Genomic DNA, 113,805 nt, shown 5'->3' on the forward strand with positions numbered 1-113,805 from the left:
GTAATGAAAGCATGGTAGAGGTACTATAGTAATATAATAGATGTTTAAACCATCATATTCCCACGGTGCCCAATTCACACATGTGCTATAGTATCATATGCAGTTCAGAGAGCAACATTTATTCTCATCTGTTGAGCCTGCATTTAGTTTATAGAACAGATTTACTACATATGGAACTTGCTCAAGAGCTACAAGTGTCTTGTTTCATGTGTTCACCGTAAAGTAAGGCGCTTCATTTGCATAATTTAGCTGTTTTAAGAAACACTTACATTTACAGAGCATACAACCACTTTGCTCTCTTATACAAATGACAGTGTGACTCTTGGTTTGTTCATTTCCTATCAGAATTTTCTCTTTGTGGACTCAAATGTTGTAAATCAGTACAATATCCTTGCGGTTTCTGATGTTAGAAAAAATACGTTTAACTTGTGAACAGCCTACTAGACAAAACATTTGACACTAATTAGTTCATGCCAAACTTAGCTAAGCTGAATCATCAAGATTTCGATGTTTCAGACTGAGTCATTCATTTTAACTCAAGGTCTGCTGACAGAAAGACTCATTCTAACCTACACCAAGTGTAACATAAGTGTTTAAGTGAAGGTCAGTTGCCAGCTGTCCACGAGGCTCATAAATGAAACATGAGTTTGATTGTGACCCATGTTGCTGCTCACTGTTTGTCCTCAGATCTGATAACACACAGGATGATATCTGGATCGGTTTTCATTGTTTGCTTTGGAAAGATGGAACGTCATTTTCAGCTGAGTGTCAGTATGGATTTATTGTAGGTGTAGACACCATGGGCACTGCATGTAGCTGTAGGCTTTTCTTTAAAGGGACAGTTCACCCATTTGGAAAACTATTATTTCACTTCCCCTCCAGCTGTTCTGTAGGACAGTAGTGATAGAAGGGATAACAGGTTTAAGTTGCCTCTTCCTTCATGCCGTCTTATGCCTGCACTGCACCCCAGTCTCCGCCTTCAAAGCTCTTTCAGTACTTCTATCCTCTTCCCCGGTCACCCCTCGTAATGCTGTCAGCTGGTTCTGTGTGTAAATAATGCTGTTTCATTGCAACATCATACTGAGTTAGTCTTCTAAATATGGATTAGCCCTTTTGCTGTCCAGCCACCATTGCCTCGTCACTTGTGATTATGTTGCTGTAACCCTAGCTACTCAATGAAACTGAATTTACAATCAAGATGAAAATGAAATGCAGGTAGACTACATTTTTGAGTCACCATGAGTCACCACCTAACATTTGGTGTGCTTTCAAGCACTTTCAGCGCACCTCTCTCTGGAAACAGTTCTGTTTCACAACAGTTAACGAAAATGTACTACAAATGATCACAAAGAGGGATTTTGTCATGTGGCCTGCAGTGTAATTACAGCTGTTTTATGTGGATGAAATTTGTGTATCAATGACTGCAGTATATTTTGTGGCAGCCCAGGGGAAGCATTAGAGAGAATTCACATTAAAATGAAGACACAGAGGCAGAGAGAATATGACTCAGTTGGACAATTTGACATCCACTGGCCTGGGTAGAGAGCCATGAATCCAGTGAAATCCTTCCCGGTCGGGGCTTGGGTTTCTGCAGTGAGTTAAAGTGTTCAGAGGGAAAGTTTCGGCTGGCAACCCTGAGAACAAGAAGAGAGAGTCTTGAGCCTGGGGCTCCTGAACAAGGTGGCAACTGTGATCAAACCTGCTGGCAGCACACTTCCTTGTGGCCAAGAGGAAAGAGATGGGTAAATCAGAGGAGAGGACATCAATACTCAGATTTGCCTCTCTAGGCATGCGACCTTCCTCACTTTGTAGTTTCTGCTGTTGACTCTAAGCTCTTATTGCAGCTGGTCACAGAGAGCGTTAGTAGTAGCAGTTGGTATTTGTTGTCTTGCAATGATTAGGAAATTAGGAAGTTGCATTCAGGTCTGAGTGCAGTGTGGCTGCAGCATGTGGACACACTCCTCAGTGTGCATGGTGTTGCTTGTGCTTACCTAGTGCTGTTCTTCTCTACGGGGCACAGCATATTTGAAATAAGAAATGGAACAGGTGGGAAACTATAATGCACAAAACCCCTCTCTCCTGCTGTAAGTTCACAGGCTCCTCAAAGCAAGAAACTGACACAAAATTGGCTTGGTGAAGCAGCTGCCAAGCTGCAGTGCATTTCAGGCTTGGCAGTCTTCCTCAGGTTGCCTAAGGAAAGTTTCCTTTGTACCTGGAGTCTGTGGGCCTATGGGAACATCTGGGGTCTGGGGACAGAGAGAGTTAACGAAGGGCTAGATCTAAAGTTCAAGGGCTTTTAGAGGCCATCTGGTTGACATCTGAGTAGATCAGAGTGGTTTGCTCAACCCTGACTGTCTCACCTTATACCTGAAAATTAAAGGACCACACCAGTCATTCTGAATGTTTTCTACAATTTCCCTACATTTCACATTGCAACAAACTTTTTTAGTACTACTAAAGATTATTAAAGATTTCACAACATATAATCAAAATCCATCCATTTTCAAATTTGTTTGAATCACCCACCTTGTAGTGTTCTTCTGCTGCTGCTAAACAAAGTTGTCAACGTTCATAAACCACAGAACAGATAATTGGCTGTGGAAAGCCCCCTGCTTTATTTTCCCCAGCAGAGACCGTTTCTCTCACTCATCAGAGTTCTAAAGTACGTCTGTTTGCTTTGGCGAAGGCAAACATTCTGCACATTTTGTAGATATTACACTAAACATGCAGAATCACTGGTATAGTCCTTTTTCTAGGGGCATTGCTGCTTTGCAAGGACTGTACATGCTGATGTGGACATAACAAGCTCCCCAGGGTGAAACTCTCAGACTTCTGTCCCCCATGTCCCCCTGCTGCATGTCTTCTCTGATGGCCACACATGTGCCAGCTAGTGCTGCACCTCACCTGTTGCATGTTATGTGTTCATTCACCATATGGTGGACCAATGGTTGGGTTCTCCCAGCCTTCTTGGTAGTGTGCCCCGGGTCCTTGGTCATACAGGGAGCAACTATAGCGGACACCCTTTGTACAGATGATAAGTCTTCAACAAAGACTTTGCAAAACATCTGCTCAAGGGTTCTCTTACCCACATACCTCTTGACAATACTGTCAGTTTGTGGGCGGCAGATGGACATGTAGATTTGCCTGACCGTTTTCCGTGTATGCCAATGATAAATGTATTTGTTATATTTAGAATTTTTTTGTGTTTTAAGTACAGTTTGTGTTAACAACATATAGGCCAAGCAAAGGTAACCCTTTTGATACTTTTATTGCATAACAATACAGATTTTTTAATGTTGTTGTAGACTGTCAGATTGTACAATGTTAAATTCTTGGCTGCCAAAGAGAAATTTGACGAATTAAGAGAGAAACTAAGCACAGAATGTACAGACATAATACTCAGTGAATCAGTAGCACTTACTCTTTTCACTAAAACCAGTTGTATGTACATTTGTTGTTGTTCAACCTGATTTGTCTGCTTTATATTGATGGCTTCAACATCATCATTATCCAATTTCTGTGCTTTCGAAGCATCTTAAAATGCACTAATTTAGAATGAAAAGAACTTTTTTCTCTCCATGTGGGGCATGCCACTGCTGGATTTTGGGAGCAGCCTGATTACACCCATGGCTATCTTTTCAAAGTTTAGGTGTCAAAAGGTGTCAATCTCTGGCTTGGATGCAGCTTTCTGGCCATCTGTTGGGGCTCAGCAGTAGTCCTCCATAGGCCGCCAGTAGAACCACGTGAGGACGTGGTCTTCTCTCTCTCCAGGGCCCTCTTGTTTCTCTACTTTTGAAGTAAAGCAGTAGAGCTCTTATGGGACCAGCATGTGGCAGTGTAACTGGCAGAATTAGAGTAGCGTCAGACAAACTAGTGGTAGATGTCTCCCCAGACAAATCCGCCTTGGCCAGGCACCAAACACTTTGGTCTTGGGGGTTTGGTATTGTAGGGCTGGCTGCTCTGCAGGAGCTTGGTCATCAGCTGATGGTTCTCTAATAATGTGACCAGCTCTTCTACTGAAGTTGCACTGCTTGTTTGGGACAGATACTAAGAATAAAATCTATTTCCTTGTTGCTCAATGTCAACCATTGCTTCATTTGGTCCCGATGTTGCTAACCTCTTGTTGCTAAAACTACCGAGTTGCTTCTTTCCGTTTTTCCTGTAATTACAAGCCCATAATGCTCACCTGAGCTAAAGGAGCTGCTTCAGCCCAAACTGCACGCTGCTTCCTGTAGTTGGATTGAATCTCAGTCAGTTCATGTGCATGCCGCAGACAAAACAGCTCCAGAGTTTGTGTGTGACCGCGCCGAGACCACCTCCTCAACAGGGTCTGGGCCTGGTTGTCGGTTTGACACCTGCCCCAACGGAACGTATCAGAGCTCGATTCAATCAGACAAGACGGCGCAGGTGTGGAAATGTGTTTATACGCAGGCCACTGTTCTCTGTCCGCAGTGCATTCACATATTACACCTCTATGTCACTGCATCTTGAGATAAAGTGGCCTAGGAATCGTGTGTGCTGTGGGTGCAAAACCATGATACACCGTGTCACAACTCTCACAATCTCACTGTCCCCAAATAGAGATGTCAAAGATTTTGGATCACATTAACCAAAACGGTAATTCTGTCTTCTGACACAATATCTCGAAGGCAGGGAGCCAAGCAGTCAAAAGTCAGCACGTGTCAGTGTTAGAGGCGACAGTCTAGATGTAGAATAATTACATCTGTAGATCAAACCTTTTTTTTTTTTTTTTAACTTTTGTTGGCCGAATTAATGAGCACTGTATGCTAGAAAGTCTGCTCACTCTGGCAAGCTGAAGTTAATGCGGTCTTATTTTTATCTTTTTACCATCATTTCCGTTTTAAACAAGTCAGGGAACTCATGAAAAAAAAAACATCCTGCTTTAAAAAAAAAGGGCTCTCTGTCCTCCCACAAAACAAAACAAAAAAAACTTCAGGTGCTGGTAGTTGTTCATGTGATTTAGCCCCAGCTCCTCAAAAGTCTCTATGCACACTCCTGACGCCCACAGTGTGTCGGTGATATGCTGAGGTCATGACTGTGTTGATGAGTAGAGTACTTGACAGGCATAACTCCTATAGACAAAGAGGGCAATATGGCAACACGACCATGCAAAAAAACAAACAGAAATTTATTAACCTTATGTACACTCACCAAAAGTGTTGCCTGGTGTAATCCAAGCACTTAATATTTATTGATTGATTGGTATTATCATTATTGTTGTTGATGTTGTCGTTGTTGTTGTTGTAAGGAAAAACTAATCAGGGTCTTGTTTCTTTGTGGCTGACCATGAGGTCAGATTTGTAATACAACAGAGTGAACACCAGTTTTTTTTTTCTGTGCCCTGTATAAATGCAGCCTTATACTCTTTGGATGGGACTTCAAAGCGTTACATGTGGAAGGTTCACTTACAGTATGTCTCACACATCCAGTGTAGCCTATGGCTTAAGCAACTCTGTTCAATCATCACCATCTAATGAAATAACATATATTGTACATAAACCTACCTCAGCTTGGTTTGTGGACAGAATACCCTCTACCTTATCACGGCAATAGATTTTCTTCTCAAAACTGTATTGCAAAGGCAACACTTTAAACGCGGCTCCCCGTTTCTGTAACGAGTTAAATTAGACAGAAAATACAGCAGCTTTTACAACAACTGATTCTGGTGCTGCCAAGACCTATCGTTCAGCTGACCTGGGTGAAATAGTTAGTAATCAGACCAGCGGGTTTGATTATAGCTTAGGGAAAATAAACCGCTGCCGTGAGCACACTAATGTTCAGCCTGCCTCCTTCCTCCAGTGCTGGTAGCTGCTGTTTAACAAGTCATTATTTACCATGTATTTATTGCTGTCTAATTGCTGTAATTACAGAAATGAGGCTCTGCAATTTAAAGGGTTATCCTTAGTAAATGTTTCATAGGTGCTCAAGCTCTGAAATGTCTGATTGGTGGTGGGTATCCTGCTCACTGCAGGAATTGCATCGCAAAGTAGGAGGAACGGATGGGAAATGCACTTACATTCTACAGCCCTCATCACAGCCCCAGTCCCAGCACCTCTTTACCCTGGTCATGATAATTATAAGCTGCTTTATAGGTTTTGTTTGCCTTAAAAATATATATATTTCTATTTTTGTCTTGAGTTCATTGTCATCATTCAGGACATTTTCTTTTTTTTTTTTTGTGGGTGCATTGGTCGAAGTGATGTGTGTGTGTGCGTGTGTATGTTTACGCTTTTTTTTTTTTTTTTTTATTTTAAAACTATTTAATTTCATGATACACCAATAATAGTTACTGTGCTTATACTAGGACCAAGTCTTTGTCAGGAACCGGGGTTCTGTCAGTATCAGTGCTAAAACTCCCCACCCACTGTCACCCGTCTCCCCAAACTCTTCTCTTGGATTAGTAGCTTTCTGTGCCCAAATGTGGGAGACGTGGCTCTCCTGTTGGGCGCTGATTCTATTGAGTTTCATCTCCAAGTGTTGATTGTGACATCAGATGAATAAACTAATTAGCCATGTAGAGGATTATAGTTGTATTGTACCATGCTGTGTCACCATGCCCCTCTGTAAGTCCCTAGCATGTCAATAGGACGGGTCCATGTGTTACGTGAGCACCTCGGCTCCAGGACTGTCATTGTTTCACAGACAAGAATTGATCAAACTATGCCACCCCATGCAGGCTGCGTTCACAAAGCAAAAGAAAAATCTAATTTTTAACTCTTTGTGATTCAGATTGGATCTTTAGCATTCACCTGAGAGAAAAAAAATCTGAGATAATTATCTGGTTAATTCAGAAAAAGAGGGCAGAATTTTTTTTTTTTCCATGAAAACTTTTCTCAGAATTCTAAAACGACTATGTCATGAATTCAGAAAAACAGGGCAGATTTTTTTTCTTTTTTCTTAAGAGAATGAATTACGTTTCCATATTGTCATGGCAGTCCAGACAAGTAAAATATGTATGTGTATATATATATATATATATATATATATATATATTTATATAGTTTGGACAGCCGGGAGAAGATCAGATTGTTTTGGGTGTGTGTAAATTCAGCCTTAGTACAAGCACAGTAACACACAGGTTAAGAATGATGGGAATCTAGGCATTCTGTATCCTGTTGGACTTGTAAAATCATACTGTACAGATGTCCTTTTAGAAACTCATTTGGTTGAAAATGGAGAATCACAAATAGTAAAGTGAAACTTATAGGCGAATCTTATCTCTGTAAATAAATGTATGCAAAATGTAAATGTTAAAAAAGAACATTCCTCTCTCTTTTTGAGTTCTGACTGTGAAGGCTGTCTTTAGAGGTTTGATGCCACCATGATGGCTGTTACTATGATGATGTACTACAGAGTAAAAAAAAAAAAAAAACATAGTGTGGTGTATGTGGTGTATTTAAAAAAAAAAAAAAAGAAGTCAAAAACGCTTAAGACAAAAAACCTAATTATTGGTCTTTTCAGTAAGTTGCATTGTGTGATGAAAGTCTGAAGTGCTAAAATGCATTAAATAGGAAAAAGTAAATTTTATTGTAAAAATAAATGAGTGAAAAATATGATCAACATGACATTTTTGTATATATTGGATTTTTGTAAATTTTTATTTGAATCTAATGCAACACAAAGTACCAAAATTCATTTAATAAAGTACACTGTGGTCATTTTTCCAGCCTCAAGTTTTTCTTTTTTCTTTTGATTGTTATTTTTTCATGGGGCAGGGGTGGGGTTAATTTTCTGTCATTTTGTGTAGATTTTGAATGTCTAGGACTGTCGTGAGAGGGTTTTTCTAGTAAATTTGCTTAAATAATTACTATCATCAAACTTAGTTACCGTATTTCACCAATTAATCGCCCGGCCGCAAATAGCCGCCGGGTTCTTATAAACGCCTGGGGTCTGCACCCATTTTGCGTATTAAATGCCCACCCGAATAACCGCCGGGGCAATTATTTGCATCATAATGAGGTAACCCAAAATAAGGCTACTCACCTTATTTTTGCAGGAGTAAACAGTTAGCCACACAATAACAGTGCGGCACTTTTGTTTTCTGTCAAAATAAGAGCGCTAGCTAACGTTAGAAAAAAAGGGTGCACCGTAATCTTAAATTGCCCGACTATAAATATGTTGGACGGTAACTGTCATCATGATAATGGCCTGGTGCAGGTCTGTGCAAAAATAAATAAAGGCCTGCAGCGAATAGCTGCCTGGTTCTTTTAAACGCCCGGGATCCAAGTTGATTTGGCATATTAAACGCCCGGGCGATTAATTGGTGAAATACGGTAAGCAGGTGAAGAGTGCAGACTGATAAGTTTAACATTTGCAGCTCATCCTCTAGGCAGCATGAATGTTGCCACCAAAAGTCCTGGCCATGTAAAAAGTTTTTGCGATATTAGTGTGTCATATAAATGATCTGACCTGTTGGTGGCGCCAGAGGGAAAGTCATAACAGGGTCAGCAAAACTGAAAGTGTCATCGTCTAGCCAACATGAACGTTGTCACCAAATATCATGGCAATGCTGTAGTCGTTTTTGAGACATTAGTGGTGAGGGTTTGACAGATTTTGCGTGCTGGTGACACTAAGGGGAAGGACATGGAGACAGCCAGACTGCCCTCGAGGCAAAATGAATGTTGTCACCAAATTTCACTGGAGTCCACCATTAATCTGGAGATATGCACAATACATCCATGCAAGATTGAGCTATTTCACCAGCTGGTGGTGTGAGAGGAAAGGTCATGGAGCCACCAAAAGATTGATTTCATCCTCTAGGCAACATGGATGCTGTCACCAGAATTCATGGTGTTACACCAAATTGATTTGGAGACGTGGCCCTCTGGACCGACCTGCTGACCACCAACCGATAGGCCCACACAGAGAGCCAGGGTTCATTTTGGCACCTCATGTTGATTTAGTCTTATGACTAAAATGCATATTAGTTTCAGTCACATTTTCATCATCTGACTAATTGTTAGTTTTAATCAACAGAATCTATAGAAGTTTTAGTCTCATTTTAGTCAGATACATGTTTGTGATTTTTCAAATGAAATCAACACAGCAACTTTTCATCAAGCACACAGAGATGAATTTAGATGCACTTCCTTCTGAACTAACCAGCAGGGTGCTGTGCCTTCAAGTGTCTCGTCAGGTTGGTCGTATTCTTCCACATAATTTATGGTCACATGACGTCTCTTCTGTTGCTGTTGTCCACTGTGTTTTGAAACAGGGACAATGCACAAATAAACATTTTTCTTGTAGGACAAGAAAAAATGTCTTGGGCCAGGTTATAGCAACAGTTGCTAATTTCCACCTGTAGTCCCTGGGCAGGTATGACAATATAAAAATTAACAATTCTAAAAAGAGATTTAACAGGACTAGAAATGAGATGGTGGCCACAGGAGATAAAATATGCTAAACAAACAGATAAACAAGGAACAAGAGCGCCAACACCCCCCACCCACCAGCACACACACTCAAAAACAAGCACAAATAGAGTACAATCCAACTCTCTAGAAACCACATTCATACACAATTTCTTGGCCACCTCTGTTGCACTTTTCCCATAGGTATATAGAACAGTGTCATCAGCATACATAACAATATTTACGCCCCTACAGACAGAGGGCAAGTCATTAATATATAAACAGAAAAGCAGTGGCCCTAAAATTGACCCCTGTGGGACTCCCAGCGTAGATACTAGGGATGTAGACAATATCTCATTTACTCGCACACACTGTTGTCTGCCACTTAAGTAAGATTTTGTTCTCTGCAGTATTATCAGTAAACTGTGCTCTGTTTTTCTTGAATGTGTTGTTTGAATCACAGTGAGCTCTGTGTACCTGTGTGGCTGTGGCCCTGCCCTCATTCAACCAGTTGAACCAATGACAGGGCAGCACACTGAACTTCAACCAATGACAGGGCGTCACACTGCATGATTATATTTTAGGAGACGCACAAGAGGGGGGATTTTTGATCGTCTGACAGCCGACTAATAACATTTTCATCTCGTCTTGTCAACAAAATCCAAACATACACGTTGTTATAGTCATTATTAGCTATGATCGATTTTTAGCTTGTCTCGTCTTCGTCATGGGAAAACAGGTTCTTGATGAACATTTCCGTCTTTGTTTACGAAATTAACCCTGGTAGGACTAGGACCCGCTTTCCAGCTGGGCAAGAACTAAGCACTCAAGAAGTACACTCTGCCATTCTTTGGAAAAAACTAAATTCACAGGTTCCTTGTCATTTCAATCAGTAGTCTGTGCACCAAATAAACATGCTCTTTATCTGCCCCAGTTCTTTATTTTAGAGACTGTCTAAAAACAGGTAAAAAAAAAAAAAAGGTAAATTGATAGTTAAGTAAACATTAATAGTTATTTTCAGTTAACAAACAATGAAATGATAATTAATAATGTTTACTTATAAAATAGTAAACAATTATTAAAAGCTTATTTTGCACACATTACATTTTATATACTATATTAAGTATTTGTTAATGATTGCCAATCAGTTTGTAAAACTTTAAGAAATTATTTGTTAAAGATCTACAAACATTACATACAGGGATCAGATATCTCATAGCACTTTGTTAATGATGTATAGACAGTCTATGAACAATATTTGGATGGCTGTTATAAAGTTGGATATTTTTTTGGAATATTTTTAATTTAGCTGTTGAGGCTTTCAACTTCTAACCTCTTGAACCTGAGAATCACCACTTGTGACTATAATTATTATTATATATAATTATTACAGGCAGTTGTTGCAACTTTATAATCGCCATCCAAATAATATTTATAGATGTTTACATAGTATTTATTAACCACTTAACGAGGTATTATACCTATCAGTTGCAACTTTATAAAGGCCATCCAAATATTGTTTATAGACTGTTATTACCCATTAACAAATTGTTATAAAATATCTGCTCCATCCATGTATGTAATGTTTATAGATGTACAAATAATTTTCTCAAGGTTTACAAATCAATTGATAATCATTAACAAATACTTAATATAGTAAATCAAATGTTATAATGTGTACAGTGATAAACTCTTAAATGAATAGTTTACTGTGAATAAGAAAAAATTATTAGAATTTCATTGTTTGTCAACTGCAAAGGAACTATTAACTAACTGTCAGTTTACCATTCATTAATGATGGTTACCATGAAATGTTACCAGGTTTTATTTTTTAATTCTTATTTTATTTTTTATTTATCCTTTCTTTAGCTTAGGAAGGTCCCGTTGTGACACAAGATCTGTTCTTCCAGGGAGTCCTGGTCAAGACAGCAGCACAACTTGTTTCACATAAAAAAAACTTTTTTTACATGACAGAACACAAAACTATGCAGAAAAGCAACACGAGGCAAACAGTGCGAGAAAGGAGGCATGCAGGCTGTAGCAGCGATATAAACACACAGTCCAGCTCAGGTCCAGGAAATCATGTACAACAGCAACATGTTTCCTTCCCAGCAGTTTGCAAAAGACCTATATTTTGCAGCTCGTTACTGCAAAATATTCTTTATGCCCGACATGCATAGTAGGAGAAAGCAGTTTCACTGAGCTCTGACTGCACCCTGGGGACATTTAAAAGAATCTGATTAGCGGATCTGGTGCTTTAGTTGCTTGTATGAAAGGATGAAAGGCTTGTGATATAAGCAGATAGTTTAGCTAAAATGGCAATAAATAGTAAAATATGTAATATTCTCCTTTGCTATAGAGAGGACCATTCTAAAGACTGATGCAAAAAGCAATAGTGAGTATGTGAGCCTGCACTTGGTACAAAACGTAGTGCAGCATGATATGCAGAATCCAGTTTTTTGAAGCTGCATGCATGTAAATCACATCACCACAGTCTAATAGAGGTGGAAATGAGCTTTGCACAATTTTCTTTCAGGCAATAAAAGGAAAATATTTTTTGAACAGAAAAAGAAACCCAGTTTAGGCCTAAGCAGTCATCAATGTGCACATTAGAAGCCAACTTCTAGGTATTTGTAAGAGGAGTGGATGTGTGAGAAGTGGGGTGTAAGACATGTTGCAGGTGCGATAACAAAACAAAACGGTGTTATGAATGGGGAGAGCCCTCACGCTGCTGGGGTAGAGTGCTCTTTATATACAGGCAGCGTCTGAGGCGTGACCACTTGCTCTAATTCACCACCAACTCTGCCCTGTGACATGCACCCGTGAGCAGAGACACCAGAGCAAACACACACACACACACACACACACACACACACTGACTGGCCAGGGGACAGGGGAGTTGAGGACTTCATTCCAGCCTCTAGTTGGCAGAGGAACCTGCTCTATGCCAATGAAACAAAGACTAGAAACATGACGGGACAGTCACTTCTCCTCTACAGATGCTGCTTTTGTGTTGACTATCTCACTTCTTCAGCTTCCCAGATGCTTTACCAACATGTGCCCAGTGGTGGACCAGGGCAGTTGCAAGGAATTCTGGGCCCTCTGAAAGAATATCGGTGTGGGCCCCTGTACCCCATTCATTGCCACTTTTTTAACTGTGTGTGGGCCCTAGTGGGCCGTGGGCCCTTAGAATTGTCATCAACTTTCCCCCCTATACGATGGCACTGGATGGACAGTGACAACGAGCATTAACTTGAGTGCTCAAGTACATTTTCTGACTATCGGTACTTCAAGTGAGTCTTTTTGGAAACTAATGATTTTCACTCCACCCCACTTCAAAGACAAACACACACTTTTAACCTAGCTACATTTTTATGAAGGTTTTTACTTGTTAGTCAAGTGTTGAATATCCAGGAGAAAAAACAATCACAGTCACCGGTAGAGACCTGTTTCTCCTCATTTGAGGCTGACAGAGCAGTAGAAGTCACTCCCAACAAATTGTTTACATTGATACAAACGTTACCTCAAAATGAAGAAATACTGCATTTCCTCCTTTGAAGGCTTTGCTTGGCTGTGAATAAATGCAGTCTTCACTGAGTTTGTTGGGGCCATGAAACACGAGAAGTGTAACTGGGAATTTAAAGTAGGTTGATTGTTTTATTTTTTGTTTTATTTTCTAAGGAATCTGCAGCTACAGCAATTCCATTGTTTGTCTAATGCCTGTATATACACACATACAACCACACACACACACACCACTGTAATAGAACACTCATGCTGTGTGTGTGTGTGTGTGTGTGTGTGTGTGTGTGTGTGTGTTGGTGGAGGGGAGGGGTTAAATAAAAAATGAAAAGTTTTTCCAGGTGTTTGCACAGGCTTTGCTTGTGTTCTTTAAGCGGGTCAGTGTGTTCATCAGGTGGTTTCAGAGAGTTACCAGGTTCTGTAAATGCATCATGAAAACAATGCAGCAAAGCCTTGATATTAAAAAAGAAAATGCACTGAATATTTAAGTATTTTAAAAAGAAAATACTTGAGTACTTAAACTTGTTGTGCTCCTGGTGATCCTAACCGGCTCACCAACGCTGCGACCAGTGGAGCTCATTCTGTCTTTGTTTCAGTCAGAACCTTCAAGCAGGCAGAGTCCTCACATGGAGGAAATGTCATGCAGCTAACAAAGGGATCTAATTATTTGATTAAAAGCTGTTTTACTCCTGTGATGACATGTTTGAAGAGCTGCCTCTTGTGGTTGCTGGGACATGCCACCATGAAGTAACACAACACAACACCAGTTTCCCTGAGGGGCTCATCCAATTTCATCTCATGTGTGAGAGCTGTTTTATCCGGTACATTTTCTGTGAGAGTGGGACCTCTTGTGGTATTTTTCAGGTACTGCAGCTTCCTCAAACCCCAGCAGGGAATGTAATGCTCCCTTTAATACAGAGTTCATACACAACATGGTGAAACTGAACAAAGCAACGTTGTTGCTGTGAAAGACTTCACAAAAAAGAGAAAGTTGCCAGTTGGAGACAGGGGAAGCTTAAAACGGGCACTTTGTTTCAGCACATTTTCTCTGATTTAACTTGATTTTCTTTTGAGGTGATCTATGGACAGCTAAAAGTGCAGGAAACTCAGATCTCAAACTGATTTTTTTTCTCTCTCCCACTCTCTTTCTCCATTGTTATCTTTGAATTTCTGTGTGTTTAGGAGGGAGGGAAGTGGGGAGGGAGATGATTTTCCTTCATGGCTTCAGCCTTGGGAGGAGACAGGGACATGGAAGGAGAACAGGATGAAGTTGGATAAAAGCAAGGAGAGAACTTTTGCAAATGAAAACGATGACTCCAAGATTATGATATTTGTTTTAAAGAGCAAAATGAGGGGGTTTAAGTCTCATAGCCCTGGAAATTTCTTGAGGGAATGATTACAGGAGATGATTTTGAACAGGCCACTGATGGTGGCTACTGAAAGAGTTAGCTAAGCAGATATGGTGGTAAGAAAGAAAACTGAAATAGTGATAGCTCGAAACAGTCAGGATCAGAAATCAGAAATACTTCATCAATGGGGGAAAATTGAGTAATATAAGACTTGTTTAAAGGGGAAATGATACAGCTTTGATATGATATTATCATTCATACAGTAATGTCTTTAACTAGAGGTGTGACTCAAACCACAACAGTAGGAATGAATGTAAGGCTGAGATTTTTGATATCAAAAAAATGAAAAATCATGCTCCATCAAAATTTAGAGTCATGTTCTCATAGAGATAGGCTAATGTCATCTTGCTGGCTCAATAACCAACGTCTGATTTCCAATTTTGGGAGAATTAGATTTTTAAAATACTTTAATCTTGTGATACACAACTCTGCGAACCTTTTGTTTGTATGCCTAAATAGTTGCCCTAACTGTGTCAGTGCATTACTCATCCATTGTTTACAGCATGTGCAATGTACAATTTGATTTACAGACTATGTAGTTGTGGGAAAAAAACTGCCATGGCACAGCCAACACAGCCAAGTATGAAATTTAACATATTTAAGAAAAAATATCAGACCTCATATTAAAATAAATTTATTTAGAGATTACTTCACTTTCCTGAATCACAATAGTTTGCAAGAGGACTTCAGATTTTAAAAGTGCAGTTTATATAGCTAAATAATTTGTAATTAACAACATAAATAAAGAAAAAAGGCAAGCTTTTAACATAAATCATCCAGTTACATATCTTTTTTTTTTTTATGTTTTACCAAAACATTGTTCTCAAACACACTTGGTCTCACAAGGCTTCTTTAAGATTAAAAAAAAAAAACACAGAGTTGGCAGTGTTACTTTGAAGTCAAAGTGTGCAAAATAATTTGTGGAATCAGAATATATACATACATGCAAATATATATACACAGACACACACAAACACAACACTCGTATGTCCACACTGCACTTTTGGTAGTGAACACATACACACCTCACAAGGATGTGGCATGTCAACACGTCTGTGTGTCTTCCTTGGGATGAAACGTGTGTGTTACTTTCAACACAAGACAGAAACAACACAGCATGCTGTGGTCCAAGGAGACACACTGATGGGTTAAAGATGACACATCCTGTTCAGAGTGTAAGAGTTGCACTTGTACTGTACATGACAACACACTAGTTTACAACATTACTGAATGCTGTTTTTGTTGCAAAATGAAAAAAAAATGGCTTCAAAGGCTGCATTTCCATAAGAGAAGATCCACTTATGAATGCACTAATCAAGTGATATACAGTATGTCACTAAGGAGCTGGTATGACAAACAAGATGACAACATAGTGTTTTACAACCAAACAGATTAAATCAGTCAAATAAACTCTGATTCCAAGGTGGTTACCCCTACTGCTGTGTCTGCTGTAGATGCATCAATAAACTGTGGTGAAGCACACGGATAGAGAGTGTGCATACTCAGTTTTCCCACAGCTACAGTATCATCTCTCCTTTCATCTGATCTTCTTTCAGTGTTGTGTGTTTAAGTTCACCTTGCAACCTCTGTTGCATGTAACCTGGGCTTTTCCTCCACAGCCTCTATCCCGTTAGTCCACTGTCTCTACACTGCATCCTTTCCAGGAGCAAGGAGCCAACACTGTCCTGCAATAGAGAGCATTTAATGAGGTCATGACACTCCTTTGTGAACACTTCTATCTATTTCTTAGTCTAGTGACAAGTGTATCTTATTAGTGTATTTATTTTGTAAATGGCTGACATGCCATCGGGTTCAGACTGGCAATCTGGCAAATGCCAGATGAGCTGAACCACTAGTGGGCCACAACGCCAGCAATGTAGGGGGAAAATGTGGGTAAAATTTTGTGGGGGAGAAAAAAAGTATGAAAACAGCGCCTAAAAAAATATGGGAAAAAAATGTACCTGCCAGCCACAGCCCACTTGATGTTGGAACAGCCCATCTGATAGTTGTTTACACAGCCTAACTGTCAATAGTCTACATAATGTAAGGCATGTGCAGGAAGTGCGACCCCCAGCATGTGCAGGAAATAATCAAATCAAGAGAGACCCAGTGGAATCTAAAAGTTTTAAGTTCAAATTGAAAATAAAGAGTCTGAAATAGATAAAGATCCAAAAAAAAAAACAAAAAGGTGAAGCGGAAAAAGTCTCCGGGCTGAGGTTACAACATGTTTTAAGCCAACACATTTACTGTGAGTTGATTAAAATTCACGACAAATAGATTACAGAGCACTAAATCAGAAGAGTATTTTGAAGGGTTGAAAGTGCGCCCACAGTTGGGTTACCCATTGTCAAAAGTCAATGGGTTTCCTCTGAGCTGTTTCTTGGTGATTTATTTATTCTATTATTTTATGAAACCTTGTAAGTACACCTGTTGTTACCCTGTAAGTACGCCTTCTATGCTGGAGCTACACCATGGTGTACACTGACACTGAAGGACATCTTTGACCCTGAAGAACATCTTTGTTTGTGTTTCTCAAAGCATGTTGTAGCCCATATGATTTCTGAAAGCTCAGGGCCTCAAGCCAAAATTGTGCCTGCTGGTGATGCTAAAGGGAAGATAACGTGACGTCCCTAAAACTGACAGGGTGCACCCTCTGGGGAGCATCAATGTGCTCACCAAATATCATGGCAATGTGCCGAATAGAAAGACAGATGGACATGGCCATCAGGCCATAACTGCCAAAACCATTCAATAAGCCTATTACACTTAACTATGTAAATAATTAAACCTTGACCATCTAAATGAAGGGCAATATAATTAAATCAAGTTCATTGTTCATTAAATGAAAAGCAAGATTGGTGACTAGACTAGACTCTCAACTGGCTCACTTCATGCTCTCTCTTGCAGGACATTGTTGGCTACTCACACCTGGCTACACCACTGTAACCCAGACCACATTTAAAACAACTTTAGACAGGTGGTTATCAGACCTATCTTGAAAACCAAATGCTTTACTCCTGCATGGAATTATAAGCATAGTTCCAAAATCAACACAAAGTAGGTTAAACGCATAATTACCTTTTGTAGATGATGATAACATATTTCTTACATAGCATGATTTGGCATAGTGTGATATTTCACTCCTTTCCAGTCACTGCAGGAGGGCAAAGTATATAAAGTGTATCTTCCAGTTTGTCATGAAATATCTTTTCAGCAGTTGCAAAATTTCAGAAACATATTTAAAAAAAATGAAACTTCACGTAGGTTGTGAAATTTCACAATATGAACCATTGGGAAACTACATTTTAAAAAAAAATTTTTTTTTGAATAATAATAAATAGAACTGGTTGAACTATCATCATTAAATCTGTAGTCTTGGACTTTGTTAAATTATAGCTGCTATGGGAAGGTTTCTGTCAAAACAATTTTGTCATATGTGGTTAAATCCCCACTGTGTACCAAAGAGCATTCATTAAGTAAAAGTACTGTGAAAAAATATGGTCTCCTCTGGTCTCGCTCATCTGGTCCAATTTATAAAAATCCATTTGTCGCAAACGGAAACAACCAATCAGGGTAAGGATGCATCCCTGCCTTGGTGTCAGCACCTCACCATTGTGATATTATGGACGGTGTTGTTGTACAGCCTTTGACAGTAAGAGTCTGGCCATATTGTGACCCCAGTGGTCTATAGTTATGAAATACTAGTTACAAAAATGTGACAATGCCCTTGAACATGGAACAAAATTAACCATCTTCAGCCAAGACTGTGGTGACGATAAGGGATGGGTTATGCACCTCTGTAAATTGTTCTGGTGGAGGGTTACTGGTCTTTGTGTCTGGTGTGGAAGCGCTCCAGCAGAGCTCGCAGGATGTTCCCTGGGATCTTCTGGTGCTGGTCGATCAAAGACTGGACCGCCTGCTGCACCTGCAGGACAGAGACTTAGTCAGCATAACGCTTTGAACAGTCTCTTAGTTTGTTACACCCTCTGGTGGGTAACTGTTCCTTTACATGAACAAGCGAGCATGTCATCCTCCACAAATGATGCCAATCCGTAACAAAATGAATCCACACGCAAAAGCAGAAAACTGGTATCAGGGTTAGGGCCTTTCAAAGTTTGAAATTTTGCCCAATAATTATAGTGTCCTCTGGACATTTACTTGGAAATAGTGCTAAAATGTGTTATCCGTCCAAGTTAACAGCAACTGACTTTTCTTTTATCTGTACTGTCAACTAATGGTTCCCGATTTATTACAACTGTGATTTAAATTTCTGTAGGAAAAGTAGGAAATCACTAATTTATGTATCAGTAGATGAGGCAAGATTAAAGGAAAGTGGGCACTTAAAAAAAGTAAATTACATCACTTCATTACATTTTGTGGAATACACTAGACATCACAAATTGATAATATCTAACAATGCAAAAGCATACTAGTATAGGGTTTTTCTTTAAAGGATCAAACTGGTATGATTTTTCTTTTGGCTCATTATCACCATCCAAGACCAACCAATTTTTCAAAACATAGAAGGTAGAGATCCACTGAATGGCATCCATACCACTTAGAAAAGTATTTTTATTGTAATGAAATATAATTATTGTAAGGAAAAAAATGAAAAAAGGCAATCGTATTTGTGTTATTTCCTGTATGTCTCAAGGGGGACATGAGAGGTCGGTACATAAAAGCTGCCAGTCCACTGCAGGAGCTCAGTGCCGCTCAGAGAAGATATATATAATGGTATAAAGAATAATATAATTTTATGTGGGCTAGCACTGTTCAAAGCAAAGTTACAGAGTGATTTACAAACAGGGAGGGATAAAGGAAAAGCAAGAGAACCATAAAACACAAAAACCACTACACCAAACTAACAGATAACAGTAACAGTCACAAAACATTCATTCCTGGTGAAAACAAATTATTCCATCAGTCTCTTGTTTACAGTTGCAGTTCTCATATTCATTGTGATAGTAAACACTACAAAGCCTCTGAAGCTGGCATACACCATGACTTGATTCTCAAAATGACATTATTTAAGCCAGCAGCAGCAAGATGATGCATTGTGTGGATTGCTTTTTCCAGGTAGCATGGATGCCGTTTAATAGAGATCAGCCCAAATAGTTGTAAACACCTAAGAGGAACGATACTTTGCTCATCCTAATGAAGGCATGAAGGCAATACAGCTGCTAGTCATTTGATTTTTCCTACACATGCTGGGTAAAATAATACAAATCATCCATTTTTTTAGTCCACTGACAATTAATTCCTTCCACAAAGCGGGTAGCTGGTTGAAAATAAAAAACTCATGCTCAACTATTTTAAGCGTGGTCATGTAATAAAACTATAACAATAATATCAGTTCACAGCAGAACAGGGATTTGGTGTGCTTACTTTCTCTGCCAGCTCCACGGCGGTTATGTTGGGGTCGTACGGGATGGGGTCACCCAGGTAGGTACGGAACTTTACCGGGAATCCACCATAAACAGGAGCCACGGGCAGCCGAAACCTCTCGTACAACCACCGGAAACACTCTGGAAAGGAGAGGTCAGAGAGGGACAGAGAGAATGAGAGAGAGAGGAAGAGAGGATAAATGAAGAAATGTCAAGGAGACAGAGATACAGCTAAAGACACACAATAGGCAGAGACCTAACAGGTTGACATGAAGTCATATTCAGATTTATGAGAGTCAGGTCAGCACATGCTCCCCTCCATCAGCACGTGGCCTTTGGTCTGCACACAGTCTGCTGTGTTCTGATTAGCCTGACGGGGAGTCATTTGTTAAGCACTATTCATTGCTTAGCTGTGGCTTTTAGATTGATCTCAGTGACATACAAACACCTTCAGTGAGGACTGAATGGCCTGCCTCGTCTAAATTAGATGGATTATAAACACTACAGCTTTGGAAGACAAATAGCCCATTTGGTTGAAAGACAAACAAAAATGTTTCTTAGTGTCTTACTTCACCATGCCTGCGAGAATGGACAGACTCAAAAGCTTTGTGGAGGAACCTGGCTGCAGATATTTTACACCCAATTTAGGAACAAAAAGGAATAAATTGGATGTACTAAGACTAAAGACCACTAACCGTCCAACAATCTGACGCACTCTGATTGTTGGATTTAAAAAATGTAAATCTTTACTCAGCACAGGGACAACAACAAACACATCTTGACGTCTTCATCAAGGTGTCATCAGGAATAAAAGGAATTTAAATCAGCTCTGTGAGAGTACAGGCTGTGTTTTCTGCTCCTGGGTGTGTCTTTTAATTTTCCTCCAGTTCTCCGTTCAGCGTCTGAGTCATCATCATCAAAATGTTTGAAGTATTAGAATGCCTGCTGTCCTTCCTCAAGAAGAGGACTGCTTCATATGTAATTACAGAGCAGGATGAATACCAGGCTACAAAAAGGTTTCAATGAATAACCCACAAAAAGAGAGAGCACTAATATACTGAGTCAACTCTTTGAATAATATATACCGAGGACAACACGCTTTTTGCCACTCTTTATGAAGTTCCAGCTGTGCATACATATGTTGGGTTAGCTTTGTATATTTCAATGATAAAATGTTTCTAACTGCTTATTTTATACTTACTGAGTGTTCCTAGAGATCTGAAGCCTTCCCGCACATTTTGAGTAAACATTGGTATTACTGGCTGAAAAAAAGAGAAATCAAGAGAAAGAAGAGATTAGAGGGCTAAGAGGATTTACACATTGCAGAATCATAACTCAGAGAACAAAGTATGAGAAAAACACTCATTTAAGAATGTGGGCTTTACAGACAAAGGTAAAGGTAAATCCTGGATTGTGACATTCACTGCAAAGAGACTGATGGCTCAGACTCCTCTACAGACACAAATGTTTAGTTGTGGATGAGGCTTTTTAAGTTCCCAGACCAGCCAAAATTGCCAGTTCATTTTGTGTAATATTATGAAGTTGCAATGTAATATGTTATACAGATTATATTGTAGTTAAAGAATAATTACAATAAATATAGGTCCTCAGATGCTCCACACCAACTTTGTGTGAATGGGATGAAAAAATGAGCAAAGAAAATGTCGTGAAAATGGTCGCCATTATGCAGAACTGATTCATCATGACCCAAAGAATCCAGAGGAAAAAAGAAATATCTCTATGGCTCAGAAGTTATAGGTCAAAATTTAAAGGTGCTTGTTATAACACCACCATTGGGCCAGTCGGTGTCAATTTTTCTATCTAATAGTGGGTGAAATTTTTAACATAATGTTATTTATTTATGTAGCACCTTTAACAATATAGTAGCAAACTGCTTAGCAAGTGCTTAAATGAAAGTAAAAACTAAAAATATAGGAACGTCAGAATTGAAATAAGATAAAATAGAAACACAAAGAAAAAAAGGTTGATGTAATCAGCAGATCAGACTCAAACTCAATAAAGCTTATAAAAAAAAACATTTAAAATTTAAAAGGGAAATAACAACACTGAAATACAGATCTGTATTTTGGGTTGTGATGGATAAAACTGGTTTCTTCTCCATCCATCACTTAGGTTGTTAAAGAGATAGTAAACCCAGTTAAAAACTGTGATTTTCTTATTTGAGTTGAATCCAACTCGGGCATAATCAACCAATAGGTCTGTCTGCATGGAAGGGACCTCAGATTCTTGCACTTTGATTAATGTTTTCTACACCCACTGACAATTAAAAAAAAAAAAAAAATTACGGACAAAAAGAAATGCACATTTTTGTTTACTATCCCTTTAAAGAAAATAAGTGAACATAACCTACAACAAAATGGTCAGGAGAGACTTGAAGCTTCAACTAAACCACTGGCAACGTACCACTTGAGAGTCAATGGCAACCTGGGCAAAGCCTTTGCGTTTGCCCCAGAGCAGGGGGTAGGTCTCATCACTGAACAGCGCCTCCCGGACCCCTCCTGGAGAAATGCCCAGCAGGTGACCGTTCCTCAGAGCCCGAACACACTCCTCTTGAGGACCATGGATCACACTGAACACCTCCAGCAATAACTTAAAACCTGCGGGGATGGTCAGAAAGGACAGGAGGGCGATCAGAGGGGAAGGAGGTGAGCGCAGGTGAAGGAGAGGACAGGAGATGGTGAGACAGAATTGAATGGGACAGAATATGATAGGAATTAACAGGATGGTGACAAGGATACAACACAATTGGGAAAAAGCAGAGGGGAAAATGAGAAAGAATAAATTAAGAAGTTTACAATACAAGAAACGTTGAGTCCTGTCAAAGTTCAAACATCAGAGCCACAGTGCTTTATAGTTGGATGCTCCTGGTCCCTCATATTCACTTCAACACTGGTGGCACCAGAGTCTGGCACCAGTGGCTGTCGCTGGGACCCTCTGTCTCTCCCCTGTGCTGCACTGCCCTGAGCCAGGTGACTATAACAGCATGTATATATGTGTGTGTGTGTGTGCGTGTGTCAGTACCTGGGACCTTGAAGAGGAAGTGGTCAGCTACAGAGTGGCAGGTTCGTCCCTTCTGGATGATAACATTGGCCAGGAAGTAGTAGTAGTCAATGGGGATAGCGCCATGGTAGTACACAATCAGCGCTGCTCCTTTGTTGGGAATCTTCTCCATTCCATGGATTTCGTACCCTGACAGATGGTTGAAATGGTAAGATGCACACAACACACTATATGTCTGACTAAATGTGCTCATTTCAGTGTCTTCTCTTGGTGCAATTTTTGAACTTATTAATGTATGTGTGTGATTAGCCATATTCATTCCTTGCCTGCTGCAATGACTTAGTGTTATTCTTTCATCTTTGGTTACGCTGTGCGTCAACACAGAGTTTAGTGTGACACTGTCTTACCGTGCCATATGGCTCCATGTCCGTCCCAGAGAGTGGCTAGGGTCTTCCTGGCTCCGTCCCACAGGTTGTTGCTGTAAGCTTCCCTCAGCTGGTTCTTCCTCTGGTGGAGAAAACATCAAGAGAGTAAGGGTCTGGAAGTATTCAGGTCTTTACCACAGTGATAGAGCAGTTCAGGGAAAGCATCATTTTGATGCAGATCCACATGGAGTAGTTGGGTCAGGTGGGAAACATATTTGCCCAGTGTGTTTTGTACCCATTTAGATTCACATACGCAACAACTTTTATTTAGATTACTGGTTGACCAAATCTATACATTTAGTTTTTAGGTTTTGTGAGCAATGATGACTTTTAAACTTGATGCTATGGACTAACAGCTGTGTTTGGTGTCTTATGTAGTCATACTGCTCAAAATAGACTGATGTCAAGGCTGCAATATTAGCTGATTTTTTTTAGAAAAGTAAAAAGGCAACTATTCTTTGTGTATATATATGTATATATTTTTTCTTTATTCATTGGCTAGTCCTTTTTAGAACAGTTAAAAATGCAACATAGTTTGGTGCTTCAATCAGTAAGAGATACAGTTGCTATTACACTTTCACAGAAATAGTTGTCTGAAATGAGTTGTGTGTGTGAAGGCTCACTTGTGGACTTCAAATTCTCTGTGAACACTTTCTGTAAGTTTGCTATCCTGACTGACTTGAGGGAATTCCCAATAATTCATTGCACTACAGTATGATGTGAACATTGTGAAGAACAGGAGTGATATTAATCTGATATAGGGTTAAATGGATTCATAACTATCTTAATTCAAAGGAGAAATTTTGGCAATTAATCCCAAATGCTGCTTTTGAGAAAACAAAAGGCTCACCGTCCAGTGTGTAATTTTGATGCTAGTAAAATCCCTGTCATGTTATGACATTATAATGAATGGGCAGATATTGATGTCCTATTGATGTCAAAATAATTAAGTTAAATAATTTTGGACATCTGATCAGCGACAGACAATATCACCAAAAATATAAATGCTGGCAAAAGGCATGTAAAGGCATGTAAAATCAGTCTCAGGCTGCCTTTCATAAAGATTTAAACACAAGGATTTGGACATCAATCCTTCATCACTGGTCTGGCATTTAATTTTAATAATTATAAATACAGTTTTCATTTGTAAAAAAAAACATCTTTGCAAAATTTCAGAAACAATTTTCTCACTGCCCCCTTTCTTTGCTATTCTTTTTTCTTTGACTAACTCAACTTTATTTACATAGCACCTTCACATAAACATGCAGCCCAAAGTGCTTCACATTGCAAGATTAAAAGAACACAGACAAAAAAATAAAATAAAATAAAATATTAATATTCCAGTAGTTTTTCATTTTTTATTTTTTGCTCATTTGCTAATGGTCTTTCCTCCCATGTTTCTGAAAGAAATCAAGTGAACCTGCTCAGATTTTAAAGGGTTAACCAAACTAAATTTAGGCAGTTCAAAGGCATTCCAATAAAACATGAAGTCCCATCGTTGTTTGGCTCCACTAGTCGGGCCAAACAGACTATTTGCCGTGCCATGTCTTCTGATGACTTGACAGCAAACAAAATTTGAAAGAAAAAGACGTCTCAAGATACCAGATACCAGATCACAGTTACTGTTCATGCAAATCACACAGTGTTAAAAACTCATACCTACTACTGTTTGCATACCTTGTAGACGTGAAGGAAAAGTATGGAGAGGTAGAGGAGGATGACGATGAGGAAAGGCACGATGAAGACGATGGCCAGTGGTGTGAACACCCACAGCAGGTACTCCAAAACACTGAAGTAGTCCTCCACCTGGCCCAGGCCTGCCCACTCCTCCCACGCATGGAAAACACACACCTACAGACCAAGTCATCCATTTAACCATCAATCACTTAAATAATAGTGTCCATTAACAACTATCAGCCCGCCCACCTGTCAATCATGTTCTTCATTAATGTTGTTCTCACTGCTCTGAGTGCAGCTCAGTCATGCACATATGAGACATAAACCCTGGGATCAACCTGTCGATCACTTCTAGAGCTAGGTGATATGGACAATATTAAATATCATATCATATCTGACCAATTACCTCGATATTGAAGGCATGACTGTTGGTGCTTTCACAAAATATTTACACAAAAGAGATTTTTGCTAAACAATCATCAGTGATGTGGATATGATAACCAAACGAGTGGAGACAAATACTAGACCAGCTGCAGCAGTCTGTGAAGTCCAGGAAAACTAGGAACTTAGGCTATATCACGATACTGCAATATCCAAAAATCTGAGGTGATACCTAGTCTCATATCAAAATATTTATTTAACATCAGTATAATATCAGCCTTAATCACCTTCTTCATATAATTACACAAAACTAGAACACTATGGAACAGCACCACTCTTCTGTGTTAACTTGAACTCTGGGCAAGTGTCCCTCTATAGCAGTAATGGGGGTACATGTACCCCTAGGGGTATGTGGGAGTACTGCAGGAGGTATGTGAGATTTATCTAAAATGCTAATTTATAAAATATTAGTCATGCATAACTCCTAAAATAATTAGCCTATGCTATAGTAAGTTCAATAAAAATGTAAATGTCATTTTGACAAAGCACACTTCATATTCACTATTCCCCATGGGTTTCCCAAAGGTGTCAAATGTGTGTGTTTGTGGTTTAAATCTGCTGCTGTTTGTTCACTATGACCAGGAAGCCAGACAAAAAAAAAAAAAAAAATTCAGAAAATGGATTAGTGGTTGAAACAAGGAGAGAGAAGAGAAAAAGAAGCAAAAAAGCAAAAACAACAAAATATCCACAGTATCCGATTGTTGTTTTCACACTCTGACAGAGCTGCATTGGACCGCTTTATACATGCTTTTTTTGTACCATTTTTTTTTTCTTCTTTTTTTTTGCACTGGTCAGGGGGTTACTTGGCTGAAAAAAATATTTCAAAGGGAGTACATAAATGAAAAAACTTTGACACCACTGCTCTATAGGACACACATGATACATCTGCCTCTGGGATGGAGTGGAGTGCGAGCCTGGGGTTTCTGATTGGGCGGGCGTCATACCAGGAAGGAGACGGAGTCCTCTGCTCCTGACAGACAGGACTGGTTGCCACCGTCTGACATGCTGCGCTCAGCTTGTCAGAAAACCAGTCAGTCAAGCAGCCAGCAGGGCCACAGGCGTCAGTCAGTCAGCCAGCCAGCCTAACGCAGAGGGATCCGAGCTGGAGAGCATCTGCTGTTAGACACACCTGCAAGAGGACACAAACCAGCAACTCACTGCTGCACTTCAACATAAACACACACACACACAAGGAAAGATGTGATCTGTTTGCAGTTAATGTTGTTGAGAGCTGAGGAGAACTCAACTCCTTTATCAACTCATTAAATGAAAGGTTCAACAACAAAAGCTGCTCTTATGGAAACTGCATTAAAAGTGTAATATGTCCATTAAAATATACAGTGCATTACGTTAAGTCAACAACACTTGGTATTCATTAGGAGTTCACATAACAGTCAAATCCATGTTACTGCACCGGATAGACGGTGGTTATCGACTCTATAAGCCTTTAATAACTAACATGAATGTGTGACAACTGATATTGATAAGTGATAGAGCTGATATATAGAAGGACAGACAGAGGTAGAGCCAACAATGCGTTACAAACATAGCAATCTTTTCTACACAAATTTAAATATATAAGACGGCATCCAGGATGTGGCTAATGAATATCACCTCACGTCACTAACACCTCTCCTCTGGACAACACAGACACTGTGTCCTGCTGGACTGACACGTCGTCTAAAACGATTATGCGGGAGAATTCATTATAACTAGTAAAGGCAAAGCAAAAATAAAAGAGGAAAAAAAAAACATTTGGAAGAAAAGAGCAGTTTTGGACCTGCTGTCACCTGATAGCAACGTAACAACCTGCACAAGCTAGCTAACCTCATTCAGAAGAGACAGACCGCGGAGAGCGTTACCTTCGTCTGCTATTTTGCACATGGACACCAGTCAGTACCATCCGACGCCGGGTTTGGTATGGCACATCCATATCAGGCGAGTTAGGAGGCAAAACAACGCATTTTGTGACCCACTTCTCCAGCAGCTCGCCAAGAGTGCAGCAGCTTCTCTGTTTCTTCCGGAAACTTTTGCAGGTGACGCAACCCGGAACTACATCCCGTACGTCCCCCCCATGCGTGTGTAGTGTGGAAGTGTGAGCCGGGCAGTTTTGGCGTGAATAGGAATGAAACAGAGAATTTGCACCAGAAGTTTATAGTTCCCCTGTATTTGCGTAGCTTTTCCTGTCTGGCCGAGTCGCTCTCCGCCTCGTAACAACCGAGCTGACAGCACCATGATGCTGGAGAAGGTGAGGCTGGTGGCAGATATCTTCTTCGCCCTCAGACACTCACCTGGTGAAGAAGCCGTCCACTGTCTGTGCTCCAGAGCCTTCGTGCAGTAAGTGAGCTGAACCTGCTTCACACACACACCACTGTTTGATTAGCACAACTATCAGGAATAAAGACCTGGCCTGATAATAATTAATTCAGAGTGCTTTGGAGCAGATAGTGTCAGATGCGGTGTCAAGATAATCTCATGTTAGTTCAGGGTTAGGCTTAGTTTTCCCTCACTTTCTCTCTCCCTCTAACAAACAGATCATGTGTGCACAGCAGGTTTCTGAAGTAGCCCCTGTGTCTGCTAGGTGGTACTTTTTGTTTTTTGTGTTCTTTGAATGCTCCTCTAGTTTGTGGCTGTTAAGTCTGATGAGGCTGTGATTCTCCTAGAGGTCACTATAGGTCATTTTATACACTGAAGTCCAGTTTGAAAAAATGCTCTCACTACAATGTACCAGCTGCTATGGGGGTGAACATCATCACACGTGAATCAAATGTGGCTCATTGAATCCACAAGAGTCTCAGCTTTCCAGTCAAAGCCAACTGATGCAGCTCCAAGACTGTTTAGGCCCCAGTCTGCACAAACACACCATTTTACAGCAGGCCACAAGAACACATGAGGACAGCAGGGTTTGTGGCCCAAACTGCATGGGATTAACATAAGGTGGGCATGTCTGCAAAGGGGAGAGCCGTGGCTGCCCAGAGAACCCATTTTCATTAAAATGTACTGATGTGAGGGATCCCTTTGAAAATATCCATGCCAGTTTTCCCCTCGCCAAAATGTAGCCTGACTTTGGAGCGATATCTAGTTGGCTTGCTGAAAACTGACATGACATGCTTGATGACAGATTCCTTAACTCGTCAAGTTTCAATATCAATTTTAAAAATCATAAATGAAAAAAAGAATCGCAATCCTTAATTGTATCATTTTTTTGCCCACACCTCTAATAGATATACAAACGTGAACTTGATGTGATTGGTCGCCTAGCAGTTTAAACAAAAACTATATGGCTGCAGCACTATGAGCCTGGTGTGGTAACAAACTACTAAATACATGAGCCACAGCTGAATTTAGATGAAGTGCCACTGAGCTGCTGCAAAATGCAACAGGGCAGGTTAGGATAGGATGAAGGCTGAAGGTCAGGATGCAGCTGTGGTTCCTCTAACTCTGCTTTATCAGCTTTCTCCTCTTATCTCTCTGTCTGTCTGTCTGTCTGCCTGTCTGTCCAGGGATCGGGAGTTGTATCGGTCTGATAACAGGCTGCTCTGCTCTGACCTGACCGACGCTCAAATCCAAGGTATGTCCGATCAACACAAAGCTGAGGGCAAGACATGCAACACTTAAGAGGATTAAGTCAGGAAGACAAACAAGAGATTGGTATTTTCTCCTGTGACTTAGGGTTCAAAAGTTTTCACTGATCACTGCAGTTGTTTCTCCCAAGTCCTGTGGGAGCATTAAAACCTACTTGCCAACTGTGGCTCTCATGGTTTCTGAGCTCCAAAGGGTTATCATAAAATGAGATGGTGCTGTAAGTCATAGGGGTTAAATACTAATCAGAAATAATCCTTTTTTTTTTTTTTTTTTTTTTTTAGTTTAGGTTTTTTAGTTCTCAGAAATGTCACTTTTTTCTCAAAACTCTGAGATTAAAGTCAGAACTTTTTTTTTTTTTTTTTTTTTTTAATTTTTGTGCAGCCTAATGCTCTTCTGTACTGCAGTAAGATTTGAAAACAGCAGACATGACAATAAAAATGATAAGAAGCTAATATTAAAGGTATGTCTCCTTAGGGTTACCTAGTTGGTTAGTGACACAGGTGTGTTTCACTACTGCGGGAAAGCCGAGTTTCACCTCGTCTGCTCTTCCGTTCACAGAGGAGGATGGTGAAGAAGATGAGGATGATGATGAAGACGAGGTAGCAGAGGAGGTCTTAGATGAAGAGGCTCAGCTGATGGTCAGCATGGGTCTGCCGCTGGCTTTTGGCAGCTCCTCTTCCCAGTTGAGAGTGGTGAGTGGTAACTACTGTACTACTACTGCTGCTGGAGGGTTACCATGGCTACCACTGTAGTCCTAATGCATCATGAGGGACTTTGTACGTGGTTAAAAGTATATCACTGCTGCAGGGTGAGGACTGTTACCACAGGGAGGACAATGGTTACCACAGTAGTACAACAGCAAGATGGGGTACGGTTGCTATGGCTACCACTGTTGTACTACAGCAGGATATTACCATGGCTCTATGCTGATAGAGCTGCAAAGTGGGTAACTAAGGCAGATGATACACAGTGCAGTTTAAATGCAATTTGTTGCATGCTGTAAATTGTTGCTATGTCACTAAACGACACATTCCAAAGGATGATGCAAACTTCAGCCTAAGAGTTATTTTCCTCGTTGTTACCTCCACCAACAGAGTTGGACGGTTTTTGTGTTTCCGCTCCATTCCATCTGTTTGACTGATAGCAGGATGTCTCAGAGGAAAATATCCTCCTAGACAGGAGCAAATCATGCTTGGCAGACCCCTCAGGTTAAGCTGGCATATGGGGAACACGGGTCTCTTGCTGCAAAACTTAATATTTACTGTTGTTTTTTTGTTTGTCTGACAGGGAAGGAGATCGAATAGGAACCCAGCCAGATACTGTGCAGCTCCACCTGCAGTGGCCGAAGATGAAGAGCACAGGATTGAAGGTAATAAAAGGAAAATGTTATTTTGAGCAGTTGCCACACATCTACATTTTATTTGAAAGACTCCCTCCTCATAGCACTGGAATAGTGGCCAAGTATGTTCATACAGAGAGACCCTGACATTAAAGTGTAAATTCTTAACAAATGATGGCTACCAGCCTGATAGTTTCCATTTTTCCAGTAGAGGTTTTCATCAGAGCTGACTAAATCTCACTAAAGAGGACTTACAGTGAGTGGCAGGACGGGGTTCATTAAGGGTGAAAGCAATATCCCACAGTAATATTGGAGTAAGTCGGTTTTATGGGAGTGAGCTTACCTGGGTTATTCTGAGTTGTGATGTTTGATATCACACCCTAAAACCAAGGCTTTGATTTCCAATAATTCTTGATCTCAGATCGTTTTCTTAGAGACTTTCTGCAAACTTTGTTTTTCCCGAAGCAGCCAGAGAGCAGCCGAACGTCGCTCTCCGTGGTCCTGAAAGGCTTAAAGAATTGATCTTATGACAAATATCTGCAAGCCACAATTTTTTTTTATTACAAATACATAAAATAGACAAAACAGGAATTAAACAAATGACACAATTAAATAGAAAGATTTCATATTCTTGAAATAATCCCATGGAGTACCCTAGCCTAGGGATTTTTATGAAAATATTGACATTTGTGTTTATAGAAGCTATAAATATGATCACATAAAGCAACAGCGTGAAGAAACAAGGCGAGCAGCTTGTAAAGCTTTGCTAAGATAGGAAGTTATTTTGAGCATGTATTCATATTGCCTGACAAATATTTGTGCGAGCAGCAGTGTATAGCTACGCTTGTGTACTGCTTACCTGAGCAGCACATGTAATCCCAGTGTTTGTTCCACAGATGGTATTCCTAAGCAACTGAACAAATGGGGAATTGGGAGCAGGATGACAGCAGCTTGGTTCATTTAAAAGCTGATTCATACCTATGGATTATCTGCTAAAAACACCTGTGAAGCCCTGCTGCTGAGTGATTGTCATTTTGCACATTTGAACAAGTAAATTATCACATAATAGTTGTCACAAATAGAGATAAAGTTCAAGTGTGGGATGACATTGCAACAGACATGAACAAACCCAAAGCAGGCGAACAGGTGCACACTTCAAAGAAAACATGCAGCTTGTAGTGACGCCTGCGTGTGTCTGAAGATGCACGCAATCTATGAGTGGATTAACCGCACATCTCTGATCCTTTGCACGAGCGTCTTTAGCTGACATGGTTTTGGGAAATACCTCTTAAGACAAAGAAACTTTTTAAGATAAATTCTACAATCATAGCTTAAAGAGTTCTTTGCAAACGAGGCCCTGGTTACTTGATCAATTAATTGATTCCATACGCAGAGAATTCCCTTGTTATCCTAGTGATCCTCCCTGTAACTGTGGTCCTAGATGAAAAGGAAGAAGTGTCAGATCCACATGGAGGAAGAGGAGGAGAGGAGGAGACACAGAGCGTCCAGGATGTTGGCTGGGAAAACTACTGGGGTAAGGAGGTGGATGTGCAGTTTATATAGTGAGGTGCATTTTCACTTAGAGTCACTCATTCAGCTTCATACTGAAGTCATTTTTCCTCCCTTTTATCCAGCCATTGGTTTTCATTCATTCCACTATAATATCAAAATCAACTGTCAGAGTCTTCAAACTTTCTTCACACCAGTGGTTTCACACTGGTTTGTTGCCATGTAAAATGTGGGCAAACTGGAGTAAATGGGCAAAACATGCAAAATGACTGGTGTGGTCCTGTAAGCCATTGCCACACTTTAACTAATGATGATTAATGTATTTATTAACATGAACAAGAGAACATCAACAAAGATAAGTTAATATTCGTTTCACTAACTGCATTATTTAGCGTTGTAACATGTTTTTTAATGTTAATTATGTATTCGTGAACATGAACAGTGACATTAACAAAATTAATTCAAATTAAATGCACAATAAACAACAGCATTAATTAATATTGCTATATTTGTTGGTTAATGACATTGTTTTCTCTAACCCAAAACCCTTATTCCTCATGTATCACTTAAACATGTATTCACTAATGTGACTTACCTATCAAATGACCAACACACTGATAAATTTACTGGGGATGTGTATATTATGTGCAGCTCCCCTAAGATGTATCTCCTGTAGGGGTTTAATGAGCCAAAATATACCGTACAAGCAGTTGTGGATGACAGATGTTGGGAAGAATCTAACCTAGTGTAGACAACAGTTCCATTCCTTTCATGTGGGTGTTTTAATTTTAATTACATAATCAAGATAAAAATAAAAATTAAATGTACCACCTATGACTTATATAGTAAGGGGAAACACTGCACCCAGTGATTGATAATATCCATTTATGCTTTCATTCCTAAAGCTCAACAAGGCCAAACTCTGCTGTGGCAAGGATGGCTGGAGAAACATCCAGAGAGCCAGCTGTCATCTGCTGAATGCCCAGAAACAGTTACTGCTCCGTGGGATAACCCAGACACAAAGGCTGCCTGGGACCAGCATGCCTCAGAGACCTACTACTACTACTGGGAGCAGTATTCCTACTGGGCAGCCCAGGGCTGGACCGCTGAGCAGCCGGTCTGTAGTGAGGACACTGAAGGACAGCCAGCAACAGGGGGGGCGGCTGGAGAGACAGACACACTCACAGAAGATGGCAAACATGGACAGGCTGGAGCTTGTGATGATCTAACTGGGCAGAACTGCAAGTTAGAAGCAGGTGCACGCGATGTGGTCGATCTTATTGGTCAGATGAGCCTTGACACACAGGAGGTCACTGGCCAGTGTGATGATGCAGAGCAGCAGGACGGAGCTGCTTGTGGGAACGATCAACCTTGTGACGGTGGAAATGATCACAAGAGAGCTGCTTCCTCCTCAACACACAGCACTGCAGAGAACACAGGTAATAACCAAGTGACTGAGGGGGGATGACACAGGATGATTTCAGGGATGTTCCCTCAGTATGTTGAGTGACAGTCCTTGCTCTCTAGCCACATGAAGAGCTGAAGGAGGCAATTAGTCCATTTCAAAATGACTACCATCAGTCACCGCTGCTCATATGATACAATACTTTATAATCATAATTCAGAATTTAGACAAACCACTAAATCTTTTCCTATCAGAGTGCCGTGGGCTAAATCAGTTCAAGTGGGGATCCAGGGCTCAATGAGGCTCAAGTTTGGGGTCCAGAATATGAAAAAGTTTGAAAAGCTCTGTGCTAGACTTCATCCTTTGTCTAACGACCAAACAACCAGTTATGTTAGGGTTTCTACATTCCTAGGTTTTTGAATTCTGGAGAACTAGTCAGTATAAGAATACCATAATAATATTCTCATGATCCAGCTCATGCTGTTGTTGATGTTAGTGGTTTTAGACAATCAGAGTGTTAGCTGTAAATACCACATACAACTATTATACAGACTCTGTTATATGTAGGTGTAGGAAATATTGGTGCAATAGGTGGACTATCCAATAATGCCATTTCCAGACTAGTTCTATATGACAAAGTGCAGTAAAGGTTTTAAGGTTGATGTAGTTTGCTCAAATAAAAATGTTGTCAAGACCCCTCAAAGCTTGATAGCATAAAGATAGTGTAGTGATGGATTGTATTTCAGGTTATTTCAAAATTCTTGCAAAAAATGGCTATTTGAGTGAGCACCTCTGTAAATGGCCATGTAATCTTAAACCTACACAGAAAAACTTGTGCCATTCTGATGCAGTTGTGATTATCCTAAAGATCAGCATGAGCCTAAAACCTGAAAGTTTTTTGTAGGCAGCTCTTGTCTCATCCACACAAGAGTAGAAGCTGAATGCTTTCAAACCACCAGGTGCACTTAAGGTGTTGCAAAGGACACCAAGCTCTGAGGCTGCACGACTGTCAGATAATCCACATGTCACTTAGTTAATATAATATAGATTGAGGCTTTCCTAGTTGGTCTGAGTTGTGTTGTTGACTGTATTTTGTCCTCTCATGGGTCTAGGTTCCCTGCAGGGCAGTGGCAGCCTGGACAGTCAGAATGGATCTGGACATAAGAGAATGTCTAATGACAAAGAAGACGATGATGACGACAAAGATCCAGGAGGAGGACAAGCTAAACTGAAAAGGAGGTGACATTTGTTTTGTTTATAAGTTAAACTAAGTGTGATAACCTAAATATATACCAAATTAAAATCCCTAATTTACGATTCGCAGAATCCAGCATACCTGAAAAAAACAGCTCCATTTTTGATCCATCCTTTGCCATCTGTGTAATCAACATAATTGCAATGTGACAGTGTAAACAGTGCAACAAAGATAAAGCATTTATCATGTAAAACTTCCAAGTGAAAAAAATGGCCATATTATTAGTGAATTTTCTGTGCAATGTGCCTTTAGGTACCGGGTTACCATAACCAGGCTCATCCTCACATTTAACTTGTGTTTCCTTGTATGTCATGTTGAGTATATAAGACAACGAGACTAAATAATCATCTTCAAGATGTAGAAATTAATGATGATCATTTCCCTCCAGTCATGAGCTCGATTTGGACGAGAATCCTCAGCTGACAGAAGAGGATGCTTGGAATACACTGGGACTCAAACGCAACCCACACTCTGTGTAAGCTTCATCAGTTCATCCACAGAGATATTTGAATGATGTTGTATCTGAAGTATCTGAATTTACAGCAATATGCTGCATATTCACCGTAATAATTATATAGATGGATGTATGAACGTACATAAAGTCTTGGGTTGTGTAGGCTCCTGTTCTCAAAATGCATATTGAACCAGCTGTCTCCCCTGTATTTATGCATATGCTGGTGTGTGCCAGGTTTGACACTGTGCTCAGGTTTAAATCCAGCTCCAGCCAGAAGCGGCAGGGCCAGCGGTGTAGAAGGAGGGCAGCCAGCCGTGTCAACAAACACACCAGGTTTACTGAGCGGGACGAGGGCAGCGCTCAGCCACACATCAGCACCACCCTCCACAAGGTACTGTCACTCAACATTTGAAGCTTTTACACAGAGAAGCATACAAGGCTGCCGGCTTGTATCGATCCCTGTTATGTGAGTCCACATGGTGGTGAAATATCCCCATACGGTGCTCTGTACTCCCCTGGACTGCTAATCCACAATACTACATTCCTTTCTCTCATTTCACTTCAATAGTGCAGCAAAACACTTTTAGTACAAAAACAAACATGAACAAGGAGGATTGTGCCAATAGAAAAAACAACAAGTCCTGGTACCCATTTTTCCTCATTTAATTGCAATTATTTGTGGAAGTACTATTAGGGTGTGTCTTCCTGGCACAAGGCTACCATGTGGAAGCTTCCTGCAGACGCTACCTGCTGGATGTAGGAAAATAACAGGAAAAGTGCCATTTAATGTCCTCAAAACATGGGTACCAAGACTTGTGTTTGTTTTCTTGGCATAATCTCCATATTTGTGTTCATTTATGTACAAGTGATGTTTTTGGGAGCTTTTTTGCTGCACAATGGAAGTGAATGAGGAGATAGGAATACAGTATTGTGGACTATCAACCCAGGGGAGCACTGATCAACCAATGAGGAGATTTCACCACCAAGGTAAGTTATACAACCTCACACTCTACCAAAGCTAAATTTTGCTGACATTAAATTTTGCTTTTAAAGTCAGGTTTCTCCTATAATGTGACTGAAAAGATGCTGCTGGAAAAAATTTTTGTATGGGAGGCAAAATGGGAGCAGATCCAGCTGATCAGTCCAGATTTGTAAGAAACTGGATTCACTTCAGCAACAAATTTGTTCATCTTTCTTCTTTTTCTTTATTTATTCTTTATTTTTATATTTTTTCTAATCAATAGAGGCTGACACAGGTTTAATAGATAGTTTACTGTCCTTTATGAACGAGCATTTTCCCCCAGTCGGTACTCATCACATAAAAATGAAATACAGCACAGAACATGCCACCACAATACAGAAACAAGGATCAGATATCTCAGGACACGTATGTGTTTCAGTGGGGGGGTGGCTTGAAAAGTACTGGCTCAGCAAGCCCTCCAACATCTGAAGGAGTCACTGTTGTCTTATACCACTGACAGAGAGGAAAAATGGGAATTTAAAAAGTTACTGACTGTGGCTTTATCTAAAAATAAATGAGAAATTTAAAAATACAGCCTAATGAAGACGGAAGAAGCAGTCTGGTCGTTCGCTCTGCTCCAGTCTCATTTCTTTGCTGTAGCTGTTGATCAACTCGTTCTGGGTGTCAGGCAAAGGAAATATCAGAAACACACTCACACAGACAGCTGACCTTGGGATGAGAGGGAAGCTGAGGTAGATCAGCAGGAGTACAACTATTTTTATTCATGTGCTGAGGGTGCAGAATTAGGACCTGATCTTCCAGGAGAGAGACAAAATAAAATATCTCAAGGTTTCTTCCACAGCATTTTCCTTTTCTTGATCTTTTTTCTTTTTTTTGGTTGTATTGGCTCCCTTCATTTCTGCTCTACACTATATCAAAGGATTTCTCCATGTAGCACAGGCTGTGTGAATTGTGCAGTGCACCATGAAAGTTTTAGTCCATAGGAACCTTGAGCTGAACAGATACTATGGAAACAATGGAAACAAAATCAAATACAATGGAAAACAAAAAAAGCACCAAAAGCAAGTAGAGCCGATGCAAACAGAACAGATACAGTGTGGTGGAAAAACTCCCTAACTGAACCACTACTGCAATAAAGACACATGGCAGCTAATGCTAATCAGTGGCATTATTTAAAAAAAAAAAAAAAAAAAAAAAATCTTAAATAAGTCTTGTGACAACAGAACATGGTTTCTGATAGCCGTACGTCAGGCCTCCACCAAAAGAAACTCCTCTGCTGACTCGGTGAGCTCAGTGAATGTGCACAGCTGTTGCCTTGGCAAGGGGAACCACCTGGAAATACTCCAACATGTCATGAATCATGGATGTATCAAGAAATCATAAACCAAAGGTCACGAACCAGCGGCCCTTGTGAGTTCTACCCAGTTCTATTTGACCAAGACTGTAAATCAGCTCTGTTTGTGCCAATTCGTGTCCCCAGTTGAGTTCAACCAGGTAGGACTTAGGACATGAAATAGAGAAGACTTAATTGATGGTGACTGTTTGTCTCCCAGGTACAGAACTTCCTTCAGATGGTCCAGAGAGAGACACAGATCACCTCATGTGACCCGAATCAGATGGGAACAGGAGGAGGAGACGGCAAACAGGAGCTGCAGGATGAATCCTCACCTTTTGGAGATGTGGCAGAAAAGCAAGAGAGGGATGAAGAGAAAAGGACAGGAGAGATGAATATCACTTTGGGTAGAAATGAAGAGGCTGAAGAGGAAGAGTATCCTAGTCCTCTGCCTAGTACAGAACCAGACAGGAGGACTCAGTCCAGTGCCTCCTTCAACTCCTCTGCTTGGACTGTCAGCACTGGCCAGGAGAATGAAGAGGAGGAGGAGGAGGAGGAAGAGGAGGAGGAGCAGCCCGGCAGACAGTTAGTGTGTCTGGAAATCCCTGACTTTCTGCTGTCAGATCAACCAGAAGACAACACAGGTATGTTTACCTGCAGGCACACACTATGTATCAGCTGCTGTTGCAAGAAAAAAAATTTCACATGTTGTTATATCTCCATTTATTACAGAAAAACAGGGTGTATATTTTTTTATTGATATTTCACCTTTTTTTGTTTGTTGGTTTTTGGTTTTTTGAAAGAATTGTTTTACCCAAAATGAGCATTCAGACATTTTCTGCTCAGCCCCATGTCCATCCAAATCCCATCATCAGATGTCTTCAGGACCACCAACAACACACTGGGTTGGGTCCTTAAAATCTTATTCAGCGTAATATCTAATATCTGAATAAATTGATCATCTTTTTTCCAAAGTGAGCGGTTGTATTCTACAGCTCTGATATCATTTTTCTTTCATCCAGCCGTTGGTTTCCTTTCATTCCAGTATTGTATGAAAATGAATTTTCAGAGGCTTCAAACTTTCCTCTCACCAGCATTCCATCACCGTAAAGAAAGTCGTCCACATTAGTTTTCCTGAAAGCAGCAGCACTGTTATGTGTTGAGATAGCTGAAATTGGTGCAGTCAAACAGTCTCTTCACTAGAAAATAGTCCCTTGGAAAATGTTTGATTTACACAGCCAATTATCAGCTCTGCAGTTCAGTTCAAATATGTAAATCAAGGGATTTGGATTATATATTGTGAAACCTGTAGTACCTTTGCATAATTAGCACAGCGGTTTGTTGCAATGTAAAACTGGCAAAACATTCAAAATCATTGGTATTAGACCTAATGTGATGAAGTGAACTGTTTGTAGAGCGGTCTGAGGGTGTGAAGGGCGTGGAGAAGCAGAAGAAGAGGACCAAGCGAGCGAGGGTGCGGCGGAGGGGTGGATGTGGAGAGATGCCGGCGGAGATGGCAGCTGAGCCCGAGCTGGCTAAATACTGGGCTCAGCGCTACCGGCTCTTCTCCCGCTTCGATGAGGGAGTCAGGCTGGACCGCGGTGAGTCACACACAGCACGCATGACGTCATTCATCACATTTTATCCCATAGCGGCTTCAGTTTGATAAAACATCCCGAACAATCCTAAATTGAAACCTAAAAAGTTATAAATAGTACACTAAGCACAAAATAAGCTGAAAGGGGTTTAGTGAACATTTTCTCATGAAATACATACTGTCATATGTATTGTCATTTCTTTTCTAAGTACTATACTATGAAATCTGAGCTTTTCTCTATATACAGTGTTCTAAATTACTCAAAACAGTTTTCACAAGTCCCTCAGCTGTCAGCAGAGATTTAGTTATTCATCATGTTCAAACAAGAAAATAAACTTTGATTTGCATTATGTTCATTGTGTGTCCATATTTTTCTTCACCTTTAAGAGATTGGACGTAAGAACCTGTTTTTTATGGTACAGTTTTTTTCTTCTGTTTTTTCTTTTTTTGAACAGACATACATGTATCTCCCACTTTGTCTTTCTCTCTGTGTGTTTGTCTGTCTCTCTCACACACATATGTATCATATCATTGATGTTGCTGTGTGGTGTGTTTCAGAGGGCTGGTTCTCCGTCACACCAGAGAAGATTGCTGAGCACATCGCCCTCAGGGTCGACCACAAGTTCTCCAACTCCCACCTGGTCATAGATGCCTTCTGCGGGGTCGGAGGAAACGCCATCCAGTTTGCTCTAACTGGCAAGAGAGGTAGGCCGTGTGTGTGTGTGTGTGTGTGTGTGTGTGTGTGTGTGTGTGTGTGTGTGTGTGTGTTTGTGAGTGTGTGTGTGTGTGTGTGTGTGTGTGTGTGTGTGTAGTTATAAGTGAGAACTTTTTCTTTGTTGTAATCTTGGCCACCTAACATTTTAAAGGTCTGACTGTTTAGTGCGAAATACATGTTTCCGGATAAGATTCAGAGACAGTCTGATCTGCTTAACATATAATGCTTCTCTTGCTCTACCTGGCAACCCACATGAAACATAATGATCAGCACAAACTGGCTCAAACCTGAAAATGGATATGACAGATCTGAGAAGTAGGATATTTTTATGTCAGTTTATATATATATATATATATATATATATATATACACAGTACAGGCCAAAAGTTTGGACACACCTTCTCATTCAATGCGTTTTCTTTATTTTCATGACTATTTACATTGTAGATTCTAACTGAAGGAATCAAAACTATGAATGAACACATGTGGAGTTATGTACTTAAAAAAAGGTGAAATAACTGAAAACATGTTTTATATTCTAGTTTCTTCAAAATAGCCACCCTTTGCTCTGATTACTGCTTTGCACACTCTTGGCATTCTCTCGATGAGCTTCAAGAGGTAGTCACCTGAAATGGTTTTCACTTCATAGGTGTGCCTTATCAGGGTTAATTAGTGGAATTTCTTCGCGTTATCAATGAGGTTGGGACCATCAGTTGTGTTGTGCAGAAGTCAGGTTACTACACAGCCGACAGCCCTATTGGACAACTGTTAAAATTCATATTATGGCAAGAACCAATCAGCTAACTAAAGAAAAATGAGTGGCCATCATTACTTTAAGAAATGAAGGTCAGTCAGTCCGGAAAATTGCAAAAACTTTAAATGTGTCCCCAAGTGGAGTCGCAAAAACCATCAAGCGCTACAACGAAACTGACACACATGAGGACCGACCCAGGAAAGGAAGACCAAGAGTCACCTCTGCTTCTGAGGACAAGTTCATCCGAGTCACCAGCCTCAGAAATCGCAAGTTAACAGCAGCTCAGATCAGAGACCAGTTAAATGCCAAACAGAGTTCTAGCAGCAGACCCATCTCTAGAACAACTGTTAAGAGGAGACTGCGCCAATCAGGCCTTCATGGTCAAAATAGCTGCTAGGAAACCACTGCTAAGGAAAGGCAACAAGCAGAAGAGATTTGTTTGGGCCAAGAAACACAAGGAATGGACATTAGACCAGTGGAAATCTGTGCTTTGGTCTGATGAGTCCAAATTTGAGATCTTTGGTTCCAACCGCCCTGTCTTTGTGAGACGCAGAAAAGGTGAACGGATGGATTCCACATGCCTGGTTCCCACTGTGAAGCATGGAGGAGGAGGTGTGATGGTGTGGGGGTGTTTTGCTGGTGACACTGTTGGGGATTTATTCAAAATTGAAGGCACACTGAACCAGCATGGCTACCACAGCATCCTGCAGCGACATGCCATCCCATCCGGTTTGCGTTTAGTTGGACCATCATTTATTTTTCAACAGGACAATGACCCCAAACACACCTCCAGGCTGTGTAAGGGCCATTTGACCAAGAAGGAGAGTGATGGAGTGCTGCGGCAGATGACCTGGCCTCCACAGTCACCGGACCTGAACCCAATCCAGATGGTTTGGGGTGAGCTGGACCGCAGAGTGAAGGCAAAGGGGCCAACAAGTGCTAAACACCTCTGGGAACTCCTTCAAGACTGTTGGAAAACCATTTCAGGTGACTACCTCTTGAAGCTCATCCAGAGAATGCCAAGAGTGTGCAAAGCAGTAATCAGAGCAAAGGGTGGCTATTTTGAAGAAACTAGAATATAAAACATGTTTTCAGTTATTTCACCTTTTTTTAAGTACATAACTCCACATGTGTTCATTCATAGTTTTGATTCCTTCAGTTAGAATCTACAATGTAAATTTTGAAGGTAGTTTGAAGGTACAATGTAAATTTTGAAGGCTATTTTAAAGGTAGTTTTTTTTTTTAGTTTAATTGCAAAATATCAACCCTACAGTACATGTCTTTATTACAATTGTTTGATTACTTAATTTGATTCTTTGCAACAAATGTGTGTTTTTGTGTATCAAATAAATATTTGTCAATATATAGATACTAGATGGTTTTTATTCCAAACTAGTCCATTAAATTCCCAATCCTTTGGCAAATTCATGACATTCCAGAGATGCAAAAGGCCTTAGGGAAGTCAGAGAATATCGGAATTTTACAAATGGGTCACTTTGTAGGAATGTAGCAGAGTGTGTTTTCCGACTTGTTTCACACATTCATTGCACTGAGTCGCTGCAACTTAGGCTGTTATTCCGCTGGCACTTTGGGCCACACTGAGTCAAAACATGCCATGCTGATTTGCATTTCCCTATAGTGACACTCATGAAAATTGTTTAATAGTTGATAATCTAAGCTTGTAAAAAATGATTTCTTTCAGTGAATCTCTGCTACACTAACATTGTCCATGTGAAGCAGCCATCTCGAGCTGGTCTTGTTGATTTTCCTGAAAATAAAGCACTTGTGTGTGGCTCTGGAGAAGGGAGGAAACATTAGTCAGTATACCCACAGGCTACTGGCAGGGTTTTGCTGTTAGTTAAAGACACACCTTCAGGCGGCTAGCCATGTTGTGATGGAGACGCAGATCCCGGTAGCGCTGGGCTTACGTGCTGAGTCACACTGAGTCTGGCCAGTCAAGCACTCCTGTTAGTTTACACAGTGAAAAGTTGTGTAATTTTGGGCCACAGTGGGAACTTAATGTTCTTCTGGGTCTCCTCCTGCCAATCGGGTGGACTCGAGACTCCAAAAGGCCCACAGGTATCGATGGGACTATCTGTCCATCGTTGTCAGTCCAATAATGGACTGATGTCGGTCAGGGTGCATCAGAGCATCATGGGATAGGCCTCAGCCCACCACCCTAAAACAGTAGTTGGAAAAAAACTATTACTGAATGAATGTTTACTGCCCCTTCACTTGCCTGTTGTTTTGTGTTTCCCTTTCAGTTCTGGCCATCGACATCGACCCGGTGCGCCTGGACTTGGCACGCCACAACGCCAGGGTTTATGGCGTTGCTGACCAAATAGACTTCCTACAGGGGGATTTCTTGCAGCTGGCACCCGGTCTCCATGGTGATGTGGTTTTCTTGGCCCCACCATGGGGAGGACCAGACTACCTGACCGCCGATGTGTTTGACATCAAGACCATGATAGAGCTTGATGGATATCCTTTGACGTGTTACATTACATGTTTGGCCCATTTACAACAAAGCATTTTGCATACAATCTAAATGCAGCTGTACTTCATGTTCTTTACTTCTCCCTATTTGTAGTTTGACAAATTTGATTAGTTATGTTCAATCAGAAATTTGGTGCTTTTTCTGCTGTGCTGCTTAATGTGGTTGTTCATTTGCATTGTAGATCTTAAGATCTTAAAGAAGGTCTTACAAAGTGTTAAGTTTGGCTTTTTGAGGTATGATTTCAGCATAGTGAAAGAACATTATTTGTTGTATTTAAAGCCAGTGGTGGTGGTTGATGCTCATACAATCCTACAGGAATATAAGCAGTGAAAGCTCTACCTTAAATATTACTTACCCTTCATTCCCTTTGACTTTCTTAGTAGACATGCCTTAAAGTAAATAGTAAATAGTGTCTATAGGTCCTAATTCACAGGTGACCATTTGTGTACATGTAAGTAAGATAACAGTGTCAATGTAAATGAGCTATGGCCACAACATCTGGTGTTTCTTCTTAACGGGTGACACTTTTGAGATCTTCCGCTTGTCCAGACTGATATCAGATAACATCGTGTACTTCCTGCCTCGCAACGCTGACATGGACCAGGTCTGGATGCTCATTCATGCCTCTGTGTGTGTGTGTGTGTGTGTGTGTGTGTGTGTGTGTGTGTATATGTGTGTGTGATGAGGTAGTTGAAGCTCAGGAGAGTTCAGGAACACAGAATGTTTGATTCATACAGACGGCTGATAGATTAAGCCAGAACAGCTTCAGTGCTCCTCTTCATAGATTCTCCAGGTGTCTGCTGGAGGGACAGAATACCATTCTTCCAAAAGATATTTGTCTGTTAACTTGTCACCATCTGTACATTATCTACACCACAACCTTTTAAGATACAATACTTTTATGTTTAGACATTATTGGAGTACAGCCAATTCTCCAGTGGCCTTCATGATGGAGCAAGACCTGGTTGGGAGGAGATTTGTGTCCCAAGTGAGAAGCCTATGTACTGATTTATCTGGATTTTTGTTTCATCCCAGATCGCTTCTCTGGCTGGTCCAGGAGGAAAGGTGGAGGTGGAGCAGAACTTCCTCAACAACAAGCTGAAGACCATAACTGCTTACTTTGGCAGCCTGATCAAGTCAGACTGATTCCCCCATGAAGATTGTCTTCTTCTGCTAACATTAAAATCAAGCAAAGATCTGCTTCCTGCAGTGACCTAATGGGCTGCATTCATATTCATTTCAGTTCACTCCATCCATAACGTACCTTTTGTCAGCAATTCCAGAACTAAAAACTTTTGTTAAAGTCAAGTGTAAGTCCAGTAATATGTAAGGATGTTATTGGAAGCAACATTGTAAATGTTAGTGGATTTCCTGAAAATGTCGACTCTTCAGAAAATCAGCCTTGTTTCCAGTTTGACCACCATGCGTTTCTGACTTTATCCAGTGGGCGTTGCTTAAAAGCAGCGGTGGAGGCACGGAATTCCCAAGATTGGAGATCTACCGTTTTAACATAACAGCAGCAATCTGTCTTTTCTTTCTGATTTTTAGTGTACTTTTATTTTATAGTAAAAAATATTTTTATTACGTTGTTTTATATTGTCTGTCACAGCCAATAAATCTATATTTTTATTATGATGTATCTGTGGCCATACATGTTTTTAGACAGTCTTTTAGGACTCCAAGTTGACTTTCAGTCAGCCGTAGACACCCATTTGAAGTGAAGTGTGTATATATCTATATCTGTAACTTTTCCCAGTAATTTAATTTGTTTCATTTGCAAAAATAGTTTTTGGACCCCTGGAACCCAAACTGAAACCACTATATTAAGACAAACAAGGCCAACAGTCATTATGGCAAGGCTTGTTTATTGATTACTAATAAGACAAAAATCACATTACATTATTGAGTCTCAGGCCTGGTCTAAGTGAACTGCAGTACCAGCAGAATGAGGTTCACTTCAGGTAACATGATGATAAGCCACTTCAAAAGGAGAATCCAGATTGCAATGAAATCAACAAATGAAGGAAAGAAACAAATCGGTAAAGAATGTATATGTGTAAGAAATGTAGAAAATATGAAATAGTTGCACTAAAAAGAGTCAAATGTGGATGGTAGTGCTGTGTGCTTGGAGTTGAGGTCAGGAAGTCTCAGTACATCACATGCCTATGGAACAGAAATACAACTTGATAAGCAACTGATCCCTAATGAAGAGTCTACCATCGTCTGCATACATGATAATAAAGCATTGCATTGTGCAAATAGTGGGGTGTGATACATTTCCTGGCTGGAGAAAAAAATATTAAAAAATAGCTGGTCATGCTGTGTCATCTAACATGTTTGGTTATTTTTATTTGTGTTTTATTTTATTTTTATTTTTTATTTTATTATTTTTTTTTTGTTCCCTGTAACTGAAAGTTTATGTATATTGCTTTAAAAGTGCACGGTTGTCAGTCTGAAAATGATATGTGTTGAATCCATTTTTTTTTTCCAAACAGTACTCCTCCCAATGCAAGCTGGTTGTAAGTCTTACCGACTCAGCACAAGCTACCAGAGATAAACAGGAAGAGCAATATTTTGACCAAAAATCCACTTTTCCTTTTCCATTTTTAATTTTAATTTGATTCATATTTGATTCCTACCTTACCTTCTAAACTGGAAAAAAATGAAACCACCATCCATTGCATGTTTTTACATGTACAGCTACAGTAATGACTATGTGTGTTCGTGTGTATATATAAATCTATACATACATATATGTGATGGTAACAAAATTGTAGGCTGCTTTTACAAAGGAATGGGAATGAGATTTTTTCCAAACATTTGGTTAAGAAAAAGCCATTAGACACCAGAGTGGAAACAAATCTGTTGCGCATGTTAATCCAACCAGGCCCTCTGTTATAAATCCTGCAAACCTGTATTATACAAACTGATCAGCAAGTCCTTGTCATCAGAGAATCATCAGTTAATACTGAACTAGCATTTCATGATTATGAGTAGTCGGAAAAGTTTACTTTGAAATCACTTTCAAACGCCCTGAATATTGTAATCTCCCCTGGAACTCTTCTCTCAGTAATCTGATGACTTTGTGGTGTCTTTGTGGAGTTGTTTCCTTCAAAAATAGAATATGCTGTTTCTTAAATCACACAGCACTTGATTAAGTGAGGCGTTGGTCATATGGTTTTTAGCATTAGGACAAGCCTTTTCCCCTCTGTAGATGCCTAAGAGGATTATATCTGTACATTCAAAGTGTTGACGGTGTGATCCTGTTTCCTGTGTAAATGCAGCCTGGGTGCTGTGGAACAGAAGGCAGAACTGGATGATTTCTGAAGGCACACATACTCTGTCACATGTACTAATAAAGAAAACACGGCTTCGGCACTTGTGTACCTTAACAGGTGAATCTGAACAGAACCTGTGTTGACAAGCTGTGTTAACAAGGAAACACTGGAGTTTCTGTTGTTGTGGATGATCAGATTTGAAACAATAACCAGATAGGTTTGTGTAAATCCAGCCACTGGCCTGCGGTCAAGATGGACCTCACCCCTCACTATGACTGAAACCTGCTGAAACTACATTTACACACAAAATCAAACACACAGTTCAGCCCTCGCGTGCCTGACCCCAGTGCAGCTACCAGTGTGTGCTCCGCTGTCAAGGAAATCTTTTTATTATTTTTACTTTTTTTATTTATTTAATTTCCTTCATTATTTATAATGTTCCAATTTATAGACAGTGTTGTAGGGTCCACAAATTATCAGGTCTAGATATTGATAGCTGGGTTTCCATTCAAGGGTTTTGTAATAATAACAATAATAATAATAATGAAAATAATAATAATAATGATAATTTGTTGTTAGTATTGTTGTTAGTATAAGTATTGATTTATTTTGTCCACATTATGTTGCATCAAATTACATAAACTGAATAGAAATGCTTATTTTTTTGTAATGTTTCCTCAATATTCTAGACAGTAAACTCACTAAAATGTGAAAATAAAATAAAATGAAGAAAAATAAATAACTGCCTATAGTGATATTTTGGGCTACTCATATTTGACATGATAAGCCTCATAAATGGTTTAATATTACTGCGTGACTTTTCAAAGATGGCTACAGACTTTATGAAATGTCTGTAAAATATGTCCGCCACAAATACAGCTGTTTCTTCACGCTCAGTCTCTTTGTGTGTGGAGGAGCGTCAGTTGGTCCGTGCTGAGTATCATAAACATTGCTACCAGGTATACAACTCCATCACAGCTGGACGTTTAGAGTTGAAGCATTTAGAACACTGCCAAGTGCATTTATTTAATAGATGAGAGACCGTCTACCTCTCTAGAGGAGGTCTGACCACCAGGTGGTCTCACATAACACCCAGGGAACTAGACAAGCCAACACTCTACCAAAGTTCAATCTGACTAAGTATGACCAACATTAGTCAACCCTCAAGAGGCAACCTCAGTGCTGATCAGTTCTTAAATGACATTATTTCTGGTGGCATTTTGCCCCTTAACATTCAGGAGGTTGATTTATACAGCCAGCTAATGGAAACATTTTATTCACTGTATTTGTGTGTGTGAGTTGGATGGAAGTACAGTTAATATTGATTGATGTAGATGGTGTACAACTCATTTTTTTGTGAATACTACTTTGCCTTCTGCTCCTATTTCATTTCATTTATTTGATGACCTCCAGTGTCTGGATTTGCACCTGCTGTCATCTGGTTGGATTAGACAGCCGTCACATGCCTTAAGTTTTCATTTTGAATCCTTACTGTTTTTTGTCCTTTTTTTTTTTTTTAATTTTGAACAGTCCATTTCTAGAAGGGATGGATCATCCAGTGTCAGATTTTTGGTGATTTTACTGGTTATTTCAAGAGAAAGCATCACATGTTTCAAGACACAGCCAGAACAGACACATAACAAGAGGGAAAAAAATTGATGCTACAGTGTGGGTGTTGGAAAACAAAAAATAAAAAACAAAAAAACAATGCATCTGTTGTACAATAACAGCATGCTGTTACTCTCTAAACATACATGGAAAATTAATGCGGTGCATCAAATAAATACAATAACAGTACAATCAAATGTCTTCTAGGATGTAAGCTGTAGGTTAGTACATGGGTAGGCAGGCATTCTTTTTTCCAGAAGTTTCATTCATCTTGCATCATGAAAGTCAAAGGGCCAGTTCAGCTTTTAAGAAGTCTGCCAGATTTACCAGGAGCTGCGAGTCCTTTCAGTCCATCCAAAATGTTAATAAAAACTTCTTTTTGATATGGTTTAGGTAAGTAGCACAGTCGTGGTGGGGTTAAAAAGTTTGCAATCATACTTAAATGTGCATTAAGTCAGTTTTTACGTGACTGCCTTGTTTGTTAGTAGCAGGCCACCGTAACTAAAGGGACAATGTGTGTGGGGGCTATGCAGGCGTAGTGTCGTTGCAATTCTTCTTGGTCACTGATAGGGGGCAATAGAGGTCATACATTCATTGATGCCCCTTTTAATTACAATTATGATACTCTGATGCATTATGGGGAAAGAACAAGTGCTTTTACCACTTTTTCACATTGCAAAATCCAAAATGATGGACTAAAAGGAGCCGAGTCATGGTCCGTTTCATTCTTGAAAAGCTGAACTAACCGCTGAGGGACTCATTTGGCAGCAAAGCCCAAAGCAGAACAGCGTACAGTGTGAGCTAAACCTTAAAGATGCAGACGGTCGCTCCCGTTATGTGGATGCAAAAATAAATACAAGTGTCACTGTTTTCCTTTTTCTCCATTCACAGTCCAAAGGATGCTGTCAAAGTAGTGGCTGTAGTAAGAGTTTTTATTTAAGTTCAACTGCGCCATCTCCTACAACTACACATACACACATACCTACCCACACACACACACACACACACACACACACCCACACATACCAAGAATACTGTAGCTAAAACTAAATCTAAGACTAAAACTAAGCATTTCAGTGAAATAAAATAAGTACAAAAATTAAGGCTAATGAAAAAAATGAGACCAAAGACTGAAATAAGATCAAATATAAACCTACATTTTTGAGTCTTTGAGCATTGCTACACTGTGAGTGAAGTGGAGGATAAACGGACCATAAATATCAAAAATCAATATTTATCATGACCATATAAATTTTTCTGTCAGTATGTGCATAAAACCAACATCCTCTATGAAGGCATATGAGCTGAGATATTTATATCTGAACTAAAATTAAAGAAAAAATAAAATACATGTGAGCCTTTGTGAACAAAATATAATTTCAAACAATAATAATGATAATAAAAATAAATAATAACAATAATGATAATAATACTGATAATAATGATAAATTGAAAAGTAAATCAAATATAAAATATAAATAATAGAAAATATACCTGTAATAAATCATAATAAATAAAAAAAATAGTAATAACAGCAAATGTAAACATACTCACACAGGGGCACACACACACACACACACACACACACACACACACACACACACACACACACACACACACACACACACACACACACACAAACACAGTACACACACTCACACAAAGCAGTCCAAGTGAAGCGGAGCATCTCCTTGTAGGACTCATTTACTTATAATTCCTCACAAGTCGTCACACATCCAAGGCTGGTATCTTAAGGGCACCTCTGCCCACAATGCACCACTCGAACGTCTGAAGACTGTCATGCTGTCACGCCGTCCACTGTAAATGAAGTCAAGATAAACCGCTCCACATATCCATTGGACTCAGTGAGTCATCACTGTGCCCTATGCCTCATAACAACATTGTAATGCCATGGTGTCCCCTGTCAGTGAAGTTTTTAGATAAACTGCTCGGCACATCCACAAAAGCCTCGGATGTCCTCCTCACCACTATCCCCCGTGCTTAGTTACTACATCCTAATGTCATGGTGTCCACTGTCCGCTGATCAGATGAACCACTCCTTCTTGCTTTCGTCGATGGTTTCGGTGAAAGCAGGATCATTGACGATGATCGCCGCGTCGGCGCAGTCTGCCGACTCCGCCCCCTTCGCCTCGTTGGTATGATAGGAGCCTTTGTGACGGAACATGTGGCGAATCACAAACACCAGGATGCACAAGATGGTGAAGATCACCACGGCGATGATGCCTGAAATTAAAACATACAAGGGCCTCGATTGTTTAAAAAGGTCTTAAACTGCTGGCTTGTCTAGCTCCCTGGGTGTTGTATGAGCCTACTTGGTATTGAAATATCTTCACTAGCTGCTCTGTGCTCCCCTGGGCTGCTGATCCATACTACTGGAGTTTTAGCTCTCCATTCACTTTCACAGCAAAACAGCTCCCAAAACAACACTTTTAGCAGATAAACGAACATGAACAAAGTGGATTATGACAATATAAAAATCAAATCCTGGTGCCTTGCTCGAATGCTTTCAGTAAAGGCTAGTTGTTGAGAGAAAATAATTCTTTGTTGTTGGTAATGGTAAGTTGTTACCTTCAAGCTATGAGTCTGTTTCTCCACAGATAAATAAGCTATTTTTGTCAATAAAAACCTTACCTCCAATTATGGCAGAGTTGCGATCCACTCCGTCTCCACTGGCTTTTTCCTCACTTAAAGGGAAAATGGCTCCAGCTGGGAAAACAGAATCAGTCTGTCATACATTTGAAAACACAAACAAACTCTCACAGGTGTCAAAGTACCAAATCTGGATTTTTATTGACTGATTGTTTTATGGATTACTCTTGCCAGAAGACTGCCTATGAAAGTGTTTGGCTAGCTGGTAGCAGATTAATTTCAAGTGTCCTCATTTTGAGACAGGGTAAGCTATGTCATTTTAGAACTGTTAGAAGGTTTGATTAAGATTTCCACTTCCATTTTCCCATTCTTTTTTTCAAATTTATTAGTTTAACTTTATTTCATCTTTTGGATCTTGTTCTGTCTTACTAGATATTCTTAACTTTTTTTTTTTTTTTTTAAATCTATTATATATTTTTTTACTTTTCATTTATTTTCCCATTTTGTGTACTGATGTTTTTTATTTTTTATGTAATTTCCACATGAGAAAAAATGAAAGGATATTTTGGACTTAAATGTATATATAATTGGCTGGGAGAATCCTTTGGTAATAAAGTACACACCCATCAGCCCTGCATGGGTTTGAATCTCAAGGTGAGCATCCACCTCATGCTAGTTAAGACTTTGTTAGTTTAAGGCCCATGATTGACGACTGGATTGACGACCTGCTCAGGAAATTTCCCTGCCTTGCCAATGGATGCTGGGACAGGCTCCAGCCCCCTGTGGACCCAATTAGAAATAAGCATGTATGGAATACAATAAGGATAGAAGGGTAAACAGATAGATAGACATATACAGATAGAGGCGGGATGCTGGGGTAGACAGAAGGCTGGTCAGATGGTGTCTCCATAGGTGTGTTGGTGCACACTGATCCACACAAACCTGTAATACACTCAGTATGTGAGTGTAGTGGGGAGCTGGGTGAAAGGATGGATTCATGCAGCGCTCTCGCAGGCTCCTAGACTGCATTAATATTTGTGTATGTGTGTGCATCGCATTTACATGACAGGGGACCTGCAGGTGTCTGAAAAAGTCCTACATGATCTAAAAATGAGGCCTTAGAAGGTTATTAAAAAGTCTTAAATCCAGTTACGAGATAGTTTATTTCAGTTTCTTATTTTTCTCTAACAACGGGGGCCTGCACTGCGTGTCCACTCTTTGATTATGCTGGAAAGGGATTCATGACTTTGGCAGTAAACAGTTCCCAAAGAAACAGCAGAGTGGAAACCTTGTAAAATCAAAACAAAGTTATCTGCATGGACAGAATAGACCGCACTAGGGGTAAGTGGGGAAATATCTTTTTTATGTTTAACAATATATAGTTTAACAATACATTTTCCGGTGTCCCTTTTTTATTCTGTTTATTTATAGTTGTACAGTTTTCATTGCTCAGACTTAGGTTAGTTTTGCCAAATTTCGTAAATTTGATTTTTATACTGGTTTGAATTTAAACTACAGGCAGTATAAAAGGTCTTAAAAACTGAAATTCTGTACTCTAGTTCTGTGAGTTTGTATGTGTTTGTGTTTGTGTGTATCTGTGTACTTTCACGTTTTTTTTGCTCATGCCCATCTTCATTTGTGTCTCTTCTGGCATGTGCCCAGAAAGGTAGTGTTGTGATCAATTTAAATCATTTTTTTGCCACCAAAGTATTATCCACAAGAAAGAAATAGATTTTTAGAACCCATGAGTGGCTGCAGGAATCCTATGTGCACTCATTTACTAGAGCATACTAGACCCATTCCTTTAGGTTTTGCGTTTCCAGGCCCGTTTCCACTGAAGAAGTTCCTGGTAGTATTTGGGGTGCATGAACTACTACAGAAACATCCTCTCGCATGGCCCTCTCAACTGAGGAAGGTTCCTGTAAAGTTACCGGGCTCTGGATGTGACGTAATCGTTGTGCGACCATTTTGACCGGGACGTCAAAATGAGTGTTGCTAAAAAAGCGTGTTGTTAGTGTTAGCTAACGTTAGCTAGCACGTTAGCGTTAGCTTGGCACTGTTGGTCGTATTGCTAGGGACGCGTTAGCTAACGTTAGCGTCCCTAAAAATGTCGGCTATTTTGTCGCTTTCTGTTGACACCACATCCCGCCTTGAGTATATCCAATCAGCACTAAGTAAACCCCAAGCCCCACCCAGGAGTTTTTCAGGGCCGTTCTGAGTACCTACCCCAAGGCAAGGACTTGTTTAGCCTGTAGCCTGTAAAAGTTCCGGAACTGTGCCCTTCGGGGGTGGTTCCGGCAGTGGAGACACGCAACAACGGCCCCGGCCCCGTAAAATTACCCCCAAGTTCCTGCGGTGGAAACGGGCCTTGTGTTTCCTACAGTGTATTTTTATGCACATAATGAAGTTATTGCATTAAAAGAGGTGGACAGAAACTGCAAAATTAGAAAGAGTATAAATACAGTTTAAATGTGGGAAATGGTGGAGGCCTGTGCATGTTTTTTTTTTTTTTTTTTTGTGTCCAGGCATCATTTATGCAGCTGGTGAGAATGTGACATTCATTTTAATTATTTATCATTCTAACCAGTCAGGAAGAACTAAGATACTTGTTAGGATTTCTTATAAATGTGTGAGTGTGCTGCTGCTCCTGTCTGTGTAGTGAGGGTGCAGACAGACACCACTCACTGTCATCACATTCCAGGCCTGGGAATCGCATTTTAACAGGCAATGCACTAGTTTGGGCTGAAACACAATAAAAGGAGTGTGATGATACACTTTACTTTTGAAGAGTCTTTATTTGCCTTGTTCAGCACCTCTTCTTGGGCGTGTCTTCTTGAGTGTGCACTCTTTTCTATCTTCATGTAAGAAACAAGTTTTGAAGCATGAAGAATATTGAGATCTAATACAGAGAATCTTTTAAATGGGTTCTCGAGTTACCCTGTCGAGGCTTGTTTAGTGTACTTTATGACTTATGCATTACAGGTGCACATTTTAAATCTATTTCCATGATGGCTAGTCCCAGGCTTCACATTAAATTAACACATAATTGTTAGTGAAGGACTTGCAGTCTCTGTTTAGAATTTAAACTGACTCAACTGAAAGTTGAGGCAGATGGCTGGCCACCCAGGGCCGGATTCTGCTCAAGGTTTTTTTTTCTTTGTTTAAGAGAAGTTTTCCCTCACCACTGCCACCATGCGCTTGCTGCTGGGGGAGATTTAGGTTCCAAAATCTGTTGAGTCTCTGTAAAGCGCCTTGACATTACGTTTGTTCTGATATGAAGATATACAAATAAAATTGAACTGAATTGAATGTAAAGTATGAAAGCGTGCAAGTGTCGGTGTCCCTACCAGAGTCCATGTGCCAGGGGTCGCTGGCTGAGGCCATGGGTGAGATAGTGAGGGGTGAGGCTCCACAGTTGGACGGGACCAGGATCCCATGGGTGGTGACAGGAGCTGCCAAGCCGGAGCGCAGGGCAGCCTTCAGCGGTGCAATACTGTTGAACTGAACTCGTGACAGGCAGCCAACGAAGCCTGGAGTGTTGTAGCGTTCGATCAGGATAGGGTCAATCTGTCCTGTTTCTAGAGAAGATAGCAAATACGACAATTTTTAAAATTATAATCTGACCTATAAAATGGAGGGTGACCTCCAGCTGGTGGTCATCATATAAGAAGTAAACCACCACCAACAGAGGAAATAATCAATTATATTTTCAGAAAGTAATAAATTGAGGGTTCCTCTGTGGACACAACTCTGAATATGTTGAATATGATATTAAATATCCATAAATATTTAGGTGAAACACACACATATATACACTAAATGTGGATCTACACAGTCCAGTGGGTGCTTACCAAAGACCTTTCCCAGGAAGATGGTTTTGACCAGGTTGAACTGGGTATCTGAGGCCACAGGCAAGGTATAGGTGGCCACTGGGTAGTGGTCCAACTAGAGATAAAACAGCAGGACAATATTAATGAAGGACAGGTTAAAATGACAGGTTAAACTGAAAATCTAATAGTTATCTTGTACTAATAAGATACACCAACCTATAGTCATACCCCCCTAAGGATCCAACATATGTTGGCGTAATGTGGCTGCCCATTACCCATGTTACAGTGCTTTCTAACATACTGAGAACAATACCAATGATATCACATTGGAAAATTCCTCAGTGTGATATGATGTGCCTCTGAGTTACAGAACAGCAACTGATCATCTATTTGTGTGGGTGTATGTTATTTCAAACTAAAATCTATCATCATAATGAAATCTGAAAATTAATATTTAGTCTCCTCAAATCTGCTGCTCCCATCTGTGGGTTAATCATTGCTGCATGGCCAGCTTTGTTCAAACCCACAGAGTTTTATTTTAATTTCTAGTGGCGATCCCAAGGTTTACAAATATACAAAACATGTCCTTCTGAATTGCAGGGAAATGTGTATAAACTGATGCACAAGAAAACTAGATATTTTCTATTTGATTTAACTAATGCAAGTGCCCATTCAAAGCGTGCCTACTGCTTGGTCTCCAGTATTATTGCTTGCAGCTTTCTGGAGAACTGCACATCCAAATACCTTCACAGTTGACACTACACTTCCTTGGGTCCCTCAGCAATACACCCGCCCAGGGCTTTTATTTCAAAAGCAATAGTAGTTACTTTCCAGTCTGCTCTTTTGAAATCACTAGCAAGCTTGACACAGGTTAAAAAGTAGTACAGATCTTCCAGTTGCCAGACATTTTGGCTCAATTCTGGTGAACTGCTCATCCAAACGGTGTCACAATTGACAATGTACTCTCTTGGGTCCTCAGCAATGCACCTGGCAAGTTTGATTCATCACAACCATTCATCGCATTGACCGATGAATGGTTGTGGAGAAAATCAAAAGACAGACAGACACAGAGATTCCTCCACTTATAGTTTGATGCTGCAGCCATAAAACAATGACATCTTGGATCTGAATATTTCACCCAATATGAGGGTCATGTAGCTTGCTTGAAGCATTGGAACGAGCAGATACAGAATATTTATGTGTCATTGTTGACCAGTATTGTAAAAAAAATGTTTTGCTACTGAAGGGGACATTTAAGAGAAAATCTGACTTTAAGGGGTTAATCAGTTCTCCAAAGTGTACCACATCTCACTTACTTTATAGCAAGCATTTAACTGAATATCTGTAGAGTCTGCCAACTAACAACTTGACCAAGCACTCGGTATGCTAGTGCTTAGCTGATTTCCAACATATTAAGAATAACTATAGTAACCAAAGCAATAAAAATGTCACACTACCAAAACTGACAGCTTTGCGATATCTTGCCAACACCAATTTACTTGTCATGTATTGTAAAATCTTGTTTTATGAACAGGACTCTATTATGTGGGAGTTCAAAAATCATCTTTTTTATTCATTGCTTAAAGGATAAGCTAAATAAATGATATACAGGTCCAGTTTTCTACTACTGTTACAAAGTTCAAAGGTAGAAAGCCTTACTAAATTTGCCTGCACTTAAAGTTTACAACCCGCCAGAATCAAAATATATGACAACATATAAACTAGTTGTTTGTGTCTTGAGGCAATATCATGTACAAACCTGCAGACGTATCTCCCTTTGATTCCTAGTTATGTTGACATGGTGTGGTTGTCCATTTGCCATGTTGCGGTGGTCTATATCTATAGTATAGGGTTCCTTCAGCCCTCCTAGGCTATAGCGGATCTGGAGAGTGCCTGGACACACACACATGCACACACATACACACCAACACACAAACAAAGACATACAAGTGCAATGATGTAACAGCAGGTAGTGATGCAAAGCTGTACAAATTCAGGGCAATATACACAACCTAAAAAATAATGCTTAAGGAATGGCTTAAGGACCAGAAGATGTATGAAGGGTGGCTGATAAGTTTGTAAGCTAAACTAGAAGGAGATGAGCTGAAGAGTTTTAAGTTATTAACTAGAATTCTTTTTCTGTTACAGATAAATAAACCATGAAACTCAGTGGTTCGTAAGAAAACAGAAAACATCAGCCATAGTGCAGTCGTCCACTGCCTCGATCTCAAGAACTGCTACAGCACTGAGTGTGGCCAGAAGTGCAACATGCCTGGAAGTTTCAACCACTAGAGAGCAGCACAGCACATGTTTTCTGCCTTGTGTGGTTCAGTGTTGAGTTACTCAATTAATTGTATTCACTGGTTTTTGAATGCTCACAGTCACCTCAGACCACAGGCATCATTTTCCTATTTGTTTCATGGCACTCTGACATTTTTATGGAACTGCCATTGAGCGCTTCAAGTTACAAACTCAACATTTCTGACAGGTGCTCTGTTTGTCAATATTACTTTTCACAGACAGACAAATCACAGCAGGGGACACAGGATCTTTAGACTGGATGACATCATCATTGTACACAGCATAAAAAAGGAGGAATGGTGTCTCAGCGCTTCTGAACCTCTCTTTTTTTCCTGTTTAAGCGCTTGTTCTTCAATAAGTGCCTCTCAATGCTTTTCTGCTCATTAATGAAGCTTGATGGAAAAAAAAACTTTATCTTTTCTCCCATTTTTCTACCGTCATGTATTACATTAAACTAATACGGCAAACTAAGCAAACTAAAAAAAAACAAACAAACAAATAAAAAAAAAAAAAGGTCTCATGTTATCATCATGGTATCCCTACCGTTGTGCCTGAGCACCACAGCCAGGTAATCCTGTGTCTTGGAGCTGACATAGACGAGGATGCTGGGGGCGTTGGACGTGCTGAAGCTGAAAACCAATTCCTCCTGAGTCAGATTGGCCTCACTGGGAACACTGACTTCCGACAGACTCTTTACCTCCCGCATCACAGGAAGTCCCGCCTCTGGCAGGAAGTCATAGCGCACCAGTGTTCCTGTTTCAAAGTAGCCACCCACATCTTCCATTCACACACGCGCGCGCGCACACACACACACACACACACACACACACACCAAAGAAAAAAAGTTTTAAAGTTTGAAGTGCTGCCCAGTTCCCATACATGTATCAATAAATTTGAGTCTAATCTCATCTAGTCTAATCAAATATGTTGAATTTTGACTAAGAGCTTTTTTTCACAGATGTAAACTAATGTTTTTTGGTAGTTTTTGTGTCATTTCTTGTTAAGTTGCTCATTGTCTTTTGTCCCATGGTTTTGTAATTACATGACTTTGCTCTGACATCGATGCAGGTTTTGAAGAGCTATTCTACCAATTTTGCAATCTGATCTAAATGTGATCTAATGTAGCTAATGTGTTCAATTTTTCCCAGTTCCCCAGTGTTATTACTAAAATGTAATGTAATGTAATGTAATCAAACTCCTATGTTGAGTTTTGGACGACTCTATTCTACCAATTTTCCCCAATTTTGTGATGGGATTATTAAAATCTGATCTAAGATACTATAAACTAAACTACACTAAACCAACTCAAATCTAAATTTAATGTAATTTAATCTAATGTAAATCTAATGTAAATCTACTCTAATCTAATCTAATATGTGTGGAAGACAATACCATCAGTGCAGAAGGGTCCATCGTATGCAGTGAGGGAGCAGTCACAGGAATATCCATTGTACTGCTCTACACACTTCCCTCCGTTCCTGCAGTGCATCCCATAGCTACTGCAGTGGCCCTGGCAGCCAGGCTTCACCCCTGGTGTCACCTTTGCCCTTTCTTCTAGGTCAAGGGTCACACCGTTCATCTTCAGAGCACGGATGCAGCCCAGAAAACCCCTCTGACCACCTGTGGCACCTGGGAAATAAAACGTGACATAGTGGGTGTTTTGTAAGTTTTTATGCATGTGTATATGTGTGTGTATAGTATGTATGTGTCAGTCTTACCAACATAAAGCTGGCTGTATAGTTCCAGTCTTGTGTGTCCCTGCGGGGGGGCGGGGCGAACCTCTCGGTACTGCCCGTCAAGCTGGAGCACAGCCTCCTTGACATTCCTCTCGGCCTCCACGCGATGCCAGTGGTCATCGTTAAGTGGAGTTGGCGAGCGGACACTGAGCTCCACGCCCCCGTTCCCCACATCAAAGGAGAAGGAAATCACAGAGGCAGCTGGAAGCACCAGTGGAACAAATCAAACATTACCAAACCTAACATGCTGTTGAAGGGCACACTGACTAACCGACCACTGACCAAAAAGTCTTAATGCAATGACATTAATTATTGACATTAACGGATGGGTTGAAAATGTTTTGAATTCCTGAGAGTCTTTGTGAACACAAGCCTTCAGAACAAACATCCTCTTTCAGTTGCTGACAAAGCCATCAATTTACAAATTAACAGAAATTCATGGAACTAATAATTGGCTGTGTAAAGCACATGTTTCCCTGGGAACTATTTTCCCTGATGGAAGGAGTGTGTCACTTTGCCCAATTTCAGGTATTCAAAACACAACAGTGCTGCTGATTTTAGGAAAATTAATGTGGACAACTTTATTACACGGAAAGAAACCAAGTTTGAAGTCTAGCAGAAATATTAAGTATACACAGTTTGTGGAAATTAGGCTAAACCTGCAAAATCACTGGCATGGTCCTTTCCGCAATAGACAAGAAAATACATGACTTAAATACATGAGCTAAATATAGCAATACACTGAAGCAGGTAGCCATTTCTCCCAACCAATAATCAATCTGCTTTTCCATCTCAGGGGTGAAATCTCACTAATTCTGTCATTAAAGCATCATGGAGTCTGACCACTGACCAATGGCTGAATTCATTATACATCTGTTAAGGGAACTAATGATATCTACTTTAAAAAATTCTTTACAGTGCACAAATACAAATACACACCCCTCAGTTCAATGCGTATGAAGTCGGTGGTTCCAAGGTTTTCCAGGAAGACTCCGTAGGTGGAGGAAGTCTTGAAATAGAAGGAGATGTCAGCACTAGTTTCTCCTTTGAAGGAGGGGAAATGGAGGTAGGAGGCTGGGCTGGTGAAGGATGCTGCATTCCAGTAGTTCCCTGCAGCACACAATACCATGGGATGGATCAAACCACTGACACTGCTGTCATGAATATAATACTTGACATACTACATGGAGAGAAAAAGTGGGGATGATAATACATTCAACAGAAAGTCTCATTTTTGCGTTTGTGTGTGCATGTATGCGTGTGTGTGTATGTGTATCTCAAACAACTCACTGTCACCCCGGCATCTGAGAGGCCCGACTGTGAGTTTGGCCTCAGATCCAGCTCTGCTTGTATCACCAACCACAACCTGGCTAACCGGCAAATGGTCTTTATACACCAACATGCCTGCATCCTCTCTCCTGCAGAAACACACAGATTGAGACAGATGAGAGGGGAACAGGAAGATAGAAAAACGTGTCTCAGAAAACAATATTGGAGTCTACAACAACTACTGGACATCCCTGTATCTTCATCAGCAGCGGTTGTGAACAGCTGGTTGTGTTATAAAAGGTATAACTTACTATACTATACTATAACAGAATTTAATGGATGTGGTCATTTTCTGTGCTATTTTTGATTAGGAACTTGTTATTTAATTATTGATAAATCTGATTTTGTTCTATTGATAAAAGAAGGCATCCAGAAAAACTTAAGACAATCCAGGGGCTCAAAAAGCACAGGAGGGACCAGTGATGATTTGACATGTTCCTAGATGTTAGATGTTCATAGATGTTAGTTCCTGTACTTTTTTGAGTGCCTGGATGGTCTTAAAATTTTCTGGATGACATCTGATTTTGTGTTTACACAACTTTAGGCTGGTATCTATTTCACCATAAGATCTGATAATCCAACCATCACTGTCTTGTTGTAAACACATCTGCATACCTGCTAACAGCTGTATCCTATGTTAGTATGACTCACAGAACTTGAATTGGAGTGAAACGGACGTTCCCATTCAAATCTATGTAGCAGGATGGTCGGAACAGAGGCTATTTTTATGTGTATCGTTGCCATTGTGAAGAACTGTGGGAGTTGTACTGGACTTCCATATAAACTGACTTGCAGCAAAAGGCTGACTCGGTGAGGTGAGAGGTTTTTGCAGCAACGAGCAGTGAATGTCTGGGGCATGGAGAGATTTTGTGCTGCTAGAGGGCAACTGAGGACTTTTGGACCAACTGGTGGAAACTATTAACCCTGGTTACTGCTGCAAGTAGCCACAGCACAACATATCAAACTAGTGTAACACACTTTATGGCCATACTGTCATGTGTTTTCACCATAGCAACTCACCATAGCAACTAAACACCATTTTGTTCTCTATCAGCCAAATGACCTTGGCAAACAGTTCTATATCCGTTCTACTCCATTCAAATTTTGTGGTATGGTTAAAATTTGCATGTTAACTTTTACATTAATTATTTTACTAAATTTGCCCGCTGGTAAGTTACATAGATAATAGCTTGTTCTAAGCTGACTCTTGTCTAGCTACAACTGTATGTTCTGGGGTAGAGATTAGGGCTAAAAGACAAGACAGTTCACTGTGTCACAGTAACCTAAATTTGGAAATGATTGCCTTTTCAGAGAATTGACTTTTACTTAAAATTTAACTGAATGGCTCTAAAGCTACATGACAACAATCTTCTTCAGCTAACCCTCTTTTTCAAGTTTGCTTTTTATATGTTTAGACTGGATTGGAACACAGCCAATTCTCGTATGGACTTCCATGTTGGAGCCAGACCTGGCTGATGGGAGTTGTGGCACAACCACAAAGCTTGTGTAGACTGAGGAAACAAAAGAATAGAGCACAATAAAGAAGGACACAGAAGATTTGATGAAACTTTAAAGGCATACTATACATGATTTCATTTTTCAAAAAAATATTTTAACTGACCTCACTCCATCAACACTTTGCTGGACTAGCAGTTTACAAAAGTAACCAAGACTCCTCTGGCTATGTTTGTTTTTGGGTTATTTGTGATCTATAAAGGGTGGTGGTGTCCACATCCAGGAGACGGGAAATTCCTTGGTTGGAAATTTTTGTAAAGTCACTCCACAGCGTTGAAGTGTTTGAGATGGTAACAATACAGGTGTGAAAGAAAGCTGCATTTGTTTGGCTAATTTCAAAGCTTTGACATAGCTTTTATACATTTCTCTCAAAAACACATGGGGAAGAAAAATTGATGACAGGTGACTGTTTGATGTTATTTCATGGCTATGTTGAATACTTGATTCTGATTAGTCATTTAACACTTTCTGGGGTCTATTATTTCTGAATAACCAACCGTTGTCCAGGCCTTTGTCAAGCTGTGACTTCATCACCAGACTCATTTATTCCAAATGAATGTGCTTCACCAACAACCTTAGCAACTTGGCAACCTTGAAACGTAAACAGGACGGCACCACCCAAACTTGATTTAAAAAATAATATTAACTTCTTTTCTGTTACTACTGACGTTTGTATGGAAGTGGGTTAGCCGTGTAACCAGTGGGATAACCCACTGTAAAGCCCCTGTAGGGTCATCATGGGGTTTCTGGCTTCCCTTTGGGAGGTGTGTCTAACATGTTCTCTCCCTGCAGCTCATTAATTAGTAATTCTGCTCACCTGGGCCCAGTGTGCTGAGGTTACTTAAGCTCCTGCAGTAGGCCAGCTCTCTCTCTTCTCCCTTGGCTACCTTTGCAGGCACACCATGCTTTTGGTTTGGTGATGCTGGTTTGGGTTTTCCTTTTGTTATGTTTGCACTTTTACAACACCCTCACACACATATTCTCACTCATGCACACCACGCACCACTGACTTTACTGATGTCCACATCTCATCTGGTAAACGTTTAATTTGGTCTAATTTGGTTTAATCTGGTTTAATAAATATCATTTGGCCTGTTAACATGGTGTTGTCTCCCTTCTTTGTTGTGACTGCCTGAGCCAGGTCATGATACCCATTCTGCGGAACCCACTGTTTTATTGAAAAATAATGACCAAAGTGGAGGAACTCCCTGACATGAACAAAAGAGGGGTTCCTCAAGTCCACGTTGGTCATTTTTCAGTGGTAGGAAATCACCATGTCCTATATACACTACTCACAAAAAGTTAGGGATATTTGGCTTTTGGGTGAAATTTATGGAAAATGTAAAAAGTTCACGCTACAGTGATATTATATCATGAAAGTAGGGCATTTAAGTAGAAGCATACAGTGGTGGTTTCCTAATCTCAAACAATTTCTTGAAACAAAAGCCAACAACAGTGGTGGATATACCACAACAAAAAATGTCAGTGTCAATAACTTGTCATGTGCCCTTGAGCATCAAGTACAGCTTGACAACGACGTCTCATGCTGTTCACAAGTCGACTTATTGTCTGCTGAGGCATAGCATCCCACTCTTCTTGAAGGGCGGCCCTCAGGACATTGAGGTTCTGGGGTACAGAGCTCTGAGCCTCTACACGGCGACTCAGCTAATCCCATAGGTTTTCTATGGGATGCAGGTCTGGAGAAAGTGCAGGCCACTCCATTTGAGGTACCCCAGTCTCCAGCAGCCGTTCCCTAATGATACGACCTCGATGAGCTGGAGCATCAAACACCTGATGTGAATTTTGCCGTTAAACTCCTTGTTAGAGAACAGCAACTTGTGCAAAAAGTACTGAAACATTGAACTTTTTGTGAGTAGTGTATGTTTAATTATGCATACCACAAAAAAAAAACCTTGTGTGTAGTGTGTTTGAAGCTTAAAATGTTTATGGACTTCACTGAACTACATTTGTATGGAACTCTGAACTCCTATTTTCCTAAATTTCTGACTAGGAATTACATGTAGGAGAGCTTTTTTAATAGATTTTTCCTATTCAGAAGCAGGTGGTTTCCTAGTTCCTGGTTGCCCTGAATGTGGCATAACGCACAAGCTAACTAAAACCTTTCTGCAAAACAGTGTATAAAAGAGCAAAATGAGCTACAAACAAGACTTGTTCAAAAATACGAGTCAGCTTAAGTTTGACTTATTCCTGCTGGCAAGTTTTAAAAGTGGTAAGGGGATAAAGAGTGATGGACAGTTAGGACTGTGTTCTGAGGCCTGTACCATAAAGCTGGATTTCGGCTTAGCGAGCTAACTTCAGGCTTAACCCTGGCTTTTCTGTACCATAAAGGTGGCTTACTTTTTATCGGGCTACGTTGCCGTGGTAACGTATGCTGAACACCTAACCTGCTCCGGAGCAGGTTAAGATCAGGATAAGAGCTCAGCAGGTAGAAAAGCCCCACCTACCGACCAATCAGCTCTCTTGGAAAATGGCCTGCCCATTTTCCCTTTCTTCTTCTTTTATAAAATTAAAATTAATACATTTTACAATTCTTCTTGTATTTTTTTTTAACTCATGACTCTGCACTGCCCAACCAAAAATTGATCTTGTAGACTGATGTAATGATTTTCTAAAAAATGTTTTTGAAAATAAATAAGGGGAATTTAATTCAGAGGGTTAAATAAAAGTTTGATAAAATACACACCAGCCTCTGGGCTCCTTTAGGTTTCCATTAGTTTGCTCATATTTAGTATTTAGGGAGTCTGCCCTGAAAAGTCCACATGGGAGTTGATGCTAAATGTTTTACTGTCTTTAAGTGACAGTGAAATAATATTTTAACCAGCAGAATAAACACGAGGCGTCAGATGCTTTATAAAATGAAATATCAAAACCAGTTGAATCAAAGTGACGATTCTCACGAAACTCAAACTGAAGGCAGCGGTCCAGCGAGGGTCGACCCTCACTGTAAGAGAGGGCCAGTTCCTTTGCGGGAGTGTATGGCTGAGTGGGAGACATTCATTTATTGAACACACACGTTACTGTAGTCAGTTCTACTCGTGCCGTCATGGTGGGGAAGTAATATTATAATCCCACTAATTTACGCATTGACACAGTCGGCGATTTTTTGCCACCATTCCTTGCAGCTTTTGGCAGCTGCAACTGTGTTGCTTTTTGCCTGGATTATTGATTTATATTCCTCGTATTTATTAATGATTATTGTCTACTCCTCGGTTGTGAGGTATACGGCTCGGGTAGATTTTTCCATGTCTGCGATTGGTCGCATGCAGCAAACTCCGCCCTTTTTATGTGAGCGCGCACAGATCTAGAATGGAAAGCCTGGGTTGAATTAGTGAGTTGATAGCCGGCTTTATGGTACCGAAAATCCTGAGTGCTGATGTCTTGTTAAGTGAAGCCAGATAAGTAAGAGAAAGCCCGACTATGTTAATCCAGCTTTATGGTACAGGCCTCTGGACAAGTAAGGTAACCAAACTGCTGGTTACTGTCATGTAAGACATGCTTTGTTGTTATTACATTTATTTTCATCATGTTGAGTAATGTTTTCTGCCAGCCCTTATGGCATGAGAAAGCCACTGTTGCAGTTTATCCAACTCATCCCGGCACAGGTACACAAATTGGTATGAGCACAGAGGCAAAATAAGATGTAGCTAAGAAAAACCCTGAAATAGTATGCCTTTAACAGTCTCTGTCATGAAAGGTTACAACACCATATATTAGGGATAAAACAGGGAAATATGGATTGATTAAAATGATAATAAATGACACTGCACACATAAGCTACAGGTTATCAAACACAGGTGACAAACAATTTCATCACAATGTCAAGGACAATGTACAAATGAAAATTATGGGGGAAAGTGGGAAATAATAGGTTATGCAAAATAATAGGACTTACCATGGCAAGATGTAAGAATAGAATATTTATGATATGAAAAAAATAATAAAATATTAAATAGTATGAGCAGAGTAGAATATTTCATAGAACAATAGATCATACAGAATAGAATGGAATAAAAAAGAATAAAATACACAAAAACAGAGACAGGATATCCTGGTTTTATTAACCAAAGACTGATGAGGTCATTGCTGTTGCTGGTCAATGTCATAGATACACAAATGAATGTAGTGAATGTACTGTATGCTGCAGTGTGAATGTACTACATCAATGTTTTAAATGATATAACTAACTTGCTGAGATGTTCAGAAGGTCTCTACTCACCACTGACGCTGGTCGGCATCACAGTTGCAGTAGTGTTTGGGATTAGTACAGTTGCGTTCGATACCACAGGAACATTTCTGTATCCCCGGTCCTGAACCCCCCCAGTAAGAATGCTTCTCATTGGCTCTTCCCACCCACCAGGTGAATGGAACACCATCTAAGAATCAAACCAGCAACCTGGAGTAAGTTCACTTTTCAGCTCAATCAGCAAAGCATGAGGAAAGAGTGAGGTACTAGACTCACACTTCATCTTTAATTTTCAATGCAGTCCCTTTCAAATATAGATACAAATACAATTTATGCCTTTGCCATGCCAAAACTTACATTAAGAAAATTATGACTTTTCTCCCATTGTAATGGTAAAAGTTATAGGATCACATATGGGTCACCAAAAGCTATGGAAAATACGGGTGCAGTTCAAGAGTCGATCAAATGGTGGTGGGAAGAATAAAAGCTGTTGAGCTCTGATTGGTTTGCCTCCACTTTTAGGTGTTAAAGACCTTTTTTTACAGCCACCATTTTGACAAGAAAAAGCATGATAAACACATGTGATACTAATCACATTAATTAAGATTCTGTGTCTGTCAAACCTAGAATCTTGGTGTTATTAAAACTGGCTCATAGGAAAGGCTCTGCTACACTCAGGCTACGTTTACACGTACACGGGTATTTTTAAAAACGGAGACATTTCCCTTCGTCTGTGCCCTTCGTTTACACGCAAACGGCGAATTCGCCTCTGAAAATGATTCTTTCTAAAAACTCCGGCCAAAGTGGAGATTTAGGAAAACTCCTGTTTCGCGTTTGCATGTAAACTAAGAAAAACAGAGAAATACAGAGTTTCAGGCAGCCGACATCACATTATGCACCAAAAGTTTTTTGTTTGCAATTTTTACATTTGGCTATGGTGATCATAGACATGATATACGTATATTATGTCTATAATGGTGATGATCATGGATGCATTCACAGTAGCAGTCGCATTTTTGTCCATATGTTTGCATTTTCAAATACAGCAGCTTTTTTATATCAAGGAGCAGAGATGAATAAGGGCTCAGAGGTCAGTCTCCTCCCTCGAACAAAAAGAGCCAGTCAGCGGCACCGCCAGCATCGCTTGGGTCCAACCTGGGCAGACTGCTGTCGGGTTTGGCTTCTGATTGGCTTGCATGGCTTTCTCCTTCTTCCAACACCGCCGCCCATAGGCTTGGTGTAGTTATGATGGCGCTCGACGGCGTATTTATGCAGGTTGATGTAAACGGAAACTTTTTTGAAAACGATGCCGTGTGCACGATGTTATTTTGGAAAACGGAGGGAGGGAAATACTCGTTTCGCAAAATACTCGACTATGTGTAAATGTAGCCTCAAACAGATCAGATCCTTCATTAATGTCATTAGCAACACCTGTGTTTATCTGCTATTTCATGACAAAAATGACTAAGGAGAAATCTAAGGGCCCGTTTACACATACACGGGTATTTTTAAAAACAGAGACATTTCCCTTCGTTTGTGTCCTCCTTTTACACGCAAACAACAAATTCGCCTCTGAAAATGATTCTTTCTAAAAACTCCAGCCAGAGTGGAGATTTAGGAAAACTCCCGTTTCACGTTTGCATGTAAAATGAGAAAAACAGAATTTTAGGCAGCCGACGTCACATTGTGCGCCATCTGATTAGCTTGCATGGCTTTCTCCTTCTTCCTACACTGCCGCCCATAGCCTTGGCGTAGTTATGATGGCGCTCGACGGCGTATATATGCGGGTTGATGTAAACGAAAACTTTTTTGAAAACTATGCTGTGTGCACCATGTTATTTTGGAAAACAGCGGGAGGGAAATATTTGTTTCTCAAAATACCCGACTATGTGTAAACGTAGGCCTAATGCCTCTCCACATGGAAGGGACGTCAGATTCTCACAGCTTCATGATGTTTTCTACACCCAATAATCACAATAAAAACAATTTTAATAAAAAAATACTGATTTTAGTTTATCATCCCTTCAAGATATAAAATTGGAATATAGTTATTTAATTTCATTCATTCATTTCAAATACGGTTTATTGAGATTGTCCGGATCAAAACCCGACATTTTAAGAAGAGGCTCAACACATGACACTTATTCATAATGACATAATGTTCAGGAATATAGCCAGATGTTTGCAGTAGTTAATAGACAAGGTCCGGTGGTATCCTGTGTTTTGATCAGAAAGTTCTAAGATTTATGCTTTAAGATCTCATATGTGAAATAATATCTATAAATTCTAATAGACAAATAGACAAAATGAGCTAAAGTTCCTGGCTAGGTAAATGTAATAATACTGAGAGATGGTGGGCATGGTGGGACTTTTGCATTATGCATTTGAAGAGGCAAGAATTACCAAACATGACTGCTTGTTAAGGTCATCAATTGTGCTGAACAAAAACCGTTAACTGTTAACTGTTAGAGGGGATCAAACCAGAAAAGTGACTGGCTCTTGCATTTTTAAATCTTAAGTTATATATAATTAGTAGAGACTTCAGAGAATGACGAGCTTTGATCTTTATCACTTTCTTTCAACTCTCCTGCACATTTTTAAGGCTCCAAACTTCAACATTTATCCATGGTGAAGCATTTACTGTAGGCCTTGTTGTACATTTTTAATGGGATAGTGTCATCCAGTATAGATGGGCAGGTATTAAACTGGTTAAGTGTGTCAGTGGTGCTGTCAAACTGGGGATGATGCGCAACTTCAGCATTAAGTTGAGCATCATCCCCAGTAAGACTGAGAAGTATTGATGAGGCACTGAAGCACTGATGTTTGGCACCAGCACCAATGAAGTCATTGATCATCATTTGATCATTTGATTTCACTATAGTAGAGATTTGTATTTAACTACATCTGAAAGATTATTTATACAAAGGACGTTAATCACATGTCAGCATGATGAAAGTAGACAAGTGAGAGATTATGGATATCTGCTCAGTTCAGTGAAATTGGACAATTTTTTTTTTTTTTTTGTTAAAAACCTCTCTGATTCTTGTAGAAAGATTTTTCCTCAGAGGCACATGATTCTTTGGTAAACAAAATAACCAATATGACCAAAAACTAACAGTCTTTGACAGTTTGCCAGTTCACCTCAGCTGGTTCAGAAGTTCAGTTCAGAAAAGTGACCTTACCTGGAGTGTTGAGCAGTCGAGACATACGGCAGGCATAGGCAATATGCTGCTCACAATACTCCGCGCTGCTGGTGATGGAGAACATCTAATACACCCAAAACAAATTAAATAGGCTTTAGAGTTGCAGTTTAGATATCCTAAAAATTGCTTGTTAGCATTTTTAGGACCATAAAACTACTGTGACTTTAAGCATGCTGTTTATCAGTTATGTCTAACTTCATTCTCATGAAAAGGTTCTTATGCTCCACTCCACATGCGGAGCACTGGATGGACAGACTGCTGGGCTGATGAGGAGAAAGGAAACATTACACCAAAGCACTCAGAGAGCAATAGAATGACACACTAGACTTGACACAGAGACAAAGGCTCTCATTGAACACTCCATTTCATGATGAACAAGGAAATTATTTACTTTGCATCTTTCTTGCTAGAATCAACATTTGTGAACCCATCAAACATGCACACAAACACAGTTAAATAAATGTTCAGAGTTTTTTGGGGGTTTTTTTCAACCTGACAAAGTCCATAGAATACATCCCAATCCACCCCGAACCCATTTTGTTGCGACAGTTCCCGTCACTCTCAGACTGTTTTAGAACTCTAATGTGATTTACTTTTTCACCCCATCATTTTCCATTTGCAAAATGAAGTGGAATGAAGTTGTAAATCAGTGACGCTGAACTTCAGTTTTTAAATGAATTGGTTTAAGCTCTTTCCCTTCTGCTACCTGCCATGTGGGTTTGTCATTGTCATAAAGTACATAAATGAAATACATGAACACTCATTTCAATCCACAACCATGCAGCACAGCAGTGAAATGCAGAAACAACATGTTGCTGGACACTAACATAAGTATTCAGACTGAAAAGTGACCAAAAAGGTGGCATGTCATTTATCCAAGTCACTCATATGACCAGAGTCAACTGGACCTGGTGATTGCGGTTTTTGAACCAGAAGTTCAAACCTAATGGCTTTGATCACAGTAATTTCCAAATGGTAGAGAAACGCATATTTCTTCACTGAAAATGGGCAGCATTCCCATTTAATGTTGGAATTCATGCTTTATTTATAGTCTCAAATACATCTCTACCAAATACTGTGTAGTGTAGCAATTGTTATTTGAGCATGTGTACTGTGTATTACCCCTATTTGTTCTGTTATTATGTCTGTTTATATCCTCTCCTTTGCTATATCCTGTTACTATTTACAGCTGCAGTCAACCAATTTCGCCAAAGAGATCAATAAGGACTCATCTCCTCTTACCTCCATGTACTGACCCTTACAAAAGTAAAGGATTAAATATGTGAAGTGAATGTAAGTGACAGATTATTGTTTACCTGTTCAGCTGTCATATTGTAATTGAGCTGTAGCACTGCCTTGCCCTCCTGGTCTGAACTGGTGACTGATGTCTGCGGAGACAGATTGTTCTTCACTGTGGTCCAAACTTTGTCCTCTAGAAATGCACAAAATATAGAATTGACACATCCTACAAGAAAACAAGACCTACATTTTCTACATCTCTACATATTCTGTATGCATTGTCAGATCTAGAATATCTTGTAATTTTATACACAGAGAAATGTAATTGGATGGAGAAGTTGTCTCTTGTCAGCTAATTTCCACATTGAATGGCCAGTGATCGTAGTGGTCAAGGGGAGGTGGTGTCACATTTAACCTTCCATCCTCTTTATATTCTCTCCAGCCCTAATAATAACAGAACAGAACAGAAGCAAGACTTAGCAACTGTGTGTCCCTCACCTGTCATGTCACAGGTGGCTCTGAATGGGGCCATAGGTCCACTGCCATCTGGGTCAATCCAGTAGTTCCCTGAACTCTTCCCCTGGTGCTTATACTCCTCACAGGACTGCTGATACACCGCTACAGACAAAACACAACAAACATCTCAAAAGACACATGGCTGCTGTGAAAGTGTGTGTGTGAGTGTTGTGTGTTCCTGTACTTGAAACAAAGCAAGGACTTAAACACTATGGGGACTATTTGGGGGGAATGAGGACTTTTAGCAGTCCTCACAATAACAAAGGTAAAGTTTGGCTTATAGGTAAAAAGTTAAGGTTAAGGTTAGAATTAGGTTTAGGTTAAGGTTAAGTTAAACATTTGGGTTAGGTATGCACTGGTTATGATTAAGATTAGGGAAAGGCTGTAGAAGGCAATAGGGAATGAATGGTAGTCAATATCATTGCATACCACATACCAATACCATACCATACACACACACACACTCAAAGATTGTGTGTGTGTGTGTGTGTGTGTGTGTGTGTGTGTGTGTGTGTGTGCGTGCGTGTGTACATGTGTGTGTTGTGTACACTCACAGGTATGGCAGGTTGCTCCCATGTATCCAGTGCCATTACAGTTACAGCTGAATTCATCCCATGTTTGTGAACAATGACCACCATGTTCACAGTGATTAGGAACACACCTAACAGACAGACACACACACCACAGAGAGTGAGTAAAAGAAGGTGATTCTAGTTAAAATGCAAATAAAGGCTGATTTGTTTTTCTGTACTGAGACAGCATACCATGCAATATTAACTACTGATCTTCACATAATGTTGAATACTGGTCATCCTAAACACATAGTCAACTGAAACTGAAAACCAAACATCTATCCATCCATTATCTAACACTCATCTGGTCATGGTTTATGATGGTAGTAGGCTGAGAATGGCAACCAAGACATCATTTTCCCAGGCCAGCTACGATATAGTGCCCAAGCATGTTCTGGGTCTGCCTCAGGGTCACTTCCCAGGCAGACGTGCATGAAACATCTCTATAGCGAGGTGCCAGATAGGCACCCTAGACACCCAAACCACCTCAATTGGCTCCTTCCAACGCAGATAGCAGCAACTCTTCTCTGAGCTCCTCACCCTATCCCTTCCCTTCCATCTCATTGTTTCAGTCACTACCTAAAGCTAGAGACCATAAGTGAAGTTTGGAACCAAAGAATTTGAATTAGAGTACAACAATCTTTCCTATTCGAATCAACATACCGAGATGGTCGGAGCAGTGGTCATTTTTATTTGTCAACTTGCGATGGTACAGGGTTTGCTTCCGTATAAACCGACTAGCAGCAAGTCACTGACTCTCTGACTTGAGAGGTTTCGCAGTGAGGACCAAAGGCGTCTTGTGTTTCAGACAGTGTTTGTGGCCTTCTTAATACGAGGCAAAAGCCTTAATAACACTACGCTACCCTGAAAACTAAGGCCTCGGACTTGGACACACTAACCCTCACCCCAAGAAATTCATACTCGCTGTAAACTGTCCTTGTGCACACCATAATTTATACCTCAATGAAGCCAACAAAGCAATGTCATCTGCAAAAAGCAGAGACACAACCCTGAGGTCACTGTACTGGACATCTTTCAATCCCCAATTGTTTCTTGAAATTCAGTCTGTGAAAATCACAGACACAACTGGAGACTAAGCACAGCTTTGGCGGAGTTAAACACCTACCCAGAACAAGCTTAAGCTAGCTAGTGCAGAGAATGCAGACACAGTTCTCACTTTGGTGATATGGGATTGAATGACTTGCAGCAGGAACTGCAGCACCAATCAATCATGTGACAAAATTACCTTAAAAAAATGTACACAACTGTAGAGCACCAACTGGAGGAGTATACCAGTGTGAAGAATCGGACAATGCGAGTATTATTAGAGTACTAATATATGACTCTTGCCTTGTCCTCATATTTCTTGTCTGTTTTCCTGTTTATTTTTTTTTTAAATCATTTGGGAAGCACTTTGTAGTTGTGCTTTAAGTTCGTAAGATTTTGTATTATCATTATTAGTAGTAGTAATAGTAATATGCAACCGTTTAAACAAACATTCACACATTCAGACAACACAAGCAGCATAAACTAAAAGACTGCTTAAGTAAAAATATATGCAAGCTAAGAGCAGCAAAAGAGTGTAGGGCATCAACATTGTACTGCCACAGCGGGAGGGTAATGTTGTGATGTATGTGTGTGTGTGTGTGTGTGTGTGTGTGGGTTCTTATACCTGTCAATGATAGCACACATATCCAAGCTAACATTTTCAAAGGCTCCGATGAGACCCTGTTCCACTGCCCTGAGGTCAGCTAGCTGGTAATCAATGTGGATCATTTGCATACAGCCCTGGAAGGAGCGCTGAGGTGATGGTGTGTTGGTACGCTGGAAATAGCCTGAGAAAGAATCAGGGGAGCAAAAAGGTCACAGTTACAATCACTGGCACTGAGGTAGTGATTCTGCACTTCATTCATCTACCACATGTAATGGATGTCACAGGAAAAGATCATAATATCATTATACACTGTCATCTTTAATTGCTTCTCAGCCTCTGTGCTGAGCCATGTGAAAACAATGACACCAGCAAATAACACCAACTTGAGATTGTAGTCTCATGCTTGGTAAATTGGACAAACTTGACCCCAGGAAACAACACTGTCACTTTTCCTGTTGACTCTCTGCACCTCCAACTTCAGTTTCAACTCTTGTGATACTGTTGTGATACTCTTGTGATCATTGGCAATGCTTGCATGCATGGTGTTCCTGGTCAACAAGCACTGCTCTCACTGATGAACTCAAACCACAGTGATGTTTTGGGTTGAAAGCCATCATTACAGTGACTTTGCTGGAAGTTAGAATGTGCCTGGACACTCCCAATCTTTGCCCTGTGCCATTCTAGTGATGCTGTGGCATGCCACTATTTGATGTTATATTTATGAGCCTGTTACCTCCAAAATAGTAGGTTCCTCCGGTTCTTATCAGGAAAGGGATTGCTGTTCTGACTGTTGAGGCCTCATCTCCATCAATGGTTAGCATGACGTAGTACTCCAACGCAATCAGATGGACAGTGTGCCACTGGCCATCATTCAAACCTGAACCTGAAAAGGGAAATACAGTTTGCTTCACATATCTTCATGTACAGCATAATACTAATATTGAATATACTGTACATCTGCTGTCACAAAACTAGCGTGAAGGATGACTGCTATCATATGAACCTGAGGAATCTATAGACAATCTAAGGAATCTACTGATGCCAAGCAATGTCATGTTGTCAGGAAAGTAGCTAAATATTGCCCCAAAGTTTCCAAAGTGAGAGAACTAGCATGGCTATTTCCAAAGGGGTCCCTTGATTTCCCAACTCAGCATATCTGAATGAAAATGGGCTCTATGGGCATCAACGGCTCTCCCCTTTGCAGACATTCCCACCATATGCTAATCTGATGCAGTTTGGGCCACAAACAGTGCAGTTGTTTGCCTGCAGTGCAAATGTTTTATTTTGTCCTGTTCCAAAATAGTGTATTTGTGCAGACTGGGGCCTAAACAGTCTTAGAGTTGCATCAATTGGCTTTGACTGGAAAGCTTAGTCTCCTGTGTATTCAATGAGCCACATTTGATGTGTGATGATGTTACTCCCCATAGTAGCCATTTCACTGTAGTGAGACCATTTTTTGAAACTGGACGTCAGTGTATAAAATGACTGATAGTGACCTCTAGGATAATCACAGCCTCATGAAACTTTACAATCACACACTAAAGAACGAAGCCATTCAGAGGATGTCTGGTTTTCCAAGTATACTAACAATAAGGGGGAGTTTCTGAGCAATTTCCAGAAAGAGGTGCTCACTGTGCTATCGCCAAAAATGCAATTCTTACAGAAATGTCCAAAAAGTTCAAAAGATTTTGATGGTAAACAAGTGTTTCTCAAAGTCATGAACCCTCAGAGGCCACTCACACTGGCAAGTTTGATCTGCGCCCAAGCACGTTTGCCCCTAAAATCCGGATTCTTTGACCAGTGTGATCGCTCCGTATCGTGCTTGAATACAGTACACTTCCCCCGCTCTGGCACGGTTGGAGGGGGTGTGCTTCAGCGCGGTACGGGCGCATACACGAGCACATGCACGGTCACGCACGCAGTGCACGGACGTAAATCATGCAACTTTCCTCCTGCCTCTGCAAAATTGTTTAATGTGCGCAGCTTGATTACCGGCGAATGGCCGCGTTGCGCAATCAATAATCAACCATGTTGTCTGTGTCATTGTCCGTTGTGCTGCTGCAACCGCGTATAAACAAAAGTCGGTTTATAATGAAAGTACAGCAGTCTGTGTGCAGAGATCCGGCAGACCTGGTGCTGGCCGGCACCGCGTCGGCACCGGCCGGCACTGGCCAGGGCACCGCGCGGTGTGCGGCCACCCGGTCACCCGGTCTGCCGGATCTGACAGGTGCCGCTCCGGCTGTCAGTTAGACCTTTCTGAAGAAGGAGGAAGTTACCTCCGAAACTGTCAAGGTAAATAAACATCCCATGTCTGATTAAAAGGACCAAAAACGTTTTTTAGTTAAAAGGAAGACATGATGAATGTATTTGAACTATTGATTTATAATGACGTCAGGCCATGCCTGTTGTCGTATTTCAACGTGATGACGTGCACACCAGGGGCAATCGTGCTTGGGCACGTTTGGGCTTTAGGTAATGTGAGTGCAGGCCAGCCGGGGACTGGGGAGGGGGGGATTTTGGCTTTAGCACGATACGGGCTCAAACTTGCCAATGTGAGTGGGCCCTCAGTGTGGTATTTTGGAGGGATTTTTGACTATGTTTATTAACAAGTGGTCAAAAATGGTCAAATTTTGCTCCAAATCTGTGTAACAAATGGCATCAACTCAAAAAATGCTGCAACAATATATGAGACATAAATATGCATGGAAATGCCCATCATTGGATCATAATGTTTTAACCCTTATACACTCTAAATATATAAATAAATAACATAAACACAATGTTTATTACCACTTCTATTTAGCATTTAACTACTGTTGACCTTTGATTTCCCCATATTTCTTTAAATGAATACAATGTGGCATGTGTACAACATGGAATAAAAAAGCAATATTTTAGGATTTAATTTTAGATGAAGTAATGAACTATCTATCTTTTATGTGTTAGTGTAACTTATATATAAATACTATAGTAATATTAATGTATAGCATAAATTGTACAAGTTAATATTACAGTATGTTTCAAAAGTGACAAAAATAATCAAAATCACCATTTCCATGCAGAAAACTTGCATACTGCAGCTTTAAGATAAGCCTCACCTGATGAGATATCAATTCGTGCGTTGTTCCACTGTGTCGCATTGATGTGGACAGTGACTTTGCCATCTGTCAGCCTGATTTCCACCACGCCATCAGACAGTGCCGTGAACATCAGCAGCCCACTTGGGTTCCACGTCCGGAAAGACAGACTGACTGACAGAGTGTCACTGTCACTTTGCCCCGGCAATTGCAGGAAGGATGATGAGTTGAAAAAGACCGGGAAGGACTGAGACTCAGCGCATGAGAAAGTCAGGTTGCGCTACAATGGGAGAAATAGAGAGAAAGGGGTCGAGGGAGGGATGTTAGTTTGAACTAGAACATCTCAACAACTGTCCACTTAGTTCTTTAGCCTTTCACTCCAGTGGATTAAGGTGTTTATTTTTAAGAATGTTAGCTTGGCATCTCAGCAGCACGAGGCTAACAGTTAGCATTTGGAGCATCCAGCCAGTATCCAACACTCAGTAAAAATGAGAGGAAGATAGCATCACTACTGTCCTACAGAACAGTGGGGGGGTAGTAAAATAATACCAAATTGTGCTGACACCTCCACCCACCCTAAATTGTGTAACATCCAACTGTTTTCACACAACTAAACTTACAATACATTGCAGATAATAATCACATTTGGAAGAAACTTCGATTAAAGGGAAAATCTTTCACATTTTTGCTTAATGGTAGTTCTTGTCCATGACAAGTGTTGATCTAATATTGAGGTGCCTTCGTCATTCAGTACGAGACTTTCTTCCAACTTTCTTTGTTGCAGTAAATCCATCTTACCACACTGGCTTATTAAAGTGAGTTCACAATCAACATTTAATAGAACTACTACAGGGGGAAACGTTACTTGATGCTCAGCGGTGCCGAGAGGACAAGCAACTTTATTTAGATCCAGTACAGCATGTTTTGGAGGAAATAGCATCTGGTTATCCCTAATAAAAAATCCACTCCGGCATGATTCCTGCTTCATTTGTATGGCTCAAGTCAGAGAACTGAGGGAAAAGGAAACAGGGATGAGAATAATCTTTATCATAAATAATCTTTCATCATCTGCAGTGAAGCCTCTAACACAGATGTACAAAATCCCAGCAAAATTTACCTACTTATCTCACTCACAGAAAGAGTTTCTCTATGACGTTTCCTATTGAGCCATCTAGTGCTGCAAGCCACTTGCAACACAATGCCAGGAACTCTAACAGACAGGGAGAGGCCAGACCATGCTGCCTAACTGAATAAATACATTAACTGGCACAGACACAAAAGAACTGGAATCAATACCAAAGCCTGGAAAGAAGACCTTTCTGCTTCACAAACCATAACTCCGGTGTTCACAAGCAGAGACTATGATCATTGCTTATTTAAAAGGCAATCCTTTTTCATGGGAATTCTGCGCAAATTAGTATGTTCTGTCCTGAAGGGCTGCTGTTGGGCAGCTGTTCAAATTCTCATGTTGGTGTGTGCACTGGTAAAAAATAACGGAATAACAGGGATTACCATTTCTTTAAGAGTTAGCTCTGGTTGCCATTTGCGGACAGAAAAATTGCTAAGGGCAGCTTGACACTGCTCAAAAAGTAATAGAACAAATGCGGGTGGAAGAACATGCTAACCAGCAAACCAGATATACAAATACAAATAGCCATAGAGAGACTTACAAAGCTGGAAACATCTACTTTCTTCCTGCGGACCAGGTTGGTAATGTTGTCTCCGTTGTAGGTGATTCCCTCCATGCAGCCCACAAAGTTTTCTCGGTTTCCTGAGCTTGACTTTGCTGATACCGGCAACCCTCCAAAACTAATCTGTGTAGGAACATAGCAGAGGGGGAGAAACCTTGACTTCTGACTGAGAGATTCATGAAAATTGATCTACACATGCACATATTGTAAAGTACTGTAGATATTAGAATCACCTAAATGCTTTAGAAATGCAATCTGGAATTTATCTGACCCAATTTTTTTGATGTATTCACATATATTACTGAACACAGTAAACCATAAGAGTGTTTGGCAATTTAGAAGACTCTTCCTGTTTTTCTTCTCAACAAAGATGACAAGTAAAACAAAGAAAAAAAGACTAAAATTCAACTAAACATAAAACGTCAAGATTGGAAAAAGGCTACCAGACACATAAATCAAAAACTGAGGGAATTTCCTTGGCATTTTTATTTTGTTTTTGTTTCATAAAGAAACAAAATAGTTTCAGTTTAGTTTTGGTTTGCTGGGTTTGTTTGATTTTTATTTCAGAGAGTATTCTGTATTCTGTTAAGTGGTTTAGTCATGGCAATAAGGAGACTCAATCACAAGGTGTGAAAGATTCATGTAAACAGAATAATATGAGCAACTTTGACTGTAGTACAGAAAGTAGACTTGGGCATGAGACAAAGCCAATATTTCAACAGGGGGAATCATACTGGATTTACAGATTAGGCCATTAATAATAACTGTAACTCTAAATAGGAATTGTTGAATTGATAATAAAACCTAAAGCACTGTAGGAAAGTGTGACATGATACCATATTACAGAGTGTCATGTGGGGCAGCTGAACACAATGCCTGGAATAATTCCTTCTGTTAAAATACTATGAGGAGAAGTCATTCTGCCTTCCTTTTCTGCCTTCCAGATAATAGTGAAAGAAATGATGAAACAAACCAAGTCTGGAGTGCAGCATCAGTTTCAGGAACTGTTTTCAATGCAAAGTGCTGACTGATTTATGCAGCAACTGTGTAAGTCTGTGCTGTTGTCTGTGTTGGCTTACATATTCTCTTGTCCGACCTGCATGCTGCAATAGCAGGCTACATTAGAAGGTAATTTGTCATCTGGACCCAGAATCAATACAACATCCTGTCTTTCAAGGAGTCAGCGTCTTCACTATCGCTAGTGTTCACGTGCTCCCATTGCGTAAATTCAGCATCTTCTTCCAGCACATGAAAATGTATGGGCTGAATAGGCTGAGATGAATATAGTAACCTGCTGTTCTGAGACTGTGAACACAGGTCTGGTTTGCAAAATAATGTTTGAAAAAGTGACCCCTTCACTAGTAAAATGAAAGCTGGCATTGTAATTCAAGTATGTTATGGAGCACTACTGAAGTTATTTATCCAGACCAGTTTGTGTATATATATATATATATATATATATATATATATATATACATATGTATATCTCAACAGAGTCGGAATATTCAGAATTTACGAGTGTAGGGGGGCGGAGGGGGTAAAACTCTCATTTTAAATAATAAAGATGATTGGACCTGACCAAGATGTGTAGCGCAAGGCATTATGGTTATTTACATGTTGAAAAGTTTTTCTCCACTTTTTAAATTTTTTGTTGTAAAGTCATAAAAACTAATTGTGTTGTGAGGTTACAAAGCCACAGGGTTAACATGCACTTTAACATACACCTAACTTGGCAGAGTAGGGCTCCACCTATTGGCATTTTTAACTGCTCTGTAATTTAGGAGCTACTGAATGAGTGAGCGAATGGCACAAAAACACAGTCAAAAAAGCAAATAACAAAACATATTCTTACGGCAGCATTTTGTATTGCGCAGGCACTGTCTTGCGATCAGGCAAAAGTATGTAACTACCTAAGACACTCAATATCGAGTCCATAATTGAAATACAATGTCTCACTGTAATTGCTACTGTACTCATTTTCCTGTATAACTCACCTAATGTGTTCCTAATATTTGTGAAATTATTTTAGCAGACAGAGGAAACAAGGCATATGACTTCTGGTCAATTTTATGTATTTATCTTCAGTCTTGAGAGTCTGGTACTTTGAATCTTATGGTCATTTGTCTCATAATAGAAAACAATGGGAAATTAAGCATACTGGAAAATATAATTTACAGAGGATCTATCAATAGATAGATAGATGGAGCAAAAGAGAGAGATTAAAAATTGAAGATATAGAAACTTATTAATTAATAAAATAAAATTAATAAATAATATAATAAAATATAATATTAATAAAATATTGTTATAACAGTCTGTAAGCAATTAATTAATAGTAAAGAAATCCATTCCAGGTAAGGACATCACGCTTTGATTTTATAAATCCAACCATGGAGTGTTAGAAATCTGGATTAAAAGTACTTAGTGTTTATAGGGAAATATCTATAGCACAATTTCACAATCATAGTACATATTTAGTGTGCATAATGCAAGAAATAGTTTACAGACATAGTAGGTTGACGTTTTACAAATCCAACCATGAAGGGTTAGATTTTGGGGACTGGCTAGCTGATCCCACTGCACAGCATTATTTCTCAGTGTTTACCTCATAGTCCAGGTCCAGGTGGTCAAACTCTCCATTAGTCCTTAGTTGCTGAGTATGGTGGTCCAGCGTGAAGTTCACATTTCTACGGAAACGTTCTATGACAACCGAGTGCCAGTGGTCATCGTCCAATAAGCTCCCACTGGTCACTGATGTGTGGCCCTGGATGGAGCCATATTGGTTGCTACCTGCAGGGGAGATGGTCAATCAGACAATGAAGGAACATGTCCAGGATGTGTTTTGTGTGCTAGGCAAACCAGACAAAACTATATTACCCAGGTTGATGCTGAGCTGTAGCCGTGCCCTGCGCAGCTCCAGTGAAATGTAGTCGCCCTGCTGTCCCTCTCCATGGAGCAGCACGCCATTGCCGGCCGTGGTTCTAAACTTCAGGGAGATGATGTCTTTCACAGTCTTCATCTTCTTACTCCTGAAGCGGTAGGAGATGACTCCATGACCATCAAAACTGATCACATCTGCCCCTGGAAGAAGAAAGCAGAGTTGCAGCTTTTGAAAACATTTTATTGAACATTTGGAAGAGATCATGCCTCTATTAACTCAAGTCAAACTAGAATTACAGCCTCATGGGTGTATGCCTCTGTGAACCTGGCAAGGTGCAGTTACATCCATGCCTGGAATAATTTCCAGTGAGAAACATTCTGTCTTCACTTAGAGACTATTTTTACAGAGGACTACAGAGGATGAAAAGAATGCTTTGTCACATGATGCAACACTAATCACCTGAGGCTAAATATCAGCAAATCAATGAGCTTGTGGTGGACTACCAGAGGAACAGGAGGCCCCCTGGCCTGGTTGTCATCCAGGGAGAGAAAGTGAAATGAAACCGGAAAACATAACGCCTCCAGCTGTTGGCTGTCGCCAGCTCCAAGTCATAACTAAACAGCTGATTGAAAACACCCTATAGATAAAAAAAAAAAAAAAATCATGGTAGCAAATTAGTTCAGCCCTAATCTATTTTTGGCATATCCAGATTGTATCTAGATTGATTTTACAAAGTCTAGAATTTGGAGGTGTTCTGAAATACAATTCCAATTGGATTTCTAAAGATGCGTCTCAGTCAGGATGCTCTGGACAATCAAATAGGATTTCAAATGTATTTTGCATCATTTGCAACACAAAACACAGCAATGTCAAACCCAGAATGACAGAAGTGCATCGGAGTGGCTGAGCAGAATCCATGCTGTTACTAGCAGAGTGGCATGAAGAACAACACAGAGAACAACAGACACTGAAATAAACTGTCTGCTGGCACTTCTGGACATTTATTGGAAAGCCACATCGCCAGTGTACATAGTTACTGACACCTACACCATTACCATAGCAACCTGTACAGACAGTTTGGTGGTGTCTGGACACACAAATCTGATCTGATCACTTGCAAATAACAGTGTGGACAGTCTGTCTTAAAGATCTGATTTAAGAAACAAATCTGATTAGCCTGCAGTCTGAACAAGGCCATAATAACTGATGTCCACTACATGTGCATATTTAAAACATAATTATCAAAAACATGAAAATAGATAACAAGCACATATGACTTCATATATACAGCCCTTTTCTGACTCATGGTTTGGAGATTCTAGATGTTGACAATACAGTCACTATGTCTGCATCTCTTCAGTCAATATTATTGTGAACATTTTTGTTCACCAATGATATTCCAATTTCTACGGAAGCAATGTCAGCAGATCTGACTGTTCAACTTCATGAACAAATGTACATCCATGATACCCGGCCAAAAGCCTGATTCCGCTATATGTTTAGTCATCTAAAGATGACTAAACAAGGGCGCTGATTTATCAACACTGCGTATAAACAAATATGTCAATAAACCATGCATATGACCAGCTCTGAGCTAAGAGTGGGATTTATCACTTTGTAGTTGTGCTTGAGACTGTACATAAATTTCATCTCTGACCACACAGCACTGAATGGATGAGAGGGAAAGACCATCCAGAAAGACAAAGACAGACAGTCAAATAATTTTTTTCAGAATTATGATTAGATGATAGCAGTATAGACTAAAAGCACATTATATATCAGTCAAAAACATGTTGCAAGTTGCATGTCCAACTTTATCTGTATAAAAAACATAACATTCAGCTAAACACATGAACAACACAAACTTTCAAATCTTTTATCAATTTTTACACTCACATTTTAAATAATAAATGAATATTTTCTAATAGACAAGAACTGTAAATAGTACATATGATGATGCGTCTGTTGTTCTACTCAAAACTGAACTGGGATCAGTCCTACCACTTCTGAATCATCACTACCAACATGAGTTTAACAGGATGCATTAATGAAGACCTAATTAATATTATTTTTCATCAACAGCAGGTTGTTCCTAAGTGTAGCCATTAAACCACTGTACAAAGTGGAACATGCATAATCAAAATGAAACTGTATCAAGAAGTTTCTTAACAGAAAAGAACTTGAGTTTGCTGGCACACAATATGTATATATCTATATCTATATCTATAAATATGGATATAGATAGATAGATAGATGCACTGCCTTGTCTACCCTGTTAAGTTCTATTGGCTCTTCACCCCACTTTCCTAAGTCTCTGCCTATATGGTCATTTTCTGAGGATTTTCCACCATTACGACAGCACAAATATTTTTTGTAACCTTCTACCATTAGCTATTGGCAATGATACAATGATCTCATCGCTTCCATTTTTAGTGCCCCCTAGAGGTGTCATTTTTCCCGGTCCAGTTGTAATGGTGTCACATTACTTGGTTCTTTTCTAAAAATAAAAACCTTCTTGCCTCCTTGGCTCCTTTCCAGCTGACTAGGAATTTACCACCTGCCAGCTCACTATGTCCACACCAACTTGTGCTGAGTTCATTGAAAATATACCAATAGATAGATAGATAGATAAATAGCTGGAGTGTGCTTTCAGAGAAAGCACCAGGTTTATAACTTGAGGCTTTGTGTATTGAACCTCTGCTCCCAATTTCACCTTCAGGGCAAAGCTGTGGATGGATGGCTTATTGGAATTCAGATACTGCAAGAATAAAATGTTCTGTTTTCTTTCACTTCCTAGCTAACTACCTCACTTGGGGTAATTTGACATGAAAGGGCTTCACCACAACATGTGGTGCAATAGGATAGAACCAGGGAGGAAACGGGGTTTGAGCTCCATGTTCAGCTGTACTCACAGTATGAGCAGCCATACAGCTCCAGTCTAAGTCCAATGCGTCCATCCCTGCTCCAGTCCAGTGGGATGAAGCGTACGTAGCGGGCGAGGATGGCGTGCTGCAACTCATACTGAACCACAGTCTCACTGTTGGAGTTCCCTGCAAACGTCTGGAACACACCACAAACAGACACAACCCCTCTCAATGGCTTTGTTCAGGCAGGTAGGTCTCCAGTTCAGTTGTATTCTGCAATATTCTATACTGTTGAGTAGGCAAAGTGCAATTACAAATAGAAATGTATCGCACAGATAGACAAATAGAAATATATAGCACAGTTTTAAGTTGATGAGATAAAAAGTCTTTGTTACCCAGATGTTCCCATCCTGTAAATAAGGCCTCCAATTCTTCCCTGTGTCACTGTAAAGTAGTCGATACTGGCTCGTCCAGTCAGAGCTACTGTAGCGGCCCTGTGTTGCTATGGCTACCACCTGCTTCCTGGAACCCAGGTCCACCTGTAACCATTGGTTATGATCCGTATCCATGGGCGACCAGCCCCCAGCGCCTGGTTTCATGAGTTGGTGAAGTGAAAGGAGTGATAAGAAATTGAGAAAAAAAAAAAGAGAAAAGCGGGAAGATCAGAAATTGAGGGATGCCACAGAGGGAACAAACATTGAGCACCTTCAGGGTCAACTAAACCTTTTTCTTTAGTTTCAAAGTACCAAAGAAAAAACACAATCACTGAAAGTGAAAGTGTGTTCAACATTTGACTCAAAAACTATAGCTTTAAACACATTATAGGTTATGAAGATTGTTTTGAATGAGCTTGCTGCATGTAGAGAGCATTATTTTTATGAAGCTAGCAACAAGGACCTATTTTCAGTGGAACTGCAACAGAAAACAGGGTGTTGTGAGGCTGTCTTCAAACCACAGTTTGAAGAGTTTGACCAGGGCAACATTAACCAGTTTAATGTTTCACAAAATTAGTCTGCAGGTCTTACAAAGAAATGTAAATGTCTTGAATTTGAGCTATACTCAAGGTCTCAAAGGTCCTGTACTGTCTTTACTTTTGTAGAGACTATATAAGACATGCTCTTTTATAGATCAACTTCATTTGAAGTTGAAACATGAAAATCAACAAAAATGGACTTGATATTTTCACACAACAGCAGTATGATGTTCACAATTATCGCATGGGTATGATTATAAGGTTGTCATGTCTACACAATTTCAACTAGATAGTAGTTAATATGCACACACACACACACACACACACACACACAATTCCGTACCTCCTCTTCGATTGAGTTTGGCATAACCAGCTCCATACCCTCCACCATAGACTGATGAACTGGTGAAGGAGCTGTAGGGAAGAGGAGTGGCTAGGCTCTCCTCACATTTACCTGTGGAAACACAGACAGGGACTGTCAGAGAAAATATCTGAAGTAACTTTTTTGAGTTGTCTAAATACATTAAGACAGAGCAGCATACACAGCTGAACACAGCTCTACCAATCAAAAAGGTTCAGTCAAACATTAGTCAAACTAGAGCAGCAGTTAATCCAGCCCCTGGTGCCTCAACATCAGTTATTATGTCACACAGCGCCCACTCAACCACCTCCAAATCCAAGGGACCGTCACCACACACTACTCATTCACACCTTCACACACCACTGCACTGCAGTGCTGTTCTACTCTGCACATTTGCACCTTCCTGCACTTTCTTTACACATTTTTGAACTATGTTACTAAAATCTAGCACACAAACAGAGATGAAGCCTCCTCACATTCACAGAGAGAAATCTTCACCTAGCCTACATTATATACATGTAGCATATATATTTCCACATATACCAATATTAGCCATTCAAACCTGTGTAAGGTGAGTTGATTAGCAACTTTTTATTAGCAAAAAAGAAAATTAAAAAATAAAACAAACAAAAAAAAAAAAACAATATTTTTTGATTACAAGAAAACTATTTTTAATGATTAAGATGATATTTTTAAATATCAGATCGGTGATGGTGGATCACTGATGGTGGATAGACAGATAGATAGATAGATAGATAGATAGATAGATAGATAGATAGATAGATAGATAGATAGCGTTTCTGCTGCAGGGAATTATTGCAAGGATTTAGGTAACTAGGGGTGTTCGATATTAACAAAAAATAATATCTTGATATTTTGGTGGATTTTGCCGATAATGATAATTGACAATATTTTCCATCCATCAAAAATATGTTTGTAAAAGTCTTTTTTTGTACTAGCTGATTAGATGCTGTTAATTATATTGTCAAATCCATTGTTGCGGCAAAACATGAAACCCTCTGCAGTTTATGCTGAGTTTGACATATGACTGAAATACGTTCAGCTAGACAGGGTGTCCAAAGTACTTTAAGTTGTTTGAAAGCATCTCTCTCCACTGCTTGAACTGTCACCAGACCCTCTGCAGTAGAACTGGTGACAGAGGTTGTTATTTCTTGCCATGTTATTTTTTGCTGAATGACTCTGCCAAACTTTGCTGAGTGTGTTTTTCTTTCACTGGTACCTCAGCTGGTCACTCGTGGTCGACTGCTGACTCCTGGAGCTTTTCATATTCTTCATATTCTGTGCGCTGGTTAATTCGCAGACGGTGAAATAAGTTTGTTCTGGAGCTGTGTTTAACGGCAACTACTTTCTGATATAGTTTGCAGATTGGCGTATCTTGAGAAACATCTGTTTTTTCGAAGCCAAACCACCTCCATGCAAGTGAGGATGATCCACGTCTAGCAGTTAAACCTAACAACGTCGATTCCCAGGCTGGTGGTGTTTGTGTTTTGCCTCGTGGCGCTGTTTGTTCACTCATTTTAAATTTCAGCCATACAGGCAGCTACATTAGTTTAGCTTGTTGTGATGCATTAACACTGCATGTGTTCACAATGTGCATGCACAGTAGTCTGTCCAACCTGGCTTGATCATATGCAGCGAATATCTGTGGACTCTCAAGGAAAGTTTGATTGTTTTTTTGCAAAATGACTGCCATACTCGAGTGTGTCATTTCACACCTCATTAAAACAATTAATACATTATCTTAGATGATATATATTGCATACATCAAACCCCTACCCGCAACCCATCCACTATAATCAGAATGTTACTTTTTATGACCTGAATCGCCCGATCCGCCCAGTCTGCCCACAGATATAACTGTAATACAGGCATCACTACTGTGTGGTCTTGTAACATGTTACATGCATTGTTATTGCTGCTGTTATTGCTGATGTAAGATACACACCAAAAATAGATTTCCCTCTGCAAGAAATCAATTCCCCCTCAAGTGATTCATGCGATCCCTCAAACTGGGAAAACATTACTCGTACCATCCCTATCAGCTAGCATCCCTATCAGCTGGTAAACACAGACAGACAATGCACATTCCTTCATCCATCAGTACGTAGCCTGCCATATTCAAATCTGCTATTTAAGGACCCACAACTTGACTTTCAATAAGCCGTGGATCCCCTTTAGAAGTGATTTTGCCCTGTTGGGACCACGTATTTGATATAAAGGGGCAAAATCAATGTTTTATTCACAAACATTTAAACACAGGAAATGTGACACGGATCCAGCATCAGTGCTTGAATGTTTAAATAGATCTTTTTAATAATTATAAATATAGTGGTTATAGTTTTTGTATGTGATTTTTTTTTTTTTTTTTTGCTATTTTTTGCTATTTTTTGCTAGCAAGAAATTATCTGAAAATTACCAAGAAATTTGTAAAAATGTACAAGAAAAACCTTTTCCAATTAATTTCCAATTATTAAAGTGATATATTTAAAGGTCAGATCAGTGATTCTGGATCAGATGCCTTTCACAAGCATTTAACCCCCTAGAAGACCCTCAAGGACCTCCTCCACTTTGAAAACCCTTAAAGGCAGGCAGCCGGTCAGAAAGGCTCACACAGAGATCATTATTATGTATCATATTGTCTACTGCTTTTCACACAGACACACACACAGATTAATAGCAGCAACCCCCCTGTAGTTTGAGCCAGTGCTGTTGTCATGTGCACAGGGAATGGCCATGTTGTTAACAGCAGAATGGGGGAGCAAGTGTATATTTGTATGCGTGTGCGTTTGTGTATGTGTGTGTGTGTGTGTGTGTTGTTCATCATCATCCTTGTTTGGATCAAAGCTAATCAGCAGTTTGTGGGTGGTGATAAAATGTTAAGGGTCTATAATTTGACATATATTTTTGTTTAAGGTACTTAAAATGTGTGTGTGTGTGTGTGTGTGTGTGTGTGTGTGTGGTTAGGTTGGCCTTTGTTTGCAATATGTCTCTCACTGAATGGACAAAAGAATTGGGCATGGGGAGCAGGTGGGTCACTGCTCAGTGTGTGTGTGTGTGTGTGTGTGTGTGTGTGTGTGCGCACGCGTGTGGCAGGTGTTGGACATAGTAATGAGCTTCCTCATATGCATGACAAAACCTCAATCCAAGCCAGCATCACCCTCACCAGTTAAGAGCTACAAGGCAGACATTATCTGTTCAGTATATTTACCCCTAGAAAACACAAAAACCCCAATGCTATCACAAACACCTTGTCATTTTATAATAAAACAGTATTATTATTATTATTATTATTATTATTATTATTATCATTATTATTATCCCTATTATTACGTGAACAAGAATAGGCTATACATAAATCAGCAGTGACCATGACATCCCACACTATTACTGCAAGTCGGCCTGGGTGTAATTTTTACTTATGTTTTTTGTTTGTTTGTTTGTTTGTTTGTTTTGCATTTGTGATGTGTGGTGCCTGACTGTGCGTACACAAACCCAACATACAAACCCAATGCAAAGACATAAATAGACGTGAATGCGCGCCAGGCCACACAAATTTGTGACTCAAGCAAAAAATTTGCAGCTGTACCCACACAAGTCCGCAACCCAAAAACTGTTGCATTTGATCTGAACACACCATGAGACTTGCGACTTAAGGCTGGAACAATCAGTGGTGAGTGGCCAATTAGTTTCCTTTTATGGATAATAGATATCAATGTAAAAACACATAACTGTCTGAGATATTGAATGTGAGGCTTACTGCTTCACATTGCCCTGTTGATGGCGCTGTGGTAGGCAAATCTGTATGATTTTGTAAAAGCCAGGTCTCAATATAAATCTATCGTATTTCCCCAATTAATCGCCCGGGCGTTTAATACGCAAAATCAACTTGGACCCCAGGCGTTTAAAAGAACCAGGTGGCTATTCGCTGCAGGCCTTTATTTATTTTTGCACAGACCTGCACCAAGCCATTATTGTGATGACAGTTACAGTCCAACATATTTACAGTTGGTCGATTTAAGATTACGGTACACCCTTTTTTCTAACGTTAGCTTGCTTTCTTATTTGACAGAAAACGGAAGTGCCGCACAGTTATTGTGCGGCTAACTGTTTATTTCTGCAAAAATAAGGTGAATAGCCTTATTTTGGGTTTACCTCACTATAATGCAAATAATCTTCCCGGTGGTTATTCAGGTGGGCATTTAATACCCAAAATGGTTGCAGACCCCAGGCGTTTAAAAGAACCAGGCGGCTATTTGCGGCCGGGCGATTAATTGGGGAAATGCCGTATATCATTTAAAGCAGTCCCAAGATTTTACTGCTCGAATTTGGGGAATTTTTGGCCTATTGGCGGCAACTTGGTGGGCCAGTCAGGTGGATATCACTGTACAAATGCATTAGGTCCCAAAAAGTTCAAAGATGATCAAGCAATGCAGAGATACTAGGCAGGAAGCTTAGGGCTTCGTTGGCCTAGTGGTGGCACTGTTGGCAAATGGAAAGAGCTCAATCCATAGTCCCTTCCCTGATGCTCAATTATTGGGTAAATGGAAGTTATGGTACTGAAACTTTCAGAAACTGGGTATTAACGCTGGGCACTTTAAATGTTTCTGGTATTCATCCATTGCATCCATGTTGTGGGGTTTGGTTTGGTTTGGTTTGGTTTGTCCTGATCTTCACAGCTGCTAAGTAATGTGTGCCTTAAGCATTAAATTAATAGTCCAGTCATTTTATGAAAAAACCTAGGACAAATTGCAAGAGAAACAAACTCAACTGATTTTGTGTCCTCAGTATGTCCTGAGTGAGGGGAAAAAAGTCCCAGGAAATCCCATTGGTGGAAAGTTTTGAAAATCACCTATTTATGGCCACATATTACCAAAAGACACTGTTTTTAACACACAGGGAAAGGGGTTCAAAATTTTACTTTCAGATATCACTATAAAAATTCACAAGATGATTACAAACACAAAGACAAGAAAAAAAGCCAATTACAAGTTCTTTGAATTATTCTGTTTACACATGCATATCACACATTATCTGATTTGATATGCGCTAATAAGGAATATAATAATAAGGAATAAATGACAGAACAGATATTTAAACAATGAATTAAAAGGTTACTATATATATAGTAACCTTTTAATTTACTGTTATATAGTAACCTTTTAATTCAAGGTTACTTTATATATAGTAACTTTTTAATTCACTGTTTAAATGTCTCTTCTGGCATTAATTCCTTATATTCCTTATTAGCGCATATCAAATCAGATAATGTGTGATATGCATGTGTAAACAGAATAATTCAAAGAACTTGTAATTGACTTTTTTTCTTGTCTTTGTGTGTGTAATCATCTTGTGAATTTTTATAGTGATATCTGAAAGTAAAATTTTGAACCCCTTTCCCCTGTGGGCTCTAGTTTCGCAGACCAGGCGAGGCGGGGGACGTAGCGCAGATGCGCTTCGCCAACTGGGTGTGGCCAGGCGGATTTTCCAAGTTTGGCACGCCGTTCTCGGTGGCGCAAGTACGCCATCCCTCCTACCGGCGGAGGGGAGGAGAGAAGGCGTGGAGTGGGTTTGACACAGCCGATTCACATGTAACCAATCAAATGAGCCCCTGTCCTTGCCTTTAAAATGCGCTGCGTGAAGGCGTAATGAAAGTTTACACAACTGACATGGAGGTCTACTGCCGCAGGCGGAGCGGAGCCCAGGAGACAGGCGTGGAGCGGAGACCGGCGAGCAGTGCGGACACGTCACCAAACCTCACAGGCAGGCTTCCGGAATGTCAGGCACATGAACAATGCAATAAATACCGAAAAAACCACTATTCAATGCTACGATCACAATCAGCACATACATATATCTCCATATCAACTGTCCCGTCACAATTGATGTCAGATCAAAGGAGATTGGCACCGTTTGTGCTGATTGTGAGGTTTTGGTGATGTGCTCCAGCCAGCCAAACTTCCACTGCGCCAGCCCCGCTCCGCCTTGCACTGAAAGTAGACGTGGTTTCAGATGGCGAGCTTTTGGCGCACCTCGGCGAAGCCTTTTGGCACGAAACTGTCACTGCGCCAAGCCGAATCTGTCGGCACCTCCCCCCGCTGCGCCGCCACTCCCATCTCGGCGAACCTCCGCCTGCGAAACTTGGAAACTGTCCGCCTCTGCCGTTTCGCCGGTCGAAACTAGCTCTGCGCAGGGTTCGCTTCACTGCGCCACCCCGCGCTGCGCCGGGAAACTAGAGCCCTGTGTGTTAAAAACAGTGTTTTTTGGTAATATGTGGCCATAAATAGGTGATTTTCAAAACTTTCCACCAATGGGATTTCTTGGGACTTTTTTTCCCTCACTCAGGACATACTGAGGATACAAAATCAGTTGAGTTTGTTTCTCTTGCAATTTGTCCTAGGTTGACCCCACTTTTGGCCTAAAATTACTGGACTATAAGAACTATACATATTTCACATTTCACATTTTGGGCAACATCTCTGGAACAAAGCCTAAAAAGATGCAACTAGGTGTGCTAATGTTGATGTTGTGGATTGTGCTTTGCTTACTGCTGTGCATGGGAGCTAAACTGTTCTTTAAGCTCAGAAACCAAGACAAAGTCAAATTCAAAGAGAACTTTACTGTCACTACACAGTGCACAACAATATGGGGTGGCCGGCTCTCATTACATTACTAAAAAACCTGGCCTGGATCCAGCCCTTATGAATGGCTACACCCACATTTTTTAATTCCATAGCAATTCCTGAGGTCTGGAACTGTTCTGCTTAATATAAGACAAGGCTATCATATAGCATATACTCAACACAGCACAGGTCATTTCTAATCCCAAAATGCTACTGACGTAAATTCACAGCTATAAGTAACAAAAGACAGGTCACGCTTCCTCCTCAGTGGTTTTTAAAAGACCTGAGTGATCTGTTTATTTCTGTTCACTTCTGCTTTCAGTCTAAGGCTCTTGTACATCTCAAAGCAGGATCTAATTAAATTATCTATCTCAACATCACTGGTTTTGGGGTTCCATTTATAAATGAAATCACTGGCCACCATCTCCTTAAAGGATCATAACAGTGACTCTGCATGTTTAACATAATCTATACAAAATGTCTATACTTCACGTTTCTGTTAATCTTTTCCCAAAGCAAGCAGTCATATTTTAGAACTCCAATATCATTTTAGCTCATTTTTATCCAACCATTGTTTTACATTCATTACACCAAAATATGAAAACGAACTTTCAGAGACTTTCTTCACAACAGTATTCCATCACCGTAAAAAATCTGCATCCTCCACATTCATCTTCCTAAAAGCAGGAGCACTGTTGACGACTTGAAAGTAGGCAAAGTGAAACAGCCTCTCCACTGGAAAATAGTCCTGGGGAAACATTCTATTTCCACAGCCAGTTATCAATTTTGTGGTTTATGAATGTGGACGACTTGTTAGTCACCAAAGCAGAACACTGTAAAATGGCTGTTTCACAACAAAAATTCATACACAAACATCAAAGAATTTTAATTTTATGCTGTGAAATCTTTAGTAACCTCAATGATTTGCAAAATGGTTTGCTGACATGTAAATGTTGATAAATTGTAGTTAATGGGCCAAACAATTTATTCATTCCTAAGAAAGTTGCTCAGGTGCAGCATGAAGCCAAAAAAGTTTGACTTCTGCATCTATGGGACCCATAAAGCAAGAGCACTAGCATTCCTTTAGCCCTGCCTCCTAACTCAGGGTTTTTCCTGCATATAAAATTACGAGGGCGGCCGGCCTCAGCCTAATTCGTGCCGCCCCCGGCTCTCAAAACTCTGACGTCGGGAAAATTGTTATTTTCTGACAAGCGCCGTGGTAGATGGATGTCATTTTACTGCAGTTGCAGCATTGCGCCGATGTGGTGGCGCTGTATCAACAAGAAGTGCACTGGAAGTCGCTGCCAAAACTGCCAAAGAGGAAGAACAGAGCCAAGAAATTCCCTTCCTAGAGGATTTTGTTTTGTGTTTCGGTTTCTTCGCTAGTGTGTGTGTTAATCGGCATCCTGGTAGTGGAAGTGAAAATGCAGCTTAGTTTGACTGCTATATGATGATATACGACAAGCTCACACACGCTGCCGATCTGTGCGGTGTGTGTGTTTGCGGGAAGTATTTGCCCGCTCAAGTGTGAATTAAAGGATCTTGTCAAACCAACCGACCTCCCTCGAATTTCCACTTTTCAAGCCATCCTCTTAGCTAGCTGTTTGTTTTTAAAACACAGTTCAGTAAGTTCAGTAAGTTAAAAAAAAAAAAAAAAAACTGCCAATGTAACAAGGAAAATGATCTTGAAACAAGTGAAAGTGGTCTAAAAACAAGTTACTTTTTAGGCGACTGTCTTATTTTACTGGGATTTCCAGGCCACAGGAGCACAGACATAGATTGTGTAACACTATGAAGAGTGGCCACTCCGCTTTATTTTCACTGGCTAACAGCAGCACACTGGCCTAGCCTGTCTATTCAGAGAAGAGGTATCACTTCGGCTTGGTAGCTGAATTGTTAGGTCTGTTTGATAAGTAATTTACATTTTTAAAATAATAATAATTTAACATATTGTTAACATAAACATACACTAACACTAAATACCGAGTGTTTGAGCAACATATCTCCTCTGTGCTACAAAAGGTCCGTGGTAAAAAGGAACCCCCCACCCCCACCCCACTCCCCCACATGATCAGGATGGTACCACCTCTGCCTCAATTTGAGCCAGGAAAAACCCTGCTACTCAGACAGAATTGCTCACATGAACGACAGAGCAGTCCTTGTGGTTTGCTCACTCGATATATCATTATCAGGATTGGAAAATAAACCAAATTAAAACGTGTTGTGCCCATGCATGTATATGAAGTTATGCCGTATGCCTTTGCCCAGCATGTTAATATAGCCTACAAATAACGTGACCACATTCAATTCTGTTTACATTGTGCTGCTAGCTACTAGCTGACAGTTGGTTGTTTGGGAACAGAGGCGTTAAGCATCCACGATACAGGCTGATGAAGTTGATGAATTACAGCCAATATATAGATGATTACAGCTGCATGCAGCTGGCAGGAAGCCACCAGAACTGGAATGTCATAAACAAACACAGAGTGGCACATGGCTCTGATGCACATTCATTATGCCTAGAAAAATAATTGTGAAGTTGCATTATGCATTCACTGTACAAATAACAGCAGATTTTTTTTATTATTTCAGAACATCTGAAAGCCTGGTTAGCTTTTTCTGTAAGATTCTACACACACAGGCCTACAAATTTTACAGTTAAAAATATTTGAGATAATGGTTGCCATTTAGCTAAACGATCTGGAAGTTTAGTAGCCTAACCTAAAAGCAACAAAAATAATAATGAACTAACAGATCCACATTTTTGACATTGTTATTCTGGATGTGATTTAATCGACTAATTAATGTACACCACATCAATTCGCTATGCAGTTATTCCGAGCATGGAACAGAACAGAAGCAGGCAGAGAGAGAGAGAGGGAGAGAGAGAGACAGAGAGAAAGAGAGAGAGAGAGAGCATGGGTGTTTAGCGTGTTAAGTGTGTGTTTAAGTGTCGACAAGGAAGTAAGAGAGACATAACATGACCAGGATATCATTCATTAGCTGTGGCTCCAGGGGTCAGGGGTCAACCTAGGGGCAGTATGAGGGGGCAGAGGTTACAGGCCTGACTGCTGTTACCCTAGGTGACACATTTTGAAGTACTGAAACGATATCTAGATTTCTGTATACTCAGTGAGGATTAGGAAGTAGAGGTACTTTCACAATTATTAAGTATTGTGTTTTTACAGAATAAACCTGAAACCAGGCTACTGACAACTAACCCTAACCCTTTCCTGTCATGCAAAGCCCACAGGAAAGGCGTTGGTCTCTCTCTCCTATCTATTCGTTTGGCATCTGTGTAATCTGTTCAAAAAGAAAACCCTTCATCTCTCCTGTGAATGGAATATCTTCATCACATCATCAGACATGATAACTTAAAATAATGTTAATGAACTGTGAAAACCACTACTATCTGTATCTGTTTCACTTGAAATGAGCACCATATGTTTGTTTACATAAAGGAAGGTGAATGAATGGGATTTAGTGCAGCTGCATAATGATACATTCCATAAAAGAGAGTAGACCCACCAGTTTGGAAGGATGCCGGAAAAAGAGCATCAATGATGGATGATTAATTAAAAATATGTATTTTTTTTATCCATGTTTTTATTGCCATTACTGGGTGAAGAAAACATTATGAAACTGTGAGAATCTTAAGTTCTTTGCTATGCAGAGAGAGTGGAGTGATCCAATAACAACACCTCTGTTTTTATTCCTCTCTTGCTTGACTCTTCAACTGCACCTGTTATTCTCAGAAACAGACAATTTTGTGCTGCCTCTGTATGTAAATCCACCATTTTAGCCAAGATTATTTTACCAATCTAACTTTACAGTAGAGGAGACGAGGGCAAGCAAAATGCCGCAATCTGATATGAAGCTATAGCTGAAACCAAAAAGCATATGCAACTACCAGGTGCACATGGATAACAGTTTTGTTTAAATTACAGTGTATAACTGTATTTTTCCTGTTAACGACATCTAGAAGGATCCAGTAACTTCTGCTCTTCCCGTATAAGGCTGGGTATTGCCAACAACTTTTGCCAACAACCATACAATATGTATCACGATACAGAGGCCACGATACAATAGGCATCACGATACACACTGATGTTGAATACTGACCATCTCCCACTCTGAATTTAGTGCAATAGCTATTTGTATTACACTACTCATGTCATATTACATAGTGTATTACACGTCTCATGTCCGAATCCCGACTGTCTGAAAGTGCAAAAAAAAAAAAGTAAAATAAATAAAAAATAATAATAAATAAATTTATAATTAATTAATTATAATAATAATAATAACAACGTATTTGGCCTTTGCTGCCATCTAATGGCATTTTTGTGCACTGCACAATGAGTTCCTTTTATTTTTTAAAATTGCTTGTCAATGAGCCATCTGTACTGACATGTGCATTCACACAGAGTTCATCACAATATCTCACCATATCAATCTGAAAATCAAAATCATGGAATTTATGGGTCTTGATGACCAGCCTTTTTCCGTGGCAGAAGACCAAGGATTTTGCAAGCTAATGGCTCATTTGAAGCCCCAGTCCACTCTGCCAAGCTGCCGCGACTTTCCAGACATATACATACATTCATAGTCTGATCGATACCAACGTAAGCGACAAGTTTTAGTGTGGACTTCTGACATTAGTCCAGTGAGTAAGAAAAGACAAAATGTTCTCTAAAAACCAAAGTATGTTTGTGAAGATTTTTGATGTACTCTACTAGAAAAAAAATAAATTAAAGTTTGAAGAGTAAGAAACCGTTCTTTATTTTTATTGGGGTAAAAATACAGATGTCAGCCAGCTTTACTTAGGTCAGAGGGATCAAACGTTAAATCATCTACTCAGCTCACTACAGCTTAAACCTTCGTACTCTCAGGTGTACAGGTTATGAACTTCTTTTAACCTAGAAAAATGTGAAATTATTATCAGTTATCTTATCAAGGAAGACAATTATAAGTTATTGGTATTGGTTGGGGGAAAAAAGTCCATTTTGTGCATCCCTACTTTCATGCACCTGCCAGTCACCATTCTAACTGAGGACCAGCACATAGACCTTAGACTGCACAAGAAAATAGCTATAACATTATTATTATTACGTTTTATGGCATTTCAGGCTTTAAAAATTCTGCTACACATCACCAAACTCAAACTTTAGTTTATTTAGCAATTTGAGTGAATAAAGGTGGTTATTTTATGAATGGTAACCAGGGGGAAGTCCACCTGAATGGCAGGAGGCTAACAGTTAGCATTTGCAGCATCCAGCCAGTATCCAGCACTCAGTAACAATGAGAGGAAGATAGCACCACTACTGTCCTACACGACAAGTAAGAGGTAAGTGAAATAGTATCACATTTTCCAAAATGGGTGAACTATCCCTTTAAGGGTAAAACTCAATTACTCAGTGGGTGCTACTCTGTCCTCATGCCTGATAACATTACAAAGTGATCACTTCTTGTTGGTCAGCTACAGAGGCAGCCAAATATGTAAGAGCTGTTGCAACTGACATCATGACAAACAAAAATACTACAGCTGGTAGATCAAGTCAGTTTTGTAATCTCCACCTCTCTGGCTATATCTGTACTGCTAAACCTTACCACAGAGGAAAACATCCTTTCTATCCACAACTCTATGCATTATCATTACCCATTTCTATCTTAATTCTACAAACCTGCATTTTTAATGTGCCATTAACCTTCAGGTTAGTTAAGGTAACCATTACCCCAGAGAGCTCTCCTGACACTGAAAGGACACAGAATCTGGTATGAGAGTGCAGAATACATGATTGTCTCTCTCTTTGGTGTACAGATTGGAAAGAGGCAGGATGACTCAGAACATCATGTTGACTGATGATGTCTTGTACCACACAATAAAACAGTGGCACATTATCCAAATCCAACATTTTCAGTACACCCCAACCCCTCCTTTCTACCCTCCTCCAAGAGACAAAGGTAAAACTAAAAGGGTTGGGGGTCATGAGTTTATCTTTGATTTCCTCCACAGACGGAAAAGGATGCGGTTCGGAAAGAAAAAAATAGAGCAGTCAGCATTTTTGAGTATAAACATGGGGGATGTTGCAGCATCCAAGAGGAATCCCACAGGACTCTCTCCCTAAAGATGAACACAAACAGCAAACAGGGTGCATGATGAAGCCATATGGTGTGCCAGATACTTGCCAAAAACCAGCAGCTTGTGTCAAATCAGGATGGGGAGCACAATGGCCAAGGTGGGGAAAAGGCGAGCTAGATTATCTCCATGAGGCTCAGTTTCAAATGAATTCTTATGAATATTGATGCTGTTGGTTTTAGCCGGATGGTGACCACTGGCTTAAGCTACCCATCCCAGGCTGGACTTGGGAGTTAGGGCAGCTCTTCTGCGGCATCCTCCGCTAGCACACCGTTCATTCACTGACCCGTGGATAGTAAACAGGACACACTCAGACACCCGCACCGGTCCACGTCTGACATGGAAAACAAAAGTGTGTGTGTGTGTGTGTGTGTGTGTGTGTGTGTGTGTGTGTGTGTGTGTGTGTGTGTGTGTGTGTGTTTAGCCTACTTACGAAATGCTGAGGATGAGGCGCCAGTGCCACTGATGCTACACAGGACCGCAAGCAACAACATCACGCGCATCTTCAGTTATAACGGAAATTTTTTAAAAAACACAAAGGAGGAAAAATAAACGGTAGAAATCAATGCGTTAGGCTATTCCCAGTGGGATAATGTCTGCTATTCCTGGGATTTTCAACCCAAACGGACGTTGCTGCTGCTTCCTTTATTAGCAGCAGTGAGATATTAAAAAAAAAAAAAAAGCAACGGCTGCTGTCCGCCCGCTGCGCACTGTGTTGTATTGTCTCCCTCGGTTGATATCAACCTGCCCAGCGGCACTCCGCCGGGATTTCACCGACAACCTCCGTCAGGAACCTCGTTATATGTCGTGTTTTTGCTCCGTGTCGGCTCCCCAGCTCCAGCTGCATGTTCAGACAGACAAGCGGACGAGACCCGGGCAGGAGCTGTCAGCCGCGGTCCAGCTGAATCCCCCTATTCTCCGCTGCCGTTGGTACGGTCCGACCCACACAGCGCTGATACTACACGGCTCAATGAAATAAGATGAGAAGGAAGGGGGTGGGCGGGGGTCTGAATTTTGCATCACCACTCTGAGGAGGTTCGGGGGTGGGGGGGGGGGGTGTTTTTCCTCTCTGCCTCTGATACAATCTACAACCAGAGATGGCCTATACAGGAAGATGCTCCACCCGCAAGAAGATGTGAGGCCACCTTCAGGGCAGCAGGGCTGGACACAGCGAGAGGAGCAGGAGTCAATGGGTCTTCAAAGTGGGGTCTGGCGTGGGTGCCAAAAGCCAAGAGCCAAAAAAAAAAAAAAATCTAGTTTACTCCCACCGTAATTTAATTCGCACGAAATTTAACATTTTCTTTTCACTGGTTTAATTTCACAAAGACTTGCCTCTTCTTCACGGACTTCTTTGAAAAACATGGGGGTAAAGGCCATTAGCAAATTAGCTAACATAATAATAATAATAATAATAATAATAATAATAATAATAATAATAATAATAATAATAACAACAACAACAATAACAACAACAACAACAACAATAATAATAAATTACAGATATAAGATTACTTGAAAATTTGAGGGGAAAAACACAACATAAAACTGCCAGAAAATATGAAAAAAAAAACATTGCAAATAACTTGTAATATTTAAAAAGGCATAATTTACCCGTGTGAAAGCTGAGCAGATTCACCTTCTTTCAACATATTTGAGAAAAACACTGATTAGCAAATTTGCAACAAGGTACAGTAACGTTTGTAAAAATCAAAATACATTGTGACGGTAACAGTAATAATAATAAGAAGAAGAACTACAAAATAGCCAGAAAAATTAGCACACACAAAAAACCTTGAAAATTAGCACATTTTTTTAAATGACAAGAAATCTATATAACAACTTCAAAGGGGATCCCACAGTTCACTGAAAGTCAACTTGGGTTTCCAGAAACTGTAAAAGTTCTAGATGATTAATCATAGATTATTGATTTTTGTTTACTGCATATTGGTTAAAATGATCAGACAATGCTAAAGCAGATACACATTTCTATGTGCTTTGATGGTAGATAGATAGATAGATAGATAGATAGATAGATAGATAGATAGATAGATAGATAGATAGATAGATAGATAGATTACTTGGTGGCTTATTGTTCTCTTTAATACTGAAATGTAGATGAATATGAACTACGCTTTGTTCAGTTGAGTGCCTTTATTTTCCCAAAAAGGGAATTCACTTAGCAGCCAGATGTAAAAGCATAACAAATGTAGCAACATATAGTACAGACAAAACACATGGTACACACTGCATGTAAGCCATGTTCAAAGTGAAGTTAAAAATCAGTATTGGAATTCAACAAGCCTTTGGTCCTGGGCATGAAAGAGTCTGTCCACATGTCATCTGGTCCTTGCTCTGGACATATAAACTGCCAAACCAAGCAATCACAGAAAAGATTAAAAGATATTCATAAATCACTTGTAACAAGTCATCATCATCATGTTGTCCACATTAAAAAACAGTTGAAGTTTCTTTAAAAAACATACAGCGTCTTCTGTTCCATATCACAGATTGTGTCAGTGTATATCAGAGTTGATCTGGTCAGTAATGATAGCCAGGTCTTGTTTTACTGTCAGCCACCCACCCTGTCTTTAGCCTGGCACAGTTGTACTCTGATTTCATCTCTGTTGCTCAGTACATGAAGCAGAGTCTGGCCACTGCTGCATTCAAACCTGAGTCAATGTGGTTGTCTTACTTGGCCTGAATAAATTACAATAAATGCTTATTCCTTTTGTTTGTCAGTTGAGTCTAAACAGTCTACATTTTTTGTGATTTAAAATATTGTAGCTAGAAAGACATTTCCAAGAAAGGCTTACACAGAGCAAAAAACACAGCACTGAAAAAATCAGCAAAAGCACATGAGGAGGAGAGGAGCACCAAGTGAGCAGTCAAGCTCATTTTGTAAGCACACTGTGTTAACTTTGGCATAAATTACTTTGATCTGTATGCTAGAGGAAGCTTATAGCATGAATGTTGCTGCTTGTGTGTAAGGGCAAAACAACAGCAATGAGAGGAGGAGAGAGTGAGCAGAAACGAGTAAATACAAGTCAAAGTGGAGACCTGGACCTGGCTTATTTATTTACTTTATGGGGATTCAATTCTTAGGACGACAATGCCTTGTACTCGGCTACCTTGCATTGTGAAACTGTGGGCACTGTAGCAGTGAGCAAATAAATCTTTCACAATGGATCTTTTGCAAATTGTTCTTTGCATTTTGTTGCGCAAGTGTGCCTGTTTTGTCAAATGGAGCACTTCCTAAGGCTACTCTGGTGTGAACATCTTCTCACAGCAGCAAACCTGGTGTTCAGCATCATCAACACAAGCCTCCAAACACCACAATGTCACTAACTCACTTATTTGCTCACTTTGGTCTGCAATTCTGATTATTTCTGACTGGCAGGATAACACAAGGGGAATCGTTCATATAGCTTACAATGTACCACAATCAGCAACCTGTCTGTTACACTGGTATTTTATTTGGGAAAAATAAATGTTCAGGAGTCTAAAAACAAATTGCCATGCAAATCATATTGCTTTTGTTTGTTTGTTTGTTTGTTTGTTTTTTGGTTGTTGTTTTTTTTGCATATTAATGTATTATGACTAATGACTAATATGACTAATTTAGAATTCGCTTTCATAGTTGAATTTGCCACTAACAGCATCTTCATTAGGATATATATGTATTGTTTTTGTTTGTTTTGTTTTGCATTTACTGTTATTAATCATTATATGAAATATTGATTGTGCAGTTCAAAGGTAGTCCATAAATAATAAATAAACTATATCTAAATAAATATTGACATGTCAGTATTGACATTTTTATTTGGCGTCCTAATATAGTGTAGGTTATTACTTAGTACCTTCTAGTGGTGTGGTAGTATTTCTAGATGTTGAGGTTAGCGATATGTTCTGTTTATTTAATTATTTTAATGAACTACAATTAGGATTTAACATATATATTATTTAAATGAAAAAATCTGGCTCCATGTGCCTCATTTTCATGTTGAGTCTTTGTATGGGCTTGTTAACCAATTACTCTCTGCAGCTCCAGTTTGGGATCATATGGCCCCACCAGACATCAGGAGGGTATCAGTCGGTCACTCCCAGCTGATACCTAACATTTGGCAGCTGACTTCCCACAGTTTCTCAGCCACGATGTCATCTCTAGCTGCACTGGTGCAACCAGACAGCTTGCAGTCACTATATGGAGGGGAAAGAAAAAGAAAGAAGAGCTGTTCCATTTCATTTCAATACAGGCTTTGAAAAACATGAACACAACCCAAGAACCCAAGAAACAGTGATGCCACATGATTAGTTACCCTATAAATCAACCAGGTCTTCAAGCTCCAGATTCAGCCATGACTAAGCTACCACAGACAAATGCTCATTCATACCTATAGACAATCTAGTTTAAATTACTTAATTAAACTGAGCTGTTAGTGTTGGTTTGCTTGGAATAAAAACCTGTAACCTCTTTTATAGCATAAGAGTGGACACCACCGGTTTACACCTAATACAGTCTTACCAATAGTATCCCCCACTGTCTTTGTCTAGTTCAGGCTCCACAGCACAGTAGATGGAGGTCTGGGCCCCCTGAACGCAGGTCTTGGTGAAGGGTCGGACAATCTTCCAGGAGACCAGTAGGAACAGGTTCATATGTCTCTTCAGTTCTGTACGAACGATCCCTGGATGGACGGCGTATGCCGTCACTCCAGTGCCTGCAGAGAATTTACAATGTGAGTGTCATTTTTATCACAGTGCCATTTCCATGACTTATGTGTTATATTTGATTGACCATTTACAAATCTTTTAATTTCATAAGGTGCATGCACTGGCACATATGCTTTGGCCCTTTACCTATTTCTGCAGTTTTCTGCCCAGTTAGTGATAAGTCATAATGCACTAGTGCACACATTACAGTAGCCCTAGGACGTATCAGGGTGTTTATAGGCTAAGGAAGTTGATAATTTCAAAATAATAGTGTCCTCTAATTGCTCAGTATTATTTTGATGTGAATGATTAATGCAGTTTATGCTGCTTTTATGTGTTAGCTGGAGCAAGTGTAACTTATTTGCATTCAGGCCACCTGGAATTTGGAAGTTCCTGTTTAGAATTTCCCACTCCCTACTTCACAGTTCCAACAAGGTCTGGCAGCAAACACAAAGACCTCAAGGAATGCCCATCTAATGCAACACCCACAGATTGCTGTGATTAAGGTTAGGGACAGCATGATAGGGCCTTCAGTGAGGTGGGCATTCCTGGAAGATATGCAGGTCTTTGTGTCTCACACCAGACCCTCCTCCAGAGTTCAGGTTATTGACCTTGGAACAATATGGACGCCAAAAGCAAAGTGGGGTTAGTTTGACTGCTTTCAGAGCAGATGTGATATACGATGGATAAAAACACAGAATGAGGCCTGGAGGGCCACTGTGTAGTTTTACTAGGAATGTTACTTAGATAGAACACTGTAACCATCCAATTTTGCAAGTGTCCTATTGTCTAATTGATCTAGTATGCCATTGCAAACAGAAACGCTGATTTGTGACATTACATAACTGGATGTCAAAGAACTCAGGCTGCATTCATCAGAGATGGGAACTGGGAAGTTTCCACCTTCCAAGAGGAAAATAGTCACATGAACTGTCATGAACTCTGGAATTAAGGTACATCAACAGCAGGTTCCTGACCCAAGTATCCTCCACTGACCTCACACCCTTGGGGAAGAGCAAGTATCGGGACTGGATGGATCTGGCAGAGTCCAAATGGTCCATGTCCCAATATGGTCTAAGGGGGTAAATGAGATAACAGATTTTTGAGGGGCCTGTGAAGATTGAGGGAAGTCCCTAATTGTCCTTTAACGTCCTTAACCACAACTGTGATGGATATCTCCCAAGATTCGGAGTATTGCTGGACATTTGGGCTCTGTGTCCACCTGGCATAAACATGCGTCCTGTGTGATCTGATCACAAATGGACAGCACTAAGCACAGGTGTGAACAGCGCTCAATGTGTCCTCAATACGTCTTGAGATCCGATTGCTCAGGCCTCGTTTGGAGGTAGCCTTGGATGTTTTTGTCCACATCACATTTTAAGTGTAAACAGACATGTGTCCCAGGACAGATTGAAGGACCGGTTACTCACCTAACATCCTCTGCCTTAAGCTCTGGTCCAGCCAAACATGCACAATACCGGCCAGATTGCCACTTTTCCAACAGAAAAAAAATCCTGCCTGATTCTCTCTCTCTGTCTGTGTCTCTCTCCCTCTCTCCCTCATTCTGTTTTGACTCAAAAAACCTAGGCATTTCGTCTTTGCAAGTGGAAATGATATGTAAGAAAGAATGGGATATAGGAGCACTGCGTGGGTCCTCAGGCAAACGAGAATCAGGTGCTCCTTGGAGAGGGTTAGATCAGTGGGAAAATATTCATCATTAATATTCATTCATCTCCTTTTTAAATAGACATTCTGCATAGAATATGGCTGCCTAATTTAAAACGTCCAAGGCACACTGGTCCATTGAAAAAATATTAAAAAGCTAAAAGTTAATATTACATGGCTAAGTATGAAAAATATGAAAAATATGGCTGCTGACCAGCATGTTTCAGCTCCGAGAGCACAGGATGTTTATCTAAAAAGGAGACACACTTAAATATATTTTCCATGTAAATTATATGTTTATTTGCATATTGAGAGAAAAGAGTGAGATCCAGTCACAAGTGGGCAGCCAAGACTCATGTGGAGACACATGCTAATGCCAGGCGTGACAGGACGGACTTAAAGCTGTCCACTTGTGATCGGATCACCAAAGACACATTTTAACGCCATGTGGAAACAGCCTTAGGGGTTTACTGGTGGAAAATTACAATACCAGATGAAGGCTAGGAGCAGGCAACAGATGCACATAAACAACTTGGGGTTTATTTACTTTTCATTAACAGAAGGGTAACCCTGAGTTAACGTGAAGATGGAATTTATGCATTTCAGGAGAAGGAAAGAAACAGGAGTCACTAAGCAAGTGCCACAGTGACATTTTTCTTTACTTTATTTTTACCTTTATTCTTTTTTTTTTTTTTTTTTTTTTTTAACCTTTCTTTAGATTACTATTTCTTGCCTTCTTTTTATTCTTATAACTTTGTTTCCTTTTTGTTTATAAAAGTTTTGGGAAAAGACAGTTGTGATCTTGTCTCACATCCTCTCCGGGGAAATTTTGGGACATTTGGAATGTTTTGGAAGTTGGGCATATGGTACATACATACTCGTGCATCCAGGTTTACATTTTTGAATTTGCCTTTATAGTATTATTGTTATTAGTATTAGTATACCTTTAATTAATTCATTCATTCATTCATTCATTCATTTAACTAAATTTCTAAATTTCTGTTGGTTTTTTTTTTTTTGGTAATTTTATGGAATTTTTTTTGCTAACTTGTTTTTTTTGTTGTTGTTTTTTTGTTTGTTTGTTTTTACAAATTTTTGGTATTACAAATCACAACAGTCACTTTTTAACATCAAAACAGGGTTTGTTAAGTGGCAAATCATTAGAGATGTGGCCCTTAATGTGTGGATATTTACATCTTTATTATTTTTTATCATATTTACAAGGTCACCTGAGTGTCGTGAGATTAAGAAAGGAGCTGTGCAATCAGAGTGTAGAATGACTGACCCCCACCTTGCAGCCTTCTTGCCAGAGATCTGGTGAAGAGGATGTTGGCCAGTTTGCTCTGGCCGTAGGCCCTCCTTGAGTTGTAGTTCCTCTCACTGTTGATATCCTCCAACTGGATCCGCCCCCAGGCATGAGCCATAGATGATAGGTTGATGATCCTCGAGGGGGCAGACCGCTTCAGCAGCTCAAGCAACAGGGATGTTAGCAAGAAGTGACCTAATGAGATGTGGAGGAGGAATAACTGTCTCACAATTTTGCATCAGAAAATAGACTAAAAAACATCTTACCTGCCAAATGAACAATGTCCAACCAAAACCTTGTATCTCCATAATATCAACTTTTCAGAACTAAGGAGAAAACAGTCTAGGCTGACAACTGTACATTTTTCAGTTTCTATAATCAGCTTTATCAAGGTTTCATCACCTCAAGGCTTGCAGAACATTCTGAACCCAAAGAAGAGCATGTAAACACTCAAATTCAGCTAAAACAAAAATCTCCAAATTTTGAGATACAAGGTTTTCGCCGGACAGCGACAACTTGAAAAAAGTTGGTCAATAAAAAATGGTCAATATCTCAAAAATACACATCACTGATTCTTGGGAATTTGGATAAATCATGTCCCACTAAGAAAAATGCTATTTCTGTTGGAAATTTACAACATTTTAATGAATAAAAAGAATCAAGGGCATAATCAGGGGGTCCTTTGCACATTTGTAAGGTTCTTTATAGGTTTATTTTTAATTTGTATTAATTTAATGATTATATGTTGGCCCATGGCCTAAAAAAACAGTTGTCCTTGGATAGGAGATAATCATTTCAACTTGATTAAAACAACAAAAAGTAATAATTTCACTGAATAATATATTTACCACATGAAAGAGTACATCATAATATGTATTAAAAAGCACAAAACAATGAGTTTTGAACAATTTTTACTATTATTTTGTGGTTGCTCAAAATGTGTCCCACATATTCATCACCACCGTCAGATATTTATTTAAAAAATAATAATAAAGCTCTACTGCATGCTTCAAGACCGCTCAGGCTCCTGGAAGTTTTCTATTTTCTCTTAAATCTCTTCATATTTTTGGACACTGCTACTGTCACAACTATAACATGTCAACACCGTCACTTTTGTATAAAAAATATTAGATTAGATTATGGAATAAATGTATACTTTTTAAGAAAAGGTCTGATGTAGGTAGCAACAGGGCGGAAAACAATGATGGCTAATGTGAACAACTCATGCTCATCATGTGAAAGAGCAGGTTTTTGTCACCACCGTCAGACGTCACCACCGTCAGGTTTTCCTGACGTACAGTCTGAAAAATGTTTATAACAGTGCTCAGGATTGTTATTTTTTTGTACCAAATAGTTAAATAAAGTTGTTAAGCAAGAGTTAAGCATTGACTTGAGTGGTATAAATTTTGGAATTGTATGTTGTAATGAGGCCACTGTCACCACCGTCAGATTAGTGTCACCACCATCAGAGGCAGTTATATTTGTTTTAAATGAATATATGCACAATATGTTTCTTTGGTGCTGTTGAGTTATTAAAGTAATAGTCTCTTTTAATACAAAAATATGTTTTTCAAATAAAATATACACATTACGGTGACGGTGTTGACAAAAACAAAGTAGCCTAATAACTGGAAAAACGCCTATTTTATTAAAAAAAAATGCAAAATGAGGAGGTTGCACCGGTACATTGCTGAACAGCCAAGACCTTGGCCTATAATGATATACCTTCAGATTTTGTAATTTAACTCACTTTTTTTTTTTTTTTTTCAAAATTAAAACCTGTTTTATCCAAATTCCCAAGAATCAGTGACATGCATCTATTATCTAAAATGATAGTGTGCAAGAATGATAGTGAGCAAATAACTTTTTTCTGTGATCCGTTATAATCTATTTTAAACTTTAACTGTAGAGCAGCAGCCTTTTGTACAAGCAAAGGCCAGAAATTACAAGTATTGGAATTTTTCAATGAAATTCTAATACATTATCATTTGTAACTGTTAGATGCCAAAGGTCGTTATGCTTTTTTAGTTATCAAATCTGAAGTGATTGAATTTGAAATAAATTTCGGCTTTGTTTGGCACATACAAGCTGGTTTACTGTGTGAAATAACTGACTCACCTAGGTGATTGACTCCAAACTGCATTTCAAACCCATCGGCTGTTCTCGAGTATGGACACATCATCACCCCAGCGTTGTTGATCAGGACGTGCAGCTGGCTCTCCTCTAAAGAACATGCAAGAAAAAAACATATTTGATGGACTTGTTGATTTGGTCAGTTTTTTTTATAATTAAATAGCGTGCACTAAATGATCTTTTACCCATATCCATCTCCTTATCAATTAATGGTACAGTAAAAATAATTTGGCTTTGGACATTGGAATAAATTATATTTGTCTCATCTCACCTCTGTTGATGACCTCGGCAAACTCTCTGATGGACTTCGTATCAGACAAGTCCAGTTTTCGTAAGATAATATTTGGGTTTCCAGAGTTTTCTATAATCTCTGCTCTGGCCTTCTCAGCCTTTGTCATGTCCCTACAGGCGAATATGATCCTTCCACCTGGATGGAGCAGAGCTTAAATTAGCATTATTAAAAATGATGATGATGATGATGATGATGATGATGATAACAACAATAAGTATATGGTTAAATAATTTTCTATACATCCACTGGTTACAGTTTTATTAACCATCTCACCTCATTCTGGACTGAATGAGGCCTTTTCTGCCAGGATCCATTTCAATAATAATGGGACTGAGCTCCTTTGTTTTAATCTAGTGAGTCACACAGTGCTAGGCCTATTCCTGCACCTTAGGCTCCATTAACTCTAGCCCCCCTGCTGCTGACAGTGTGGATCATAATGTAACTCCCAAATGCAGGAGGGGTCCTAGTTAATCAGTCCAACTTTCCAGTCAGAATTACAACCAGATCTTTCAGACCGCATCCCAGACACTCAGCTTCCAGTTTCCTCTCTGTTCCCCGCCACACGCCTGACTGAGAGAGTCTTACTCCTGACAGTCCTGTTGTTTGTAGCCTCCCTAATGCAAAGTGCCTTACAAAAAAAGTGATTTGTATGCCAGCAGTTCATAATGACAGATGATCTTGACTTTTCAATGATCACTGAATCATGGCTGAATCAATTTCTTCCCCGCTAACTGAGGCCTGCCCCACAATTCCTCCTGCTTTCAAGAGGCCAGACAAGTCAAGCTGTGCAGTCATTTTTAGAGACCAATTTTAATGCTCCTTTATCTTCCATGACAGCTTCTCTACTTTTGAGATTCTATTTTTATTCTTACTAGTCAGTTCCCATTATTATGTCTTAATTAAGACTTTTGAATGAAGGAAGGAAGGAAGGAAGGAAGGAAGGAAGGAAGGAATCGTGCAGTAAAGGCATACTATGGGTGCAGTGATGAAAGGGTGCAAGAGGATTAAGAGAGGAGAGGAAGAGGATTAGGACCAATTAGTTTTTCTTTTTGCAGCTAAACTCACAGATTTTTAAGAAAAAAAGTAGAATTTCTAAAATGGAATCCATAAACTGCAGAGAGAAACACTCAATTCTGAGATTATCTGGGCAAAAAAAAAAAAAAAAAAAAAAAAAAACTTTTGGTAAGTAATGGCAGACTACAGGCCTCCAGTGTGATACGCATTTCAGTTTCTTTGACAGGAGCAAAAGAAGATGACCTAATCAATCACCCTCACATTGTGAATCTTTTCAAATACATGTAACTCTGTTTGTGTAAAAGCTCTATATCTCTCAATCCATGATTTATCCTAAGAAAAACAGTGTTATTAATCACCTTGTGAATTATAGGGATTGTAGAATAAAAAAAGAGTATTTATTTATTACACTGCAGTATTTATTAATTATAATATATGGTAGCCTGTGTGAACTAGGTCAAGGAAAGAGAACTGCAGTAGACCTTTATCCAAAAAGGAGTGACAATTGTTTTGGAGAGCTTCGAACAGCCACACCTGAGCACTATTGAGTCCAGCCCTGCGTTCCAATACTCATACTACCATACTATTTAGTATGCAAGAAAAATAATTAGTATGTCCCAATACATAGTATGTCAGATGCAGTATGCCAAGAGTACCAGGATGTTCTACTACACCCGGTCAGATTTCGCAGTATGCATGTCAGCATGCTTCTCTGGCCACTCTGACCCACAATCCTTTGCGCAGCAGAAGTTACGTCGTACTGACTCAGCTGCGTGTACAACCCACAGGCATTTTGACAACAAAATTCAAATATGGTGCTATGGACGGCGGAAGTAAGCAAGAGGGTCGGAGTTCAGGGATGATGTATGTAGTGTGTCCCAGTAGTATGCATACGCATGCATACTGCATACTACACTACATACTTTGTAAGGGCAGCTGCAGTACATACTAAATGTAAAAAGTTGAAGTATGCGATTTGGAACGCAGCCCCGGTGTAATCCCCACCAGGACTCAATACCCTGATTGAGATCTCTTACAAAGAGAGATTTCTTACAAATTTGTGAATCTATAATGGCAGAAATGTTGAGATTTTTATCTCAGAAATTCTGTGTTTTTTTCTTGAAATTTTTAAAAAAAATCATATTGCCCCAGTGCTCTTCTGTAAAAGGGGCTGGACCATATGGAGTAGATTATTAGCAGGTGTGGTAAAGGGTGGCATCACCTGAGACTTTAGTTTATCTAGCTGCAGGAGGAATGGTGTTCTGACACCATGTTCAGGGAGCAACGCTTTGCTCTTTGTCAAATTAGGAAGGAGGAGCTTTGCAAATTAGCAGGTATTTATAAGCCGCATTTAAAGGCCCACTATGCAATTTCAAATTGGAGGGCACCGCGCTTTGTTTACTAATGTTAAGGATGAGGCTGAGGAAGGATGAAAGCCGTCAGGTTCATGCCAAGACTAATAACCCATTCAATTAATGGAGCCCCTTTAAATGACCGTCTTCAGTGTAATCTTTTGATGTCAAATGTACACATGAAGCAAAATGCTCCTATGTTCTGGGTAATGGTGGGGTAAAAGAGTTGACCTGAATTCCTGAGGCATGTCTCAGTTTTAATTTTTGACAGCTGAGAGACATTCATGATTCTGTACCACATCATAACAAGGTGGGGTGCCCTCTTAATTAATGATATATCAACAAATGATCATCAACAAACATATATAAAGTATTTGTTAATGATAATTCCCCAATTAACTACCCGGTCACCAGAATAAAATATTGCCATTTTATGTTTCTGCAAACCAAAAAATACAAATATGTTGCATATCAACATTTGAAATGCAACACAGGACTTGAACCCTGGTCTGATGAAGAAAAGTCCTGTTGGTTGTGCCAGCCACTTGCAGATGTGCTGTTTTTTTGCCTGTTTTATGTTACTTCACGAAACTTAGGGTTAGGGTTAGCAACATTTCAGTGTATCCTTGGTTTGCACAACTGTAAAATGCCAACATTTTTGCCTGGTAACCATGGGTTTATAAAGGATTTACTACAGGTCTAAACATTTTGGTGAGGAAAAGATATGTCAAAATGTTGGCTGTCAAATTCACAATGCTCCCAAAAAGCATTATCAGAGAATGGTGGACATGCGCACATACACACACACACACACACACACACATGTGCACGCACACCGATGTGCCTTCATTTTAATCCTTCTGTCCTCCTCTTTTTTTTTTTTTTTTTTTTTTTTGACGTTCTAGTGAATGACGTAAGAGAGTGCCTTGAAACTGGGGGGTTTTGTTGCAAAACAAGCGTAGGAAAGAGTGTTTTGACAGCAACTGATGTAGAAAAATGTTGACTGATATTGTTCAACAATCATAGCAACCGTAGCTATCGGGCAATGAAAACCATGATAAATACAGCTTTATGAAAAACATATCAAAAAGTGAACTTCAAGCCCTTTACCTCTCTTTGCCAGGTCTAAAGCTGTCTCCTTCCCGATGCCTGTGTTAGCACCAGTGATGATGATGGTTTTTCCATCCAGCCTGGCATCTGAGGACCACTGGCCACAGAACAGAGCTCTAGGACAAAACCACAACGTGATGTAAATGTGCTGCAGATCCTGTTGGTAGTCTAGAGATTTGACTCCATGGACCACATCTAAAGGTCCACACCAGTGATCCTGCATGTTTAGCATAATACACAATTTATAAACTTCATGTCTCTGCTGATCTTTTCCCAAAGCAAGCAGTCATAGTTTAGAGCTCTGATATCATGTTTCTTTTATCCAACCACTGGTTTCCATTCATTACACTATGATATGAAAATGAACTTTCAGAGAAAGCACTGTTGTGTTTTGATGACTTGAAATTGGGCACACTCTCTCTCCCTCTGTCAGAAAATAGTCCCCAGGGGACACATTTGCTTTCCACAGCCAATCATCAGTTTTGTGGTTTATGAATGGCAATGGCTTTGTTAGCTACAGAGGCAGAACAGTATGAGGTGGCTGTTTCAGCAAAATTAAAATTTGAACATCCAAGGATTCCATGTTGTGAAATCCTTAAAGCCCCGGCATCTTTAGAAACTTCTGTTTTTTTCCAGTATCTTGTTGCTATAATCTCTTAGATTCACAAAAACCCCTCTCGAGACAGCTGTCCAATAATTGCATTGAATAAATGTTCTCAACTTATCCATCTATCTATCTATCTATCCATCTATCTATCTGTCTATCTATTTATATCTATCTATATATCTATATCTATATATATCCATATCTATATATAGATTAAATTCGGTTCTCTCTCAGCAGCCCAGCAGCCCTGATCTCAGCAGCAGCAGGCTAAGCTAACAGGATGACTGCCCCCTCTGTCTTGAAGCAGCCCACTCAGCAGTTCACAAATGCTAAAACACATGACAGACATGTTTTGCCTATAATCTAAAAACACACTGGCCTAGGGTGACCAATATACACAAAAGGTTTTGTTCTCTTATTTTCTGATCCTTTTTTTTTCCTTTGTAATATTCACATAACACACATTAAGCATGATCTTAACTACTCAGTTTCCTTCAAATGTAGCTAAACACAGAAGGTACAAAGGATAACCAGGACAATCCAAACAAACTTGACTGAAGCCCAAAGTGCCAATAACACACCCTGCTGAGCCACCAGGATGCCATGGTTCAGCCAGTTTGGTTAAAAAGACATGTGCATCATACATTTGCCAGATTTTCAGCAGTAGCACTTTACTGGAATTAAGTAACCAATGTAGAACAGGTAGTCATCTGCAAAACAACATTTTAAATGGAAAACCTAAAAACCTTGCAAACAAAACCAATTCACCACTGCTAGAAAGCGAAAATGAGCTAAGATGAACATTAGAGGGTAGGCTATAAAGACCAGTAGCTTACCTGAGGGTATAAATGTTAGCCATTTGTCTCCTTGCAGTCTCAGTGTTGAAGAAAAGTCCACAAAACTCACTTTAGCATGACAAAACTGGAGGCTGTGGCTCAGTGTGTGGGCCTGTGTTTGTGTGTGTGTGTGCGTGTGTGTGTGTGTGTGTGTGTGTGAGAGAGAGAGAGAGAGAGAGAGAGAGAGAGAGAGAGAGGGCTCTCTAGATTGGAATTGTTGTACGGAGAAGTTAATCCCAGCTAATCCTCTATTCTTCAGCCCACTGATCCACTTTGCAGCAGCGTACAGTTTGTGATATACCAAACTAGTGCAACACAATGTGATGCTAAAGCTGTGCTATACAATGCAGCTCATGATACAGTACAACCCATACAGTTTATTATCTCAATTTGTTAAACTGCAAGTCAGTGTTAATTTTATTGACTAAAACTATTGAAACTTTTTCCAGGATGAAAATTTGAGGAAAACATGAACCATTGTTGACTAAATCTATGACAAAACATCAAGATATTTTTGTCTACAGATATATAAAAAAAGAGAGAGAGACAAAAATGCCAGAAACAGACAAGGGAAGACGCAGCTCCTGACCTCAGTTCAACAGATATATATGGGCAAAGCTTATTTTTGAAAATTACAGTACAAAACCAAAAGCTAAAAAATATAAAAGAAGCTATAATAATGAATGTAAATCAGTCTTTGTGAAATGGTCACTAACAACTCATTTTAGGAGCAATCAAAAGAATGATGTGAAAAAGGAAAAACATTTTTCAGTTGAATAGTTTTGTTTTCCGCGACTAAAACTAACAAAATTCAGATGACTTACCTGCAACTAAAACTCAGCATTTTAGTCAAAAGACTAAAACTAAATGAGAACTGGCTGTTAAAATTAACAAGCAAGTAACTGTAATTATAAATACTTTACTGTTTCATTTCATCCAAGAATTCAATGTGCATTTCATAGGACAGTCACCATACACTGTGTAGGAATAAATAAGTCTCTTCAAACCTTGACTCAACCTGTGATGCCACAGAGACTCAAAATTAATGCCTAACCCAAAGACCATCACATAATTTCCAATCCATTACACATACACAAAGTAATGCAGTTATTGTTTTGGAATATTGATTTGTACAATATTCTGTTGTTGTGGGTTGTACTGTGTGTTGGCTGGTGGACTGTGATTGCATAGGCCTGGATGTTAACTGGTTGCTGGTTGGCTTGGTGACACAGCTCTGGTGATTTAAGGCCATCAGCAAGGACAACAGGGCTGTGTGTCTCTCCCAGCTCCTAACATCTGACTGTGTGACCCAAGCTCCTGGGTCACGAGGCAGGATTAGTGGTTAAGCAAGCTAACTTTTACCTTCAACCTGGTTGCAGGGTCACAAACAAGACTCTGTAGTGAGCTGCTACAGATCGTCAGGTTTTGTTAAGGCTCACTGATTCAAACACGTTATTGTGGATGCTCCCAGATTCTGGGGAAGAGACATCCACAAGTCCTGCGAGTCGTCATAAAATTAATTGGCCTGTTGGCCATTTGCATATCTTTATGAGAACTCTGTTGGGATTTATAATAGCATGATCAACATATAAAGGGTCCACCCCCTCACCAATCACCTGTATGGAAAAAAATGGAGTTACCATTTCTAGATGATACCAATATGGACAAAAATGCTGCATTCAAATGAAAGTTAAACTCAAACTGTCATATCATGCAAGCTGCTTGCAGGGTGACGGGATGTTTACAGACTAAAAGAACCACTTTACTTTCCATGATAGGGTATAATATCAAAGATATTAATGTTTGTAGCATTGTAGGCACTGTCTATGACATAGGGATTTGCATAAACAACAGGCATCTAGCTGACTGCACATTAACTGTGCTGA

General features: G+C 39.9%; 4 protein-coding genes across 11 annotated transcripts; 1 reads left to right on the top strand and 3 right to left on the bottom strand.

The window, feature by feature from the left end:
- Positions 1–8,512: 8,512 nt before the first annotated feature.
- Positions 8,513–27,316, bottom strand: tmem68 (transmembrane protein 68). Of its 8 annotated transcripts, none has more exons than XR_003929665.1 (11): positions 27,113–27,316; positions 26,195–26,379; positions 24,810–24,983; positions 23,115–23,214; positions 22,729–22,896; positions 22,111–22,304; positions 20,888–20,948; positions 19,688–19,827; positions 18,098–18,227; positions 17,412–17,456; positions 14,921–15,987 (listed from the first exon to the last, which is right to left on the bottom strand). XR_003929665.1 is itself a non-coding variant. In XM_030073948.1 (10 exons), exons 2-9 carry the CDS (start codon positions 26,252–26,254, stop codon positions 18,123–18,125), a joined length of 1,002 nt encoding a protein of 333 aa, XP_029929808.1. In that variant the 5' UTR covers positions 26,255–26,379; positions 27,113–27,316; the 3' UTR covers positions 14,921–15,987; positions 18,098–18,122. The 8 variants fall into 8 exon arrangements, 3 of the variants coding, with proteins under 3 accessions (XP_029929808.1, XP_029929807.1, XP_029929806.1); XR_003929664.1 differs by having other exon boundaries at positions 17,381–17,456; XR_003929661.1 differs by lacking the exon at positions 14,921–15,987 and adding an exon at positions 8,513–8,530 and having other exon boundaries at positions 17,039–18,227.
- On the top strand, positions 27,264–44,314 carry tgs1 (trimethylguanosine synthase 1). The gene is made up of 15 exons (XM_030073944.1): positions 27,264–27,587; positions 28,754–28,821; positions 29,394–29,527; positions 30,123–30,204; positions 31,616–31,708; positions 32,589–33,122; positions 34,201–34,327; positions 34,732–34,818; positions 35,032–35,188; positions 37,333–37,756; positions 38,528–38,713; positions 39,268–39,414; positions 42,443–42,659; positions 43,201–43,279; positions 43,711–44,314. The coding sequence occupies exons 1-15, from the start codon at positions 27,484–27,486 to the stop codon at positions 43,819–43,821; spliced, it is 2,550 nt and encodes an 849-aa protein (XP_029929804.1). The 5' UTR covers positions 27,264–27,483; the 3' UTR covers positions 43,822–44,314.
- Positions 44,315–49,124: 4,810 nt separating this feature from the next.
- LOC115375653 (contactin-associated protein-like 2) lies at positions 49,125–97,829 on the bottom strand. The gene is made up of 25 exons (XM_030075129.1): positions 97,331–97,829; positions 84,100–84,210; positions 83,179–83,372; positions 82,832–82,979; positions 79,916–80,119; positions 79,644–79,828; positions 77,018–77,161; positions 75,369–75,627; positions 73,004–73,153; positions 72,289–72,451; positions 70,599–70,705; positions 70,027–70,146; positions 69,606–69,721; positions 68,269–68,353; positions 65,120–65,276; positions 59,329–59,456; positions 58,978–59,148; positions 58,021–58,239; positions 57,695–57,931; positions 56,846–57,079; positions 55,761–55,894; positions 54,023–54,116; positions 53,519–53,749; positions 50,214–50,288; positions 49,125–49,805 (listed from the first exon to the last, which is right to left on the bottom strand). The coding sequence occupies exons 1-25, from the start codon at positions 97,398–97,400 to the stop codon at positions 49,606–49,608; spliced, it is 3,936 nt and encodes a 1,311-aa protein (XP_029930989.1). The 5' UTR covers positions 97,401–97,829; the 3' UTR covers positions 49,125–49,605.
- A 2,247-nt stretch (positions 97,830–100,076) lies between these two features.
- LOC115375607 (retinol dehydrogenase 12-like) lies at positions 100,077–112,086 on the bottom strand. The gene is made up of 7 exons (XM_030075065.1): positions 111,920–112,086; positions 110,477–110,592; positions 106,980–107,135; positions 106,694–106,798; positions 104,561–104,770; positions 101,420–101,612; positions 100,077–101,094 (listed from the first exon to the last, which is right to left on the bottom strand). The coding sequence occupies exons 1-7, from the start codon at positions 111,940–111,942 to the stop codon at positions 100,992–100,994; spliced, it is 906 nt and encodes a 301-aa protein (XP_029930925.1). The 5' UTR covers positions 111,943–112,086; the 3' UTR covers positions 100,077–100,991.
- Between the last annotated feature and the right edge of the window lie 1,719 nt (positions 112,087–113,805).

The sequence above is a fragment of the Myripristis murdjan genome, chromosome 17 (genome assembly GCF_902150065.1).
Source record: "Myripristis murdjan chromosome 17, fMyrMur1.1, whole genome shotgun sequence".
NCBI lineage: Eukaryota > Metazoa > Chordata > Actinopteri > Holocentriformes > Holocentridae > Myripristis > Myripristis murdjan.

Excerpts from the sequence above, each read along its gene's own strand:
- tmem68 (XM_030073948.1), bottom strand. The coding sequence starts at position 26,254 with ATGTCAGACGGTGGCAACCAGTCCTGTCTGTCAGGAGCAGAGGACTCC. Across the intron at positions 24,984-26,194 it reads AGGACTCCGTCTCCTTCCTG|GTGTGTGTTTTCCATGCGTG; the intron begins GTATGACGCCCG and ends CTTGGTCTGTAG. Across the intron at positions 22,897-23,114 it reads ACATGGAGCCATATGGCACG|GGTACGAAATCCATGGAATG; the intron begins GTAAGACAGTGT and ends ACCATCTGTCAG.
- tgs1 (XM_030073944.1), top strand. The coding sequence starts at position 27,484 with ATGATGCTGGAGAAGGTGAGGCTGGTGGCAGATATCTTCTTCGCCCTC. Across the intron at positions 30,205-31,615 it reads TGAAGAGCACAGGATTGAAG|ATGAAAAGGAAGAAGTGTCA; the intron begins GTAATAAAAGGA and ends CTGTGGTCCTAG. Across the intron at positions 35,189-37,332 it reads TCAGCACCACCCTCCACAAG|GTACAGAACTTCCTTCAGAT; the intron begins GTACTGTCACTC and ends TTTGTCTCCCAG.
- LOC115375653 (XM_030075129.1), bottom strand. The coding sequence starts at position 97,400 with ATGCGCGTGATGTTGTTGCTTGCGGTCCTGTGTAGCATCAGTGGCACT. Across the intron at positions 84,211-97,330 it reads CGCCTCATCCTCAGCATTTC|GTAAATGTGAGGAGAGCCTA; the intron begins GTAAGTAGGCTA and ends GTGTTTCCACAG. Across the intron at positions 70,147-70,598 it reads GGGAGCAACCTGCCATACCT|CGGTGTATCAGCAGTCCTGT; the intron begins GTGAGTGTACAC and ends TTTTGTCTGTAG.
- LOC115375607 (XM_030075065.1), bottom strand. The coding sequence starts at position 111,942 with ATGGCTAACATTTATACCCTCAG. Across the intron at positions 107,136-110,476 it reads TTTAGACCTGGCAAAGAGAG|GTGGAAGGATCATATTCGCC; the intron begins GTAAAGGGCTTG and ends TGCTCCATCCAG. Across the intron at positions 101,095-101,419 it reads GACAGTGGGGGATACTATTG|TGACTGCAAGCTGTCTGGTT; the intron begins GTAAGACTGTAT and ends CCCTCCATATAG.